We start from the raw sequence: 144,179 nt of genomic DNA, 5'->3' as shown, positions 1-144,179 counted from the left end.
TCTAAGATCTTGGGGGAGAAAGGTGGTAGCAAGTCTACGTTACAAACAAGGATCTAGGTAATTCTTACTTAGGTTCCATAAAATCTTCAAACCATTAAAGCAAGCAAATGAGCAAGAAGAGCATATGAGAACCCTGGTTTTCGTTTTACAATAGAAGTAGTGGAAAAGGCAAATTACTCCATTTTGGGGGGTACTTTTATTTTGCAAAATAAGATTTAAAATGACACAAAATCTGCCTTTGCCATGACCCGCTTATTTTGTGAAATAAGTAGGAAAGATGTAAACTCAGAATTTGAGAAAGGTATTAAATTTAGTTTCATGAAAGTCCATTCCACTGATTCCATTGAAAGTAGACAGTATGACCTCTTGCAGGTGGGAACTGACTTCTTTCTCTATGGACTTTTGAACCAAGAACATATTGTTTCTTGGTGTATAAAGAAGAAAATTTGGTGGATGCAGGAGAAAACTGGTTGAAAGAAAGATGATTAGCTCTCAGGTTTAGACATGTTAAATTTTGGGGGCCTGTGAAATAAGATAAACGTCCCTCATAAAGTAGAGAAAAATATGTGGCATTTTTCAGCAACTGAGTGAGAGAGACCTTGTCCTAAAAAAAAAAAAAAAAAAAGGGTTGAGATGTATCTCAGTGATAGTGTTTACCTAACATGCCTACAGCCCTCGGTTCAATCCCCAGTACTGAAAACAAAAAACCAGATATGAAAGAACTGGATTAATCTTTACCTTACATTATATTCATCAGAGCCCCTATAGCTGTTCTCCAAAAATAAGAGGTAAGAGTTCTCCAATAATAAACTTATCAGTTCCATAAATCAAACAGTTAAATAAAAACTCCAGTGGAATACTTGGACTCTGCATTTAAAAACCCCTAGTAAGTCATTTAGAGTACTTGTTTTTGCTGTTTTGTTAAAAGAACATTTTGAACTCCAGCTCTATCATTCCTCCTTCTATCAAGAGAACTTTAATAATTAGTTCTTTAGTTCCCCCATGCCTATACATAAAATGCCCAACAACTTAAACATTCTCTAATTCAACAATCTGAATCTCTTTTTTTTTTAAATTGGCATTACTGGGGATGAAACCCATGGGCATTCTACCTCTGAGCTTTTCCCCCAGCCCTATTTTGTATTCTTTATTTTGAAACAGGGTCTCACTGAGGTGCAAAGGACCCCACTAAGTAGCTTAGGCCGGCCATGAACCACTATCCTCCTGTCTCAACCTCCCAAATGCTAGGATTAAAAGTGTGCACCACCACACTTGCCTCTAAATCTCATAAAAGTTGTCTCCTATCTTGTGTAGCGAAAAACAGACAACATAAACAGATGTGACAGATGAGCTTTCCATATAATGCTTCAAAATAATATTGTTTATAAGTGTTGAGAAAAGCTGCATCAGCAAATCAGAGGGACCATTTTTTGCTCTACATATTCATATGTTTTAATGTTTCACAAAATGAACTTTTAAATTTTTATTTTAAATGTTTATATATAGAGAAACATGAACACCATATCAAAGAACAATAGAAACACCCAAATATAAAGGAAGTACAAAAATAGGTATAAACTTAAATTTGAAAGAGTATGTATCTATTTGTGTAGTGATGTGTAAAGGCAATTCTGTTTGCTTAAGTATAATTAACCATTTTCTAAAACATTTTCATTTCCTTCAATACCAAATTTGAATGACAGCTGTTGAACTTACTGCTCTGATGATTAAAGTAATGCCTTTATAAGAAGGGACACCAGGAGGTTTCTTGCTCTAGCTGACTGCCACATGAGGATGCAGAGAGAAAGTGGCCATGGTATGCCAGCAAACCAACCGATCAGGGAATCACATTAGTTGACACCTTGATCTTAGACTTCCCAGAACTGTGTGATGCCGAAGTCACTTAGTATTTAGTATCTTATTGTAGTACTTTCAGCTGACTAATGCAACACTTTTCTGTTTCTCACCCATCTGGACTGTAAAGAATAATGGGTCATAGAAGGAACTCTAGAGCAAAGAAGGGGATACTATAGATGAGCAAATAAAGTGACCAGAAGGGGTAAGAGGGGAGAAGAGGGAAATTCTCTAATGTTCATGATGTACATTATCAAACATCAAAGTCAATCACTAAGCCAAACATGAGAAGGAAGGAGGGGGAAGGAATGGGGAGGGAATTGGGTAAGGCCTAATTGGGTGATGTGTGCATGTATGCCTCTACTATCTTGTACTCCATTAAGATGTATGACTACAATGTACCAATAAAAAGTTAAAATCCATCAAGGCAAAATTTAAATTCCACCATTTCATAAATCCATCTGAGCTCTCCTCAATTCAAGGAGCCCTTTCCCTTTTTTAAAGCATTGATACAGTGGTAGTATACTCCTGTTATTTCAGTATTTGGGAGGCTGAAACAGGAGGATCACAGGTTCAGAGACAGCCTCAGCAATGTACAGAAAAACTCCACAACCTAGAGTGACCCTCTTTCAAAATAAAAAATAAAATATGGCTGGGGGGGGGTGTGTGTGCCTCCAAAGTAGAACTCCTTGGTTCAATCCCTAGTAACATGCACATGTAGCATTTATATGACGGTTATATAGTTTGACTTGATTATGGCATCATTTCAGAATGTAAGCATAGACTGAGATATCATATATATATATATATATATATATATATAAAACATGCAATTCAAATAGTCTTATACCCCAACAAATATGAATATACTTTGATGATGTAATGCCTATTCATGTAATTTGATAATTAGATCTGAATATCTTCCTTGTATCTTTAGTGTTTCTTGTACAAATGGATCTGCATATGGGATGTGAACTACTGGACTTAAAAGAACCAATTATTTTATGTGTGTGGATGTGATTGGTGTGTGTGTGTGTGTGTGTGTGTGTGAGAGAGAGAGAGAGAGAGAGAGAGAGAGAGAGAGAGAGAGAGAGAAAGATTCTAATTTCACATAGTTCTTGAATGAGTGCTAAAACATTTATTTTTCACTTTCTTCTATAGCCTTGAAGATTTTACCAGGTAAAACTGCTAGCCATTTGTTAAAAAAATTTAGTCTATCTAACAGGCTAAGCTAGTTAAAGCTTACTAAGAAAGGTTTGTAAGATGCTTATATTAATCAAACTGAAATAGGAAGGAGGTTGGCATTGCCTTGTTAAGAGCAGCTTTGTTAATGACTAGTCAATACGTAGTAATTTATCTTTTAAGTGTAATGAACAAGAAGTGTGGGTCTGGAATAAAGACACACCTGAAATTTGACAAGTACCATATCCTTCCCACCTCAATTGACTTATGGAAATGAAAAGGTATCTACCTTATGGGGTTCTTATGAGGATTTGTGTATAGCTTTAAAATAGAGTCAGTATGCACAATAACTCTTGGATATTATTATCATTGTTATTTTGTAGTTGATTTTATTTTACAAGGTAGACATTTATAGAATGAGTTCTTGTGAATAGCTGATGCTATTTAAACTTCTTATTTGAGTTATTTGACTAAGGAGGAACCCAAATATAATATGCTGCCCCTCGGGGGATATGATTCTTATTTCTTGATAGTTCTCATTAAGTGTTTGGGTTTTAAAATCCATATTTTGTAAGCCCTGTGTGCTGAATTGTTTGGTTAATCACATTCTGAGCTTTGTGTTTGCTAATATTCTCTCTAAAGCCCTAGCTGAACATGGTTTATTTTCTGGGAACAGATTTATTAGGACTATGAAGAACATGTATTGATGCTTGGTAGCATGAATATCTCTTTATTGGAATAATTACTAGAGAGTTAGGAATTGAAAATATTGATTGCATTTATTTAGTCCTTTGATATGGACAAAAATATTAAAAGCCATCAAACACTAGCATTGCCCTTTGACAGAATCATTTAATTCTAGCTACAGGGAAAATTGTGACATAAACAAAAACAGCATGACTTATCTATCTTAATTAGGATACTTTTTACACTAGGGGAAATACCCTCCTTTCTACAAACAACATAAAATCACTAGCCAGACTAATAAAGAAGGTAAGTGTATTATAGATTTGCAGAAAATGTTGTAACAGAGCAAAAGATATCTACAAGACACTTGCCCTCCCTCCAAAAAAGGCCCCAAATAGGCTTTTTCAGATGAGAAATATCTTTGCCATTTCTACAATAGTGTTGTTTCATTACTTTTTAAGCAATCAAAACCTGTATTGTTTTGCTAGCCACATGTAGCTCTTTAAAGTTAAGTTGAAATTAATTTAAATTAAATTAGACTTAAAACTCAGTTCCCCAGTAACACTAGCCAGAATTCCAGTGCTCAGTAGTAGCTGAAGTGTTGGATGGGGCAGATAAAGCATGTTACTGTTATCACAGGTTTTGAATACCACTGGGAAAATTCATATATCTTTTCACTTTCATTATTAGTTTTAACTTTTAAGAAACCATGTTGCAACTAACAATGGAAAGTAAATGTCAGAGATCTTTCTGTGTATTTCTATGTAGATGATTTCATGTCTCCCCTCAAAACAGTGATTTCAGCCACTTGTGTACTAAGAGCCATCTTATCTTTCAACATATGTAGACTATGTTACTGATTCTGCCTCATTCTGAGTTCTAAGGTCAGATACATACTGTTGAAAGTAGTGATAGGAATTTTGAAGCATTTTTAAATTAGAAATTTATGACATGAATGTAGAAGAGTATAATAACTGCTGTGTTGTGCATGGTGGCACATATATGTAATCCCAGTTCTTGAGAGGGTGAGACAGGAGGCTTCTAAATTCAAGGCCAACCTCAGCAATTTAGGGAGGCTTTCAGCAACTTAGCAAGACCCTGTTTCCAAATAAAAATTAAGTAGGACTGGGGTGTAGCTTGTAGGTATAATGTTCCTGTGTGCAATCCCCAGCACTACCAAAACAATAAATCTAAGAATATAAAATTGCAAAGTTTCAGATTATTGCTGGATTCCTATATTGTTTTAGTGGAGTTTTCTGTTGTTATTTTTGTTGTTGTTGTTGTTTGTTTGTTTGTTTCATTTTGTTTTGTTTCTGTACTGGGTATGGAACCTAGGTGCATTTTACCTCCGAGCTATACCCCCAGTCCTATTTTTTATTCCTTATTTAGAAACAGGGTCTCACTGATTTGCAAAAGGCCTCACTAAGTAGCTGAGGCTGTCCATGAAACATAGTCCTCCTGTTTCAGCCTCCCCAATGCTGGGATTATAAGCATGTATCACCTCGCCCTGCTCGTCTTAGTGTTTTTAGTAAATATTTCATTCAAGATTTCTAATTTATATCTTAGTCTCCAAATAGCAGTCTGTTCCAGCTTTATATATCATCTTTTAAACAATACATCTTTTTTCTGTTTCAAACAAAATTTTCAAAATTAAGCTTTTAATATACCATCCCTCTCTCCTGACCTGTTTTTCTCCCAGATGTCTCCATCTCAACAATTAGTACCACCATACCTCTGGTTGTTTAAGTCAGCTTTCCTGAGCTCCCCACACTTTTGGTTTTTAGTTTTTTGGTATTAGATTGGACCCAGATGCATTCTACCTCTGAGTTACACCCACAGTTCTTTTTATTTTTTATTTTGAGACAGGGTTTTACTAAGTTGCTGAGGGCCTCCCTAACTTAGTGTTAAGGCTGGCCTTTAACCTGAGATCTTCCCATCTCAAAATCCCAAGTACTGGGATTACAAGCAAGCATGCTCCACCATACCTGGCTCTATCTTTTCTTATTTATCATTTTCACCCCAGTGCATAATCCATCTCAAGTCATTAATTAATTTATTTAAAAATATCTTTGATTTTCCTCAGCATCTCTTCTGACATCAGTTTGATTTAGACTATTATTGCAGGTCACTTGGTTTATGTGGTAACTGTTTCACTGATTTCAATCTTTACCATCTCCCATCCATGATGCACAGGACAGTCTGTTACTTTCAGTAAACATAAATATGAACATGCTGCTCATTTGTAAAAATCCCTCCAAGGACCTACCATTATACTTTCAGTTCTGAAATTCCAAATTCTTTGCATGGCTTTATCTCAACCTGCAAATTCCTGAATAATATCTGATTCTTGCCTATTTCTTAAGATTTATCTATGTCTGTTGCCTCCTTGTCTACTACACATTAGGCAGGCTGGCTCCTTGAATAGAGGTTGAACAACAAGGTTACTGATGTCAATAATCACTATTATAGGAATAAGTAGGAATGTTGTTCTTTGTGGTAAGAAGAGATCTAATGATGCTTTTGTTTTGTGGAAGAATCCAGCAAGTACTTCCTGCTCATAATGACATAGCTGCTTATAACTTTATTAGTAAAGAAATAGAGGATATAAATGAGTAGGATAATAACTCTTGATAAATTTGTTGAGCCACTAAATAGAGTGAGTGAGATTCAGTAAGAGGTCAGGCTCATCTTTGGATATATTAGGAATTGTTATAATTTGCTAAGTCTGAGTTGGACTAATAATTGTTGAACAGAGATTAATTGATGTTAATTAGATGATTAGAGTAAAAATATAGTACTGGAAAATGATATAATTACAATAAAAATATTCCTACTGTTTTAGGAGTAATGAAATAAATTTTCATTCTTTTTTTAATTTATCTTTTTATGGGCATGGTAACATGTTCTTATAATCCTAGTACTTATGAGTGAGACAAGAGGATTGCAGGATCATGTAGAGCCTCAGGAACTTAGCAAAGCCCTCCGCAACTTAGGTCCTGCTTCAAAGTAAAAAATAAAATAGGACTGGGGGTGTAGCTCAGATGTAGAATGCCTCTGGGTTCCATCCCCAGTACCACAAAAAAGGGGAAGAGGTTGTGATTTAATATTTCAGTAATTTTTGGCGAAAGGCCTAGGCAGTAAATGTGTGAGTTTTTAATTGAAATATAACAAATAGTTCAGGAATTATTGACACAATAGTAATAAACCATGTTGTTGATAAATCTATTAACATTTCATTGTGGAAAGGCTAATACTTTAACTTACAAAGCTAATATTATTAGGCTTCAGAATGATATTGTACTATAGATGATGATCAGGTTTTAAAGTGTTTCAGCAGAATTAGGTCAGGATCCACAAATCTCTGAACCTTGTCCATAGTAGAGTCTTGGTTATGTGAATGTTAGGGCAGCTTGATTTTGACACTCTGGAAGTACATCTGTCTTTGAGCTAAAAGAGCTCATGAGTACATTACATTTTCTAATGATATTAATATATGAATTGGTATTTCTATGAGTATTCCTAGAGCTTGTGAAAGTATTTCCCACCTTGGAGATTTGAACATTCTTTCTCATTCAGTGGCACCATATTCTTCCTCTACTCTGTCTGGTTTACCATGTTTTTCAACCCTTTAGATCTCAACTTAAATATTCTATCATTGTCTTCCTTGATGACTTAACCATCTTATTATTTATCCCTTTACCTATTTATTTGAGAATGTAAAAATATACATTATAACTATTTTATTATCTTTTCCATTGATCTATAAATTCCAGTTAAACAGTGTTTTATTGGTTCTGCTAGTCTATTAAGTTACATGAAATAGAGACCATATCTGATTTGTCTGTTTACACAATCCAAGACAATGTAAGTGGTTAACAAATATTTGTTGATTAAATGATCAAATCCTAGGATGAACCTTGACTCTTTACAGCTATTAACTTACAAAAATCCTTGATTATTAAAATAAAGTTATTATTGAATTAATCTTTGCTGAGTTTAATTTTTAAACAAGGAGACTTTGGAAAATCACATCATAAATATTGGGTTAGTCTAATCATATTTGTGGAAGATATCCACAGTTAGAGAGAAATTAACCAAGAGGAAATAATAATCCACCTAATTAATAGAATCTAGATTAGAATGAAATGATAAGGCTTTGGAAAAATATTATCGAGCTGAACAAGTACTTATAAAAATGTTTGAGTTTAGGCCAGGCATAGTGTCACATGCCTGTAATATTTGAGAGGCTGACACAGGAGGATCTGTAGATTCGAGGACAGCCTCAGCAAACCAGCAAGACTCTCAGAAGACCTGGGAGATCCTGTTTCAAAACAAAAAATAAAATGGGGCTGGGTTTCTAGCTCAGAGAGAGTTCAAAACAATCAAAAACCTTGTCAATAAATTGTGTCCTATATCATACTTGTTTCACTGGATTTTCATCTTAATGGAACCTGAGACAATGGTTGAGGGAGAAGTTTGGCAGACAGGCAGATGATAAGGAAGCAGTTGGATACATGTTTAAAAGAAAAAATACTGAGAATTATGAAATAGACAAAAAGCATTAGGAGGACAAAGAGAAGTTTCCACACAGCCCTCTAAAGTTTCACTTAAACTGTCAAAGACAATTAATTCACTAGTCCTACACAATTTAGAAACTTATATACCTCCTTTTCTATTGGAGAGGGGCATAGTGGAAATATCAGGAGATCCCAATTAATTTTAAAGGTACTCAATGGGCTTAAAGAACATACAATGGCCTAAGAAAAAAAAGGAACTGTGGCATGTGACAAAAGTCTGTCTAGATGTGTTGACAGAAAGCCATCTTCCTTCCTATGATGAGATTTAGTCTTCCTTGGTTAGTGTTATTTCACTAAGAAGAGTGTAAGCAATTATGTTCCTCTTTTAGCAGATTGGGTTGGGTAAATAGTTAAAGGACATTGCAGGGCAGGGAGCAGGGAGAAACAAGAGAAAGTCAGAGGGACCTTGTTTCTGGGGTAAGTTCTAAAGTCATCAAGTGAAAGCATCAGTCTTAAAGTTATCATTTTATGAGCTCCAATGGACACTCTAAAGTAGTAAGTGAAGTTAAATGAGTGTTCCTGAGGACACTGGGAAGATGTAACCCAGTGCCCATTTTACCTTACCGTTAAGGGAAAATGGTATGAAAAAGTTCACTGATTCTTTACACATGAAAAGAAATGTAATTGCATGAGATTGTGTAGAAGCAATAGATAGGCTTCTCCTCAAAAGAGAATAAAAGAATGCAAAAAAAGATATCTAAATATGTATATAAAATGAAGCCAAATAGAAAATTAAAGACTGGAAGTATATATTAATGTACTAGTATTAGGAAATGGCTTAAAAATAGTCAAAAAAAGTTTTGATATTAATGTACCAAAAATTGGTTCATCAAAAGTGGGCTTCAAATATAAAAAGAAAACAGGGCCTGGTTACTGCCACCACTCAGGTAGCTGTTATAATGCAAAGTACCATCACTAAAAGTAATTAGCAAGTGGATAGAGGAGTTGTGACCTAGGACCTTCACATTTAAAAACAGGTTTGCATGGAGGATTCAAAGGTGACTGCGAGACACAGCACTTCTCAGTAGCCGAAATAAATAAAGTTCAACTACTGAGAAGGCAGCGTCTTCACCAACAAAATAAATATATCCCAGAAACCAAAACAGATCCAGAAACCTCGGCGGAAGGAATCCAGAAACACGGAATTGTGAGATCCACTGCAAAAAATAAAAAAATAAAAATAAAAACGTTCAAGCGTCAGATCTGCTGCAGACACAACCGGGCTGCCTGCCGGTGCCAGCGCAAGTTGCCAGCCCAAACCGTAATCCCTGGACCTGACTGACACCACTGTGGCAAAATAACCCGAGAGTTTGAAAACAGACAGAGCTCCAACATCATAAGCAGGGAACAGTGCCCAAGCTAGAAGCCTGTGTGCTCACCAAAGACAGGACCACAGTGGCACAGCAAGTCCTCCAGACACCTGGATCAAGAAAGCCAGGTATCTGAGTGCGTCCAGAGAAGCTGCGGGTCTTAGTGTGCATCCCAGGTCCAGCACTAGCCCTGGGCGCCTGTCTCTCACCCCAGGATGCAGCACTATCCTCATGTGCCCTGCCCATACCCCAGGACCCACGCTAGTTGTCTGTGTCACCTGCACCCCTAGACTCGATGCTTACCTTGTGCGCCTAGCCTGCACGCCCTGAACAAGCCCGGGCCCTAATCTCATGGGCTGTACCTGCTCCCCAGGACGGTGATATCTGTGTGTGCCCCACCTGCACCCTGAGACCGGGAGCTAGCCTTGGCCCTCAGCTTGTGACCCGGATCCAGCACTAGCTATTCATGCCTGCCCCATGCCCTGGGACCTAGTGCTACCCTTGTGGGCCCTGCCTGAGCCAGAGACAAGTACTAGACCCTGCACTCTGCCTATGCCCCCAGACCTATCTGTGCCCGCCCTGCACCCCAGACACACCGCTGGCTGTTTGCGCCTGCCCTGAGACTCGGCCTCTAGCCAAGAGTGCCCAGCCTGTGCCCTGAGTCCGGCTCTAGCCCTGGGCACCCTGCCTGAGACCTGGACCAGGCACTAGGCATCTGCGCCCACCCACACCTGGGTCCAGTGATAGCCATGCACCCAGCCCACCCCTGCGGTAGGGAAGCACAGGCCTGAGTCTAGGGTGGGGAGTGCAGAGGCACTTACTACAGGCTGGAAATACACAGATCCCAGGACTTGTACAGAATTTATTAACAGTGACACCAGATGCCCTGACACCTAAACCCAACGATGTCAAAGGCAAGAAAGGTGTCTAAACACCCAGAGAATAGCTTAAGATGCTGAAAAAAGAGTACAGAGCAAATTAAGAGACATTGGATTATACTCTGAAAGCTACCCACAGTAATCAGACATTCAAATATTATATGGACCCGACCCCATATTCATAAATTAGTAGGACTGGGTTTTGTTATTGTTGTTATTGTTGTCTTGTTCTTTTTTCCCCTTCTTTATTTACTTTTATTTGTTTTTTTTTATATTTGATAGTTTGCTTTGTTTTCTGGTCTCACACAGTCACTAGTGCTTTTTATTTTATTTTATTCTTGTCCTTTTTTCCTCTTCCTCTTTTTTTCTTTTTCCTCTTCCATTTGATTTTTTAGTTGATTATATAATAGCTTTTGTATCTTGTGTTGATACTTTGTGATTGTTTGCTCCTCCCCAACCCCTCTTACAATCTTCCCTACTCTAGTCTATCTACTATCTTCCCTCAAAACTTTTTCCCATACTATAGCTCCTTGTTTAATATTAAAGTATTTCATATTTCCATACCTAAATACTCTACTATGTACAAGAGTCCTACTATTTAACTCTCTCTCATTCTCAACAAGATATTACCTTATCATACTTAAATTCTTACATAACCTAAACATATTCTCTACCTAATTCAACTCCTATACATATCACCCTGGCTCCTCCCCCATCACCCAACCCTCAACATTGGAAAAAGCACTGCTGAACCGTTAATATCTCTAAATTCCTAATACTAATATTGGATTAGACATAATTTTCTCAAACGATGGGTAGACATCAGAAAAACAGGACTGAGAACACTGAAAATATGAGAACCAGGAATAATGAAGAGAGAACAGAAATTACGAATACTGACCTACAAGAAATGCAAGAATGTATATCAAGAATCTTGATATACAATATGATGAAAGGCTTTAAAGCAAGTCTACAGGAAATGAAGGAGGAAATAGAAACACTAAGAATCAGAAAGAGGTCTGGAATGAAATGAAAGAGTCAATAAATGAAAAGAAGACAGCAATAGAAAGAAATTCAGGAAGATTAGATGAATATGGAAAGTAGAATATCACAGTTAGAAGATAGTTCATTCAAAACCGAAAACACAGTCAACATCATACAGAAGCCAGTACAGCAACAAAACCTAAATATCCAACAACTATGGGACAATATGAAGCGTCCTAACTTACAGATAAAAGGCAATGAAGAAGGTAGAGAGATACAGACCAAGGGCATCCATAATCTAAAAGAAATAATTTCAGAGAATTTTCCAAACATAGAAAGAGATTTGGATCTTCACGTTCAGGAGACATACAGAATACCACTAAGAAAATATTAAAGAAGAATGTCCCCACACCATATAACAATCAAAATGACCAACATAGACATCAAAGAAAGAAAATTTTCCAAACAGAGCAAGAGGTCGATACACAGGTCCAGGAAACTTATAGAACTCCATTTAGACAGGATAAGAGAAGAGGATCCCCACGCCACATAATTGTCAAAATGACCAGTGTGGAAGCCAAGCAGAGAATATTAAAGGCGACAAAAACAAAAGGACAAGTGACATTTAGAGGCAAACAAATTAAAATCACTCCAGACTTCCCAAACCAAGTCATGAAAGTAAGAAGGGCTTGGAGTAACATATTCCAAACTCTGAAAGAAAACAACTTCCAGCCAAAAATTTCCTACCCAGCAAAACTATCTATCAAATTAGATGGGGAAATAAGAAGCTTCCATGACAAACAGAAACTGAAGGAATTTATGTCTTCAAAACCAGCACTAGAGAAAATACTCAAAAAGATTAACTACAAAGAAGAAATAGGTAATATACACCAGAACCAGAGAAACAAGATTTTCCATCCAGCAGACAACTAAGCAAAGAAGAATATATTCATGTGTTTATAGGTTAAAATCTTTGGAGATTCATTATTTATTTCAGTCTTTTACCTATTTCTAAATTGTATTGTTTGTTTTTATGGTTGCTAATTTTTAGGATTTCTATTTGGAATATTAATATATCTTCATATATAGCATTTGGAAATATTTTATCCCATTCTATCAGTAACTTTTAACTCTGTTTACATTGTAATATATTTTTTTTTTATTTTTTAGGAAGTTTCTTTATTCTTTTGTTGCCTGTGCCTTTGAAATCATATCAAGAAATCACTGCCAATTTCAATGTTATGAAGTGTTATGACCCAGGTTTTCTTCTAAAAGTTTATAGTCTTAAGATTTACATTTAGGTCTTTTATCTAGTTTGAGTTAATATTTGTATATGGTGTTAGGTAAGGGTCCAATCTCATTATTTTTCATGTAATTATTATCTTTTAACTATTTAGTGAAAAGATTACTATTTCCTTCACCAAATATTCTTGGAAACTTTGTCAAAAATAACTTGACCATATATGGAAGAATCTATTTCTAGGCTTTTTATTTTACTCTACTGGTTTATATATCTGCCTTTACAGTAGTACTACACTATTTCAATAATTGTAGCTCTATAAGGTTTGAAATCAGAAAATGTACATCTACTAGCTTTATTTTTTTTTTGAGAGTATTTTGGGAATTTGGCGTTCATATTTCTTGTTAAGATAGACTTTTTCTGAAAAAAAATAAATGTACAATAGTTTTACCTTAAAAAAAAAGAAAAAATATCCTCTGGTAAGAAAGAAAGCAAAAAGAAATACTGAAATGTTATCTCTAAGTGATCAAAAATTTGATACCAGACAGATGAATCTGTTATGTGAGATTATCATTGTTAATTTTGGATAAACTGCTATATTAGATGTCAACCACTAAACCAAGCATGGGAAGAAGGGATGGGGAGGGAATGGGGTGGGGATTGGGTAGGGGCTAACTGGGCAATGTGTGCATGTATGTCTACACAAGTTTTTATCTCATTATGATGTATGAATACAGTGCACCAATAAAATATAAATTAAAAAATATACAATCCAAATATATGCTATTTGCAAGAAACTCATCTTACAGCAAAAGGCATTCACAGACTGAAAGGATGGCAAAAGATATATCATGCCAGTAGAGACCAAAAATGGGCAGTAGTAGCAACACTGATATCCAACAAAACAGACTTTAAGCTAAAACACATCAGAAGAGAAAAAGAAGGGCACTTCCTTTTATTAAAAGAAACAATCCACCAATAAGATATAATGATAGTAAATGTTTATGACCTGAATTTGCTTGCAGCCATATTTGTAAAACCCTCTTGGACATCAGATCTCAAATATACCCAAATACAGTAATAGTGAGAGACTTCAATATACCTTTCATAGCACTGGATAGAACTTCAAGGCAAAAGATGAGTAAAGACTCTTCAGAACTAATGAAAACTATAAACCAAATGGACTTAATAGATATATACAGAATATTTCAACCAGGAACAACAGAATATACATTCTTCTCAGCAGCCCATGGCACATTCTCCAAAATAGATCACATTCTGGGATACAAAGCAAGCATCAGCAAATTCAAAAGATGTAATATAATCCCCTGTATCTTTTCAGACCATAAGGGAATGAAAATAGAAATCAACAACAGGAAACCCAAAATAAACTATTTAAATATATGGAGATTGAGTGATGCACTTTTTTGTTGTTGTTGTTTTTTGCTTTTTGTTTTATTTTTGTGGGTCTGGGGATGGAACCCAGGGGCATTTGACCTCCAAGCTATACCCCCTGCCCTATTTTTATTCTTTATTTTGAAACCAGGTCTCGCTGAGTTTTAAAGGGCCTCACTAAGTAGCTGAGGTGTCTGCGAACTGTGATCCCCCAGTCTCAGTCTCCTGAAAGCTGGGATTACAAGCGTGCACCATGATGCGCGGCTGAATGATACACTCTTAAACGATGAGTGGGTAAGATCAGAAATTAGGGGAGAAATAAAAAAAAATTCTCAAATTAAATGAAAATAGAGAAACAATTTACCAAAATCTATGGTACACTTTGAAGGCAGTATTGAGAGGAAAGTTCATAGCATTGAGTGCCCACATAAGAAGAACTGAAAGTCATCAAGCAAACAACCTAAGGACACAACTCAAGAACCTATAAAGACTGCAACAGTCTAATCCCAAAGCCAGCAGAAGGCAAGAAATTATTAAAATCAAAGCAGAAATAAATGAAATAGAGAACAAAAAAACAATTCAAAGAATCAACAACAACAATAAAACACCTAGTTCTTTGAGAAGATTAATAGGATTGACAAACCCCTGGCCGATCTAATCAAAAGAAATACAGAATCAACTCAAGTTATTACAATCAGAAATGAAAAAGGAGATATCACCACAGATAGAAGGGAAATTCAAAGGATTATCAGAAACTATTTTGAGAATTTATATCCCAAAAGATTGGAAAACAAGGAAGAAATTGATAGATTTCTAAGCACATATAACCTACCTAAATACAACCAAGAGGACATAGCAAGCCTAAACCAACCAATAATAAACAAAGAAATAGAAACAGCAATCAAAATTCTGCCATCAAAGAAAAGCCCTGGCCCTGGTGTGTTCCCAGCTGAATTATACAAAACTTTCAATGAAGAACTAATACCAATACTTCAGAACTTGTTCCGGGAAATTGAAAGAAATGGAATTCTCCCTAATTCCTTCTATGAGGGCAGTATCACATTAGTCCCCAAACCAAATAAAGTTATTTCAAGAAAGGAAAATTTCAGACCAATATTGTTCATGAACACAGATGCAAAAATTCTAAACAAAACACTAGCTATATGCTTTCAAAACCATATCAAAAGAATTGTACACCATGACCAAGTTGGTTTCATCCCAGAAAAGCAAGGCTGGTTCAACATTTGCAAATCAATAAATGTTATTCACCACATAAATAGAACTAAGAACAAAAACCACATGATCATATCAATAGATGCTGAAAGAGCATTCAACAAAATCCAACACCCAGTTATGTTAAAAGCACTGCAGAGCAGGGCGTGGTGGCGCACACTTGTAATCCCCGCGCTTGGGAGGCGGAGACAGGAGGATCGCGCAGGTTCGAAGCCAGCCGTGCTGGCATAAGAGACCCTGTTTCAAAAATATAAAAATAGGTCTGGGAGTGTAGCCCGGAGGAAGAAGGGCTTCCAGGGACCCCAGTACCACCAGAAATAAAAAATAAAAAAAAAATAAAAATAAAAATAAATAAAAGCACTGCAGAAAATTGGAATAGAAGGAACATATTTCAACATCATTAAAGCTATATACAATAAACCCAAACCTAACATTATATTGAATGGAGAAAAACTGCAAGAATTCCCTTTAAAGTCAGGAATAAGACAAGGATGCCCATTATCACCACTCCTTTTCAATATAGTCCTTGAGACTCTTGCCACAGCAATAAGACAAGAGAAGGAAATCAAAGGAATTCAAATAGGAAGAGAGGAATTAAAACTATCCTTATTTGCAGAGGATAAGATTCTTTATCTAGAAGATCCAATGAACTCAACCAAAAGAGTACTAGAGCTGAGTAACCAATTGAGCAAAATTGTAGGATACAAAATCAATGTAAATAATTCAGTTGCTTTTCTTTATGCCAACAATGAGTCCACAACAAAAGAAATAAGGAAAACTATTCCATTTACTATAACCTCTAAACCAATAAAATACCTAGGAATAAACCTAACCAAAGATGTAAAAGACCTCTACAGAGGAAACTACAAAACATTAAATAAAGACATTGAAGAAGACCTTGGAAGATGGAAAGATCTCCCTTGCTCATGGATAGGTAGAATAAATATCATCAAAATGGCCATTCAGTCAAAAGTGATCTATAGGTTCAATGCAATCCCCATTAAAATACCAACAACATTTCTCATAGAGCTGGGAAAATCAGTTTTGAATATTTTATGGAGAAAGAAAAGACCCAGAATAGCCAAAGCAATTCTCAACAACAAGAACCAGGCAGGGGGCATCACAATCCCAGACTTCAAATTATACTATAGAGTAATAGTAGTAAAAGCAGCATGGTATTGGCACAATAATAGGCAGACTCACCAGTGGAACAGAATAGAAGATACAAAAACAAAAACAAAAACAAAAAAAAACCCACACATCTATAGTCAATTGATCTTTGACAAAGGGGCCAAACTCTTACGCTGGAGTAAAGACAGCCTTTTCAACAAATGGTGCTGGGAGAACTGGCTATCCATTTGTAGAAAGTTGGATCTGAATCCTTCTCACCATGCATAGGTATCAACTCGAGATGAATCAAAGACTTAGAAATTAGACCAGAGACTGTGAATTTATTAGAAAAAGGCATAGGATCAACACTCCAACATATAGACACAGGCAGTAACGTTCTCAATACAACTTCCAAAGTGCAGGAAATTAAAGCAAGAATTCATAAGTGGGATTTCATCAAACTAAAAAGTTTCTTCTCATCAAAAAAAAAAAAAAAAAAAAAAAAAAAACCATCAAGAACCTAAAGAGGAAGCCTACAGAATGGGAGAGGACCTTTACCAGCCACCACTCTGATAGGGGGCTAATATCCAGAATACACAAAAGCTCAAAAGACTCTACACTAGCAACACAAACAACCCAATCAAGAAATGGGCAACTGAACTGAATAGACATTTCACAAAAGAAGAGATACAAATGGACAATAGGTACATGAAAAGATGTTCGACATCACTAGCCATCAGAGAGATACAAATCAAAACTACACTGAGATTCCATCAAACCCCAATCAGAGTGGCAAGCATAAAGAAATAAAACAACAACAAATGCTGGTGAGGATGTAGGGAAAGAGGAACTCTTTTACACTGTTGGTGGGAGTGCAAAGTAGTTCAGCCGCTATGGAGATCAGTGTGGAGATTTCTTAGAAAACTGGGAATAGAGCCACCATTTGATCCGGCTATACCACTGCTAGGTATCTTTCCAAAGGGGTTGAAATCAGAGAAATACATTAACATATGCATACCCATGTTCATAGCAGCACAGTTTATAATAGCCAAAATATGGAACCAACCTAGATCTCCATCAACAGATGAATGGATTGCAAAATTATGGGAAATGCACACAATGGAATTCTATTCAGCTATAAAGAATAATAAGATAATAGCATTTGCAAGAAGATGGAAGGAACTGAAGCACATAATGTTAAGTAAGATTAGTCAAGCACAGAAAGAGAAGGGACATATGTTTTCTCTAATATGCCCAAGCTAGGGATTAGTGGTAATACCAGAGGGACTCCAGATGATGGAGGGGAAATCTCAACAAAGCTAGAATGGAAGGATAGGAGAGGAAGAAAGTTGACATTGTTCAATGGAGGAGCTACATCCAAATATGTGTAATAGTATAAATAAAACATGGTTAACCTGGACACTCTTTATTGGGAGGGGGGAAGAGAAGTGGGGGGAGAGAGGGCACGAAGCACAATCTAAATGTACACTATTTTCAATATGTTCCACTTATAAATAAAATAAAATATGGAAAAAAATTTAAAAAATTAAAACAGGTTTGCATAAAAATGACATCTATATCAAAAAGCTAAGAATTCCCCTGGAGTGTGGGAGGAGGGTACTGATCTCTGTGAAAGGAGAACAGATACCACAGGGCCCCTGACCTTGTGAATTATTCTGTTCCTAACAAAGAAACCTAGGATTACACCTGCAGTAAGGCCATAAGGTTTTTTGGCTTAGCCAGAAATCCCCATAATCATAACAAAAGGGGCCTCCAGGGAGTTAAGAGGCAGACTTGCACTTACACCTAGTTCAAAGGATTGCCTAGTAGAGCAAGATGGGGGACTATGTATCTATAAAAACTGATTTGTATTTAGAACTCTGGTGAATTCAAGTCACCCCCTATACTATCTTGGGTTAGGGATAGTATAGGGATGTATTAAACTATATTCTATCTTTCCATCTTTGTATTAATAAACTCATTTAAGCTTTCAGCAAGAGTTTGAGCTAGTGTTTTCAGCAAGAGGTTGGACTAGAGTTTTTTATACCTAGTTTAGAACAGGAACCCGTGGCTATCTCTCTCTCTCCTTTCTCCTCTCTCCTCTCTCCTCTCTCCTCCTTCTCCTCTCTCTCCTCTCTCCCCTCTCTCCCCTCTCTCCTCCTCCTCCTCCTCCTCCTCCTCTCTCCCCTCTCTCCTTCTCCTCCTCCTCCTCCTCCTCCTCCTCCTCCTCTCTCCCCTCTCTCCTTCTCCTCCTCCTCCTCCTCCTCCTCCTCCTCCTCCTCCTCCTCCTCCTCCTCCTCTTCTTCTTCTTCTTCTTCTTCTTCTTCTTCTTCTTCTTCTTCTTCTTCTCTCTCTCTCTCTTTCTCTCTCTCTCTCTCTCTCTCTCTCTCTCTCACACACACACACACACACACACACACACACACACACACACACAGAGTTTTGGGAGCCTAACAGGTTCCCTGGAACAGTTCCCCAACTGTAACAATTAAGTTTATATGTTAAAAAAAAAAAGTTCATGCAATTGAAATTCAGTAAATCACTTTTTGTGAGTCTGTGAGTGTTTGGTACTGGGGATTGAACCAAGGGATGTTCTACAGCCAAGCTTTGCCCTCAGCCTTTTTTATTTTTTATTTTTGTTTTGAAACAGGGCCTTTCTAGGTTGCAGAAGCTGTCCTCCAAACAGCTGTTTCAGCCTTCAAAGTACTGGGACTACAGGAATACACTACCATACATTCTTCAATAAATTATTTTAAAACAGATGGATAGATGGCTGGATAGTAAAAGAAATGAGCAATGGGTGTGCTGAGACTGAGTAATATGTGGCTCAAAGTGTTTCCAGCTCATTTGCAAATATAACTAAACTTTTACTCTCTAGATCCATTCTAGATCCGTTACTGTTTTCCAGTGGATTAAATGTTATACACATATAATATACATAAATACATTGATATATGCATTTAAAAATAGTCATTCCCATATACTTTTATCAATGTATGACATGTGATAATAATGGAAATGCATTTGCCCAAAGTAATTCGAGTTAGTTGTGACAAGTACAGGATAAACTATCGGTCATTAATTTCTTTCATTTACTTGTTACTGAGAGACAGACCACTCTTCAGCAAGCTTTGTAGTGTAACATCAGAGATGCTCCAATGAGAGGGATGAAATGGAAGCATCTATTCCCAATCACTAGCTCTATTCCCAAAGCAAGTTCTGAAACCTTTTGTTTGCAAGGCCAGAAATAAATACTCTTTCCTTATTCCCAATATCAACCAAGAGCGAACAAAAGCCAAATCTTTTGTAAAATCCTCTTAAACATCTCAGATTAGGACTGTCAACTGAGCCTATTGTTGCTTAGAGATTTAAAGGTTTCAGGAGAGAATCCAAGAGAAAGAACACTGTCTGCTTTAACAGCTTGAACTTAAAAAAAAATTTTTTTTTTTCTCTCTGCCACCTCACAAGCAAGAGGCATCTGTCTGGGGATGAGACAAAGGGTGTCAGAACAGAGCTATCTATCAGAATATGACTTAAGGGAAAAGACTATTCATAGTGAGAAAAACAAAATAATTGAGGTCTGTAGAAGGAAGACTAGAGACAGACATTCTATATGCTAAAGGGAATAAAGGACTCAATGGGGAGTATTTGCAAGTGCAAATGGGTTTCCCATTCCTTTTCTGGGAATGTGCTGCTTAGGTTTGTTTACTTACTTTCAAATTTAATTTATTTTGTGACAGCTCAGTGTTACCATTTCAGTTTGTTCTTTTCTATTTTCCTGTACAAGGAGTGCTACTGCCCAAGATAGGAGAAAGCATATTCATAGCCTCTAACAGGACCTAGGGTCTTGTGGCAACTACTGATGATTCTAGGCCTGTCTGATCCTGGGCAGGTCTAGGAGGTACCTGTGGGTCACACTTCCTATGCCTTATGTGAAGGGGCTGGACAACAATAACATCTTACATGTTAGTAAGCACAACTCCAATTTCTCATTCCCAATATTGCTTTGTCTGTTTCCCTGAAATAGACTGTAGATTTGCTGCTGAAAAAGTTGTCGACTCCTAGCCTAGATCCCTCCTGCAGTTGAAGCTCTCTGGCCAGGAGGGGTTGACCATTTTCTTGAAATCCCATCTTGCAGAGGTTTAAGGGGATGGGTTAAATAAGATGATATGAGTTCTGGTAGATAAAGACATGATCAGGAAAATAACAGCCAAATTAAAATTCCCTATTCTGATTTCCAAATTATGCGCCCTGTGTCTCAAAGGAGCTGTCATCATTCCCTTTTTTTTAGCATAATAAAATGGTTTAATAAAAATCTGAAATCATAATCTGTATTATGGCTTCAGAATATTCTGTATTTATTGACCTAATGACAAATGATAAAAGCCAAATAAATTCTGATCAACTTCTGTGTTTAGAGCTCCCCTAAATATGAGTAGAAAATTTGTTCTTCTCTATCCATTAGCCTCTATCATTTTATCACTATCTTTCTTGTCATTTCTTATTCATTGTCCAGTTTAAATTCAAATCTATTATCAATCACACTGAGATTTCCAGTTTAAGATTTTCATTATTTCTAGATAAAAACACTACAAAAATATTTGTAAGCTTAAATATCTAGAAAGAAGACCATATTTTGAAATAACTGAAGAGACTCTAAAAATATAAACATTTTTAGCATGTACAAAAAAGTCTGAGTTTTATCATTATTTATTCAAAGAAAATTCTTACATGCATTGAAAACCTTGAGATTTGCTCCCAGCATAATCAGCATGACCTCTATTGGAATTTCTGCTGCTTTCAAATAAGACAATTCTGAAAATACCAGCAACCTCTGATAGCATTAATTTATGAAAATGTCACTCTCTGACCTTGGCAAGTTGCAGTTCAGTTTTTCAATGAACATTTAGTTAACATCTAGTTCTTAGAACTTCAAATTCCATGTTGTCACTAGAGACCCATCAACTTGCATTTTTGTCCTGTGTTTTGGATCTGACATATGGCTATGTGTGTCAGGTTCATGGAAAAGAAAGGACAAAGAAGTCAAGCCTTTTCAATTAAACAAACATTTTTTTTTCAAATTTATAAACACATATGGTAAATTCAAGAAGTTCTAATTCCTCTTTTTCTAAAGTCACTGTATATGGAAAAAAAATAGTACATCTTGTTGAAGTGTCCAGGTTTCCCCTATACCAATGAAAGTAAGATGATTTTTGTCTTGAACTTCTGGTCTTTGTCCTCAAGCTGTTTGTAGTAAACAGGGAAGACTAATATTTCAAATCAGACTGTAATGTAGGCAGGGAACCTAGCACTGAGTGTGATATGGAATGGGATAAATCTTCCCATCATCACACCTGTAGTGTGCTTCCTTTGTATTCTGATTCCAGGCCTCAATGCTAAAAGGTTTCCTCCTGGATATTTGGAGGCAGAACACAGCTATATGCACTGGACACTCAGAAATGGAATTTTTCAGAACTCACTGAATGTCCGTATTCCTTTTTTTTTTTTTTTTGGCTTTTTTATTTTTTATTTTTTTAAATTTATTTTTATTGGTGCATTGAAATCATACATCACATTGAAATACAAGACTTGAGAGGATATACAAGCACACATCATCCAATTAGCCCTCATCCAGTCCCCATCCCATTCCCTCCCCCTCCCTCGATACCATGCTTGTTTGGTGATTAACTTTGATACATATGTTTATGTACCTCCTGCTTTTTAAAGAGGCTCCATCCTCCCCTATTCCATACCCTCTGATTGGTTACCTTAATTGCTTCACTATAGGGCCCTTTCTATAGCTCGACCACTTCCTGTTGCTCCTTTCCTCCTAGTTATTACTGATTAGTGGAAGATTCTGGTTTTAATTTTCTGCGATATTTCTCTGTGCATGCCGCATTGCAAATACCGATCCCACTCTTGACGGCCCCAGTTGTGGCCTGTCTACCCGGTGGACTGATCCAGACCTCGCTGGCTCAAGCAGCGGCATTGCCTCATGGGAGGCCCTGATTCTGGTCTCACTGGCCCCGATACCGGCCTAACCCCTCAGCTGGCTCCGATCCCAGCCTTGGAGGCCCAGCACCAGCCTTCCTCACGGCAGGCGCTGATGCTAGCCGATGGCCCTGGCATCGGCCTAACCCCTCGGCAGGCTCCGATCCAGGCCTCAGAGGCCTCAGTAGTGGCCTTGCTTCATCGAAGGCTCAGATGCTGGCTGCTGGCCCTGGCACCGGCCTAACCCCTTGGCAGGCTCCAATCCTGGCCTCCGAGACCCCGGCACCAGCCTTGCCTCGCGGCAGGCTCCAATCCCGACCTCGCTGGCCCCAGCACCTGCCTAACCCCTCAGCAGGCTCCAATCCCGGCCTTGGAGGCCTCAATAGCGGCCTTGCCTCACAGAAGGCTCCGATGCTGGCCGCTGGTCCTGGCACTGGCATAACCGCTTGGCAGACTCCAATCCCAGCCTCGGAGGCCCCAGCACCGGCCTTGCCTCATGGCAGGCTCCAAAGCAGGCCGCTGAACCCGGTACCGGCCTAACCCCTCAGCAGGCTCCAATCCTGGCCTCAGAGGCCCCAGCACCGGCCTTGTCTCACGGCAGGCTCCGAATGCTGGCCTCGCTAGCTCCAGCACCGGCCTAACCTCTCAGCAGGCTCTGATCCCGGCCTCGAAGGCCCCAGCACTGGCCTTGCCTCATGGCAGGCTCCCATCCTGGCCACGCTGGCCCTGGCACCGGCCTGACTCCTTGGCAGGCTCTGATCCCGGCCTTGGAGACCCCAGCACTGGCCTTGCCTCATGGCAGGCTCCAATCCTGGCCTCGCTGGCCCCAGCACCAGCCTAACCCATCAGCAAGCTCCAATTCCGGCCTCGGAGGCCTCAATAGTGGCCTTGCTTCATGGAAGGCTCCGATGCCAGCCACTGACCCCGGCAACAGCCTAACCCCTCAGCAGGCTCTGATCCCGGCTTCACTGGCCGCAGAACTGCCCTAACCACTCGGCAGGCTCCGATCCCGGCCTCGGAGGCTCCAGCACCGGCCTTGCCTCACGACAAACTCCAATCCCAGCTTTACTGTGTCCGTTGCCGGCCTCACCCCTCGTCAGGCTCTAATCCGAGCACCCTCTTCGCCCAACTATTTGTCCCACATTCTCGAGAGTGCGTGGTGGTAGTAGAATTCTACCTCTGGGGTCATTACTTCAAAGGATCCAGGTGTAATGCATCAGATCTCTGTCTTCCCTGAGTACTGGCCACTGCCATTGCCACTGCCTCCACTGTTTCAAATCTTTCCCAAGCTCTTTTTCCACTCTGAATGTTGTCCAGTGTTCCTAAGCATGCACAACGGTAGCATTCGACCTTTGGTGTAATTTCCCCCCCAAAAATAAAATAAGGTTGGTAGGCTCCAATTTCTGCTTCTCCTGAATACAAGTCTCCACTGCCAACACGGAGACTGCTTTCAGCACTGCCTTTCTCCTTGGTCTCCGCTAAAGTCTCTCTCCTTACAGGTGATGTCCAAGATTCTTAACAATGTAGAGAAGAAGCAGTCCTCCTTAGCGGGGAATCTTTCCAATAATTTCAGTTCATTTGGATAAGTTTTGTCTAATTTCCAGTATCCTGGCATCTGCCACGGCCTCCTTGACCCCTCTCCGATACTTTCCTTATTTCTTTTTCTTTTCCTTTTTTACAGGGTCCTTCTGGGTTGAAAGGGGGTCACCTAGGGGTGCCCCACCAGCGCCTGTCACCCGCCCAGGGTCGGGGCCAGAGGCCCGGACCACAGGGTCCTTCTGGGTGGGGAGGGGTCGCCTAGGGGTGTTCCGCCAGCGCCTGTCCACCCGCACAGGGTCAGGGCCAGAGGCCCAGACCACAGGGTCCTTCTGGGTGGGGATAGGGTCGCCTAGGGGTGCCCCGCCAGCACCTGCTCACCCACCCAGGGTCGGGGCCAGAGGCCTGGACCACAAGGTCCTTCCGGGTGGAGAGGGGGTCGCTGAAGGGTGCCTGCCAGTGCCTGCCAACCCTTACTGGGTCGGGGCCAGAGGCCCGGACCACAGGGTTCTTCCCGGTGGAAGGAGGGTCACCGAAGGGTGTCCTGCCAGCGCCTGCCCACCCGCACAGGGTTGGGGCCAGAGGCCTGGACCACAGGGTCCTTCCGGGTGGAAAGGGGGTCGCCTAGGGGTGCCCCGCCAGCGCCTGCCCACCCGCCCAGGGTCGGGGCCAGAGGCCCGGACCTGAATGTCTGTATTTCATTGGTGTCTGAGCTAAATTCCTTATTCTCATGTTTTAATATAATATTCACAGTTCTTATTTGATAACCAAAATTAATCAAGTTAATTTATATTATAGCAGTAAATAATTCATATTCTATAGTACAGTCTGACCAATAGGAATAGTTATCTTAAAAATACATTTTGAGTTGGGTATGGTGGCGCACGCTTGTAATTCCAATAATTGAGAGGCTGAGACAAGAGAATTCAGGTTCAAGGCCAGCCACGGATACTTAGTGAGGCACTCTGCAACTTAGTGAGACCTTGTTTCAAAAATAAAGAATAAAAAATCAGGCTGGGAATGGTTTGGAAGTAGAATTCCCCTGGGTTCAATCCCCAGCACCACACACATACATAAAAAATACATTTTGTCTATAAAAATGCTCATTTTTACTCAGTTCTTTTTCCATTTGATTAATTTCTTTCATTAGAAATTACTGAAGAGGGTCAGAAAAGAATGAGATTAAAATCTTTTAAAAATATGGTTAATGGCCATTACTTGAAACTTGAAACTATCAGAAAGAAATAGTGCTAGCTTACAATTTCTAGGAATCTTTAGTAGGTCATTTTTATCTAGCTATTTGTTTGCTTGCTTTTTATATTGCCTGAAGTTACAAAGTTTTAACTACGGATTTAAAGTATATGGGAAAATTCCTACACAGACCATCCAAAGAAGTGTAAAAGAGAGGAATCTGTTATATGGTAAGGCCTCAAAAAATCATTTTGTAAGATCAAACCAAGATCCAAGGAAGATTAAGTAATTGGATCAAAAGCCTAAATCAGTTTAGCAAAAAGCAAAAGCTTAAATCAGTTTAGCAAAAAGGGGGGCTTGGAATCCCTGTATTCTGGCTCTTATGTTTTGTTTCCATTACATATCTGATCTTCAGAAATATTTAGAATTCTTGCTACAAATAAAATATTTCAAATACTACATCTGGAAATTGTGATTCAGCAAATCTGGAATGAACTCAAGACTGCCCATTTTTATTTTATTTTATTTTATTTATTTTTTTTTAAGAATTCATTTTTTTAATTGGTGCACTGTATTCATACAACATAGTGGGATACAAACATTTGTAGACATACATGCACACATCGCCCAGTCAGCCCCCACGCGAACCCCACCCCATTCTCTCCCCATCCCTCCCTCCCATGCTTGGCTTCGTGGTTGATATCTAGTATTATAGCAATTTATCCAAAATTAAAAATGATAATCTCACATAACAGTTTCATTTGTCTGATACCAAGCTTTTGATGACTTAAAGATAACATTTCAATATTACTTTTTACTTTCTTTCTTACCAGAGAATATTTTTTTCTATTTTTTTTTAGGTGAAACTATCATATATTTATATATTTATTTTTCAGAAAAAAAATCTATCCTAATATGGAAAATGGACTCTAGATACCCAAAACGATCTTGAAAAAGAACAAAGCTAGAAGATATATATTTTCTGATTTCAAACCATATAAAGCTACAATAATTGAAACAGTGTAGTACTATTCTAAAGGCAGATATATAAACCATTGGAGTTAAATAAAAGCCTAGAGCTAAATTCTTCCCTATATTGTCAAGTTATTTTTGACAAGGTTTCCACGAACATTTGGTGGTGGAAATAATAATCTTTTAACTAAATATTGTTGAAACATAATAATTACATGGAAAAGAATAAAATTGGACCCTTACCTAATCCCATATACAAATATTAACTCAAAATAGATAAAAGACCTAAATATAAATCTTAAGACTATAAACTTTTAGGAGAAAATCTGGGTCATAAAACCTCACAACATTGAAATTGGCAGTGATTTCTTGGATATGATTTCAATGGCACAGGCAACAGAAGAGTATACAAACTCCCTAAAAAAAAAAATTGTATATCCAAAGACAATGTAAACAGAGTTAAAAGTTACTAATAGAATGGGATAAAATATTTCCAAATGCTATATCTGAAGGTATATTAATATTCCAACTAGAAATCCTAAAAATTAACAACAATAAAGGCAAACAATACCATTTAGAGATAGGTAAAAGACTAACATAAATAATGAATCTCCACAGATAACCAGTCTTAGTTGTCTGTTGGATGGAAACTCTTGTTTCTCTGGTTCTGGTGTGTGTTACCTATTTCTTCTTTGTAGTTAATCTCTGAGTATTTTCTCTAGTGCTGGTTTTGAAGACATAAATTCCTTCAGTTTCTGTTTGTCATGGAAGCTTCTTATTTCTCCATCTAATTTGATAGAAAGTTTTGCTGGGTAGGAAATTTTTGGCTGGAAGTTGTTTTCTTTCAGAGTTTGGAATATGTTACTCCAAGCCCTTCTGGCTTTCATGACTTGGTTTGGGAAGTCTGGAGTGATTCTAATTGGTTTGCCTCTGAATGTCACTTGGCCCTTTGTTTTTGTTGCCTTTAAGATTCTCTGCTTGGCTTCCACATTGGTCATTTTGACAATTATGTGGTGTGGGGATCCTCTTCTCCGATCCTGTCTAAAGGGAGTTCTATAAGTTTCCTGGACCTGTGTATCAACCTCTTGCTCTATGTTTGGAAAATTTTCTGCTATTACTTCCTTGAAGAGATTGTTGATTCCTTTGGTTTCACTTTCTTTTCCCTCCTCTATTCCAATTATTCTTAGGTTAGCTCTCTTAAAATGGGCCCATATTTCTTCATTGTCACATTCCTGCTGTCGGATATTTTTTCCTAGATTAGAAACTGCGTTCATTTTTGGAATTATCATCTTCTAAGAGCGAGATTCTGTTCTCCATGTGGTCTAATCGGTTGTTTGTGCTTTGAATTGAGGACTTTACTTCATTAATTGCATCCTTTATCTCTTTTTGGCTCTCTCTGAGTTCTTTTCAAAGCACCTCTATTATTTCTACAGTTATTTTCTTAGAAATCTCTGAATTTCTGTTTTATCGGGTTCTGATGTTGTGGGGTTGTGGGCATTCATTACTCCAGTATTATTCCTCTTTCCCATGATTTAGGAAGTTTGTGCCTTCTCTGGGTTCTTCCCTTGGGTCACTATGACTTCACTTAAGGTGTTCTGGATCTCGAGTCTGTAGTATCTCAGACCCCACTACTCCTTTACTGGGTTGTATCACAGAGTCTCCGACCCAGAGAGTCAATAGAGGCTGCTTTAGACTGTGGGGGGTGCCAGGTTGCACGTTCTCCTATGGTGTGATATCTCTGCCACCGCCCTTCCCCCACTGGGTCAAGTCCCAGGGAGTACAGAATTGGGATTTCTCCTCTGTGGCCCGCAATTTGACTCACTGTTCTTGAGTACGCAGATGTAGCTGTACTGGATTCGGTGAATTCTCTGCTGCTGCCACCAGTGGCAATATGGCGCCACTGATACGCCCTCGGCTGTGAGGCTGGCGTATTTCTTCTTGGTTTTGATTTCCACTCTGAATCCCTGCAGCGTGTGCTGAGCTCAGCCACTGGGAGCTTTAGATTTTACCTGTGGCGAGAAATCCTGCCTGGCTGTTCTGCAGCGGCTCACCTCGGCTTGCTGTAGCCGTCCGGTGAACTCGCCGCTGCCGCCAGCAGTATGGCGCTGCTGCTGCGGCCTCGGGCGTGAGGCCGGTGTATCTCCTCTGTGGCTCTGAGCTCTGTTCTCAGTCTGCTTTCTCTCTGGAGCCTGGTGATTTTTTGTTTCTCTGGTGATGGTGTTTTCTGGCTATGAAAGGCGCTGATTTTGTGGTAATGGAGATTAGTTGTTAGCGGGGCTCTTAAGCCCCACTTTTCTCGGTCGCCATCTTCCCGGAAGTCCCCATTTTTAATGAGTTTCATACATGATTCTTATTACCAGAAAAATTTGGAAATCTCTGCTTCTAAGTATTTTAAGACTAGATTATTTATTTCTGCTATGCTACAGAATAAAAAAGTAAGCTAGGCATGGTGGCTCATGCTTGTAATCCCAGTATTTAGGAGGCTGAGACAGGAGAATTGCAGTTCATGGACAGCCTCAGCTACATAGTGAGGCCCTTTGCAACTCAGTGAGAGCATGTTTCAAAATAAGGAATACAAAACAATAGGGCTGGGGGTGAAGGTTGGTGGTAGAATGTCCTTGAGTTCCATCCCCAGCACTAAAAAAAAAAGGTAAAGTGCACCAAATTTCTCTTTATACCTTGTGTAATTAAAAAAAACTAAGAATTCATAATGTTTTAAATAAGCCTTTTTTGTCCATTTATAAATTAGTAAAACTCTAATAATAGAACAAGGTGTTATTTTCTATTCTTCAAAGAACATGAGGACAATCATTTAACTGTGTTCTTTGACATACTCATTCTGATAACTTTTGCAATGTCTCTTCATTGTACTCACATCACATCTAGGACTTTGCAATCATTTGGAACTACCATATCTGATAATTTTAATTCTTATCTTTCAGTCTCTGATCACTAAAGCATATCCCTCTAGATGCTATCATGTTTATAAATATCATTCATAAAGAATTCCAGTTTCCTTACTCCAATTTTAAAAAATTTCCTACCTGAAATTTCTTGGATTATAATCTAGACACATTAGCCTTTGTCCTTGAACATGATAAGCTCTTTTTTCTACCTTTATCAGTCTTCCACTGGCCTTCATATAGCTTCTCCTTAAAAATTTTATGTCATAGCTTCAGATTTATTTATGTATTTATGTATGTATGTATGTATGTATGTATGTATGTATGTATGTATTTATTTATTTATGGTTCTAGGGATTGAAGCCAGGGGCATTCTACCTCTGAGCTATACTCCCAAACTTATTTTTTATTCCTTATTTTTTGAAAAAGAGTCATTAAATTGTAGAGGGCCCCACTAAGTAGCTGAGGCTGGCCACCAACTTACAAGTATATACTATCATGTCTGGCTATAGCTTTATTTTTAACAGATATTTTTCATCACCCAAGCAGAAGTAGTTGACTTCTTTCTCCACTAATTATCTTGTTGGCACCTAACTGATATTCCCCATTAAATAATCCCTATTATGTACATTCATTGTATGTATATATTTGTATGTTTGAACCACATAAGACTATAAGTTCTATAGAAGCATGTACCATGCTTTATTTTACTCTTATATTTCTGGTATTAAACATAACTTCTGGCTTCTAATAGTATGTTTATATACTCCTCATACTTATTACTTTTTCTGTATTCTTTGACTTAGTGAAAGGAAACACTTTTTTCCCATTTTACCAAAGCAGAAACATGGAGTAGTCTCCCAATGTGTAAGTCTAAAAGAGCTATCAATGGATTATTTTAACACATTTTCTTTTTTGTTCTGAAGATTTAAAGGAATTTATTAAAAAGATAGAAATACAGAAGACAGTCACAGTTCCATTCCATTCAGGAGTGGAATTGGGGGGGTTCGAACAAATTCACACCACATTTTCAATTGTATCTTCTTCTACCCTCTTTACCTCCCTCCCTTTCATCCTTTTTTAAAAAATATTTTTAAAAGTGCACCCTATGTGCTAGGCACAATTCTAGGCACTTAGGACCAAAGCAGTGAGTAAAAGAGGCAGAAATCCCCATCTTTACAGAGCTTCCACTCTATACTTGCCATTGCAGAAAGTTTTATTTCTCACTAAAATTACTCTGACAGCCCTTCTCTTCATGGAACTTTACTGGTTTCCTGCCTTTAATTACATGTTTCTCAAGTCCACTGTTCACATTACTCTTCCAAATGAGATAGCATCTCTCCCCTGCCTTAGGTTTTGAGTGACTTTCCATTCCCAATGCAGATGTTTTTGGCTATTTTTTCAGGTGTTTTGTTGTCTGATACCTGCACATTTTACAGGTCTCTCTCTCACCAGGCTTTTACTCTATTTTCTACATTGCTGGCAACCCCTAGGGGACCATAGTCCCTTAGCTCTGTGACAAGGTTCATTAGTTGCTTCTGCCTGGTCCATCTTTTCACCTTTGTCTGGCTAACTCCTATTCTTAAATTATAGCTTAGCTCAGGTTTTACATTCTCCAGGGTAAATGTCCCATAGCCCCTGGTTGGGTCCCATTTTATATTCCTTTATAGCACAGAGTATTTATCTTTTCAAAGTATTGATCAAATAACACTATAATTGTCATTTATTCCTTTCATTAGATTATAAGCTCTTTGAGATCCTAAACTTAACATCATCTTATCCCTCAAGAGAGTAAAAGTAAATTCAGGTGTATATTCTAATTTGGAGTTTTAATATTTTGAGTTGGACTCTTGGCCTTTATAATATGAGGTCTCAACATAATAATGTCTTTGTATGGTGATAGTGATGATAATGAATCTATCAGGAAATACTACTTTTATTAAATACATATTTTCTTTTGAGGCAGATTTGGATATTGAGTAAATAATGTTCTTGGCCAATAAGGTAAATCCAATTTAGTTGGGCATGGCTTATGGAATCATAAAAACTCAATATTAATTTAAGCTCTACCTAGCCACCGCTCCTGGGATTAGAATTCTGGCCAAAGCTGTCCTTCTTGAGGCTTGGAATTGGCATAGGATTCGTCAAAGCTGGTTTTTGTAAGATGAAGCAAATATGATGCCCTATAAGAGGTAACCCTGGGAAGCACATCAAATTAAAAAACTGGAAGTATTCAGGAATTGGACTGGTAGTGAAAAATCACAATCTGAAGCAGGAGAGTCACCATAAGGTAAATTACAGATGATTTTTTGGACAAAATAGTTGGGCAGGACTAATATATTACATGGGAATTATTAATTATGTTAGGAAGCCTGTTTAGCTACTTTTTTCATATGGCTATAAAACCTGGGAAAAGAAAAAAGTTCTTATAATGTGATTTAATCACATTATAAGAGAAATTTTTAAAGATTGAATTTGTGAGTGTGTGTGTGTGTGTGTGTGTGTGTGTGTGTGTGTGTGTTACTGAATCATCCAGGGGCATTTTACCTCTGAGCTACACACTCAGTCCATTTTGGGTTTTTTGGTTTTGTTTTGTTTTCAAACAGTCTCACTAGATTGCTGAGAGTCTCATTACATTGCTGAGGCTGGTCTTAAATCTGAGATCCTGTCTCCTGTCTCAGCTTCACAAGTAGTGGTATTACAGAAATGTACCACCATGCTTAGCAAGATAGGATATTTAGCAAATAGGTATAGTCTATCTTATCAAAAACAAATGTAATGGATTTAGTGTAGTGACTATAGATAACACGGACAGGATGAACATATAATATCACAAAGAGGCATATGAACTAAAATGGAAAACTTTCTAATAGTTCAAAATATCAAACAATGAAATGGTGAAATGCATAGCCTTGTGAGTGAAAATGATAACCTACAAGTTGGTTATCTGTGCATTAAGGTTTTTATAGTGAGATTTCCACGCCCAGTTGGATGCTTTTGAATTGAACAAATGTTTATATTGTCCATGTAATTAAATTCCACAATATATGTCCTCCCTCCCAATTCAGAATCTCACGTTTGATGGCAAAACTCCTAATTTCCAAGTATCATATAGAGAACTACAAGTAATGGAAAGGATCCCAGCCACTTAATGTTTGACAACTGGAAAGATGGTTTGTCTCAGAAACTACTTGCTAGAACAAGCCAACATCTCAAATGGGAAATAGGGAGAACAAACAAACAAAAGACAATCATAAAAAAAAAACAAACAAATGCTGGCGAGGATGCGGGGAAAGAGGAACTCTTTTACACTGTTGGTGGGAATGCAAACTAGTTCAGCCACTATGGAGATCTGTGTGGAGATTCCTAAGAAAGGTGGGAATAGATCCACCATATGATCCAGCTATACCACTCCTGGGTATCTTTCCAAAGGGGTTGAATTCAGAGAAATACAGCAACATATGCATACCTATGTTCATAGCAGCACAATTTGTAATCGCCAAAATATGGAACCAACCCAGATCACCATCAACACATGAATGGATAGCAAAACTGTGGGAAAGGCACACAATGGAATTCTATTCAGCCATAAAGAAGAACAAAATCATATCATTTGCAAGAAGATGGAAAGCCCTGGAGAGCATCATGTTAAGTGAGATCAGCCAAGCACAGAAGGAGAAGATACACATGTTTCCTCTAATATGCCCAAACTAGAAAACACAAAGGATACCAGTAGGACCCCAGATATTAGAGAGGAAATACTAGCTAAGTTTTAATGGAAAGATAGGAGAGGAGAAAGGCAGATCTTGATTAATGAGGGTCTACACCTGAACATGTGTAAAATTATGAATAAGACATGGTTAACCTGGACAACCATTGGTGGGGGGGGGAGAAAACGGGGGCTGGGGGGGGAGAGGGCACCAAATATAGTGTAAATGTATACTACTTATGTTCAATAAAAAATTGTTAAAAAAAAGACAATCATAAATACCCTGTTTACCAACCAGGCAAGGATAGCCTTAAAATGTCTCAAGATGTTTTACCTTTATAGTTTATTTTAAAACACTATATTTACTTTTACTGCAATTTCATTCAATGTTCAAATTTCATTTTTATATATCCCAAACTTTGTGCAGTGACTCATCAGACATTTGTGGCAAGTAAATAAACAGGATGTATTTTTAGAGTAGCAAATATACTCATATGCATTTATAGGAAAAGCAAAATTAAACTTGATCTGAAAAGAGTAAATTCTTCAGTCCTGACCACATTGTGCCATTTTCATCTTTAGAACCTACATTTCCATGCTATAATTTTTAGATCACCTTGCATCCTTAAATGCCAGGCTTAATGGGAAATTGTCTTTTTTTTTTTTCCTGTATACTATTTTCTAGAGAAGTTCATCTGCGATGAATGCTATTAATTCCTATTTATAGCTTTAATAGCTTTGCATTAATGAAAAAATCAGATACCCTTTACATACCCACCTCAGGGGTTCACCTAGGAGATGTTCTATTGACGTAGAAGAGAGTCAAATTGATTTCTGCTCGAGATGAGAAAGTAGCAAAAAGGCTCAGACTGTATGTGGATAATAAGATGGCTTGTTTTATCACAAATAGTTGCTGCATAAGTTTTCACTTATTTATTCTAATGGCTCTGCTTTGATTTATATATAGTTCAAATTCTGAGGTCTAAAAAATTATGGGTATCAACAAAAAAAGAATAAATAGGATCCCATAATATTTTAGTGAGAACAGAGTTAAATGTAAAGATACCATTTGTACATTTTTATTGGTGTTGTTAAAGGTTATTTGCTTAACTGGAATTTTTTTTTTAGATAAATTAGACTCCCTGGGACAACTTCTCAGGCCTTAATCTTTGTATCAGTAAAAATGAGATAGAATGTGGGAAATTAAATATTTTATAGATAGAACTATATTTTTCCCTTTTCTCTTTAAAACATCAGGAATTTCTAACCTATCAGCATTTGCTAAATCTGGCCATGCATAGTCTTCAAACATATTCTATGTTTCATTTATTTTCAAAATGTTTTCCATTTCAGCAGGCTTCCATGAAGTGAAACATTTACTATAAATAGACAAATTTCATCAGGGAGCTGCTTTGACAGTGTCCTAAATGAATAGTCAGAGGAAAGCATTGCAAAGATGTAGTCAAAAAAGAATTATCCCTCTTTTTAAAAACATAGTAAAACTTAAAGCATGGCTTTATTCTGCAAATTGGACAGTATTTCAGTTACCTTGTTTAGTGTATATGAGTGCTGCAGAAAAGTCAGAGACAAAGAGTCTGGGGTAGAATCAGTTGCAGTAGCCCTGAGTAGAGGATGACTAATGTAAAATCAAGTCCACCTTCGCCATTGTGGTTTACCGTGAAAATGGCGCAGAGCCTGTGAGTCACGTGGCTGCCAAGGTAGGGCCAGCATTGAAGAAAAAAAGCTAGTTTAATGCTTAAAACTATTTTTAAAATAAGAAGCAAGAAATGACAGTTAAAAAATATAATAGTTTCAATAGGATGACAGAAAACTATTGATATTAAAGGAAGTATTAAGTCATACTTTCCCTCCCATTAATCACTTATCAACCTATTGGGGGATTGATTACATTATCCTTTAATTTGGCAAAGTTCTTGGTTTCTTCAATGTTTTCCTAAGTGCTATAATGACTTATCTGACAATGTTACCAACATGGAAACACAATTTCCATTGGGGTGATTCTCCCCTTTAGATTTTTTAGGCACAATATTCCACAGAATGTGTCTAGAGGACAAAATAATGCTGTGAACTCTCCAGTTCCCTACAACAAATATTGTAAAAAACAAAACAAAACAAACAAACAAACAAACAAACACTCAGGACGCTTGTAGCTTCAGTCTGGTGACAAGAAAACTGTGGTTTAAATGTCTTCTGAATTTATTGCTCTGGCATAAGAGCTATTATGACCAAATGACAGTAACTCTCTTTTGGAAGAAGACTGACAGATAATCTGATCAAATAAATAGAACCTGACTGTCATGAGGGTACCTCATGTTACACCTGTTTTTCTTGTACCACTGAGATCATAGCTTCCAAGGCTATGTAAGAAAGCTTAACCTACTACCTACACAAAGTTGCTGGCCATCTTCCACAATGTTCCAAACACAATAGCCATGAACCAAACAGACACCATCTTCCCAGATGTAGCAACTATCTTGACTATACTAATGACAGTAACCACAGGAAAAATGCGGAAATGTATTCCTCAAAAATTATTCTGTATAATGATGGTTTTAAGGAAGATTGAATGGTGTTCACTAAAGAGAGAGATAAAAAGAACTGCCATTTATAAATTTACCTATAAACAAAAGATAAAATAGCAAAGTATTCTTATAAAAATGAAAACAAAACAAAATTTAAATTCTGAGTTTTTATGTTTAATTCCTAATTCAAATGCCTAAATTCAGATAAAATATCTGGAGATTACATATGATTGCATTAAACAAACAAGTGGGTAAGTTTAATTAAACTTTTTCTAATTTAACTTTTTCCTTATCACATGAAGCCTCAAAGACTTAACTGTTTTCAAATTGTACCACATCTTTTCAAGATGAATGAATGAGCAGCATTTTGTATTCTGATTTGGTCATATCCATCACTCACACTTCCCCTTTTACTCAAAACATATAAGGACTATAATTTTCCAGAACTCATTCTTGAAAATGTATATTGAGCAACAATGAATCTATCACAGAGCAATCCTCCAGTATAATAAATAATGGAAAAAAATAAAGTCTTTGTGCTTATAATTGTGCTGAGAAAGTAAGTTTACACTGAGACATCAATAATAAATCAAATAATGACAATCTATTAAAATGCCAAAATGTATAGTTCAGATGATCACAGACAGGATCAATATTATTTAGAATTAGTAGTGGAAGTTAACGAAAGGAAATTTGAATCAAGCTTTATTGTGTGTGAGTTTGTTTTGCATAGGTAGAGAGCAGAATTACATACAGAGTGCTCCACACACAGTAGGTATTTATTAAATGCTTGTTAATTAACCAACTAGCCTGAACTGTATAGCCCTCAGAGGAAGCATGGCCTGGCTCAATCTGGAGAGGAGCCACTAGTAAACTTTCCATCTGGCAGTGATGCAGTGGAGGAGCCTTGGCAGGAAATCCATTAGAGACACTATGAAGAGACAGCACAATGACTTTCTCCAGCAACCTGCAGTGAGACAGTTCAGGATGTTGTGCTTATCCTGGAATTCTTTCTGCAGAAATAAAAGTTTGGCTGGAATTCTAGAGTGCTCCAGGATATGTCTATCATCTCCATCTGTCTCAAAGAGCATGTATTAATATCTCTCTCTGAAGAAAGAACTAGCCCTTGGTCTCCACTCAATCAAAAACACAGGCTGAGAAGGTCAGCTAAGCAAGGCACTAAGACAGGTATCAGAAGAGACAGAAGTACTTTTGCCAAATTATCTGGAATGAAAGGAGGCCATATACTCTTTGATAACGTTTTCTCCAGTGTGTGGTTGATATTTTTCCATCACTATATTCCACAGATGTACACAGACCATAGTGTGTTCTCAATAAGTGTGTTTCCCCTTCATTAACTAAAACATGGTTTTAGTACCATCTCTAGGAAAAGAAACAATATCAGATCATAAATTATTAATATGTTTGAAATAAACACTGGGAATTCTGGCTACATGACAGATCAAATAAATACTGATAGGAGTTTCCACTACTGCAAACTTAGTTTTTAAAAACACCTGAAAAGCACTACTTAATATCCATACATGTTAGCATTCCATCGCTATAACAAATACCTGAGATAATCAATTTCAAAAGATAAAAGGTTTATTTTTATTCATGATTTCAACCTATGATTAGCTGGCCGAGTTGCTTTGAGGGAGTGGTGAGGAAGAATAAAACCACTCACCTTATGGCCAGGAACAAAAGAGAAAGAAGAGGAAGAGAGAGGCTGGGGTCTCACTATCCCCTTTGAGGACACAACTCCAATGACCTGAACATTTCCCACTAAGTCCCACCTTTTAAAGGTTTCACCTCTTCCTAATATTGCCACAGGATGGGAGAATGAAGCCTTTTACACATGGGCCTCCTCTGGGGGAAACTGACAATTGAAACTATCACAATGTGGAAGATGGAAAGTAGTAAATTAAAATTGAAAGCTACTCTATTTTTATATTTCAGGAGGAACTAGAAGACATAAATTAATTGTAGATTCTGTTAATCAATATATACAATAGTCTCCCTCATCCACATTGTTACTTTCCATAGTATCAGCTACCTGCAACTAATTGTTTATTCATGGAAAATTCCAGAAGTAAACAATTTGTAAATTTATACAATTTAACAGAATATACCATTATAATTGTTCTCTTTTTTATTTATTGTTAATCTTTTACTGTGTCTAATTTAGACATTATACTTTATCATATCTTTTACTGTATCTGAAAAAGCAGTAAATGTAGGGTTCAGTATGCTCTGCAGTTTCAGGCCTTCACTGGGGATCTTGAAATGTATCCCCTTAGAGTAAGGATGTTCTACTGTGTATGATGAATATGGTAAAAGTATAAAGTCATAATTCATATGTCCTATTCTATAAATTTCAAATTTGTAAGAGAAGAAAATAAAGAATGAAGAACATATGCTCAATTTATCAAATAATAAAAAATGAAAGAAAAAATCAAGTAAGTGATTAAAATTATTTTAAAAGAAGGTTGTAGATATTAGCAGATCATTAATTATACCATCTGAAATTTGGGTACTTTGCCTTCTAAAGACAAAGATTCTCAAATGAGTTAAAAAATAAAATCTAGTTTATATGTTTATACCATAAGAGTTATAGCAAAATACATCTGTTAATATAGAAAAGTTGGAAAAAAGGAAATAAGCCGGGTGTAGTGGCGCCCTCTTGTAATCCTCACGCTTGGGAGGCGGAGACAAGAGGATCACACAGGTTCAAAGATAGCCTCGCTGGCTTAAGAGACCCTGTTTCCAAATAAAAACATATAAAAGTAGGTCTGGAAGTATAGCCCAGAGGTAGAAGGGTTCCAGAAACCCAAGTACCAGCAAAAAAAAAAAAGAAAGAAAAAATAAAATAAATCTATATAAACATTTCCTTATAAAAACCCTGAGGTACTATTACTATCATACAAAATATACATAAAATACATATATAAATGTATATGCATTCACAATATCATGTGTGACTATAAATATATAAGTAAATAACTATAGATACACAAACATATATATATAAACATATATATTTCAAGAGTGTGTTACATACTGTTGAAATAAAAAATCTCATTAAAAAACTATAACACTCATGAATCTGTGCTTGTCAGCATGACTTTTTATCATATATGTCTTAGTGTACTTGTGCTACTCTTACAAAATATAAGAATCTGAATAATTTGTAAATAATAAAATTTTATTTCTCACAGTTCTGAAGGCTAGAAAGACCAGGATCAAGTTTCCAGCAGTTTCAGTGTCTGGTGAGGGATCAGCCTCTGCTTCCAAGATGGAAGATGGTACCTATCTGTTACATCTTCCAGAGGGAAAAAATACTGTCTATTCATATGGTAGAAAGGAAATAAAAGGCCAAGCAGTTCTCTGAATCGTTTTTTTTTTTGTTTGTTTTTTTTTTTTTTTTTGAAGGGGGGTGGTAATGGGAAACTGAAGCTTTAATCCAGGGGCATTCTACATCTGAGCTAAATCCCAGCCCCTTTTATTTTTTATTTTGAAAGAAGGTCTGGCTAAATTGCCGAGGGTCTAATTTTTAAGGCTGACTTTTAACCTTAGATCCTCCTGTCACAGCTAAGTACTGGGATTATAGTTATATGCCACTTTGCCTAGCTTGAATACTCTTTTATATGAGTTTTTATTTCACTCATGAGGTCAAAATACCTTCTAACTTAATCTCTTCCCCAGAGATGCCACCATTTTAATACTATCACCTTGGGGTTGAAGTTCTAACACATTAATTTTAGAGGGACACACCCACTCAAACCAGAGCAATATACATAGAAAATATAGCTAACAGATGAGTTGATAAACTCTTAAAGTTATTAGAAAATTTACACAGTTCTAGCTTAGGATTAGCAGGTCAAACATTCAATTTTTTTTCAAAGAACTCATATTACTCAGACTATTATGGTAATAAATAAAATGTATGCTAGATATTGAGGGTTATGGATAAAGAGAATAGAGAAAGCCATTATGAACAGCAAACTTGTAAGAAATATGTTTCAAAACATCAAGGTCTTAGCCTTTGTTGAAAAATTATGTTATGTGTTGGTAGACTCTCATTTTTTACAAGAAATTAAACCATATTAAATTTTTATATTAACACTTGCTTCCACAATAGTTATGGAATGGTTTAAGTCCACAAATTAACTATAATTTTTAAAAAGATACTTTGATATATGCTTTAATGCCAAATTTTATGAAACTATTTATTTGCTTATGTAACCAAATAAAAATATAAGATTTCCAAATACTTGGTTATCTTTTTAAAAATGCAAATTTTAAAAAGGTCAAAGTTTTTTCTTTAATCTTGAATTCTTAACTCAGGTATATAAATGCAGATGTAGGCCCCTAATAATTATATCTGATTGCATTAAACAAGGGGAAAGTCATCTAAAGGCAATTTCCTTTGATCCTTTTTAAAAAATGAGGGTATTTGTTGAGCTATCTCCATAACTTTTGATGTATATAATATTATAAATTATAAAATATTATTAAATATTACTGAATAAATTATACCAGAATATTCTCTTTTGTCAAACTGATCTTAGTTGTCAAAAGCAATCTTGTTGAAAGAAGGACTCTTCATTTAAAAGTTAGGATTCAGAGCTATAAATGTGCTTATTTGTTCAGATCTCTTTATGAAAGAAGGAACCTAGTTCCTAGTAATAAATATTACTATTTGTTCAGATCTCTTTATGAAAGAAGAAACCTAGTTCCTAGTAATAAATATTACTTCCATGTATTTATGTTTTTATATCACTTGTACCTTAAGTGTTAGGATAAAATCTTAAATGAAATCAACTAGGTTCCTTCTTTTGTAAAGAGATATAAGCATAAAAAACGTTAATAAGCTAAGAAATAATAAATAAACAAATATAAATATATATGTGGCACCAGGAAAACCTTTCTACTCAGAAATGCATATTGTGTTTAAATGGAAAGGTACCTGAGATTTCCAGAGGCCCTTTTATTAGGTTCCTGATCATTACTGTCAAAATTTTTAGCATCACCTTAAAGTTTTTCTGTGCTTAGGATAGTTATCATTCCCAAAAGAACCAAAATACAATTCAGGATCATTTTTCCCCAGTATTGGATATTGAATTCAGAGGCACTTTACCACTAAGCTATATCCCCAGTAATTTTCATTTATTTTGAGACAGATCTTGCTGAGTTGGCTTGGCCTTGAACTCGGGATCCTACTACCCAGCCTTTGGAGTCTCTGGAGCCACTGAAGTTACAGGTACATGCCACCACACCCGACTAGGCAGGATCTTTTGAAGGCAGAAGGGAGAATTTGGTCACATCATTTAGGCCTGAACTCAGAGTTGCAGTTTTGTTTCAATTCTGTCAATCTCTAAATCACTAAGACCATATACAATAAATTATTTCTGGATACTAATAACCTAGAGATCAAAGGACTTTGTCTATGATGTTCATTCTTTGATTTCAGCTTTGAAATCCTCTTGGAAAATGTCCTTTGAATCTGTACAGAAACTCCAGCCTCCTTATGATAATCTAAACTTGTCTAGAGGATGTACCATCACACAAAATCTAGTTCATACCTCCATGTTTAATGCTTTCAACATAGCCTTCCCTAACACTCCACTGGCAATACCCTTAGCCACACAAAAGTTTCAGTTTGTTCTGACTTTAGAAAGAAGAAAAGAAGAGAGGGAGACAGACAGACAGTGATGAAGGAACAGAGGAAAAAAAGGAAGGAAGGAAGGAAGGAAAGCAGAAAGGAAGAAAGGAAGTTTTTAACATCAGCATTTATTTCTTCATATGAAGTGACACAATCTGCCAGGATTTTCTATTTAAATTAAAATAACACAAGAATACTAAAAACTGTTGTCCCCTTAATTGAAAGCACTGATCAATTATATGGATTTCCTTCAAGAAAGAAAGGAAATAGCCGGGCGTGGTGGTGCACGCTTGTAATCCCCGCGCTTGGTAGGCGGAGACAGGAGGATCACTCAGGTTCAAAGTCAGCCTCCCTGGCTTAAGAGACCTGTTTCCAAATAAACAAAAAAATATAAAATAGGTCTGGGAGTGTAGCTCAGCGGTAGAAGGGATTCCAGGAACCCCAGTACCACCAAAAAAGAAGAAGAAGAAGAAGAAAGAAGAAGAAGAAGAAGAAGAAGAAGAAGAAGAAGAAGAAGAAGAAGAAGAAGAAGAAGAAGAAGAAGAAGAAGAAGAAAAAAAGAAAGGAAATAACAGAGGAATAGATTCCTGGACATCCAGGAATAGATCCTAGAAAAGGAATAAAACATACAGAAAAAGAAGGATGGGTACTTCAAAAATTTGCTTATACATTTTTTTCCTGAGTTTATGTATGAGAAGAATATGAATGTACTTGAAGACTTTAAGAATTTCTAGCATATCTTTAAGCCCTAAATCTAATCTAAGCAAAGTTTGTAGATTAAAAGCACAGTATTTAACTTTATTTGGAGCAGAGAAAGATACATTTAATGGCTCTATATGTGATAATAAGCTGAAAAAGAGAAACTATATTTTACACTGTTTTTATCACGTCTTACTAAAGGCTATGAATCAAATAGTATAAAGCTTTTAAATGTATTCTTTTTGTCTCCTGAACATATAAAACTCTACTTCACTAAGGACAACTAATTTATCTTTGCCACATAAAATGTGACTTTTCATAACTGAAAAAATAGTGTAAACATTATTTAAAATTAAAATGAGAATTCTATATATGAGCAGTAAATATAATAAACATGTTCAAATATAAATGTAAAACACAAACCTCAGACAATGAGCCTACATGAACAGTAGGATATTTAGACATTTGTCAGACAGCCTTTTTCTGTTTTGACAGCCAAATGAATGTTATATATAGAAGGACTCATTGCAAGATAGACATTCTTGCCTGGTTTCCTATGCTCTGAATATAACTGTAAGACATTTCAATGAGTGGGAAGCATCCTATGGTACAGAGAGTTGGAAAACATTCAGGCATAAAGTACCAAAACAGTCAAATACTTGCAAATCCAATATGTTCATCCACAATGATTCATTCTCTATTCAAAACACATTTTCAAAGGCTAGGACAATTTAACCTGTATAGTTAACGAAAGCCTTTTGCTTTTGACCTTCTTATAGATGTGCTTAAAATGAAGAAATAAAGACACTAAATTTTAACAATTTATAGTTCTAGATGGTGTTTTTGTTCCAGTGCTTCTATTTGGGAATAAAAATTAAGTGCAATCATTATATATTTATACCTTCTGTATCTTTTGTTATGATTGTTTTTATACCTGTTTTGTATAAAGCTATAAGATAAAAAAAAGAGATAAAACTTCAGCATAAAAGAAAGCACTGATTCTCAGAATCCTGGCTTTAATTTGAATAATATCCTCACCATAGGTGCCATTTATCCAGCTTGAAATTATCTTTGAGATCTTTGGATATGACAAATGTGTGTGGATGTTAAATTTATAAAACCAAACAATAATATTTTTGATGATTTATCATTTATGGCAAAATCTTGACAACTTTTTCCCTTGATAGTTTTAGGAGACCAAGGTTATAAGCAAGTGTATCTTCTCCATACTGTGCTCATACTTTGCTTTTGAGAAGCACTTGTTTGAATTACAGTACTTTCAGAGAAGTATGGTTAATATATAGTCTTTCACTTTTGATTACACTAGTGGAGTAATTGATGCAAAGGATATTTTTGAGTGGTATAATAATTTAGAAGAAAGATGAAAGACAAGAGGGAAATTTGATGAGTATTAGTACTCTGGCAATATTAATTTTGTTAGCACTGTGTTATAAAACATTTTAATATGATGGACAACTACTAGAACTATTATAAAAGTTATGAAGGGAAAATCATAGGACACCTAGAGCATGTTTCAGTTTTGGGATTTTATTGAAACTGTAAACAATAGAAGTGTCAAATATAACATGAAAAAGATCTGGCCAAATAAATAAACTCATTAGCCAGGCAAGGTGGCACATGTTTGTAATCTCAGCATTTGGGAGGCTGAGACAGGAGGATCACAGTTTGTGGACAGCCTTAGCTACAAGTTAGTGAGGCCCTTTGCAACCCAGTGAGACCCTGTTTCAAAATAAAGAATAAAAAATTAGGCTGGGGGTACAACTCAGAGGGAGAATGCCCCTGGGTTCCATCTCCAGTACCATAAAATACATATAAGAAAATAAATAAATAAACCCATTAAAATCCAGGTAGAATGAGAAGATTGCAATTCCTTTAAAAATCAAAGTTTCCCATGTAGTTTCTTTAAAACAAAGTGTGTTTATAACAAATACTTTTCAAAACATTTGAGGTACTTAGAAAATGGAAACATATCACCCACTATATTTTAGACAGAGTAGGGTCCTTATGTGACATTATTGTAACTTTTTAACATATATAATTTTTAATGGCTATAAACACAAATGAAAAATATTAATTCTCAAAATATATAAGAATGCAAATGTTCTTCTAGGTAACTAAGTATTGTTACTTGTTTTCATCTAAGTCATAAACTTCTGCTGTTTTACAAATGTACATAACTTTATTTCATTCACATGTTTTTTTTAAATATTATCAACCTAAAATCTTCCATAAATGATAAAGCAATATAAGAAAAAACAGAAAATCAAGTAGAAAAATGTCCAAAAGACTTAAGTACTTCACAAAAACTCTTATCTAAAGTAGAAATCAACTATAAGAAGACCATACTTCCAAAAGCCATAGTAATAAAAACAGCATGGTACTGGCACAAAAACAGATAGACCAATGGAGCAGAAGAGAAGACTCAGAAACAAATCCATACACTTACAGCCAATTGATTTTTGACAAAGGGGCCAAAAACATACACTGGAAAAAAGCTAGCCTGTTCAACAAATGGTGTTGACAAAAGTGGTTAACCATATGAAGAAAAATGGAAATAAATCCCACTTTTTCACCCTGCACAGGAGTCAATTCAAGATGGATCAAAGACTTGGAAATTATACCAGAGACCTTGAGGCTCCTTGAAGAGGGCATAGGTCCAACACTGCAACACACAGGCACAGACAAAATCATTCTCAACAAGACCTCAAAGGCACAAGAAACTAAAAGGCAAATCAATACATGGGATTTCATGAAACTACAGAGCTTCTATACAGCAAAGGAAACTATCAAGAATCTCAACTGAGAACCAACAGAATGGAAGAAGATTTTTGCCAACTACTCCTCTGATAGAGGACTAACATTTAGAATATACAGAGAACTCAAGAAACTCAGCACTAAGAAAACAATTAACCCAATCAAAAATGGGCAAGTGAGAGCCGGGCATGGTGGAGCACACTTGTAATCCCCCTGCTTGGGAGGTGGATACAGGAGGATCGCGCAGGTTCGAAGCCAGCCATGCTGGCTTAAGAGACCCTGTTTCCAAATTTAAAAAAAAAAAGTATAAAATAGGTCTGTGAGTATAGCCTGGAGGTAGAAGGGTTTCCAGGAACCCGTACCACCAAAAAAAAAAAAAAAAAAAAAAAAAGTAATGGACAAGTGAACTAAATAGACACTTTACAAAAGAAGAAATTCAAATGGCCAATAAATGCATTAAAAATGCTCAGTATCATTAGCAATCATAGAGATGCAAATAAAAACTACCCCAAAATTTCACCTAACTCCAACTAGAATGGCAATCATTCAAAACACAAACAACAAAATACTAGCAAGGATGTAGAGAAGTGGGAGTTCTACTACACTGTTGGTGGGATTACAAATTAGTGCAAACACTTTGGAAAACAGCATGGAAAATCCTCAGAAAAATGGGAACAAACTTACCATTTGATCAAGCCATAACACTTCTGGATATTTAGCCAAAGAAATGAAGCCAAACTACCAAACTAATGCATGTGTATTTATGTTCATAGCTGCACAATTTACCATTGCCAAACTATGGAACCAGCCAAGATGTCCATCAACAGATGAATAGATTACAAAACTATGGGTTATGTACACAATGAAATTTTACTCAGCCATAAAGAAAAACACAATTACACAATTTACAGGAAAATGTATGGAACTGGAGGACATTATGCTAAGTGAAATTAGTCACAAAAATAAGAAATTGGATGCTCTCCCCAATATGTGGAAGCAAGGAAGAAAATGGGTCATAAGAGGAACTCTAGACAAAGGAGATACTATCAATGAGCAAACAAGGCGACCTAATTGAGGGAATGGAAGGGGGAAAGAGGGAAATTATCTAATGCCCTTGATGTACTTTAACAAACATATCAATGTCAATTACTGAGTCAAACATGAGGAGGGAGAAGGAGGACATGGGGAGGGAATTGGGTAAGGGCTAATTGGGTGATGTGTGCATGCATGTCTTCATCATCTTGTATCCTATTAAATTGCATAACTACAATGCACTAATAAGAACATTTTAAAAAGCTGATATTTAAGTAATCGATAGCTGTGTCAAAAGGGTAAACTTCATTGGTCATCATGTAAGTTGCAATTATAGCAATAACTTCATAGTGTTATAAATCAGCCCTTAGAGCTAGGAGTTTTGGCACATGCTTGGAATCCTAGTATTCGGGAGGCTGAGACAAGGGGATTGCAGTTCGTAGACAGCCTCAGCTACTAAGTGAGGCCTTTCAGAACTGAGTGAGACCCTGTTTCGAAAATAGAAAGAATAAAAAAATAGGGCCGGAGGTGTCGCTTAGGAGTGGAATGCCCCTGGGTTCCATCCCCAGTGACGCTAAATAAATAACCTCTTATAATGTCTAAAATAAAAAGATAGACACTGCCAAGCCTCAGCCAAGATGGGTATAAATTAACACAACACTTTGAAAAAATGTTTGGCGATGTGTCCTAAGCTGAAAATCATGACCAACTGTTATCACTACAAAGACAACTATCAGAACTTCTATCTACATCCAAAAGACATAGGGAGGGATGTTCACAACAGCATCCATAATAATAATCTCAATCAGAAATTGCCAAAATGTTCATCAAACACAGAATGGCGGCATGAATTGTGGCATATGGATATAGCCAAAGGTAGTAGAACACGCAGCAATACAAAGCAGACGATAGTAAGCTCGGGAAATCAGACACAAGCAGTACATCTTGTAGGTTCTGCTGTCCTTACTTTGTCTCACTAAAATATTTCCTTTTTTCTTTTTTTTTTTCTACTATAGCTTCTCAGGTTTGTATCTGTATCTGCCACCAGTTTCACGATTTGCATTCTACTAAAGGTTTAATGACCAATTATTGTAGGGGTGTGGTGAGATATATGATTAAAAAAGCCCTTTAAGTCATTGGCACCTATCAAAAGGGTATTGATACAAATGTGGGAAGGGCATCACCATATAGAGTGTCTGACAATTGGACTTACTCTAAGAAGGAAAGCCTCCTTCTCCAAAGGTACCTGCTCAGCTGGAAAGAGTCAGAGTCAGCATTTTAGTGTACACTAACCCTTGGTTAAAGACCAAGTCAGACATTATCTATATAGTTTTTAGTGTGGGTAACTCCTCAAGGCTGTTTTCTCATATCCAAACAGGGACAGCAAAAGAATTATAAAAAGAGATGATTTGGAGGAGGAGGAGGTTGACATGGGTTAGGGATTTTGGAGAGGAGAAAAATTGTTAGCATGCATTTTTTAATTTTTTCTTTATATGCACAGATTATGAAGTGCTGAGTTCAATGCTTAAAATATAAAAATACTTCCAAATTTAAAAATTACCTAAAATATAGCTAGAATAAAATGATTCCTAAATAGTTTTATAATTATTCATAATATCTTTATAAAACAATTATGTGCAAAAGTAACCCATTATTTGACACAATGGAAGTCCTTTTCTCAGCTTCAGTGTGAGCCCTGCAATATTTCAAGCTACAGAAAACATGATACAGGTTTTTTCTGTATCTCTTGCCTTTATTTGAACTCCCAATACAAATATTGCAGTGCTAAGATGTGTTTTCAATGTTTCCTAGTATTATCTGCATAATGATTAGGACAAATGAAGAAAAAATATTCTAAAATAGTTAAAAACTGCTAACTAAGCACAAGAAGAATACTATGAAAGGCACAGTATAGCTAGGACTAACTAAAATAAACCAGACAAGTGTATTTAAAGTCCCTGAGTGGTAATTTACAGGTCCCAGTTCTAGAGGGCATGGCTAGCAGTCTAGACCTCATGGCCTTGTAGATCCCAAGGCCAATGGAGGCACCTGCTGGTTTGTCATCTGTGCCTGTTTACAATCATTCCACCACTGAGTCATTTTATTTCCCTGATGCAGGAAAAGTGTAAAGAGCATCACATCACTCTCTGTTGTGTTCTGAATTCTGATAAGAAGACACTCCCCAGTTTGTCTCCCAGGAAGTATGGCAGAGCATAAGTGTTCTCACGTCCAGGTTTTTTTCAGGAGAAGGCAAGATGCTTCTTGTGAAAACAGTTTCTTTCTCAGTTTGAGGCTTTTTTTGCACCTTTTCCATTCAGAGCATAGATTTCCAAAGTCAAGGATCAGAATGCTGGACCCATCCAGATGAGGCAGTAGCCTTGAGTGCCAGTGGGGGGCCTTGAGTGAAAATAAGAGGGAAGTGGATGCATAACTGGATAACAATATTTTTTTCTGAAAAGGGGGCAATAAGCTAACAAGTTTCAGTATCAATGATCTAAATTCATTCCTGCCTTGCAAGTATATGAGCAAAATGCAAATATATTACAAGTAGTGTTTTATTCTTTTGACTTGATTTTTTTGTATTGTTTTGTTTAACTTTTTCAAGCTTCACTTTGTGTGTGTGTGTGGTACTTGTGATGGAACCCAGGGGAATTCTACCTCTGAGCTACACTCCCAGTTTCCCCCTTTTTTAAATTATTCTTTATTTTGAAACAGTGTCTAACTGAGTTGCAAAGGGCCTCACTAAGTAGCTGAGGCTGTCCTCAAACCATGATCCTCCTGTCTCAGCCTCCCAAATGCTGGGATTACAAGCATGTGCCACCACACCTGGCTCATACTTTTGTGTGTGTGGTACTGGGGGTGGAACCCAGGGGCTTCCTACCTCCAGGCTATACTCCCAGGCCTATTTTGTATTTTATTGGAAACAGGGTCTTACTAAGTTGCTGAGAGCCTAAGTAGCAGAGGCTAGCTTCGAACCTGTGCAATCCTCCTGTCTCAGCCTCCCAAACTCTGGGATTAAAAGTATGAGCCACTACGCCCTGCCTTTATGCTTTATTTTAAGAAAGCTGAATCTATCCACTTTCAGAAGTACTAACAGTGTACTCCCTTCTTCCTTTACTTTCATTTTATACAGGAAAAAAAAGTAAGAAGGGATACTTTGAGAGCATGCCTTTTATTTGTAATTTTATCCTAACAATTATTGAGGATATGTATCATTACAGGGCAGGATGGAAAGTACAGCGGTTTAAGCAACAAACTTTTATTTTATAAAGTTCTGAATTCAGAACTAAAAGCACACTGGTTTTCCTCTAATTGAGGGGCAGTAACACAGAAAAGACAAACTGGGTGGGTCTGAGAAAAAGTGAGGTTTCTGTTTCTTTCCACAGATTTGTTTACTCTAAGTTGGGAAGAAAGTGAGACCCCTGCCCAAGGGGCATGGAAGAAAATCCTATCACATAGTTGTAACTATTTCTTATTGTTACTTATATATTCTGGATTTTCCCCAAAGGGAATTAGAGCTGAATGTAGATTTTCCCTGTCCAAATAGCTTTTGCCTCTAGCAGAGCCCCCAAATTTTCTTTTATAAAATAGCCCAAATTAAAATACTCTCCATTTAAGTATAAAATGAATACTAATATTTTGTATAAAGTATGGTACCATCTGTGGTTGCCAGCCTTCAAAAATTCTCCAATAATTTCTCTTTTCTTGATGGATCTTACTTGCAAGATTAGGTAGTAAAATACTCTATACCTCTATTTTTCTCTCTGTCCTTCTCTCTTAGATCATCTTGGGGAAATTCAGCTGCCATGTTGCAAAAAGGTCATGGAAAACCCAGGTAGTGAGGAGTTGATGCTTTGTGCCAGCAACCCTATAAGGGACCTTTGAAGAGAATCTTCTATCCCACTCAAGCCTCCAGATGACTACAGCCTGAACTGAGATCCTGGTTGAATTTTATTCAGGCAAAGTAATATTTTCTTTTCTCTGTAAAAAAAGGATGTGCTAAAATTTCTGGAATTACTATACACTAAATGAAATAGAAACTTTTTTTTAGGTATTGGGGATGGAAGACAAGAGGATCACAGGTTTGAGGACAGCCTCAGCAAATAATGAGACTCTCATCAACCTAGTGAGATGCTTGATTCAAAAATAAAAATAAAATAGGGCTGGGGGTATAGCTTGGATGTAGAATGCTGGGTTCAATTACCAGTACCCCTACCCCCAACACACAAAATAAATCCTAGTGAGAATGTGGGGTAGTTGAAACTCTTACACATTGTTGGTAGGGATGTAAATTAGTATGACCACTATAGAGATCAGTATAAAAGTTCCTTAAAATACTAGGAATGACTAAGCACCCTATGACCCAGCTATCCCACTCCTTGGTATCTTTCCAAAATAATTAGAGTACTATAGTGATGCCTGCATGCTTATGTTACAGCAGCATGACTTACAATAGACAAATTATGGAACCAACCGAGGTGTCCATCAACAGATAAATGAAAAAAGGAAATGTATGTGAATATGATGGAATTTTACTTTCCATGAAGAACAAAATTATGTCATTTGAAGGAAAATGGGTGGGACTAGAGGATATTACACTGAGACTAGTCAGTCTCAGAAAGTCTAGAATCAAGTGTTTTCTCTTAGAATAGTGGAAGGTGATGAAGGGAAGAAGATGAAGGGAAAAGGAAGAAACTGGTTAAATAAACAATTCTAATTATGTTGTGCCCAGGTGTCAAGGTATTATCACCAACCTCACTATTATGTACCCCTAGGTATGGCTAGTGGGGTGGCACCAGAAGGGAAAGAAACCAAGACTTGTGGGCATGTTGGTTTGTGTGACTTTGTACTTCACTGAGATATAAAATTACAGTGTACCAATAAAAAAGTATAAAAAAGTTAGATGTCAGCATTTAGCCAGAAAATTATCTAAACTGTAACTTGCTTGTATGCATGCCTATTTCAGGTTCCTTGAGAAATAAACTTATATATATATGTATAGGTATATATTTAGGCAAGTTGACCAGTATGAAAAGTATAATTATTGGTGGCCAATATACTTGATAAAGTAGGAAAAGGTGAGTAAATACTTATTTTCAGAGTTTGGCCAAAGATCCATAGCTCTTTCCAAATGATAGAAACTTTAAATTAGACAGCACTATGTCACTTTCTTTTTTTCCCCAAGTGTTTTAAAACTTAACAAATGCCAAATATTTGAGTAATGTATTCTACACATGTATAATTTTTATCCAAGCTAATTATGACTTCATATTTTATGGATTTGTAAAAAAAATTCTATCTTAAAAGTCTTTGTTGCATTTGTTGTTCTTGATATTATGGGTATCTTTTATATAATTCCACCACTAGGGGCATTTTAAATGACATTTTGCTTATGGGAAAAAATGTAGTTGAATGTGTTTAATAGGACAGGGTGGGAGAGAAAGGAAAATTATAATAACAAAAACTGTGAGGACAAGTGAAGAAGCCTTTAACTCATCAGGATGATATTAAAGACTTGGATATATTGAAAATACTTTTTAAAAGTTGATTTTTATGTTTTTCCCAAATTGTTACCTGAATAGAGCTCACAGTAAGGTATAATTACTGTGGTAATAACAGAAACTGAAAACTATTCACCTACATTCCTGACCCCTTTCAGGTCAATGACTTTCCAATAGATTTGCCTATCAAAGTTTATTTTAAAGGAGTAAATAATTGGTCGACTTTAACTGTCATTTTCTATGGTTTTTACTATCTCTTAAATTAAATTAAAAATGTTCAGAAATGACTAGGGTAGAAGCAGGGCTGTACAAGCAGAGGGATGCTTACATATTGCCATGGTTACTATGTTTTCTGTGTTTTCATGCAAAATTTCCACCGTTGGTGGCTATGCTGTATAGTAGGAGATAAGTATGTATTTCTAGCAGCTTCTGCCATCCTCTCATGGACCTTCACTTCCAACTGATTTTTTTCTGCTCCATGGTATTTTCTTAAGAATAGCCCTATGTGGCTTTCTGTGTTGGTCTTTGGCTATTTTCCTTTGATTTGTGAACAAACAAAACACCCAGAACCATTTACATGAGGTAAGTGCACTTTGTAGTCTCAACTAAAGGAGTGATAATGCGGGGTAGGGGGTTTGTAACAGCAACACAAATGATTTAAATTAGAATATGAGGATGGCTTGCTTTGGCAGTAATTTTTCTGACTCAGAACCATCTCACCATTTCCATCTTTATCTTTTCTGCCGTATACTTAGTCCACCACAAACCCCATTCAGCACCTCCTGAATAACTGATTCTGTAACTCAGCTCTCTGTGACTCAGGTCTAAACTTGGTTACCAGACACTGATTAATTTGTTCTGTCAAACAATGTTACCTTCACTTTGGACTTCACACACTTTTCATCCCATGGGTGTAACCTGTGCCATCCATCCCCTTCACGCATGTTTTAGTAACAGAGGGAGCGAAATCAGTCTCCTGTTTGTCTATATGTTTCCTATGATGCACTCAGGAGTGGGGCTATTATATGCTGACATAAATATTTTCCACTCTGAATTGATATTTAATTATATAATATTGAGGCAACTATTAGATGTAAATGAAGTCTATATCACATAGGTGATTCTCATTTCTTCATTTTTCAGACAGTCCTGAGTTGTGCACAGTGCTCTCTGAGACAATGATATCATCTTACCTTCACAAGAAAACTATAACTTCGACAGAACAGCTTGTGTATCCATTAGCATCATGCCAGGTCAGAAGAGAGAATTTAATGTGGAGAAGTACAGAGGTATAAATTGTTAACTATTGAAAGGGGTAGAAAGAGAACTCTAAGGCTTCACAAAACTAGCTACTTCATACAATAGCTACTAATCTGTGGGACACAGGGGACACAGGGAATAGGCTATAGATATTAAAAATCAAGAAATTTCAAACAGAGGCCCGCTGTGTAGCTACTGCTTGTCTCTGAGTACAGAGGAGAGACCCTGTTGGTCTGGTTCAGAGGTGGGAGCTAAGATGGGTGCTGGAATGTGTAGCAGAAAAAGAAAAGGTGTCAGGAAGCTGGTTCCATGGGTGTTAAAAAATGACAGACAGAACTCAAAGATGGTTACCAGGGTAAAGAAGAACTACAGGTAGGACACACAGGAACTGCCACCAGACAGAAATCCCACAGAAAGAAGGTGAAAAAGCCAACACATTCTCCTCCTCCAGGCTGGAGAACTGCAAATATTTACTACTGGCAGATCCTCCCAAGTAGTCAGAGAGCAAAGCAAAGCTATAATGAGCAGATCCCAGCCCTAGGACCTCAAAGCCAATTATACAGAGTAGAATTCAGAGTAAAGATCAAGGACAAAACAACCGACTAGAAAAAAAATGATGCCTTAGCCTAATTTTGAAAGGAAAACTAAAATAAAATATTAGAAAATGTAATCAAAATATTTTGCTAAAGTAACATAGTTGAATTTACATTCAGATACCTTGATGATAAATGTCATGGTTTTTATTATGCCTAATTTCCTGAAGCCTGAACAGTTGAAATAACTCATCTATAATCAAATATTTATTTCAATGATAAAACAAGGCCAAAAAAAGAAAACTATCTCAAAATATCCAACTTAACACTTTTTCTCTGTCTCAAAACTGTCTCAGGTAGATGAGGAGAGATCATGTTAGGATAAGAAAAAAGTCTAGGTTGGGAATGAGAAGGACTTCAAGGCCACATGTTTCAGAAAGAGAGAACTAGCTGCAGGGGGAAAAAAACAGCTGAGCTGAATGGAACCCCTCATTTATGAACGCATTCTTTCATAAAACAATGATACCATAAACTACATGGCTAACTTGGTCCAGAAATGACTTTAGATGATGTTGGCTCAGAGAAGAACCAACCTTCCTGTTATAATGCTACTAAAAATCTAGTAGGGGAAAATAGATCACAAATGATATAAATAGAATATTTAGTATGGTAGAGAATGCAGAAAAATAAAAGGAAGACAAGAAATATCAAAATGGTTGAATTTCTTTATAGGGCACCCAGAAAAGAAAATTCTCATAGTAAAAGTGGTGTTGGAGTAAAGACCTGAAGGAAGCAAAATCATGAGCTATATTGATATTTATATATAAGTAGTTATGTAGATATTTGGGGGAGTAACATATACCAAGATCTCAGGGTGCAGAGTCTATCGTAGAAGGAACAGCATGAACAAAGGGGAGAGTAATATGAAATAGTTCAAGAGAAATAACAGGGGACCTGTTCATGTAGCACCTCATAATGGCCTCCATCCCAATACACTGTATAGTTGGATAGTGTCTGCAACCTCTCCCAAGAGGGCAATTTCTTCTTCACAGACATTTTGTGTGAAGCTGTGGCTGTGAAATGAATTATCCATCACACATTTTCTTCAAACAGAAGCATTAAGAACTAGTAAATAGCTTTGTACATTCTTGATTTCCTTTTCTAGGATGAAGAGCTCTGCTATCTTACTTCTCCAAAGAGAAGTGATAAGAGGATCAGAGCTCAGGAAAACCTAAAGTGGGCATGTATGCAAACAAGAAATCATCTTCTGGTATTCCATGCAACCAAAATTTTCAATTTGTTACTACAATGGAATGTGGACTATTTTGAATGTTAAACTTCTTTTCTAGTTTATATGTGGTCACTATTTAGTCTAATTATGTTATTTCCATATTTTTCTTAAGAAAATCACAGTAGGGTAAAATGAACATGGTCCCTTGGATTTGATGGTGCCTTAGTGCTACTTATCTAAAAGAATATTATTCAGATGATCAGTGATGCTTTTAAATAAAAAACATTAGGTCATTTCATTGATTATTTTTTATCACATAAGCTATCAGATAAAGGAAAAATTCAGACTTTTATTTGAAAGTAATTCTACCTGAAAGAGTTATGATTATTGCCTGCTTGATCTTCATGACAGTTAATGTCATATGGTTTCTTTTATCAATGAGGAGAAACAAAGAACAGAAGAGGGCAAAATGGAAGAGAAACAAGTACATCATCCTACCCCGTTTATGCTGAGTCTAGTCTCATCTTTCTTCCTCACAGGCAGCAAAGCTTGGCACTCTGCTCACTTGGTCTCTCAATATCTCTTGAATATACTTGCATATATAAGAGTACTCTATTTTCTATCATTACATCCTGACTACCAACACAGCAATTCTTCTATGAATTCATAGTAGACAGAAAAGTTAGGATTGAAAACATTCAGAGGCTGATTTTATAAAATGCCAAATTATCATGTTGAACTACTTAAAAATTAGCAAAATATACTGAAAATATTATCACGGTCTTATATGCCACCAACCACCTTAGGTATTAGGTTATATATTACTAAAGAGAAGTCTTCTGAACTAAACTAAAACAAACAAGAAAAATAAAAAAACAACTAGATCCCTAAGGAAATTAATTTTTTGAATATTTATTAAAATTGAGGTTGTTCTTTCTCACTGTTTTTCTCTTTCTCTCTTATAAATTACCAATACCTTGTCAGGGGTATCCAGGCATTTGTGTGTGTGTGTGTGTGTGTGTGTGTGTGTGTGTGTGTGTGTGTGTGTGTGTATATATATATATATATATATATATATGGATATATACATTATATAGCAACATAATACAGAAACATATGTAATTTTATGTATTTTAGATTTTGTCTTTTTTTCTGCATTGCAGGAAAAGTCAACTGTAAGAAAGACTCGATTGCTTCAGTAGACATCTCAATTTCCGTATTCTTTGATTTTCCTACTATTTAAGAGTGAAAGCCAAAATATTCCTACACCCATAAACCTTATTTACTGAATTTCTGTAAGATGTAGCTGGGGATCATGTAGAGAGAAAATAATGTGTCTACATTGTTATTATTAATATATACAGGGGCTGTCATGCAGGAATGACTAGAATGTTGTTAATATGACTTTAGCGGGATACACATAGCCTCTAAATGGTAACATAAATTACACCCAGTGTTCATATTGGTGTTGCCTGATGCTATTACCAAAGACAATATAAATTTTACACTCGAAGGAAGTTAGCTACAGCCTTCAATAAAGACTGAGCTCTCTCACACTGTTCCTCCTACAAGAAAACTAATTAGTACATTATACCAGTGACAGTTAGAATCCTCAGGATGTTATGTAATCTTCTAGGATTTAGCACTATTTTGCCCCATTATCTTTTTTCTTACTCAAATAGAAAATCCTGGATTTGTTTTTCTTTGACACTTTTATAGATGAAACATGAGCAGCATTACATATACAAATGCACATCTTTTCTGTAATTTCAGCTTCCTAGGTCCTTATTAAAAATGAATTTAAGAGATAGTGAAAACCATAGAAAAAGGTAAAGTCGATCAATTATTATTATTGTAAAATAAACTTTGATAGGTAAATCTTTTGGAAAGTCATTGATCCGAAAGGGGTCAGGAATGTAAGTGAATACTTTTCAGTCTCTGTATTACCACAGTAGCTTACTGTCAGCTCCATTCAGGTAACAATTTTGGAAAAAACATAAAAATCAACTTTTAAAAAGTATTTTCAATATGACCAAGTCTTTAATATCATCCTGATGAGTTAAAGGCTTCTTCACTTGTACTCACAGAGGTTTTTTTGTTGTTGTTGTTATAATTTCCCTTCCTCTCCCCACCTTGTCCTATTAAACACATTCAACTACATTTTTTTCCCTTAAGTAAATGTCACTTAAAATGTCCCTAGTGGTAGAATTATGTAAAGATACCCATAATTTCAAGAACAACAAAAGCAACAAAGACTTTTAAGATAGAAATTTCTTATAAATTCATAAAATATAAAGTCATAATTAGATTGGATAAAAAAGTATACTAGTGTGGAATAGATTACTCAAATATTTGGCATTTGTTAAGTCTTTAAATACTTGAATAAAAAGAGAAAGTGAGATAGTGCTGTCTAATTTAAAGTTTCTATCATTTAGAAAGAGCCAATCTCTGACCAAACTCTGAAAATAAGTATTTACTCACCTTTTCCTACTTAGCAAGTATATTGGCCACCAATAATTATACTTATGATACTGGGCAACTTGCGTAAATATACATACATTAGTTTCTTTCTCAAGGAACCTGAAATAGGCATGCATCCAAACAAGTCACAATTTAGATAATCTTCTTGTATTATACACAAACAAGATTTTCAGTATGTAAGTTTGAGTCTATTTCCAACAGTTTATTTCCTGTACTTTCAATATTCTGAAATGTCTCCAAGAGTTTCTTTAGTGTACATTTTTTCTGGCATCACCTCCCCTTGAACACCATCCTTTTCATCACACCCATGTTTGCTTTGAGCTCTCAGGCTGTATGACTACAGTCTCATGAATGGCAGTCGTATGATTATTCTAATGGCTCCTCTTTCTTTAAAAAAAAAAACCCTGTTTATGTTCAATTCAAATTCCGTGTTCAAGTGTTCACTGCTTTCTGCTACTTTGCTGTTATTTTTGGTCAATATTCATTCTCTTTTGATTATCCATTTATTTTTCTAACATATCACATGGATTTACCACAAGAAGACAAGGAGACTACATAGCTACATCCTTTACTGTCTATGCATGAACCAAATAACAGACACACCATGACTAATGCCTGACAGCCTTTTAAAGAGGCCATCTGATTTTTCACTGAGCAGGATGCACAATAGTTATTTTTAGAATGATCTGGGATAGGAGAGGTAGCAAAAAAGCACTTTATATAGTTACAGTTTAGATGAGTTGGTAACTGAAATTTGGGGGCCATATTCTTTGAAGACTTGTTTCATTTAACTCAACTATAGTAACTGAAATGAATATTATTAAATTCAGAAAAACGACTGCCTATATTTGTTCTGTTTTGTTTTTTGGTGGTACTGGGGTTCCTGGAAGCCCTTCTACATCCAGGCTACACTCCCAGACCTATTTTATATTTTTATTTGGAAACAGGGTCTCTTAAGCCAGTGTAGCTGGCTTCGAACCTGAGCGATCCTCCTGTCTCCGCCTCCCAAGCGCGGGGATTACAAGCATGTGCCACCACCCCCGGCGCTTGACTGCCTATATTTGAGTATATAAATATACATGACTTTTTAAAACTATGTAACTTTTAGCTCTTCTTAATTATCACAGCTAGTATCTTTATTCATACAATCAATAGATATTTGAAGATTTAGATATTGACAAAATGCCAATATATAAAAATTCAGTTAATAAAATGTTTATAGCATCTACAACATATAAATGTGATGCTAAATCTTTATTCAAGAGCTATGTTATTCTGGTGAACCTAAGACCTACTCAGTAATCTTTGGAGCTTTGTAATCACTTTAAGGGGAATAATTTATCAGCAAAAGATTCTCCTGGGCTTAATACTTTCAGAATTCTCTCTAAGCTCATAGATTTGAAATCCTCTTCTGAGTTGGTTATGATTAAGAAACATTTGTTGAGCTTTATTATGTAATATATCTGTGTTAGACACCATACATTCATTATCTTGAATCTAAACAATGATGCAGCATAGTAGGGATTAAACATTGTCTATAATTCACAGGGAAATAAAGAGCATTAGGTAAGTTGTAAAAATTAACACACTGTATCTCTGGTATGCAAATCGTACCTCTCTTCCCTAAGGAAAATATCACTCTTTCCAAGGTGGAAAAGTATTCTGAGAAATGCATGGTAAAACACCAAGAGATGATCCTACAAAGAAAGGATTAAAGCAATTCTCTTTAGTGAGTCAAGAAGAGTGGTTAATGTCTATTCTATAGCTCATGGAAGTCTAAGGAGAAACTTGAATTTTCCAACTTTATCAGTAAGCAAAATTTATTCTAAGTATTATACTCCTCTTCCTATTCCATCTCAATTCTATTGAATATACTGAAGGATTGCAAGCCTTTATATCACAGATATTGTAGAAATTAGCCCATTAGGTATTTCTATGAATACAAAGGCTTTCCACTTACAGTAGTGTATTTGGTTTTTTAAAATGTGTTTTTAAGACCATTGCTCATCTTTCTATAGTTGATTAAACTATTTAGAATGATATCCTATTTAATATATCTTGAAATATAATATGTCCTATAAAAGAAAGATCAAAGAATATAAATAATTACAATTTTGCCCTATGACATTGGCTTCCAATTTTCTGTGAAGTATAAAACTTAATTTTAATTTTGAAATATAACAGATTGCATCTCTTTAATTACCATAATAAATATGGAGGTAAGGAGCTGCATTTGAATTTTTCACTAAGTGCCCATAAAAGCAATTAAAAGGAGTAAGGCTTTTATGTGGATAAGTCTTAAAAGAGTGTGGCTAGCTGACAATTGTCTCACTAAATTTGAAAATATTGGAGCTAGGTTGTTGAGAAACTGCCATTTGATAAAGGCCATCTTAAGGCAGTATACAACAAATATAATTTCTCATGTAGTTATAGTTTTATTTTCTAATAATATATACTTCTTTAACATCTTATACCCCCACATATAAGCTGTCTGTAACCATCCCATTCCCATCTTTACCTCTTCTTTCCTTGTTTGGCAGGTGACGTTCTGCTTGTCTACAGTGAACCCTTTAACCTTCGCCCTAGATCTTATTCTCTCATCTCTTCTTGACTTATGTTCCATAACATTTACTTCTACTTTTCTACATTTTCCTTATTTTTTGATCATCATGGTACTCTCTCACTTTTGTGATTAGAGTAAGGCTTCCACCCTGCTGGAACATTCACATCTGCTGGACTGAGTTTGGGGGAGCCCAACACACAGCCCCTTTCCAAAGCATCCTTCATATCCAATGAGGACATAAATGCACCTTCTTCCTGTTCATTTTCCTATTTCAATAGCACTTATACATCCTGTTTCTAGCATTTATCCAACCTTTACTATAATCCCTGGTTTACTGTCCCCCATGCTAAACTGTGACTCCCTAAACAGTGTGAGTTTCACCTCTATATCTCCTGCATTAGGCACACTCTCTGGAATTGAATAAAGCCTACGTTCTGGATTGAGCTAGTTATTAATATCACTGATAGAGAAAACCATTGGTCTTATTTTGGAAATGAGAAATTGGGCCTATGTAGTCACCCAAGTTCATTCTGTGACACTATGATCACAGCTTCTATGTATTTATATAGAGTGCCATAGATAGTTGTAGAATGTGCAACTATTCTAGGCCTTAAAATGTGCTTCACTAAACTTAGACTTTACTTTTTTCAGACAAAAAGGTATGGGATAATTTTACTGTGATATATGTACATGTATATGCATAACTAATTTTAGGCATTTTGTGCATGTTCATAGGTAGGAAGGGTGAAAAAGAGGCAATATATACAAATGAAAGAGAACTTCAATTTATTGGGGCATGCAATGGACACTCAAAAAACTGGTGGTTTTAGTCAATTAAGTGAAACTACAGGCCACTTCTGTTGGGGTGGGTACAGAACACTTTAGCTAGTAATTTCACTAAATCAAATCATTCTTCACTAAATCATCTATTTGATCAATTAAATCAGTATCATATATGTCTATGGAGCTCCTGGGATCACATATAGTTTCATATAGTCATTGAAAACTTTGAATGACACAATAACTAATTAATTTTGAAGGAAGAATATACAGAGATAAATTAAACAGATTTTCATCTAGGTTGTCACATTCAAGTACCTGGGATCAGAAGACAGAGATTTAGAAAATAAATTCCAGCTAGAATTAAAAACTCAAGATATTTATTTGACTCAAGTTTCCTAGTTTCTACAATGTGTAATATATGCAGATATAATTTCTAAAATTCAAGTTTAATAGGCACTCTATTTAATGGGTAAGTAGATTCTTGATTCTGAGTAATAAGTTGTTGATTCAAATGAAAAAGTGAGGCCCACTATTTTTAGGAATGGATATGCAACAATAGCTCATTACCTCAAAAGCATGCAAATTCAAAAGCACTGAATCCATACTATATAATGGGAGCAATACTATTTACTTATTGATTTGTGTAGGCATTTTATGATACCTAAACAGAATTTAAGAAGCTTAATTACCTGCATAAAGACCACACACTATATTGCATTTACAATGAGGAAGGAAAATAGTATTGTGTAAATAATAGTAAAAAAGAAACAAGCAGGAAGGTGTTGAAGCTACAAATTCTAGTCAATGAGGTTCTGTATTCTTGGTCAAGGAAGACAAAAGAATTTGTTCTGAGTCTTCTTTAGAATGGCAGAAAAAATAAATCAATAACACAAGTCAAGTCATGGCATCTATAGTATAGAAACAAGTTCATACTTGTTTAAGGAAAGACAATTATTCTGGTAAAAAATAAAGTGTATTTATCCTACCAATTTTCTAGAGAAAATTCTACATTACAAGAGCAACAATATAATCAGCAACATGCTTAACAGTAAATACAATGTTGTATGTTATGAAACTGCTTTTAATATGTTTATTCAATATAGTTTGATAGTCTTATGCCATAATTAAAATTGGTATAAACACATCAGTAGAGGCATCAATTTTATATGCTCTCTATATATGATGCAATTTTGTCTCATTTCACAAAAGGATAGGTTCTAAAGTAGAGACACAAAATAAAATTCACTCACAGCTCAGGCAAATAAAGGAAATTGGGGCAAGACAAGTAGAAAATAAATATCTGTGTGAGCACATCCAAACCAAATGGATTTAAATGCAATTTCAATATTAGTAAACTGTAGACCCTAAAAACTATTAAAATCTACATTTGGCCAGCAATTTTCAAATTCAATTTAGAGAACATAATGGGGGGTGGGGGGGAGAGAAGGAGAGATAAAGAAATAGATCAAGAATAAATATAGTGCCATAAAAACAACCTAAATCATCTTGTGACTGTAGGACTGAGGTCATCCACCTGCCCACCCCTCACAAAATTCATCTATAAAAAAGAGCCCTGCACACCCAAAGGGTGTCTCTTTTAGGTTTTCCCACATTCTCCCTTAAATATGTATTTCTTACTTTCCTGAATAAGTTTCTATGTCTCTGACTGTCCTGTGCTTAAATTGTTTTCTTTTCCATCATGTAAGCCATGGATCCTGAAAATTCCGTGTTGAGGGATGAACCCTTCCCATATGACATTGACAAAGTTTCTTTTCTTGAAAGGCCCCTTTTTAAAAAATTACATCAGCACTGGAATTTATTTTATTTATTTATTTATTTTTAAACAAATTTTTTAATTGAACATAAATGGTATACATTTAAACTATATTTGGTGCCCTCTCCCCCTCCGCCCCTGTTTTCCCTTCCCCCCTCCCACCAATGGTTGTCCAGGTTAACCATGTCCTATTCATAATTTTACACATATTCAGATGTAGACCCTCATTAATCAAGATCAGCCTTCCTCCTCTCCTATCTTTCCATTCAAACTTTGCTGACATTTCCCCTCCATTATATGGAGTTCCACTGGTATCCTCTGTGTTTCCTATTTTGGGCATATTAGAGGAAACATATGTACCTTCTCCTTCTGTGCTTGGCTAATCTCACTTAACATAATGTTCTCCAGGGCTTTCCATCTTCTTGCAAATGATATAATTTTGTTTTTCTTTATGGCTGAATAGAATTCCATTGTGTGCCTTTCCCAAAGTTTTGCTATCCATTCATCTGTTGATGGAGATCTGGGTTGGTTCCATATTTGGGCTATTATGAATTGTGCTGCTATGAACACAGGTATGCATATGTTGCTGTATTTCTCTGAATTCAACCTCTTTGGAAAGATACCCAGGAGTGGTATAGCTGGATCATATGGTGGATCTATTCCCACCTTTCTTAGGAATCTCCACACAGATCTCCATAGTGACTGAACTAGTTTGTATTCCCACCAACAGTGTAAAAGAGTTCCTCTTTCCCCACATCCTCATTGAAAGGCCCTTTCTGAAGCAAGCTTCCTCTGTTGTACCCTTGAACTTGGGATGAGTGGGGTCTTGCTGATTCCTGACATGCCCTCAAGTTAACTTTCCTATTATTTCTCTGCTTAATTTTTCTTTTGTGGTATCAGTCTCTTCAGCAACCGCATCTTCCTTGGCCTTATTTTTACATGCAATTTTCTGGGAAAACTTCAAGTTTTAAATTTTTTTCCTTTTGTTTCTTTTCCTGAATATCATTGTAAGTAAGCCTAGCTAAAAGCTGTCATTCTCCTGTGCATTGTAATGATTAAAGGTCTGTTTTAAAAATTCTTCACCAGAGTAAGTCATTTTCTGTTTGAAATATCATATAATTTTCTATAAAATTTATTAAGCATCCCTGAAAATAGCAGGTAATGACCATTACCCACTTTTGGTTCAATAATGTACAAGTTATATTTATTCCTTGTAACCTGTGTTTCATGAGGGTAAGGAATCTTGGCATTTATTTTTGCCTACTTGAAGGCATTTTGTTTTCTATTACTCTCAAAGGACATATAGAGCCAGATGTAGGGTTAAGAAATGAATTTTATTGACTCTCCTTTGGAAGTAGGAGGCAACTTCATTTTCTTATGTTCCCTTTACACTATTTTCCCACCTGTTTATAGGTTGTTTTTCTAGTTATTTTTAAATTTAAATAAATAACAATAGTGACCATCTATACTGTTAAAACAATTTATATTCTCTTCTGTCTCTCATTTTAATTCTTATACTGTACCATTTAGCAAATGGATAACAAAACAAAAAGACCTACTTGGTTATTACTTTATTCTAACAACTCTAGAATAGACATGATAGATATATTTCTATTGAAATATAGTTAGAAATATAAACTAATGTCAAGTATTTATAAGAAAATTCTAGCCTCACTGATCATTTTTAAAGAGCCCTAGTTTCTCTAAAGCCAATTCTTCAGGGGTTCCAAGTTTTGTTATTTAGCATAAGTTATAAATCCTATTTGAGAATATCCAGAACCTACTTCTTCCCCCAAAAAAGAATTATAGGTAGAATTAAAAGTAGGTCACAAGATTAATTAGAACTCTTGCTTAGGTGTTATTCACATACCATGGTTGCATTTATATAGAAGCAAGGTACTCAAAAAATTAAGTCTTCTGTCTTACAGAGAGGGAGCTATCTTCCTTGATGATTTCATTTAAAAGACATGTTTTCCAGATCCTTGGGGGAAAAAATCCCTTGGTTATGAAACCACTAAGAGGCTTCTTAATAAATAAATAATATATATATATATATATATATGTGTGTGTGTGTGTGTGTGTAGATTTACATATATGTAAAATAGATTTACATATATATGTATATGTGTATGTATATATATATATATATATATATATATATATATATATATATATATTAGTTTTTTTAAGAAAATACCCTCAGCAAAAGAAAAGAAGAGCATTTGGTCTGGTAAACATTTTCTCTTACTTGAAGTAGAGGCCATGTGTATAACACTTTGGCAAAGAACTTAGCATTTTTCCTGAGTCCTGAAACTTTGTGTGAGGTAAAATTTAAAGATGATGGGCTGATTAAAATGGTGGAGAAAAATCTCAAAACAGCAAATATACAAACTACATTATGAATTGATATTCACATTCAGCAAATTTTACACTGAATTTCAGGAGTAGAAAATAAAGCAGATAGATTGTAGATTTGCCATTTGGCCAAAAAGGCATGTGTAAAACTGGGGCCCAGAAAAATGGTGTGGTGTTGTGGAAGAAAGTAAGGTGACTGAAAGAAGTGGTGGCCATGATGAAGGTGGTAGATGGAGCTGGGGTCAGTGGGGGCACAGATAGACTTGGGCCTCCCTATAGCCTAATTGGAGTGGGTCCTGCAGCTGTTTTAAAAAAGGACCCAGTGATAACGATTAAAGACAGTATGACTACTTTTCTGCTAGTAGTTGATCTTGGAATTCATGTAATAATGACTTTGCTGGAAAAAGGGGTCATAGATGTTTCCCTCCAGGATTTAAAGGAAGGTTTGGAAAGCCAGACAATGTGTGGTAGGTCAGAATCTCTGCAAGCATGCCCAAGTGGGAAATCTGTGAAACTTTGGGGAGAATGAAACCAAGATTGTAAGAAGACCCCCTGCAATTTAAAAATGTCAGAAATATGGAACCATTGTGAGAAAAAGCTGCAAGCTACAAGCCATAAGGCCAGGCTGGAAAAATCATGCCACCCATTGTAATCAAATGGGCCATAGGGGTAGGGGCTGCCAAGGCCCCTTGGAGATCCTATCTTACCACCATGTGCTTGGAATGCCAGAATATAGCCACAGAGTTAAATGCTTGCCCTGATGTGTTTTGATACTATTTTGGCCCTATATATTCTTTCTATAATCCTATCTCTGACTTCTTTGGAATGAAAATGTTTATGCTTTGCCATTGTATATTGAATGCATATAACTTCCTTTTAATTTTAACTTTCATTTTCCCTTACAAAGGTTCACAAGATTTCACCTTGAGTCTCATAGGAGACGGAACTTTAGGACTACTGAGTGATGCTGATAGTGTTAAGACTTTAGGAAATTTGGGAGAGAATTAAATGCATTTTGCATTCTAAAATATCCATGAATTTAAGAATAAGAAGCAAAATGTTATCATTAGATATAGAATGGCCCCTGATAAACTCATAAATTAGTGTTTGAAGTTAATGTAATTGAGTCATGAGGGCTGTAATCCCAGTAGTGTATAAATCCATTGCAGTGAATTTATCTGGGTGGTGGTCTGGTCTGGTAGGGTGTGGCTGAGGAAGTGAGTCCCTGGGGTGCAGCCTTGGGGATTATATATGGTTCTTTCCTTGCTTGTTCTCTTGCTGTCGGCCTCCATTATGTGCAAGCAAAGCCTTATACTCTCCTCTTTACACTTCCTGCTGCCACCATCTTTTGAGATTCATGATCCCAGGCCTCATGTGGAATGAACTAAAAAATCTTCAAGGAAAACAATGAGCAATTTTCCTTCCTCTAAGCTATGTGATTAGGCGCTTAGATGATATCAGTGAGAATGCTAACTAAGAAATCATAAGTGACTTACAAATTAATAATTCTTTTCTTTGTATATAAAATTTCCAGAATATTACCTGAAGCCAGTTGTTCAAAACATATACATTTATAACCTTATACCATGAAAACAAAGTTCTGAGAGATGATCCTCAGGTACTAGAGATCTGTAGTTACCAAAAAAAAAAAAAATCATTTTTTAGATTCCTTGCTTTCTATTTCAAAAAATGTGATTATACAAATCACATTTAGAAGCATAGCTTCTTAAATATTGAGGGATTAAATTTAAATTTAAATGTTTATTAGCCATATATGTCTCTTAATTATTGTTTCACCATATTATTTTAAAAGGAAACAATAAATCTGATATAAATCTTTCAAATGTAGAAGTTGAATTACTCTCTGGTCTTATTTTGTATCACTTATGACTCTTTGAAAACATTTGCTGAGATAATTACACAAATTAAGAATGTGGGAAGTCTTGGCTGCACTAGAACAGAGAAGGAAGGAACTATATTCTTCCACATGAGTAGAGTACTTCACAGTCTTTTGCTGTTGTAATTATTATTTTGGAAGGACTGGATTCTCTACTTTTGAATTAATATTCAGGCATTTTTATTTCTTTGTTGATAAAATTTCAACTGTTCTTATCTGAAATTAAGCTATTTGGCCTAAAAAAAAAATGTGATCTTAAAATATAATGCTTTTAAGTTTTATAGTAATTGTGACATCATCCTATCTGTTACCATAAATTTACACAGGAGTGTTCTTACCTTAAGCAATATATTTTTAAGGATTTTTTAGAAATCCTAGTTTTAGTATTAAGAAGATTTGAGATAAAAACATAAGAGTTTCCATATATTTATTATAGGTACTCAAGCAAAGTCACTTAATCTCCTTAGGATTTAATGTCCTTAAATGACCAGGCATGATGGTGCACACTTGTAATCCCAGCATTCGGGAGGCTGAGACCGAAGGATCAAGGTTTGCAGACACCCTAAGCTACTTAGTGAGGTCCTCCGCAACTTAGTGAGACCCTGTTTCAAAATAAAGAATAAAAAAAAAAAATAGTGCTGGGGGTATAGCTCGGACGTTTAATGCCCCTGGGTTCCTTCCCCAGGGGCATTCAGGTAAATACTATTACCACAAGATAAATAAACAAGTAAAAATTAAAAATAATAATTTCCTTACATGTAATAGTGTAATAATAAGTACCATATTAACAGAGTTGTTGAGGCTATTTAGTAGATAATGGGTATGGATGTTCCTTGTAAGTTGTAAGACACGATTCAAGTATATAAAAATTGTGATTAACTTACTTATTAGAAAGTTATTTTCTCTAAGGTCACACATATTCCACCAGTGAATCCTGAAATAGAATGAAAATTTTCTATCTAAACTTAATTCCTTCTGAAGCTTGAAGGGTACTTTTTTAAAAATTTTTTTTTTGTTTGTTTTCTTCCTTTCTGTATTTTTTCTCCCATTTTATTTTACTTTTTTAATTGGTGCATGGTAGTCATATATCCATCACATTGGAGTACAAGACTTGAGAGGATATACAAGCACACATCATCCAATTAGCCCTCATCCAGCCCCCATCCCATTGCCTCCCCCTCCCTCGATCCCATGCTTGTCTGGTGATTAACTTTGACACATTTGTTTATGTACCTCCTGCGTTTTAAAGAGGCTCCATCCTCCCCTATTTCATACCCTCTGATTGGTCACCTTAGTTGCTTCACAATAGGGCCCCTTCTATAGCTTGACCTCTTCCTGTTGCCCCTTTCCTCCTAGTTATTGCTGATTAGGGGAAGCATCTGATTTTTATTTTCTGCGATATTTCTCTGTGCATGCCGCGTTGCAAGTACCGATCCCACTCTTGACGGCTCCAGTAGTGGTGTGGCTACCCGGTGGACTGATCCAGACCTCGCTGGCTCAAGCAGCGGCCTTGCCTCATAGAAGGTCCCGATTCTGGTCTCGCTGGCCCCAACACCAGCCTAACCTCTCAGCTGGCTTCGATCCTGGCCTTGGAGGCCCCAGTAGCGGTCTTGCCTCACAGCAGGCTCGGATGCCGGCTGCTGGTCCCGGCACTGGCCTAACCTCTTGGCAGGCTCCATGCCGGCCATTGGCCCCGGCACCAGCCTAACCCCTCGGCAGGCTCTTATCCCGGCCTTGGAGGCCCCAGCACTGGCCTTGCCTCACGGCAGGCTCCAATGCTGGCCGCTGGTCCCGGCATCGGCCTAACCCCTTGGCAGGCTCCAATCCCAGCCTTGGAGGCCCCAGTAGCGGCCTTGCCTCATGGCAGGCTCCGATGACGGCCTCGCTGGTCCCGGCACCGGCCTAACTCCTCGGCAGGCTCCAATTCCGGCCTCAGAGGCCTCAGTAGCGTCCTTGCCTCATGGAAGGCTCTGATGCCTGCCGCTGGCCCCGGCACCAGCCTAACCCCTCGGCAGGCTCTTATCCTGGCCTCGGAGGCCCCAGCACCGGCCTTGCCTCATGGCAGGCTCCGATGCTGGCCTTGCTGGCCCCAGCACCAGCCTAACCCCTCGGCAGGCTCTGATCCTGGCCTCGGAGGCCTCAGTAGCAGCCCTGCCTCATGGAAGGCTCTGATGCCGGCCGCTCAACCCGGTATTGGCCTAACCTCTCGGCAGGCTCCAATCCAGGCCTCGGACACCCCGGCACCAGCCTTTCCTCACGGTGAGCTCTGATCCTGGCCTTGCTGGCCCTGGCACCGGCCTAACCCCTTGGCAGGCTCTGATCACTGTCTTGAAGCTCCAGTACCGGCCTTGCCTCACTAAGGCTCCAATACTGGCCTTGCTGGCCCCCGTACCGGCCTAACTTCTCGGCAGGCTCCGATCCTGGCCTCGAAGGCCCCAGCACTGGCCTAACCTCTTGGCAGGCTCCAATCCCAACTCGGAGGCTCCAGCACTGGCCTTGCCTCATGGCAGGCTCCAATCCCAGCTCGGATTGGAGCCTGCCGAGGGGTGAGGCCGGCGATGGAAGGGTACTTATTAAAATGCTATTCTAATGTCAACCCCTTTATTGAGAAATGGAACTACCTAGAACTGAGAAATAAATATTCTAGGCTTCTCAATTACTTCCTTTCTACTCAGTTGATTTATGCCAAATGTTTAAAAAAGGTTTTCTACAATTTCCTGAATCTTTTCCTTCCTCTTTGAAATTGGTATCTCAGAAATTATAAGAATTTTTTTATTTTTTAAATTTAATTAATTAATTTATTTATTTGGTGGTACTGGGGTTCCTGGAAGCCCTTCTTCCTCCGGGCTACACTCCCAGACCTATTTTATTTTTGGAAACAGGGTCTCTTAAGCCAGTGAGGCTGGCTTCAAACCTGCGTGATCCTCCTGTCTCTGCCTCCCAAGTGTGGGGATTACAAGCGTGTGCCACCACGCCCAGCTAATTTTTTATTTTTTAACCGGCATTTTTTCATTCCTAGATCACAGAGGAGGGGTGTGTGTGTGTGTGTGTGTGTGTGTGTGTGTATAAGAAAGAAAAAGAATGAGAGACAGAGACACAGAGATTTTGGTGGAGGAAAGAGGGAAGCTAATATGAGGACATTGTTTTAGAAATATAATACCTGAGAAGAAAATAGAAAATTAACGAGCAACCTTACTGTCACCAAGTTGTCTATTATGAAATCCACACACTTTTGATAAGTTGGAAATATCTTATGACAAAATGACTACTCAATAAATAATGCATTTTTAAGAGCCAACAAATCTTGTCCTCTTTCTCTAATGATAAACAAATGGGTGGCATACAGATGTAAAAGAAAATCTTTTTGTCTTTTTTGCCTGACCTCTCCTTACTCAAGTCACTGCCTTTACTATCCCTTTATGACTTTTAGGTTCCATCCCCTGTGGCAATAATAGTAAAGAGCCGTTGACTTGCAATCATAGCCCTTTAAAGCTAGATATCAGAGATCATTTAATGCCAAATTTCATTTTATAGCTAGATAAGTAATGTGTCTTAGTATGTTCCTACTGTTCTAATAAAATACCTTAGACAGGATAATTTATGGAAAACAAATTTATTTCTTAGCTTTCTGAGGGCTTAGAAGTCCATGATCAACATAAAAACCCTCAGGGTCTGGTGAAAGCATGTGTGTCCTCATGTGAACAAAGGGCAAAAGGGCAAATGGACTGAACTCTGTCTTCACATGCAGAAGAAATAGAAGGGCAAAAATCAGAAACAGTTCTCTGAAGCTGCTTCTGTAAGCGTACTGATCCCACACCCAAATCACCTCTTCAAGGGCCCAGCTTCTAATTGTATCACTTTAGTGTTCAGCTTTCATCTAGAAATATTATAGGGACACATACATTCAAACGTAGCACAAAATGACCAAAAACCTTGATTTTACCAGTTTAGTTTAGAATTGTTATCCTGGTACAATTAATCTTAGAACCTTTGTTCATTTTCAAACATGTCCTGGTTTGGTATGAAAATGACAAAAATCATTCCATATTGAAGTCCTATGTGGAAAATAAGTAACAGAAAGTCAAGAGACTTACCCAAATCTGAATAGCTAGTTGCCTCTGCATTTAGGGAAAGCAAACCAGTTGTCTTCTTTTCACTGCACCTTGGGTTTTGGCTACTTTATCTCTTAGTTGTTGTAATGAATAAATTTAAACACAGATGGAAAGGCCAAATTCTAAACCCTGCCAAGAAAAGTAGACATATTTTCCTGTAACTGACCATCTTCTACCTGATAGAAACCAAAATATTCTATTTATCTCCTATGCTACTGTGTGTGTGTGTGTGTGTGTGTGTGTGTGTGTGTGTGTGTATTTTAATAAAAAAGAATAAAATGTAGGTGCTGGAGACCAGGATCTACATAATTTCTTCTACCATAAGAAAATCATTCAGTAATCAAACAAACCAACTCTACTAGAATCTTTTCATTGCCCAGAAATATGCCAGCTGCAAAAGATTTGCTACTTATTATTTAGCTCTGGGTACTATATGAAGACCATGCTATTAATAGGTAATTATATGCTACTAAAAAGGATTGGTGCTGCATGTATGTCCTGAGTTTCTAATTTGAAGGGTTTGAACCTGAGGGGGCCCTCTGGACATGGGGCCCAAGTGTGAGGAAAGCCCCATTGTCTATTTATTGCTATGCATCTGGTGTTGGGCAATCTGTCATACATCTGCTTTGTTCGGGCTTTGCCTAATGATCTGGGAGGATCACAAAGTCTAATCTGACACAATGGCTATGTAAATGTCATCTGGGTCTCTTGTACATTTGCCTGGGGGCTCCTTGATGGGGTACATTTCAAAAAACGATAAAGGTTATAGCACCCTGTGAAGGATTTATGCCATGCAGTCTACTGGTCATGATTTAGTTTTGTAGCAGACATTCCATTTTAAATTTAGGAATTAATCATTTAGCAGAGCTAGTTTTATTGGGTACTATGGGATATACAGGAAACAATAAGGGATGGGATTTCTGTACATCATTGATTTTGTTAAATGAAAAGAATAAATTCTTTTATATTTTCTCCATTTGATGTAATTCTAGTAAAAAGAAGAGATATTAAATATACATTAATCAAAACCTTCTTCATTTTATAATAGCACAAGAGATTTATAATCAAATAACTTTGTCAATTAATCATTAATATAATCTAACATTATGAAATTTATAATTCTAGAAATCAAGGATAAAATTTTGTATTATATAAATATTTGTATTATACAAATATATATATAAATGACAGATAATTGCAGTGAAGATCCACATATTTACATATATATATACATACATACATATATACATACATATACATACATACATGCATATATACATACATATATACATACATATACATACATACATGCAATAATAACTGTTATCCCAAAACCAATATGTAAATATAATTTTGGAATGAAAAAGTTGTTTTCATCTAATAAACATGAGTAAATCACCCAGGGAAACTTTCAAGATGGTATAATCCATTAAAAATATCCTTTTATCTTCTGAGCCAAGTGTTCTTATCCCTTCACATTAGAATGAGCAAAATTACTTCTAAACCATACAAATACCTGAAAGTCATCTCTTTTTGGGGGCAAGGGTAGAAAGTTACTTTTTGTAGTTAGGAGAAAGCATCACTAAAGCCCATATTTGAATGATGCATGAAGCAGGCTATTTTAAAACTAAAATACTCATAAAAATGTAAGGCTAAGTTGTTTCCTTTTCCAGAGCATAAAAGAGTGTTAAGAAGCATGTTAAATACACCCTTACAAATGCAATTGTTGGATCGGGGGCAAGGAGTCTATACTAAGCACACAAAATATCTGAAGTTACTTAATAAACAACTAAAGTCATTAAAATTAGAAATTACTGAAATATATCCAGAGAGAGAGAGAATGAAGTTATTATAGAAATAAAAGAATTTATTTCTGTATAAAAAATAACATGGTGTCCAAGTAATCCTAACAAAGCAACAAACCATCCCAGTTTGGGATTAAGAGATTTCTTGGGAAGTGAGACCTTTAGTGCAAAATTTGGAGTGCTCCTGACTGCTCAGAATTCTAGAAAAGAGGAAGAGGAAATTGTCAAATGTCACCTTAAAGTTCAAGTATATTCTTATCCTCCAAATAAAGCACTATGTCAAGGTAAATGACCAGTTCAACTGATAGCTTTGATTTACAGCCCAGTGAGTTCATGCTATTTTGGATATTTTTCCCCACATTCACCACCTCTTCCACCTTGGTAAAGTGCTCTTAGTTCCTGTCACCAGTTACTGTTTATCATCCACATTTCTGGACTCTGAAATAAGTTCCAATATATTTTATTGTCTGCCCTCATTTATCTTTGTCTAGTTTTATTCAAATTGTTCTTCTTTCATTTTTTATTCTATTTTTCCATGTTGATTCATTTTCTATTTTATTTGTTTTGTATTTAACTTTTCAGCGTGGATGTTTTTCTTCAAAATAAAATATTTTGGACATACAGAAAAGATGTAAAATATGATGTAAAAAGCATCTATGTAGCTACCACCAAGGGTAAAAAAAAAACTGTTAAAATTAAGTGAAGCCCCCATCCCTTTCTAGAGCAAAACACTATCCCAATTTTGATGTTCATTTCTCTCAAGCAGTCTTTAAATTCATTTACTATATGCTTGTGAATATATATACATATATTTGTAAAATCAATCATATTATTGGGTATACTTTCAAAATTTAATAAATAAAAACTTACTGCAAGCATCATTCTGCAACTTAAAGTGTGAGATTGTGTAGGCAAGATTGAGATTGTGTAGGCAAGATTTACAAGATTAAACTATTCTGTGTGTGTGTGTGTGTGTGTGTGTGTGTGTGTGTGTATGGTACTGGGGTTCCTGGAAACCCTTCTACCTCCGGGTTACACTGCCAGATATATATATATATATATATATATATATATATATATATATATATTTTTTTTTTTTTTTTTTTAATTTGGAAACAGGGTCTCTTATTAATTCATTTGGAACCTGCACGATCCACCTGACTCTGCCTACCAAGCGCAGGGATTACAAGCGTGTGCCACCACACCTGGCTTAAACTATTCTGACCATATAGAGAACTTAATTCAAATATTTTAATAATCTAATAGTATTTCATTTTGAGTGCATTAAGGTTTATTAATTTTTTCTGTTGATAAACATTTAGATTGTTTTAGATATTTTGTTATATAAAATAGTATATATAAGAACATTTTATATATCAATATATCATCATATAAATATATATATATGTTTGTATTTGTATATGTATACACATATGCATTCATAGGGCACATATAAAAGAGGTTCTTAGAACATATTTGATTGATAATGAGGGATAGGTACTACTTTATGACATACTGTGAAGATAAGTGGATAAAAAAATGTATATACCTACTAGCAAAATATGAGAGTTCCTACTTCTGTCTATATTTACCAACACTTTATATTTCCAGTCTTCTAGTTTTTCTTAACTTATGTTTGAGAAATCTAATTTTTTTACAGAAATAAGACTGCTATTCTTTTGGTGGGATATCTTTGCATATCAATGAATATTGCACAAATAGAGATTGTCTTCTTTACTGTGGCTTCATCACATGTGATACTGTGACATCCTTCTTCATACTAGTCTTACTTCAGGAGATTTTTTTTTCATGATTTAGTTCATATAAACATTAGAATAAACTTCACCAAATAGTGAAATTTAAAGACAGTATTTTGGATTGAAATTGCATCTTGAATTGCAATCTGAAAGAACTGAAATCTTTACAATGTTGTGTATTCCTATCTATTATGCTTTTATATCTGTTTATTTTTCTATTCTTTAGTATTTTAATAAGAATTTATCATTTTCTCCATATAATTGTAGGGTTATCCTTTGATTGATTGATTTTTTAATATATTACTGTCATTTCTGTTGCAACTATAAGAACAATTTCTTTAAAGATACTTTCTCAGTCAGGCACAGAGGCACATGCCTGTTACCCAATACTTAGTAGGCTGAGAAAGAAGGATTATAGGTTTAAGGCTAGCCTCAGCAGTTTAGTGAGGCACTCAGCATTGGTGAAAGCCTGTTTCAAAATAAAATAGAGCTGGAGGTGTAGCTTAGAGGTACTCACTGAGTTCAATCTCCACTACTACAAAACATATGTCAATAGGTAAAAGTATTTTCTCAGCCAGGTATGTGGTGAACACTTGTAATCCCAGTACTTGGAAGGCTGAGGCAGGAGGATTGCAGGATGACAAACAGCCTCAGCTACTTAGTGAGGCAAGCCACAACTTGGTGAAACCTTGTTTCAAAATAAAGAATAAAAAATAGGGATGGGGGTGTAACTTGGAGGTAGAATGCCCCTTGGTTCCATCCCAGTACAGCAAAAATAAATAAATAAATAAATAAATAAATAAATAAATAAATAAATAAATTCTCACTGGTAGAATTGTTCTATACATCAAATTTAAATATAACAGTATTATTAAATTATCTTGTTAAGTCCCATAGTGTTTTTAAATTCCCTTAGTTTCATATGAAGATAAATCACAGGTAAATAATACCTTATATACTAATTTATTCTTCTTTTCTTTTTGTATTTACTAGGACTTCTGGGTATTCTTGGGTTATTCCCAATTTTAAAATGATTGTCTTTAGGATTCTTCTGTATCTGTAAAGGTGTGAAAGTTGACATACTTTTTTAATAGGTATACTTCAATCAAGTCAAGGAAATATTCTCAAGAACCAGGGTCTCCTGAGTGAAGAATCTCAGAAGATATTCAAAAGTAGCATATAAAATACACATTTGAGCCGGGCGTGGTGGCGCACGCTTGTAATCCCCGCGCTTGGGAGGCTGAGACAGGAAGATCGCCAGGTTCGAAGCCAGTCGCACGTGCTGGCTTAGAAGACCCTGTTTCCAAATAAAAATGTAAAAATAGGTCTGGGAGTGTATCCCGGAGGTAGAAGGGCTTCCAGGAGCCCCAGTACCACCAATAAAATAAAATAAAATACACATTTGAACTTCTATTTTTACCTAAACATATTTGTCTTAATGGTCACAATGATAAAATCTAAAAGGCTGATGATGTAATTTATAGGGAGGAAGGAAGATTTATTTACTCACAGTTTTCCTTGGAATTTTGTGTTTCAACCCATGTGAGAGGAAGAATGCAAGGCTTGGCTTTCACATCATTAAATCCTAAAGCAACAGAGAGCAAGCAAGCAAAGGGATTCCAAGAAACAAGCACAATCCCTGTGGCCCCCACCCCAGGGACTCATCTTCTCCAGCCAAATGCTACCACCTTAGGCTTCAATTAAGACAAATCTACTACAATGGGCTCATCAGCTGATGAGATTACAACTCTGATGACTTAACTGTATCAACCCTGAGCTCAGTATGTGAGCCCTATAGGGAACATTCTATGTTTAGCCATGACAATATTAAGTACTATATGCAAAAGATGCAAATTTTAAAAATATGCTTATTTTATAATGACTGCTCATTTTTTATTTATTATGCTAAAGGGACCACAATCAGAAACAATTAAAGGCCATTGACCTAGAATAATTATTCTTAAATTTGCTATCCAAAGACTATTTTGTGAGTACTAACAAAGCCCCCTTTTAATGTATACAATGAAATTTTACTCAGCCATAAAGAAGAACAAAATTACATCGTTTACAGGGAAATGGATGGAACTGGAGAATATTATACTAAGTGAGATTAGTCAGTCACAAAAAGTTAAAAGGTCAGATGCTTTCTCTAATATGTGGAAGCTAGGGAGAAAAAGATTCATAGGAGAAGCTCTAGACAACGAAGTCACAGATGAGCAAATGAGGCAACCTAAGAAAGGAGGATGGGGGAGGGGGTCAGAGGATAATTCCCTAATACATATGATGTACATTCACAAACATATCAAAGTCAATCACAAAGTCAAACATGAGAAAGAGGGAGGGGGAAGGAAATGGGGTGGGAATTGGGGAACGGCTAAATGAGTGATGTGTGCATGTATGTCTCTACCATCTTGTACCCCATTAAGATGTATGACTGCAATGCACCAATTAAAAAATTTTTAAAAATAAACATACAAATTACTAAATAATAAACTAAGAACTATGGGCACATGAACTGCAAGTTTACATTTTTATTCAATCTATAAATCATTTATAATGTAGAGTAGAAGACATAATAATAGTGAATGTTTATCTTCCAAGTGTGGGTACACTCACTTTTATAAATACAAACTCTTTGGGACATTAATACTCTGATAAACCCCAATAGAAATAACTGGAAGATTTGAACATACCTCTTATACCACTAGATTGATCTTCCAGACAAAAGATCAGTAAAATATTTTCAGGTCTAAAAGAACACTATAATTCAAATGTATCTTATGGGCATATACAAAATATTCTAATCACTGTTAGCTTAATACATATTCTTCTCAGCTGCTCATGAAACCTTCTCCAATATAGACCACATTCTGAGCCACAAAGCAAGAACCAGAAAGTTAAAAAATTATAATAATATAATTCCTTGCTTGCATCTTTTCAACATCAAAGCCCAAATAAATTACATAACTATATGGAGAGTAAATAATTCACTTTTGAATGAGGATTGGATCATAGAATAAATAAAAGGAGAAATAAATATTTGCTAGAATTAAACAAAAATAGAAACACATCATACAAAAAATCTATGGAACACTTTGAAGGTGATTTTAAGAGAAAAATTGAAAGCATTGAATGCCCATGTAAGAGAGGTAGAAAGTCACCAAATTAAAAAAAAAAAAAAAATGAGCCAGGCGTGGTGGTGCACACTTGTAATCCCAGCATTTGGGAGGCTGAGACCAGATGATCATGGTTCACGGAAAGCCTCAGGTACTTAGTGAGTCCCTCCACAACTTAGTGAGACCCTGTTTCAAAATAAAGAATAAAAAATAGGGCCGGGCATGTAGCTTGGAAGTCAAATGCCCCTGGGTTCCATCAGACCCGCAAAAAAAAAAAAAAAAAAACAAAAACAAACGTCTCAAGGCCCTAATCTCAAAGCCAGTAGAAGTCAGGAAATAATTAAAATCAGAGAAAAAAAATCAATGAAATAGAGAAAAACAAGAGCAATATAAAAGATAAAACAAAAATCTGGTTTTTTGAAAGACAAACAAGACTGATAAACCCTTAGCCAACCTAGGCAACAAAAAAGGAAAGAGAGAGAGAGAGAGAGAGAGAGAGAGAGAGAGAGAGAAAGTCAACCTAAATTATTAAAATAAAAACTGAAAAAGGAGACAATACCATAGACAGTGAGGAAATCCAGAGGATCATCAAAAATTATTTTGAAAATTCATGCTGTAATAAACTAAAAAATATAGAAAAAATTGAAATATTTCTAGACACATACAATCTACCTAAATTAAACCAAGAGGATATAAAAAATTCAAACTAACCATTAGCAAGCAAAGAAATAGAAACAGGGAAAAAAATGTTCCATCAAAGAAAAGCCCAATTCCAGGTGGATTCTCAGCTTAATTCTACAAAACCTTTATAAAATAACTAAACCCAATACTTCACAAATTATTCCATGATCTTCTATGAGGCCAGTATCACCTTAATATCAAAGCAAAATAAAGATACCTCAAAAGAAGCACAGACCAATATCATTACTGGTGATACACATTGAGAGCCATATCGAGGAAATTGTACATTATGACCAAGTTGGCTCTATTCCAGGGATTTATGGCTAGTTCAACATATGTAAATCAATACATGTCATTCACCACATAACATTTTAACATTTTATTCAAAAATTAGTCTTGTGAAAAAATATTACATTTTAACCACTTCAACTAATCTGACATTATATAATTCAGGCCTTTGTTTTTCACTATTTAGGCATATGTGTGTGTTTACATATACATATATATATATTTTTTTTTTTTTCCTTACTAAGCCACATTTTCCCCAAACGATTCCCAAGGAGTTCATCAAATAAAACCCCATGTTCTATTCAAAAGTACACCAGTTTCTGCTTCCACTTCTCGGGCTATGGAAAACATGAGTCCATCCTCCAGTTTATAATTCAAGGCCTTCTTTTCATCTCCCACTTAGAATTAACTGTCTTTTATCTCTTTTTATCTCCATTGAAATATAGCATATGTGAGAAATAAGTTATGATCTCCATATGCAATTGAGGATGATTACTCAAAAGTAGAGAAACTGATAAAAGCATTACATTGGATTAAATATGCAGTCATGCAGTCTCTCTACTACATGACCAGCTTTTCTTCGTATAAAATTATAGCAATCACCCAGAATGTGCTTGTAACCTCCATATCCTGTGCTTACAGCCAATATATAATATTAAAATATTTCCTAAATACATTGTTTAAATTGGCATTAATTTAAATTTGTTCTACACAAACAAAGGTTTGTCAAACAAAGGTTTGGAGAAATTATTCACCTGCTGGAAGTTCTCAGCTAGACTTCAACTATTTATTTTCTATTCATTTCTAAAAGGATTTGTATAGAAAAACTTATTTAAATTTTTTTCATTAGAAGCATGCTGGATGAAGGAAGGAATAGATTATATGGAATTCTGAGCAGTGTTGGTACTTTTAAGTAAATGATAAATATTAATTATCATTTAAAACACAAACAATATAAGTTAAAAATCTTAGTTCTTAACTACTGTGCACAGTAATTTACCCAGTTAATAGAAACCTAATTTATAATGATTACTTGTATAACATATAAATTATATGGTACAGTTTAAGAAATGATAATAATATTACAAAGGGGCTTGACATCTTAACAAAAATCGTCTAACACATGGCTATTATACTGTAGGCAAACAGTATTGAGTAGCTACACTTTCAATTCAGTTAGAAAATGAATCATAATACATTAACTCCTTTGAATAATTTGGGACTAAATGTACTCCCAAGATTATATAAATGACCAGCCATAGACCTTTATGTTGTTTTGGGAAGGGATTGACAAAGTGAAAGTGAGAGAAATCAGAATACAACCTATGTTAATAAGTGCATACACGTGCAGTAAGCCGTCCAACCATTTAACCAGCAGAGAGGTCTGAAATGCAATTACTTCCTATTTATTATTTTGCTGATTTGTTTTCGAGTAAAATGTTATTGCCCCATGCTAATGTTGAATTAACAACATAATGATGCTCTTGAAGATTAGCTAGATTAAATCACAAAATCCAATGACTGAGGAATTACCTCTGAGAAGATCACTGAATCACTCCCAAGTCTCCTAGTAGCAAAATCCCTTTAAAATTATTTCATATAATGGCTGTTCATGCTATCTGTGGCAAACCCTTCCTCCAATATTTAAATTCTCCTCTCTCACTAACAGAGTTGTAAGCCTTATCAAGGTGGCAAAGAAGCCTCATATCAATTTTTACCATCCCAGCCAATCTTGTAAAGATTGGCCAGTATTAATATTAATTGGTTTAAAGGGCATCAATTGTTTATTTATGGATAGCAGTTTAGGATTTGGGGTAGTTAGGTAGGATAACTTTGTGACCACTGATTCTAAGTCTAGCTTAAGTTATGAGAGGGAATAGACAAGATTGATCATGGAGAGCCAGGCATGGTGGCGCACGCTTGTAATCCCCATATTTGGGAGGCTGAGACTGGAGGATCGCGGTTCTCCGACAGCCTCAGCTACTTAGTGAGGGCCTCCGCAACTCAGTGAGACCCTGTTTCAAAATAAAGAATAAAAAATTTGGCAGGGGGTGTAGCTCGGAAGTTGAATTCTTCTGGGTTTCATTCCCAGACCCGTAAAACAAACAAACAAACAAACAAACAAACAAAAAGGATTATCATGGAAATTTAAATATCTGAGCAATTCACCACAGCATGTTTTTAAATATGCTATAGTGGCAGCTTCATAATATTCTCTGGGAGCCAAACATAAATTGATCCATGTGGGTTCAATTCTAATCACAATATTTCAGAGAGAGAGAAAAAAAAAGTCTGGGCTGCTTGAGTTTTAGAATTTAGAAAACATATTGCACCATAAAACTGTCTTTGAAATCTCAGAAAGAAAAATATTCATTGAGAGCCAAATTAGATAAGCAGTCTGTTTTTATGTTTAGTTGAGTGATATCAGTAGCTTAGCCAATTTGCTAAATTTTAATATATTTGCTAACTTAAGTCCACATTTTTTATCTTCCACTTCTTTTTTCCTCTGCCATTTTGTCCTTCTCTCTCTTGAGTCTGATTATCATAAAATGAACATACTATGGAGCTTTGCTATTCCTTAAAAATGTAAATGTAAAAAATAAAATCTTTGTTGAATGTCAGACTTCAGCCACCTTCTGGCATTTACAAAACACTAGGCTCATTCTCACATGAAGTCATGGAAATTGAGGGCATTAGATCGCAAATCGAAATGTCCTCACAGGCTGTTCCTGCATGGAGGGCCGCTGACAAATTTTATGGCCTTGGATCCCGAAATAAACACCATTCAGCGAGTGTTTGTACAGTCAGGCCATTAAGTGCAATGATTTGTATTTCCTCAAGAGATCCCTTAAACTACAGTGCCTTGTGTTTGCAGCAGCTTGGCAGGAGTTGTATTTCCTTTTAATCCTGCAGTTCACTGGCCAATAAAGTGTGTGCCGGGCACAATACTTCTCTAGTAAGTATGAAAGAAAAGTGGTGTGACTAGGGCTTCACAGTTGCTGGGACACTAGCCGTGTATATTAAACACATTGAATATTCATCTATTTTGAAAGCAACTTTTTCATGGATGAGGATGCTGTCTTAATCCACTTCCTGTAGCTAATAATGCTGTACCATACACTGAGAAAACTACAAAGAGAAAAGGTTCATATCTACTCATGGTTCTGGTCCAAGATGTGAAGCAACATGGGAAATCATGACAAGAGACAGGATGACAAACTGACTTTTATAGACAATCCACAATCAAGCTATCCCTTAACTCATTAATCCATTAATCTATTAATTATACAAATATATTAATGTAGTCATGAGGGCAGAGCCTAATCAATTCTTATAGGTCCCATTTGGTTTCACCTTTAATATCTCATAATAAGCATTAAATTTCAATAAGAGTTTTAAATGTGACAAATAACATTCAAACTCCCTCATACTCTTATCTTATTTTTTTTCTATTTGTATTACTGGATATTAAAACCAGGGTCATTCTACCACTGAGCTATATCCCCCAGAATTTTTTTGTTTTGTATTTTGAAATAGGGTCTTACTAAATTGCTAAGGCTGGCCTCAAACCTGTGATCCTTCTCTCAGCTTTCTAAGTACCATGATTATAGGAGTGCACCACCACAACCAGCTATTTATCTCATTTTGATCATGACATGCTCTGGGCATCTGGCCACAACAGTTTAAACAGTTACCTTTATTAGTTTTTAAGGGAGTTATTTAAACTAAAACCTTATAAAGTATATCAAAAATGTTCTGGTGATCATGAGTCAATAAACTTTCTGAAATAACGATTACCACCAATTACCAAGAAGATTCAAGACGTCAAACATATTTGTAAGTAAAGACGCTCAAAAAAATACATTCAGTGGGATAGCTTCTACTTAAAAATTGGTTAAGTCCATTCTTATTTATATGTAGGCATTATTTTCTAGCTTTTTCTGATCTGTGCTTATTCTAGTTGAGTGTCATGTGCTATTCATATAATTCATTACTTTGTGGGTGTTCACTTGAAGGTATAAGCCTTATTTTTTTATATTGCTTTTAGGATTGCTCAAAGTTCACTTGAAAACTTTCTAAACAAATTTATACATATTTTTTTCTTTGCAATTTTCTGTGAAAAATAATAGATGCTTGTTTTGCATGTTACCCAAAAAATGACATGTATGTATATACATGTATATATTCTCACAGAAAAAGTATTTTCTTTGTGGTCCAGGATGAAGATGAGTTTTCTACATTGAACAGAATGTATGTGTGCCATAAAGCACCAAAACCCCTTTTCTCCGTTCACTCTCACCCTCCAACAACAGAAGCTCAGAAGAATATTTCTAATTAAAACTTATAATATGTACCTGATGACCATGTTATAAGAAGTATAGTTTCTTACATATAGTAAGAACTGAATTAAAGCACAGATTTTAAATGTGAAGATATTTATACAGCTACAATTTCAAAATATGTTCAGTTCTTTTGTCAGATAAACTATTATATATCAAGCATTGTGCTGGGCTCTAGAGATACAAAGAAAGTTGTCTTCAAAAACCTACTTTATAGTGAAAAAAGAAATAGATAAAAACTATTATGCAGAATATCAAATGCTAAAAACATATATAAATTGAGTGGCTTTATAATTTGAAACCTTATCCTTTGATTGAATGTTCAAGAAAATATATTTAGAGTAAAAACAGATTTATTAAAAGGGCTATATTACCACAAAACAAGGTGAAAAAAAGTACTATGAAGAGGGGGCAGCATTTTATTTAAATAAAGAGACACTGAATAGCTTAAATTTCTACCCACCATTTTTTGTTATGCAAAAATGCTAATTCATGACATATGAAGAAAATCATAAAATATCAGGACTCTATTACTAACAATAACTTTAATATATCTTTTTTCTGTGGTACTGGGAATAAACCCAGGGGCATTCTATCTCTGATGTACTATTTTATAGTTTTTATTTTCCATTTTTCTTTTTCTGACTTTTTTTCTTTTCTTTTTATGTGGATCATATTGAAAATGGCATATATTCACATAGTGCTTAGTGCCTTCACCCCACACCTCTCCTTACTCCCTTCCAAAAAATGAGTGTCCATGTTTAACATGCTACATTCATACTTTTACACATATTCAGATGTAGCTCCTCCATTAATCAACCTCAGCCTTCTACATTTTGATTCTAGATTTGCTAAGGTTTCCTCTCCATTATCTGGAGTCCCTCTGGTATTCCTAATACTCCCTAGTTTGGGCATATTAGAGAAAACATATGTCCCTTCTCTTTATGTGACTGGCTGATCTCACTTAACACAATGTTCTCCAGGTCTTTCCATCTTCTTGTGAATGACATAATATTGTTCTTTATAGCTGAGTAGAATTCCATTGTATGTATTTTCCATAATTTTCAATCCCTTCATCTGTTGATGGAGACCTAGGTTGATTCCATATTTTGGATATTATAAATTGTGCTGCTATGAACATAGGTATTCATATGTTATTGTAGTTCTCTGATTTCGACCCCTTTGGAAAGATACCCAGGAGTGGCAGAGCTGAATCATATGCTGGATCCATTCCCAGTTTTCTAAGGAATCCCCACACTGATCTCCATAGAGGCTGAAATCATTTGCATTCCCACCAACAGTGTAAGAGTTCCTCTTTCCACACATCCTCACCAGTATTTGTTATTTGATTTCTTTATGCTTGTCACTCTGATGGGGGTTAGATGGAATCTCAGCATAGTTTTTATTTGCATCTCCCTGATGGCTAATGATGTTGAACATCTTTTCATAGCTCTATTAGCCATTTGTATCTCTTCTTTTGTGAAGTGTCTATTCAGATCAGTTCCTATTTCTTGATTGGGTTATTTGTTTTGCTAGTGTAGAGTTTTTTGAGTTCATTATATATTCTGGATATTAACCCTCTATAATAATGGTAGCTAATAAAGATCTTCTCTCATTCTGTAGGCTTTCTCTTTAGGTTCGTAATGGTTTCCTTTTATGAGCAGAAACTTCAGTTTGATGCCATCCCCCTTGCTAGTTCTTGCTTTAATTTCCTGTGCTTTGGAGTCTTGTTGAGAAAGTTACTGCCTGTGCCTACATGTTGGAGTGCTGAGCCTATGCCCTCCTTTAATAATAATAGGATCATGTGGTTTTAATAGGATCATGTGGCTTTTGTTCTTAGTTCTATTTATGTGGGTATAACATGCATTGATTTGCATATGTTGAAACAGCCTTGCTTTTCTGGGATGAAAGAAACTTGGTCATGATGTACAATTCTCTTGATATGGTTTTGAACGTGCATAGTAGTATTTTGTTTAGAAATTTTGAATCTATGTTCATCAGGGATATTAGTCTGTAATTCTCTTTTCTTTAGGTATCTTTATTTGGTTTTGAGGTTAATGTGATATTGGCCTTGTAGAAGGAATTTGGGAGAATTCCATCTCTTTCAGTTTCCCATAACAAGTTGTGAAGTACTGGGATTATTTCTTCACTAAACGTTTTGTAGAATTCAGCTGAAAACTCATCAGGGCCTGGGATTTTCTTTGATGGCAAAATTTTCATTGCTGTTTCTATTTCTTTGATTCTCTTTGCTGGTTTAGGCTTGTTATGTCTTCTTGGTTCAATTTAGGTAGGTTATATGTGCTTAGAAATATATTGATTTCATCCATATTTTCCAGGTTATTGGAGTATAAATTTTTACAATAGTTTCTAATCCTTTTAATTTCCCCACTGTCTGTGGTGATGTTTCTTTTTATTGTTTTGCCCCTATATGTCACCTTTTTGTTTTCACTACTTTTAAGATTCTTTCCTTAGACTCTATGTTGGTCATTTTGATTATACTTGGCATAGGGAGGTCCTTCTTTGAACTTTTCTTAATAGTGTGCTGTATGTCTTCTGAACCTGTAAATCCAAGTCTCTTTCCATGTTTGGAAAATTTTCTGAAATTATTTCTCTGAAGAGAATATAAATACTTTTGTTGTGTACCTCTGTCTCTTCTTCAGTGCCTTTTATCCATGAGTTAGGACATTTCCTCTTGTCCCATAGTTGTTGGATGTTTAGGTTTTGTTGCTGTAATGACTTCTGTGTACTTTTGGCTGTGCTTTTGGTTTTGAATGAACTGTGTTCTAACAGTGATATTCTATTTTCCATTTCATCTAATCTTCCAGAATTTCTTTCTAATGCTGTCTTCATTTCATTTATTGACTCTCATTTAATTCCAGACTTCTTTCTGGTTCTTTCTTAGTGTCTCCATTTCCTCCTTCATTTCTTGTACACTTGCTTTGAGAGGAATTTCATCATCTTGAAGATCAGGATTCAGAATTCTTTTTCTTGTATTTCTTGTAGGCCAATACTTATGATTTCTGTTATTTCTTTACTGTTTCTAGTTCTCATACTTTTAAGGTTCTCAGGCTTGTTCTTTGATGCTTTGGCATTTTGTCTTTTTGAGTATTATGTCTGATCCAAACTTAGTAGTAGGAATTTAGAGGTGTCAGCAGGTAAGCGGTGCTTTTATCAATGGTGAGGTTTGGGTAATTGGGGAAAAGCTGGGTGATGGTTATAGGAGTTGGGTAAATTAGAGTATATGATTAGGTTGAATATGAATATAAGTATAATGAGGTAGTATCTGGTTGAGAATGAGAGAAGGTTAGATACTAGGACTCTTATAATAGTATTTAAGTATGGATATGAAATACCTTGAATATAAAAAAGAAGATACAGTAAGGGAAGAAATAAAATGTTTTGAAAAAAGAGCATGGATAGGCTAGAGTGAGCAAGTTTGTTAAAGAATGGGGGGGGGGAGCAAACAAACCTGAATAAAGTAACAAAACAAGTTACAAAAACTCACAATTATAAATCAAAGACAAAAAAACAACTAAGAGAAAAAAAGGAATAAGAAATTGTAAAAAGAAATAAACAAATAAAGGACAAAAATAAAATAAAAAAACAACTAGCATCAGTGTGAGAGAAATACAAAGCAAAACAAATAAACTAACAAAAACCCCAAATACTTTAAAAAAAAACAGCATTCCTACTAATTTATGAATATAGTGTAGGGCCCATATAATATCTGTATGTATGTTCACTGTGGTAGATTCTGGAGTATATTCCCATGTCTCTTATTTTCTCTTTAACCTATTATCAACTCTTGAACCCAATCTCTGAGTGTTACTCCCCTGTCTTGCCTCTGACAACTTTGTCTTTAGGTGTCCAGTGTAGACTTGGAGTGGTGTCCAGTATAGTCTGGGATCAGCCCCCATGACCCTGTGCAGGTACCATGCCATAAGCACCTTTCCTGTGTCTCTGGAGGTTTTAACTGTACTAGCCCACCAAGTCCCATGGCTTCTCTGGATGGTGTTCTGCTGAATACCAAGTTATGCAAAACATTACCTGTTCCTGTTGTAGGGCCTCTGGATAGTTCACTGTGCTGCTGCAGGTACAGCCTCTGGAGAGAACACAAACTTACGGATCATTTTTTGCATCCCTGAAGCATGATGCTGGTTGCTCCTTAAGATTTTGGAGCTTTTTGGCCACCTTCAAGTTCTTGGATTATTTTTCTGGATTTCTTTGGGCTGCTGTGTAGGCCAGAGCTGGGACTCGAGGTTTGGGCTGACAGCCTACAGCCTGCACTGGCACCAGTTCTACAGCAGGTCAGTCACACACCCAGGCTTTTTGCAGTGGATCTCACAGTTCAGAGTACTGGATTCCTTCTGCCGTGGTTCCTGGTTCTGTTTTAGTTCATGAGTTTTATTTATTTTGTTTGTCAAGACACTTCCCTCTTGGTAGTTGAACTTTATTTTTTTCAGCTACTGAGATGTGCTGTGTCCCACAGTCACTATTTTCTTTTCTCCTTCGTCTTTTTATTTTTGAAACAAGGTCTCACTGTGTTGTGAAGTGTGCCTCGCTAAGTAGCTGAGGCTGTCTGAGAACCACAATACTCTGGTTTCCACCTCCTAAATGCTGGGATTACAAGCGTGAGCCACCACGCCAGGCAACTTTAATATATCTTAAGATTTTAAGAGAAATATAAAATTCATGTGGCAGTTTTATTATCAAAATACAATCTTTTAGTGTAGTCCCACACATTTTACTATAATACACAAAGTGAAAAAAGCCCAACTTTAACAATATCCAGTTTTCCGGTTTTTACAAAAAATTTACATTAGATTACAAGCAATACCAAATGTAATCAGTTGATATTTCCATTTTACTTGAGTATTTAACTTTTGAAGACTCCTAACAGAATATATATACACATATATATGTATATGTACATGCATTCATGTAGATATTTAAAAACACTCTGAGTAACTACCACATATATAACACAGATTCATGTGCCTTTAGTCCGAGTGTTATGCTTATTTTTCTTCAAAGATCAATATGTGGCCATTTATGAGTTTTTTTTTCTAGTGCCTAATTATAATTGTGTTTTAGTTTTCATATGTTAAAAGTGTAAGCTACATCCTAGTGACCTTGGAATCTATATCTCATTTGATATCATGACATCTACATTCTCTGCTACAAGATGCTTACCCTCACCTTGTCACGTCTTCTCCATACATCTTTTAACCCAGTGTAAACACACCCTTCTCACCCTGCCCACCTTCACCCACTAGTTCAATCAGAGGCTTCTCCTCCTCTAGCAATGTCTCAGTAGACTACACTCAGGGGATGATTCTTAGGTTGGCTTTGAAAATCTCAACTCACTGGATCTTCCCTTAAATGTACTTGCCTGTCATGTACAGCATTTAAACAGCATCTCATGTAAGGAAATCATGTATAGTTTATTTAAAATCCTCTTAGCTCCCTTGCGGCAATAACCGAGCATAGGCAGCTAAATCGTTGAATACCTCTGTTGTTTGCTTCAAATCATAACATCAAATATAGCAACAGGCACATGAAGGAGCACCCCAAAAGCAATTTATGCTGTTGAACCCCAGGTATTAACATAAGTAGCACTGTCTCTGTGCCTTGCTGAAAGCTAGACTGAGCTAGTTGTGGGGGAATAGGAACAGAGGAGGTCTCAGATCTCTAATTCCTTCACAGGGGTATAATTACAGCAGGTATGCATATATAAGTCATATGTAACATTTTCAAAGTACAATTGCATTGTACATTTCAATAGTCTAGAAAAAATGAGTCAAATAAAGATACTAGGGATTGAAATAGCCCCAGGAATTACAATTCTTCATAAATGATAAACAAAGCCAGTGACATTGATGAAAGCAAAATTTCTGGACTCCAGGGGGATATAATATTGAACTGAAAGTGAAAGGATTTTTACCAAAATAACAGCATAAGAAATACACTTCAAAGTGTATAGTGGTACAAGTGTTAACTACTTAGCAAGTACAAAAAATAGCAGGGTTTTTGGTCTTTTTCTGCTCCTACTTTTGAATTAAAAGACAAAGGTTAAAACTCTCTACTGACAGTTTGAGATATAATAGAAAAGACTGGCCCAGGTATAGTAATACAGTTAATTAGAGAGCTCTATCAGCACCAATTGCTCCATGTCCATTTAAAAATTAAATTTCTCTGCAGCAGCAGTGGGTCTAAGAGATGAGGCATGAAAATATATTCAGTAAGGGAAAGTGACATTGGGGTTGTGAGTCATAGTGCTTGGAATCAATACCAATCAATTTTGAAACAAATGAGAAGCTAGTGGTATCTGACACAATAGGTAAGATGTCATATTTTATATAAGTGAGTTCTTGATGTCACAGGAGCAGGTTTCACCTGTGTCCCTTTATAAGACATATCATATTCTAAGTTGTGGACTAGAACTTAGTATTGGCAGTAAGGAGGAGGTGTGCCAGCAGGGCCACAAAAAAAAGTTGCATGAAAAAGTGAAGAGTCACAGGGGATATTATGCAAACATAATTTTCAGGAAGCTGAATGGAGTTCTGTAGCTGGAGCTCACTTAAAGAGAAAAATCCTTCATCCAGATACACTGTAAAATCTATAACCCAGGAGTATTTAATTTCTTACACTTAAAAAATAGGATTTAGAAATGCTTCAACATATTGAAAATGTGAGCTTTCTAAACTGACTCTTAAGAAAGAAAACAACATATTTCCAAAGCATGTTCTTGCACTAGCGGTACTGAAGAAAAATGGCTAAAATTTAAACCACAAGTCTTTCTTTACTCTTTAAATATTAACAAATTTTCACCCAGGAATTTAAGACAGATCTTAATGTTGACATGAAAGACTATAAAACTTGGCTGAAGCTATCTGCAGCACGAACCAAGGTTATGGTTTGGTTCACACAAATCTTCTCTTAAATCATATCAAAGGCTGCAGATGCTCTTTCTCTCTCCCTCCCTCCCTCCCTCTTTCACTTCCCCTTTCTAGCTCTCCTCCCTCCCTCCTTCCCTTTCTTCCCTTCTTCCTTCCTTCCTTCCCTTTTATTCCTTCCTTTTCTTTTTTCTTCCTTCTTTCCATCCTTCCTTCTTCCTCTATATCTCTTTTTCTTTTGCTCTCCAGTTCTTTCCTTTTTCTCTCCCTCTTTCCCTCCTTTCCTTCCTGTTTTATATACAATGTCTTGCAAAAACCATAAAGAGCCAGGCATGGTGGTGCAGGCTTATAATGCCAGCTTTTGGAGGCTGAGACAGGAAGATTGCGGTTCACAGCCAGCTCCAGCTACTTATTGAGGCCCTTTGCAACTCAGTGAGACCCTGTATCAAAATAAAGAATAAAAAGTAGGGCTAGGGGTTGTGTAACTCAGGGGTAGAATTCCCCTGGGTTCTATCCCAAATACCACACATACACGAAAAAAAATATTAAGATATGTGAAGTTGATTGGGGACTGTGGTGCATGCCTGTAACTTTGAAGGCTGAGACAGGTGAATCACAGGTTTAAAGCCAGGCTTAGCAATTTATGATTAAATTCAAAATTAAAAAAAAAAATAAGGCTAGGGGTGTAGCTTAAAAGTAGAACACCCCTGGATTCAATCTTCAGTAACCCCCCACATAAGATATGTGAAGTTGGAGTAGTGACATTCACAAAGGTATATCACATGCACCTATTCTCTTAATTCTGATGTATATCAAACTTTAGAAGGAGATTAAAAACATTCATCTGTTTGATTCTTGTTCATCATTAAATATATTGATGATTTTTATTTTTGTATGATAGATTGCTTGACTATGACCAAGCACATCTTCAAGTTTCTCTCTGGCCTTCCTTTGGTAGAATGTTAGATGTTCCAAGATATATGCACAGCATCCATTTAATATGTATTCATTTGTGTTCAATCACAGGGAAAACAGGAAGATGGGCTGTTATCCGGTGGACCCAGAGAACAGAGCATGAAGTCAAAGAAGATTATACTCTAACTTTTTAATATAGAGGAATTTGCCTCGCTAGGCTTTGGATTTTCTTGGAACCTTTGATACATTTCTACTTTCTAACTTCTCATTTTGGAATGAGAATGTCTATTCTATGCCTGTAACTCCATTGTATTTTGGGATGATATACTTATTTGATTTCACAGATTCACAGATGGAGAGGAATTTTGCTTCAGGATGAATCATTCCAGAAGTCTTGCCCATATCTGGTTTAGATGAAATTTAGATGAAACTTTGTATTTAGACTTGATGCCAAATGGGTTGGAAACTTGGGAACTGTTGGAATAGGGATTAATGCATTTCTTTCTTTTTTGGTCGTCTTAGGGGTGGAACCTAGAGACTTTCTATCTCCCGGCTATACTCCCAGACATATTTTTATATTTTATTTGGAAACAGGGTCTAAGTTGCTGAGAGCCTCACTAAGTAGCTGAGGCTGGCTTCATACCTGTGCGATCCTCCAGTCTCGGCCTCCCAAGCGTGAGAATTACAAGCATGCACCACCACGCCCGGCTGGATTAATTCATTTTGAATGTGAAAAATATATGAATTTATGAGGTCCAGAGAGTAGAGATTATAGACTGAACTGTGTTCCCTCAAATTCGTGAAGCTCTATCCTCCAATGTGACTGTGTTTAGAAATACGGCCTTTACAGATATAGTTAAATTCAAATGAGTTTGCAATAATGGAACCCTACACCAATATGACTAATATCCTATTATAAAGGGGAAAAGACATCAAGACCATGTACCCATAAAGAAACAAAACATGGGAAGACTCAGTCTGAAGAAGGCAGCCTTCTGCAAACCTAGGAGAGACGTCTCAGTAGAAACTACCCCTGCTGCACCTTGATCTTGGCCTTCTAGAGTTCAGAACTATGAGAAATAAATTTATATTGTCTAAACCAGCTGGTCTTTGGAGTTTCTATGGGATTATTAATAAACAAATACATTTTGAAAGGCAGATAAAAGAAGGAAAATAGCTAGGGATCTAGGAGTCCAAGGAACTTTACAATAATACTGGCAACCTGGGAAGACCAACAGACACAGATAAACAAATTCCAGTAAAAACCTACTCTCTCTATCTGAAGGATTAGGAAATAGATAGTCTGGCCCCTTTCATATTATAATAAAAAATTTAGGTAACTTTCTTACTCTAGCCAAATACTTTAAAAGAAAGATAATGGTTTCATTCTTCCCCAACCAGAAGGAGCAGAATGGAAACACAGATTTCACCTTTACCCTAAAAAACCTGAGTGAGCTGGGCGTGGTGGTGAACGCTTGTAATCCCAGCATTCAGGAGGCTGAGACCTGGAGGATCACGGTTCGCGGACAGCCTCAGCTACTTAGGCCCTCTGCAACTCAGTGAGACCCAGTTTCAAAATAAAGAATAAAAAATAGGGCAGGGGTGTAGCTCAGAGGTAGAATGCCCCCGAGTTCCATTCCCAGACCCGCAAAAAATAAATAAAAATAAATAAATAAATAAATAAATAAATAAATAAATAAAAAGCCTGAGTGGAGGCAGAACATCTACTTAAAGTCATGTCAGACACTTTTAACCCTCCCTGCTAAGGCAATGCCAGAGGAAATTAAGCGGAGACTTAGGCTACTAAGCACCACTCTGCAGCAGCAAGACCATGTCACAGTAAATGTCATATGGGGAGCAGTAATAAGAAATTGCAATCCTTCCCAGACAAAGCAGCCTAAACACAGGCCTTTTCCTGCCCTTTTCTCATAGTAATGAGGAGCCCCTTCTCTCTTCAAGTACCAGCAATGGCCAAGTATGGAATATTAACTTCTTCCACACTCAACACTATGGGAGTAGTGTTCTCTTTTTGGCTGAAACGCTGCCATAGAAATAAATAAAACTGAAGGTTTAAGTAATATCCAAAATCTTTAACAGAATAGCAAAAAATGCCCACATTTAAATAGAAAGTACTGCCCGGGTGTGGTGGTGCACGCTTGTAATCCCCTCACTTGGGAGGCAGAGACAGGAAGATCGTGCAGGTTCGAAGCCAGCTGCACTGGCTTAAGAGACCCTGTTTCCAAATAAAAATATAAAAAAAAAATAGGTCTGGGGGTGTAGCCTGGAAGTAGAAGGGTTTCCAGGAACCCCAGTACCACCAATAAATAAATAAATAAAATAGAAAGTATCTATCATCATGCAAAGAACAACAGAACTGGCAAAATAATTGAAAAAGGACAACAAATGGATTCCAATCCTGAATATACAGAAGTGATTAGAACTATTAGATTTTTTTTCTTTTTTCTTTTTTCTTTTTGGTGTTGGTACTGGGGTTCCTGGAAACCCTTCTACCTCCGGGTTACATTCCCAGACCTATTTTTTTTTATATTTTTATTTGAAAACAGGGTCTCTTAAACCAACGAGGCTGACTTCGAACCTGCATGATCCTCCTGTCTCTGCCTCCCAAGCGCAGGGATTACAAGTGTACGCCACCACGCCCGGCATTAGACAGATATTTTAAATCAGGCATTATAAATGTTTTAAAAATAATTTACATGAAAAGGTAATAGAAATAAAAAGACTGAACAAATAAACAGAATATATATATGTATACATATACACACATATATACATATATATGAGAAAAACAATTGAAGATTTTAGAAGCAGAAGAGATAAAATATGGGCAAATACAATAAATTTTCCTCCTTCCATGAGTTTTTTAACTTATTTATGAAAGTTAAAACAAAAATTATAGTTATAAAATGGTTTTTAAAGTATGGAGAAATGTGAGACTATAATGTACCAATAATATATAAAAAATAAAAAATAAATATGAAGAGGATATATCTAAAAAAATTACACTTATATAGGAGAAAATAAAGTCATTTAAAGGGAACACAATTTCTATAGTTCATATGGACTGGCAAAATGTCAGTATCGATGGACACTACATTATATATATTATACTCAGAATGACCAAAAAAAAAAAAATGATACAGTCAAAATACAATAGATAAATCACAACAGAATTCTAAAAATGTTTATGTTACTCCCACTAGGATATGGGAAAAACATAAAAAATAGAAAACAAAGAAAAAAGAAAAGAACAAAAAGGAAATAAATATGAAATTAAAGATATATGCCTAATATTTAATAATTATTAGGAGAGTAGAGTCAAAAGATAAACCAAATATAAGAATCTTGCTGCCGGGCATGGGGGTGCATGCTTGTAATCCCAGCATTCGGGAGGCTGAGACCAGAGGATCACAGTTCACGGACAGCCTCAGCTACTTAGTGAGGCCCTCTGCAACTCAGTGAGACCTGGTTTTAAAATAAAGAATAAAAAATAGGGCAGGGGGTATAGCTTGAAGGTTGAATGCCCCTGGGTTCCATCCCCAGACCCACACAAAAAAATCTTGCTTCAAATATAATGATATAAATATGCTAAAATGAATGAGAAAATATGTCATAAAACCAGTAACAAATCAGGAAAAGAAAACCTACATGATCTGCTTTATCTCATAATAATATAGCCTGAGTCACATTTTAGTTCAGATGACAAACTTCCAAAAATTTAAGAGACTTGAACTAACACAGAACATATTTTCTGGCAAGAATAGAACAATTAAAAATCAATAAAAGATATCAGGAAATTCTCCAAATGCTCGGTAAAGACAACAACAATGTTTTGCATTGTAATTATTCATCATATTGAGGTAAAGAGGGATAGAAACACACTTGCACACAAATCTTGGATCATTTACTAATAACCCATAGGCAAAGAAGTGTCTTAACTAAATGCATATTAAACTGAATGGAAACCATTATACAATATAGAACACAATATAGAACACAAAATAGGGACCACTAAGAAGAAAATGTATAGCACTAGAAGAAAAGAGGAAGTCTCATATCAATAATCATATCTCTCCCCTTAGAACCTAGAAGAGCAAAACAAATACAGGTCCTCAGAAGAAAGAAGAGAATTAAATCAGAAAATAATTAAATAAAATTTAAAAGCCCCCCCAAATCAATAAAACAAAAAGCTGGTTCTTGAAAGAAATCAGTAAAATTAACAAATATATAACAAGTCTGAAAAGGAAGAGGACATAATTATCAATATCAGGATTAAAAGAAGGATTATCTCTCTAAACCTCACAGACATCAAAATGGTAAGGAAATGAGAAACTTTACAAACAAATATTTCAAATTAGGGAAAAATGGAACAATTTCTTAAACACAAACTACCACAATTCACTCAATATAAAGTGAATAATTTGAATAGTCCTATAAATATGAAGAAAATCAGTTATAATTTAAAACCTGCCAAAAATAGAAATCTCCAGGCCCAAGTGGTTTATTTGGAATTCTATATTAAACACTTAAAAAATTATTATCAAGTTAATGCAATCTGAGGGTTAGTGCCATCAGCAAGAACACAGACTAGGTGGAACAATTACTCAGAAACTTTCTAAAAAGAATAAATAGCAGGTGCATACTGACAAAGATAGCTTTGAGAAAGCTCTGGACTACAACAAAGAAGCAGAACTGAGGATAGCCGCACAGGAAAGGGCAGAAGCATTTACTGTATCACCCCTTCTCACTCCCCTGAGCAACTTGAGATCAAGAGGATCTACCCCTCAAAGGGATATTCCTCTCCAGAGAAAAGAAGAGCAGGGTGACTTCAAAGTCCTCATGACCATGTTGGCATGAAGCTTCAGCCAGAAAGAACCCCTCTGATATTTATCACACTGAAACCAGCTGATGGAGATACCTAGAATCCATGCCACAATATTCCCCTTAGAAAGAGTCACCATGATATCCCCACTGCAGCCTACCATTTCCCTTCAAGTAACTAGGAAAAAATAGTTAACAGGAGAAAGAAAATGGGAGAAAGAAAATGGTAGGAGGTAATATTTTGCCATTAATTTTATTATTTTTATTATTATGCTATTTTTGTTATTTAAAAAATATTTTATTATTTTTAAATAGAAAAGAATAGGAGCAGAAATAGTAAAATAGTGACGAGAAAAACAGCAGAAATATAAACAAATTTTACTTTTTTTAAAGAATAATTTGAGAAACTTTTAGCTAGAAAAAATAGAGATGTCCTCAATAAACTTGAGTCTAAATGAAAGCAACTACAGACCATCATCCAAAGCACCAGCCCAGATGTCCATCAACAGATGAACGGACTTCAAAACTATGGGATATGTACACAATGGAATTTTACTCAGCCATAAAGAAGAACAGAATCACGTGTTTTTTGGTGGGGAAATGGATGGAACTGGAGAACATTATGTTGAATGAGATTAGTCAGTCACAAAAATTAAAAATTTAGATGGTCTCCCTAATATGCAGAAGCTAGGGAGAAAAAGGATCATAGAAGAAACTAGATGAAGAAGGAGAAACCGCAGATGAGTAAATAAAGCAACCTAAGAGAGATGGGAAGGGGAAGAGAGAAATTCCCTAATGTACATGATATACATACACAAACAAATCAAAGTCAATAACTAACCAAACATGAGAAGGAGGGAGTGGGAAGGAAATAGGGTGGAAATTGGGGAAGGGCTAGATGAGTTATGTGTGCATATATGCTTCTACCATCTTGTACTCCATTAAGATGTACAACTACAATGCACCAATAAAAAATTAAAAAAAAAAAACAGGTGACTTTTCTCTCCATGCTCAACAAAGACTTGGCTACCCAGATGGCCCATCTAGATCCTGAGGCTGTAGCCGAACTCATCTCCACTTGCAGGCACTTGTCAAGACCAAGATTTAACTAGCCTTGCCAGAGTGAGACCACCCAGATGAGGATATGGGAAAATGGAAACTCTTCTACACTGTTGGTAGAATTGCAAATTAGTTTATCTGCTATGAACATCAATGTGGAGATTTCTCAGAAAAATGGATCTACAATATGATCTGGCTATACCACTCCTGGGTATCTTTTCAAAGGGGCTGAAATCAGAGAATTACAGAAATACATGCATAGCATGTTCATAGCAGCCCAATCATAATAGCCAAGTTATGAAACCAATCTAGGTGTCCATCAACAGATAAATGGAGTACAAAATTATGGGATACACACAAAATAGAATTCTACTCAGCAGTAAAGAACAAAATTATGTCAGTTTCAGAAAAATGAAAGGACCTTGAGAATGTTAGGTGAGATTAGCTAGCCACAGAAAGTGAAGGGTCATATTTTTTTTTCTAATATTCAGAAGCTAGGGAGTAATTGGGATACCAGAGGGACTCCAGATAATGGAGGAGAAACCTCAGTGGAACTAAGGAGGTGGTCTAAGGGAAGGAGGGGATAGGGTAAGGAAAAGTGGAGGAATTACTACGTATGTGAAAATACCAATGTCAATCTCAGTACTCTGTATGAGGAATGAAAGGATGGGAGTGAGCCATGGGAGGGGAGCCACCAAGTGCCATGCACATGTATGTCACTGTCAACATAATTTACAAATGGTATGAGACTATAATGTACCAATAAAATAATATAAAAGGCAAAATCATAATGAAAGAGGAGACATAACTGACACACAAAAAGCAAAAATATCATAACACAGTAGCATAGGCAGTTATGTGCCAATAAATTAGATAATCTGGAAGGTAATACCTTAAAATTAATGTAATAAATCTATTCTCTCTTTATCTTTGTGGGTATATATATCAAAATACCATATATATATTACATACTATATATTACAAAATTATTTTGTAAATCATATTACAAAATAATATATACATGAAAATGGTAAGAGAATACTATGATTAACATTGCACAAATATATTTTAAATTTGGGTGAGATAAAATAATTTCTTAAATACGTACAAATACAAATTACTATAATTAACTCAGTATAAATAAATAATTTGAATAGTCCTTTTACATATATATAACTGGTTCTGTTTCTCTGGAGAACTCTAAGTCAATTATATAAATGTTCTACTTTTTAAGTGACTATGGATCTGAAAAATGCATATTATATCCTCATGCTTACTTTTGCTTGTGTAGAAAATTAAAGTGTGGTTTTTTCTGGTGACTTTGGAGGAACTTCATCATGGTCCCCTAGCTTTAGTAGTCCATAAGATCACACTCCATCTTGATCCTCAGTGCTATAAATTGCCTACAGTGGTGGTGGCGGTTGAGGATAGTTTATTTTGACTAACATTCGACAGGGTTATCTCTTAATTTATGGTGTTCCGAAATGCCATAATAATGTGTCCTTATATGTATGAGTCTATTTATCTACCATCCAGGCCATTAGACAAACATTTTCAATATCATATTTTGCATTTTAAATTTCCAAAATTTCCTCTGTCCTCTTCCCCTTCTATTTCCTCAATCCCTTATATAAGGCATTCTAGGACCAAATAGAAGTGGAAAAACCAGTAAGAACTTAAATCTGTTCAGAAGAAATAAACTTCCTTCTGTTTATATTTCATTTGCCAAACCAAATCATTCATTCAGTTTATGTCAATGGGATGAAATCATGCTCCCACCAGAAATGGGTCTGTTAACTAAGGCCCAGTAAATATTTTGTTAATAAATCAATCTACTACATTCAGCATCTACTTCATATTTAAAAGTTGATGTTAGTTTTGCAGGCAAAATTAGAGTAGCTGATTGGTCTGCTTCTTGATCTAGTGACTAGTTAGGACCACATATTTAACACAGGGACACTCATAGGTTACTGGGTGGTTCTCCAGTTTTTCTTAGAAAAGTACTCTTAGATTTCTGCTTTGGGGAGTTTCATGTGATTACAGTAATATTAGGGGCAAAAGAGTTAACTATGTGGGTCTTTAGTGAAATCCCCATTTGCCATTATTGTCCCTAATTTACAGCATACATGGGTTTATGATTTTCATCTCATTCTATTAAGTTTCTCCAGAGTATAATATTTTGTTTTGCCTGGGACATTTATGTGGATATGTGGGGTTCTGGGTCTAGCGCTTCTATATGTAGGTTCATAAATAATTACCCCATTTTTCAGCCCTATACTCACTCCTCTAACAAAAAATATATCTGGAAAGTGTGAAAATTTTCTTTTTTTTTTTTTTTTGTATAGGAGATTGAGCCCAGAAGCAGTCTACTTTCAAACTATACCCACAGCAGCCCTTTTTGTTTGTTTTTGTTTTTGAAGCAGAGTCTCACTAGGTGGCTGAGAATCATGCTAAATTGCTAAGGCTGGTCTTGAGCCTCTAATCTTGGCTAGCATCCCAAGTACTGAGACTACAGGTGTGACTATCATACTTGACTATTTTTAATTTTTGGAAAAGAGTCTAAATGATCACACACTAACCTCAAAGCCGTGATACTTCGATCTCAGCCTTTCAAGTACTGGGATTACAGGCATGTGCTACTATGTCTGGCTCCTAATTCTAAAGAATGTAACTTTTTAGAGTCATTGTAGTGGTCATTTCGAGAAGAAACAAGCAGAAATAAGTACGTACATTTGACTGGAAGTCAAATCAGAAAGATTTAGAAAGTATAAAAGGGGATAGGTAATGGTGAATATTTTTGAGACACTGCAGAAGGTAATAAAGCACTAGAACAGTGCTCAAACCAAGCTTGAGATTTGCATGAAACAATGACAACAAACAACAAATGAAGAAAAAAAAAAAAAAAAGAAAAGAATAAGATGGGGAAAAGGGAGCAAAATTACTTAAGATAATGAATGCAATGAACATAATTGATGAAAACACCAATAAACCATAACAAATAGAGAAGATGAGAAATATGATTAAAAGAACATAATATCTTAACAATCATAATGAACTCTTATACATTTAATTTTTACATAAAACTACTTTTAAAAAATCTGTAATGTGATCTAGATCCAAGGGTAAAACACATGTTTTGTTCAGTTTTTAATTTCTACTACATAACAGAGTGCCTGGAACCTAATTCAATTGTTGTTGCTTGGAGGCCTCACTGCCTTCATATTTTAATATAATTGAGGGTCACACTACCAATTTAGTCATTTTAATTCAGAAAATTTGTGAAGTAGGAATCTGGCATTGCAGTAATTTAAGCAGATTATTAAAACATAATACAGACTACATTTATTAAAGGACCCCATGCTCAGGGAAATAAGATGATGTTTACATGGGACTTTCCTTCAAATACATTTTATAATGCTTCTAAAATTGCTTGAAACTATGCTTTGCTTGAAAATTATAGTCAGTCATTCAGATAGGGTCATTAATGCTCCCAAAAGATAATACGAAGTTCTATAAAATCTCAAAGATAAAAAATCCTCAGATTTATTTACATTATTTTTGATATTACATGTTCACTTAAAAATATGTTGGAGACATTTATGTCTCAATACTCATGACATATTGAATTGGCATTTAATTTATGGTAGAAAATAAAATATTATGTTGAGATCAGCCAAGCACAGAAAGAGAAGAGACATATGTTTTCTCTAATATGCCCAAACTAGGGAGTATTAGGAATACCAGAGGGACTCCAGATGATGGAGGGGAAACCTCAGCAAAGCGAAAATGGAAGGATAGGAGAGGAAGAAGGCCAAGGTTGATTAATGGAGGAGCTACATCCAAATATGTATAAATTTATGAATATAGCATGGTTAACCTGGACACTCATTGTTGGGAGGTGGAAAGGGGAAGTAGGGGAGAGGGCACCAAGCACAGTCTGAATGTCTGCCATTTCCAATATGTTCCACATAAAAATAAAAAAATAAATTAAAAACAAAACAAACAAACAACAACAACAAAGAAAACAGAAGAGTTAGAGGTGGGAAATGTTCCTAAAAGTCAGCATTTGAGTAAAAACTGAACTTGATGATGGAAGCAGCGGGTTCCAAGGGAATCAATAGCCAGTGCAAAAGCCATGCATGTTTTATATTTCTGAGGAATTAAAAAAAGACAAACTTGGCAAAAGTTGTAGTTGGGGAAAGAACAGTAGAAGTAGAGGATAAGATACCTAATGGGACAGATAGTGTAAAACCATGAAGACAAGTCATTGGCTTTTATTATGAATTAGATTAAAAAATAAGAATTTTGAGCAGGAGAATAAATGCTCAAGAATTCCTTTTATCTGAGTTTACTGAGTAAGAATTAGGCAGCCTTATGAATCCCTGGTGAGCCGGGCGTGGTGGCGCACGTTTGTAATCCCCGTGCTTGGGAGGCAGAGGCAGGAGGATCTAGCAGGTTCTTGGTCAGCCTCGCTGGTTTAAGAGACCCTGTTTCCAAATAAATAAAAAATATAAAATAGGTCTGGGAGTGTAGCCCGGAGGTAGAAGGGCTTCCAGAAACCCCAGTACCACCAAAAAATAAATTAATTAATAAAAAAAAAAAAAACAGCTAGGCGTGGTGGTGGAGCTCGCTAGTAATCCCGGTGTTTGGGAGCGCGGAGACAGGAGGATTGTGCAGGTTCGAAGCCAGCCATGACTGCTTAAGAGACCCTGTTTCCAAAGAAAAATGTATAAAAATAGGTCTGGGAATGTAGCCCGGAGATAGAAGGGTTTTCCAGGAACCCCAGTGCCATCAAATATAAATAAATAAATAAATAAATAAATAAATAAATAAATAAATCCCAGGTGAGTAATAAAAGACTATATCCAGTTTGGCTGCTTCTATGCACATTTGAGGTTGAGCTTCTATACATTATTTTATAAGTGGCTAAATAAAGGCAGTGTGATAAAGAAGAAATTGTGATGGAATTTGTTTAAAGATAAGAAAATATGCAAGTGTTCAGTCATGCAAATTTAACCTAGAGTAACAAAGGTATAATAGTACTTCCAGTGACATTTAAGTCAATACCAATAATTCTTATCCTAATGAAGGTAATATACATTTATGTAATTAAATAAACCAAGATTTTACCAAAATGATCATCACCCTTTCACAATGACTTCACATATAATTACTATTAGTGTTCTCACTATTTTAACCATTTATTCAACTCGCAGAGTAGACCAAGAAGCTATAAATTTTAGTAACACATTTAGAAAACATTTATGTCCATGATATTTCATTAAGGAAAAAGCCTTTTGTAAGGACCAAGAAATTAGTAGCATCACTTTTAGTGTCTATGGAAGGGAACAGGAAGAGATAGAGATGATATATGGAAAAACTTCTTACAGGATATGGAAAAAAGACCAGAAATAATAATATAAAATATATTTCCTCATAATAATAGAGAACAAAAAAGGTAGTATTAGGAGTAAATTTTCATGGTGTTGTAAGACAAGACATATGTTTAAAAAATGGCTTGGCAAAGCTATTTTACTTTTTGCAAAAAGGATCATGTCACCAGGGAAGCCAGCTGTGCAAGCACAAATGGTGGAGAGTTTGCCCAGTTTTTATCCCTAACTCAAACTTCTGCACTGAACTCTCATTGGTGGCAGTGTGGTTTCACAGTCTTAACTTTGTTGGCTAATTCATCTAGAATGGAATGCCGGGGAAGAGGTTGGCATCTGCAATTCTCAGGAGTTGAAAACTCACAAACAGGACTTTATACAAGGTTAGAAAATGGTGGTTTTGCAAAATGGAGCAACCTTAAATTAACCTAATATTTTGATAGAACATATTATATTCTCACAATAGGAATGATGGGGAGAAGAGACAAAGAAAGAAAACACAAAAATAACAGCTAAGAAGGTAAATAAAGGAGATAAAGAGATTAGTAATGGGTAGAAGAAATAGAAATGTCAAAATTGGAGTGAAGGAAAAGTATCAATTGTATGAATAAAAAAATTTGTCAATTTGTCATAGAGTGAAGAAAAATATTAGAATAAAAAAGATGAATCCGAAGACTAGGAAAGATATAACTGCAATAAAATAGTGATAATAAGAAGGTATTGTAATTGAGTGGAATAGAAAGGATGGCTGGAAGAAAATGATATAAGAAGTAATTTTAGAAAGAAAAGAAAATGGGTTAAGAAGCAAAATGAAGGCAGATGAATATAAAAGATAGTAGGGGAATATCTGAATACATATGGGGTAGACAAATTTACAATAGTTATTATGGAAGAAAACAACTGTTTCTTTGATTCTTATTCTATAGGAGATAGTTACATAAACAAATAAAGCATGGGTTTGTTTTTTTTTGTTGTTTGTTTGTTTTGTTTTGTTTTGTTTTGTTTTTGGTGGTACTGTGGTTCCTGGAAATGTGTTTACCTCCGGGCTACACTCCCAGACCTATTTTATCTTTTTTTTTGAAACAGGGTCTCTTAAGCCAGCAAGGCTGGTTTCGAACCTGCAGGATCCTCCTGTCTCTGCCTCCCAAGCATAGGAACAAGCATGCACCACCATGCCCGGCTTTGTTTATTTATTTATTTATTTTTGGGCTGGTGGTAGTAGCTATTAAAGCCAAAGCCATTCTACCTCTGAGCCATCCCCAACCCTTTTTATTTATTTATTTATTTATTTATTTATTTATTTATTTATTTTTGAAAGAGGGCCTTGCTAGGTTGCTACAAGTCCTGGTAAATTGCTGAGGCTGGTCTTGAACCTGTCATCCTCTTGTCTTAGCCTCCCAAGTACTGGGGTTACAGGTCTTCACCACCATACCTGGCTTTTATCATTATTTTTAATTACTTTTCAAAATGATTAAATATTAGTGCTCTTACTGCATAAACACATAGAACAGACAGATATATTAATTTACAATTACAAAAACAATTGTGTGTGTGTGTGTGTGTGTGTGTGTGTGTGTGTGTGTGTAGCACTGTCTCTCCTTCCCTCAATTCCCAGCTTTGTTGGGGGGGGAACCCATTGTAGAGCCCCCTCACAGTGTGAGAAACTGATGACTAATGAGGGAAAGTGCTTTAAAATCGAAGGCTCTTCATGATTGCTGAACAGTAAAACCACAGGGAACAATAGCACACCTGTGCCAGACCTACCAAAACATGAAAAATAAAAAAGGATGTTGCCTTTTCCTCATTTGTCTCTACATTAAAGAGGAAAATATTTAAGAAATTGGTGAGGATTTGGGCATCTTGTGCCAAGCCCAAACCCTAGAACTATTCTATAACCATGCTTTGGGGTTTAACATTCTCTCCAGTTGCATGTCCAGGATGGTTGTTTTTATCAGTGACAGGTAAACACTGATGTTGTAAGGACATTTGTATATGTTTTAACATGATTTTATATCCCCTTCTCAGGTTTCTACAAGGTCACACTCCTTGGGTGCTGCGTGGCAGCCTGGACCTCTAAATAAAACCGAAAATCTGAGTATTGTTTTGACAAAAGTCCATGTTCCTTCTGCTAATGCCTATGTCTTATGCAATCCTTCTACTTTCCAATCCATTTTCTCTGACTTTTTAATTTGGTCTTCAGTAATATACAGCGATCTCATCAGAAAATACATTTAGTACAATGGCTAAATGACTGGGTTGGAATTTCATTTTCTTTGGCATTTGAAGATACTCTAAGTAAACTAATAGTAAATGCTTTTGGGGCGATAGCCCTCCTTTATCAGTGTACAGCTCACCACTCACTGTTAAATTATTTCTTGAAATAGTTATTTGGTGAGAATAATATTGAGAAGAGAAACATTAAATGTGTTTGACTAAGCTAAGAAGCCTAACATATATTTTAAATTAGTATGTTCAGTATTATCACCCTTAATTTGGTCCTATCACAAATATATTGTGTTGTAGGATGGCACATTTTTCAAATAAATAGGGACCAGAGCAGTGGAATTAGCTGACACTAACAGAATAGCAATTTTATGGATTTTTTTTTTCCTGTTTAAATGAGCTCCTAAGGATAAATGTAAAAGGCTCTTTGGAAATGGAATGGCCTGGTTCAAAAATCCTTTTTGATACATTTTGGTGACCAATTCTTGGTTTGTGAAAAACAGAATTCTTGGGTCTGTGCAAAACCAAAGTGAGCTATCAGAGGGAGAAGGGCAGCAGGGCATGAGGATAATACACACTAAGGACAGGCCTTTGAAGCCCCAGGTTCCACTTCAGCACAGCCTTACCTTTCTACTTCTCTTCTGCTCCCACATGAAAGAGGGACCAGTCCCAGGAGCCAATTTCAATCTCTCAGTTTAGTGCTTGGCACTTTATGCTTCTTTAAGATGTGTGATCTCCTAGCTGTCTGACCTTTTCACTGTTGTGATCTCACCATATTCTTCTAAAGAAAATCATTCTTGATCCATGAACCTCATCCCTCCACCCACTGTCAGTCACATACCAATGATAAAATATTAATATATACAGAGATGCATATCAGAATATCATATAAAATATGAAGAGCAAAGCAAATATAAATAGGTATTACCATACTAAAAGGGCAAAAGTCCCCCTCTGTTCTTTGAGATTTATGTATTTTTAATCGGCATGTAAAAATTGTATATATTTATGGAGTGTGATGTGATAATTTGATACATGCATACAATATGTAACGATCAAACCTAGGTGATTAGCATTTCAATTCATTAAACATTTAGTATTTCTTTGCTTTAAGAAATTTCAAACTCTTCTAGCTCCATATATATATATATATATATATATATATATATATATATATGCTTTAAGAAATTTCAAACTCTTCTAGCTCCATATATATATATATATATATATAAAATTGTGGACTACAGTTGTCATATTCTGCTGCAGGACACTAAAACGTATGCCTTGTTAACTGTCTTTAGGTACTCCTTACCTATATTATATATTTGTAAGGATTAAAAGCATGTAAAAGGCTATCCTGTTCCTATCTGTTTTACCTAACTTGGTATGATTTATTTTGTCATCACATTTTGGACCAATATTCAGTCAGCTAAAAGTTATTATATACTTACATACTCATGTGTATACATACACACATAAATGAATCCCTGGGTTGTATATATTGCTATATAGATACAGTGTACTAGTTTTTGAAGGATCAGTAGTTGTTCCCTCAAGAAAGAGAGGAAAGAACAGCCTATTTTGCATGCCACTGCATGTATTTTTCAGTAGAATTAGTGGAATCTCTTCACACAAGAAAGACCTGCTAAGAAGGGAGATGAATGGCTTTAGGTCACCATTTCAGTAGTTGTTTTGGCCTCAAGTGAAAGCAGTAAGAAGAACAGGAAACAATCCTATTTGTCACATTCAGGTGCTGAGGCACATTTATGGTGACATTTGATGATAGTGATGTGCCTTGGTACCATATTATTTGGTGTGTCATTCTTAGATCTTATGTTGCCATAACAACAGAATATGTGTGTGTTTAGTAGAAAGACAATCTTATTTTTCCCCAGTCAATTTTTTCTTTGATCTAAAGAACTTGCTTCTTTTCTCTGAAGTTGTTCATAAGGCAGCATGATAGAAGGAGTACAGGTAGTAATTACAGAAACTTTAATAGAAAAAAACACATGTTTTAAATGAAAGCTTTAATCCTTTTGCCTTATGTCCAAGGACAGTTAAAGATGATTGAAGTGATTTCTGTCTGTATCTATCATAATACTCTTTCCCCCTTATCAAAAACCAGCTTAATATACAAAGGTTATGCCTTTGTTGATTAATCTATGTGACAGGGGCAAATTGCCTTTTTCTTTTGTTTCTGTTTTTTTTTTTTTTTTTTTTCTTTTTCTATAGAGTGCTATAGGCAGGAAACTAGTATGCTTCACTAGTGACTCATGAGAAAACTTAATAGAAGGTCTCTAGTGCCCACTGGCCCTACAGTACCTGATTGATGTAGTCCCAAACTTAAATAAATTCCATTGAACTGAGCACTTCAGAGGCACAGGAGAAAGTGCAATGGAGAAAGTATGTCTGCCATATTTGATTGTTGGTCTTGTTATCTATATTGATGAAGACAATATTTTGTTATCATTGTTACCTGTGGAGTGACAGTATCTCTGTGTGATTTTCATCATCATGGTAATTTAAAAGAATAGGTTTATAGATTTAGACATGTCTGTGGTATCTTCCGTATCTTAGATTGTAAAGTAGATTTAATGACACATACTTTGGGGAGATTTTTTAAGGTTTATGAAAATGTTTAAAAGTATCTCGAAAAACCTTTGTAGTCAATGGTGGTTACTGTAATTATAAGAAGGTACTTCATAGACTGTCGGGGCTCTTTGGGCCAGGGCTGAACCAATGACACATGCCTTCTACCCCTGGATGTCACTGTGCCTCCTTCACTGCAATGTGAATGGTGTATCAAGTTCACACGTGAAAATTGTCTTGCTGACTATCATCCAAACCAACTCAACTAGCTATTTAAAGGTATTATGCTTAGTCATTAAGTGATTTGTAACATTTAACACGGTGATATCAGATTGTAAATTACTTATTATAAATCATTATATCTTATATTTTATAATTTCAAAATAATATACTGTATGCACATGCTATGAACACAGTAGCAAATATGGACACAAATTTAATATCTGATAAGAATATCTCACCACAGTGACTTGTGAATCAAAATCTCCATGGGTAGTATTATGACTAAATTTACAGCCACCTGACACTGATGTTGCTATTTAGTAGAACAAGGTGAGTCTACCAAACTTGCATCTTGACAACTTCTAAGACTATTTTTATTCACAATCAACATTGGGAATTAGAGTTCTGTAGCTGGTCTATATTAAAATCTATATTAACTTTGTAGTGAAAATGAAATAAATACATGTTCCATTTTTGTACTTTAGCTTCTCTTTTTCCCATGCATTCAAAGCAATGCTAAGGAAAAGCCAACACCCTACATGACAAAATATGGGATGCATTGCATTTTATTTTACAACTTGAAGATGTACCAGAAAAAAAAAATGTTGACCTAACAAAAAAGACTCTGTGATGCTTTGCAAGATTATCATTACTTTATCCATATAAAAACAATGAATTTAATTGTTGAAAATTTTTCTTTTCCTTGGATCTTAAGTATTAAAGCATCTTAAATATTGTACTATCCTCAAATTTATCTCAGCATAAAGCACAGTTTATAGTCCATCATCTGAGCCTATATTTAAATTTTCATTTATGAGGTTGGCCATCATTTTAATATTAAGTAATTAATGGGACATAAAGAGTGAAATACTTATAAAGTCTTAAATCATTTAGAGTCTTTTCAGTATTATTATCTCTTTGACAGAGAAACATAAAATTCATGATAAAAATGAGAATTACAGTCTCATCTAAACTAAACTATGGTTTTTAAATATCACTTGAATCAATACATTAGCCCTCCCTGATAAGCATTTATCTCAATACATAGGTGATTGACTCAACTTTATAGAATTCTGTAAAACTCCTCAGATATAGTTGACAGAACTGAAAAATGTGTGAGATTACTTCCCATGTTTCTAATGTGGTCCTGCATATTAAGTTTGGCTTGTAGACTATATGTTCTATAAAAGCATCCCTCCTATAAATTTGAGTTCCCAGGGTCTTTATATTTTTTCCCTTCAGTTTCAAATAACTAATCACATCTTTCTAACCTGTTAGAGGCAACCAACTAGTAACAGGACTATTAAAGGACTCAAACAAGCATATTGTCAAGCCATGTTAGTATACACTTTTTGGTTTGTTTTATAGAAAAATGGTTCATGAAACTGCTTGAAAATGGTTGCTTCCTCACCTAGAAGAGTGAAACTTCATATGAAAATATTTTGGGGATCCCCTTCAGACACTAATACCTTTTCATGCATTCTATTATTTTCTAGTATGCGTGACAGCATGTTCTCCATTCTTCACTGAATTGATCCAATTCAAGCCTTTTTATTTTATTATACCTTTTAAAAAGCAAGGTCATAAACTTCATATTAAACAAACTGTAGTGACTCTCTACTATATCATAATAGAGTACACACAAATAATACAGAATAAGAAGTTAAAATAACTTAGAATTTACTCCATCAATAGAAAAAAATTATAAAGCCTATGGAATTAAAGATATTGCTGGAAATTAAGTTTTCAATACATAGATATATAAAAATAAGTATAGATATAAATGTGTCTATATTTGTGTGCATGACTATTATGAACCACATGGCTGTGTCCCTACCAAATTCATATATTGAAATCCTAACTCTAATAAGATGGTATTAAGAGGTGGGACCATTGGAAAGTAATAGGTTTAGGTGAGGTTATAAAAATATAGCTCGCATGATGATATTAGTATCCTTATAAGAGAAATAAATTAGAGCTCACTGTCTTCTTCACCAATGGTTGAAGAAATGCCCATTCAATGACCAAGAAATAGGAATAAAGAGAGCTACTTTATTTAGAGAAATTATCTTTTCTTTAATAAGTTGAATATTACAGTGAAGTACCATTAACAAATCCTTCTCTATCTTAACAATTACATCACTACTTAAGATATTTGTCCTATATTTATACTTTGTAGAAATATTGTTAGTGCTATTTAAGTCCCACCACCATCTAAATAATTAATATGTCTCTTCATATGGTAATCATGTGATTTACTATGAGGGTTGACACACAGAGTAGAACTGTAGGTGAGATGAATGAATTGAAATGAACTTCACAGCTACCCAGTAAATTCCCACCTGCACAATATCTAGACTGAATGAAAGAGGAGAGCTTTCCACTCTACTAGTCTTTACCTTTTTTGCCGTCCAGAATTGAAAAAAATATAGTAAGTGATCTCACTCAAGTGCACATAGTATGTGGAACTCCCATGGAGGAGTTTACTCAAAAGTCTTTCATCCTCATTGAATCTCCATATATACATATAAGGCATTGTATACCCTCCACCTTTCCCATTTTCTTGGTCCTTTTTTCTATTCCTCTCAAAAGTACATAGATGAAGATATCAGTGCCAGAAGGAAGTAATGATCAGGATTGAACACCGAGGTAAATACTCTGCTCATAATCTTTAAAAATGATACTTTCCCCCAGGCAAACATTAACAGTACAAGACATGGTGAGAGTTACTTATCTACAAAAGGACGATCTTTCTGAAGACAATAGAGAGAATTTGTTAGTGATTGAATTTGTTAGTTTCCTAAGTAGTCTTCCAGATGACAAGCCTGAATGTTAGTTGTTTCTAATCAAAACACAGAACTTCCTCCAGAGAAAGACAGCCTCTCTAGAGAGAATAAGATGAATTTTCAATGGAGTCTGTCTGGATTTGGAAAATAAAACATACACAAAGAATTTATATGTATAAGTTATGTAGTTATTTCTGTTTCATTCAATATTCTCATTGCTATAATCCATGACAACTGGCCACATCACTTAGAGGAAGGAAGATTTATTTGCTTACAATTTTTTGGAGATCTCAGAGTTTCAGTCCATGTCAGGCAGGGTGACATTCATGGAGATCAGGGCATGAACAGAAAGCAGAGAGACAGAGAGAGCAAGGGCTCTGCTCTCACATCATGGAGACCAGAAACAAGAAAGCAAGCAAGGGAGTTCAAAGACAAAAATACCATCCCTAAGGCCTATCCCCAGGAACCCATGTTCTCCAGCCATAACCCAGCCTGGTTACCACCCAGATACATTCATTATAATAAGATTACAACCTTCATGACTTAACTATATCAACCCTAAACATTAGTACATTAGCTCTTCAGAGAAAATTCTATATTTTATTATAGCATTATTTAAATATGTATATGATATATATATATATATATACATACACATACATTCACACACACACACACACACACACACACACACACACACCTATATCATAGTACAAATGCTCAATGATTTGCAGCTGGGACAGAAAACAAATCTTATACCAAATATAATACACATAATGCATCTGAGAACTCCTCTAATCAGAGACAAAAACACAGAACTCAAAGAAAGGTCAACACAGAACAGTCTATGAAGTCAACTAGTCAAGATTAAAGAGGACACAGAAATCCCTACTGATGAAGTACTCATAGTGGAATTGGCACTCATTTCTAAGTAAGGAAAGTTGTTAATCAGGGTTCATACTTCAATACTGTATATTTAAGTTTATGAATGACTGTATATGTTTACCCCTTTGAAATTTGGTTGGATGTATCCATTTATGTGATTGTAAAGTTAAGGTGAAAACAAACAAAAAATTCAAATGCACATCAACAATAGAACATCCCCACAATTCTCTAAATTGAGTACTAATCAACAATAAAAAAGAACAAACTAGAGTCAAATACAATAAAGAAAAGTTTGAGTAAATTAGCAAAATACAGATGTATTTACTATATTATTTTATTTGTATTAAGTTGTAAAAAAAAGAAAACTAGTTTTTGGTGACGCAATGGTAAGAGATAAGGATAGCAATTTTCACAGGGATAGGTGACTGAAAAAGTCTAGGGAGATGGACGCAGAGGCCTCTGCATGACAGTAATATTATTTTTTCATCTAGATGCTGACGATAAGGATGTAATTACTTTCAGAAATTTCATCTAGTTGTAGAGTATGACTTGTTCATTTTTGTTATATATGCCATCCTTTATTTGAACAAGTTCAAAATAAATAAACACACTAGTCATGAATATTACACATAGAAGAAATAAGTGGTAGGACGATTTTCATGTCAACAAGTCTCACATTTAATAAATATCCCAACTGGCATGTTCCATACTTCTATGAACAATTTGCTATCTCCAAATATCCTATTATTTTCCACTTGTGGCGGGATTCATTTTGTTCTTCCAGCTTAAATCATTTAAGATCATCTACCTTCAACCTCCACTAGGGAAATCCTATTCACTCTACAAAGCTCACTGTGGTTTCTATCTGAACTTAAAAGCTCCTGATTAGACTACCACTAAGCATCTGTAAAGGAACCATTTTTTTTTCTGCCTAGTAAATTTGTGTGCTTGTCCTAACTTTTCTTTTAAACTCTAGATTCCCTTGAATTCGGGGTTGTGCTGTACCCTGTGAGACACATTTCCATCCAGAAGTCCTTGGCAAAGTTCCTGGCCTGTACTAGGAGTCAGATTCTATAAACAGTTCTGGAATTGAATTAATATTTATACTAATTAAGCTGTAATATCTTTATATTCCATATCATTTTCTAGGTCATTTTTTCCAGCTCCTCAGAAGGTAGGAAAATTTTTATGTATGGTGAAGAATAAGATTACTTTTATCATAGCATAATTAATAAAAGAAAACCTTGCTTAATATTTAAGTCTGTAAGCTCTATCTAAAAGAAGAAAAAGGAGTTCTTTTCTTATGGGAATGGATGTCCCTAGCAGGCCAAATTAACCATTGATGCCTCTCTCTCTCTTTTTCTTTCTTCCATGATTGTAATTTCTCTTTTTTGGACCTGAAATGGATTAAGAAAAAGGTATAAGCCGAGAAGGTGAAATCAAGGATATATTCTTTGCATGATTACACAAAATTGAGAAAATTGTGGTGCATTTTAAAATTAGAAGCAGTTTGATCTGCACTGGCCAGCATTATTCACATCATGTTTAAATGCATAGAAACCAGTTTTGTCTTCTGGTTAAGAATCTTACCATAATGTTTTTATTAAATTTCAGGTGCGTGTGTTTTCTCTTTATTTGCTATTTTTATTTCTGCAGTCATGTCGACAGTTTTACATAACCTTCCTGCTTGCCACTTGTCATATTATGCTGCTTTAAAGAACAGTGAACCAACTCTAAGTAGGTTCTAAGGAGAAGCTTCCAGATTGCAGCAGTTCAAGTTCCAATTGGTCTCTTCTAAGTATGAGAGTGTTTTCACCTAACATTGAAATGTCATTGTTTTCTTTTTCATTTTTTATAGTACTGGGGATTGAAAACAGAGGCATTTTACATCTGAGCTATTCCCCAAGCCCTATTTCTTTCATATTTTATTTGGACACAGGGTCTTTCTAAGTTGTTGAGAGTCTCACTAAGTTGCTGAGGCTGACTTTGATCTTGTGATCCTCCAGTCTCAGCCTCCCAAGTACTAGAATTACAGGCATGCACCACCATACCTGGATCATTATTTACTACTTGATACAAGTTTTTTTTTTTTTTTTTCCAGGTATGGGTATGGAACCCAGGGGCATTCTACCTCTGAGCTATAATCCCTGCCCTATATTTAATTCCTTATTTTGAAACAGGGTCTCTATAAATTGTGGCGGGCCTAAGTAGCTGAGACTGTCCGCAAACCACGATCCTCAGGTCTTAGCCTCATATAAGGTTGGTTTACAAGCGTGCACCACCATGCCCAGCTGATACAAGTTTTTATTAGTGCTTATGACCCTATTTCCTATGGTTTTAAAAAGATTAGTGTACTTGAAGCAACCCAAGGGGAAAAAAAGAACATACACAACAAGTACAGTTGCCACTCAATCCCTAACAATCCCTAACAAAGCTTGAGGCTGCACTAATTAGACATACTTTTCTGTGGTTACAGATCTTCCTCTGCCACATTGGCTAGAGACAAAAAAAAAATCCTTTTCTTCATTTTACTCTCACTGATGTCTATAGAGTTACTCTTGCTCTTCAAATATGCCTTCTGGAGAATTCCATGAAAATAACATTTATTTAAGACTGAGCCTTAGTAATAGAAAAAAATGCATGGATGATCTTGCAAAAGAGCTTTTAAATGAAACATAACAAACCTCACTAGAGGGGGAAAAAGGGTCAGGAAAACAGGATTGCATTATAGCAGCAGATAAATATTTTTCATTAAACATTAAAAACAACATCTGTTACTCTCGTTAACAGTGTGAAGATTTCACTTTATTAAGTTTGGGATGGTTAATGACTTTAAAAGTAATTTGCAATTTAAACATGCCTCTATCTTGTGGCTAATTCATGGAAAAGTCTCTAGCGTTAATTCTCAATTTTATTAATTGCTCTCTTTCTCTCAAAAGTGACAAAATTGCATGTCTTTCCTTTGAAGCACAATAAAATAAAGAAATGGGCATTCTAGAAATGACCTTCCTCAGTGTTTTCTTCTTCTATACTTTTCCAAGAAAAGTATATTTGGAGACTAAAGAACAATTGGCTGATAACAGCAAGAAGCTCTTATTTTTTCTCCTATATTATTATTCTCAATATTGTCTCCTAATGGTGATCATTACATACTAGTCATGATGGCTTTATTCATAGATCCAGGATCAACCTTTCTAAGATATTTAGCAGATACATGTCAATGTAGATGAATATAGAAAATTTTATTCCCAAAGTAAGAAGATTTGACAATTTATTTTGTTGTAATGTACCATGTCTAGTGTGAGTGAGATTTTGAGAATTTAGAAGCTGCTGAAACCATAATGATTGTCATGGTTGCAGCCTTCATGGTTGGTTTTACGTTAACCTTCTAATTGCCCAATGGATCTGTGCTCTCAACTCCAACTGAATGATTAACTGGTGCTGTTGGCAAAGGCTACATATTGTTTCTATTTTCATCCAGTACTTGAAGTCAATACATAGGGACATCAGTCAAATCCAATCCTATTTTCATCATGTTCCTCAGGATCATAGGACACTACTAACCTTGCTTTCGTGGGCAATCTTTTCTCTCCTGGGCTTTTATTGTGCCTTGCTTAACCTCGGGAGGCAACCAAAGAGAAGATTCAGGGAGTCCCAAGAAAGAGTGTTCTGACTGTAGATCCCAATGAACCCCACCTTCCATGTTCCAATTCCCAAAGATATGTTCCAAACACAAGCCTAAGCCAGCTGCATAAATATCAAAATAACTGAGTTTGACATGTTGTTCAAGGCCCCTTCAGGACCCAACAATGACCCAAACATCCTGAATCATCTTGTGACTATCAAATGGATGCCATCCTTACATACTCCTCCTGCCCTCTTCTCATGAAAGTACCCTATAAAATAGTAGCTGTGGATGCCCAAATGTGTCTCTCATCCTGGATATTGCCTACTTTGAAGGAATATTTCTTGATTTCCTAAATAAGTCTCTGTCTGTAGCTCTACCTTTTGTTTTGGAATTTCTCTTCGGACCAAGGTCTCTGCCTGGTCCTGTCTTTCCTTTATGGGTTGACCTATGCCAGTTAGGACCCCCAAAATTTAAACTTTGCTTAGTACATTGACATGTATGCATAAATTATGTCTGATCTTTGTTTCTCACCCATTAGTCTCAGAATTAAAAAAAAATTCTTGGATTTAAGAGAATTGGGTCTATATTTTAAAAGGAAAGAGTAAGAAGAGAAAAATGAGGTGGAAACATTTTATTTTGAATGCAATATAATTTCCCCTCTTGGTATTAATTAAAAGAGATTGTACTAAATGTGTATTAAAATAAGCCTCAATGTCTACATATTTTACAATAAGACAGTTTAGCCTTCCACTGAGTGTATATATCAGTTGTTAAAATAAACAGACTACTAAAACCTTCTATTATTTCTTGATGAGAGAGAATAGGTTAAATCTAGTGGATGAAAAAAATAGTTTAAGCAAATCCTGGTGTTGATTTTAAATTTCATATTTTGTTTAACAAATTCATTGGAATTTTATATCTAACTCTCTAATATAGGTGGATCCATCTTTTCTATATGTTTGCTTTTAATTTTTTGTTTTTATTTTTCACAGGTTTTAAGCCATCGACTATGATTGACTATGATATACATTAGTATAATTTCTTTCATGCCACTAGTATTTAGGGTATGCTTAACTTTTTTTGGTATATAGTTGTCCTGAAGTTTGAAAATATTTTGGAAATATTATTTCTTTGTATTTTTCATTTCACTTGACAAATTAACACAAACTTAAGAGTTAACCAACATCTATGTATTAAGTTCCTAGTTCTAAATGTCAGAAGTCCAAAAAGGCATGGAAGGTTTGTCTGCTTATATTGTTGTCTCTCAAAAGGCTCTGGGAGCAATATTTTCCTCTTACAAACTCATTCTTTTCATTGGCAGAATTCAGTTCCTTTAGGTTTTATGAGTGAGTTCCCCGTTTCTTTGCTGACTATAAGCCCAGAGGTACTTTCAGCTTTAGGTGTTTCATGGATTCCATGCCACATAGCCTTCACCTCACACCAGCAATAGTATGCTAAATCCTTCCTGTGCATCAAAGCACCAATTTTCTCTTCTGCAATTAAAGGAGTAGAGCTCTCTTCTTCCAAAGGCCTCGGATGATTAGGTTAGACACACCCAAATAATCTTTCCACTTTAAGGTTAGTTGTTGTATATAACCTAACCTAATTAAGACAGTAAAACTACCATCTTCACTGTTTGGGGGACTATTTATGTGAGTAGAACAGGGACTGGGAAATCTTAGGGGTCTGTTAGAATTCTGTGAACCATATCATTCAAATAAGAGTTTTTGTTCCCTTTTGCTTATGGAGAAATATCATCACATATGTATGTCTGTAAAGTTGTCTTACAGCTCACTGATCTGTTATTTTTATTTTAGTTTTGCTCTTCATTTCATTTTCAATTATCATTAGCTAGGTCTTAGAGTTAACTATTCTTTTATTTGACCACATATAATCTTATATCATTTCCAAACAGTGCATTTCTAACACATTGTAGCCTTATTTCTAAAAGTTTGAGTAAATTTTTAAAACAACTTTTTTATTTTTGGACTTAACTTTTTGGACATATAAAATAAAATTGTAATTACTTTTTAAACATTTTGTCTACTAATTCCAATGCCTGTATTCATTCTGAGTTGTTTTTAATTGACTGATTACTTTAATGATAACATTTTGTATTTGCCTGCTACTTGTAAACCTAGTATGTTTTGCTGGTATGCAAAACATTGTAAATTGTGATTTTTGTGCCTGGATATTGTTATAAATATTACTGACTTTCTTGTTTTGTTTCTATATTTCTGGAATACAAGTTGCTGGCTGTATGTCTGATTCTTTTGGACTTGAACTGGAGGAGGGTAGAAATTAAGAGTTAAATTTTAGATATGTTAACTTTAAAGTATTTATTATACATATTAAACAAAAATACAAAAATAGGTAGCTTGATATGTAAGTCTGGTTTCAGGGAAGAAATTAGTGATAAGAATATAAATTATTTTAAAAATGCAACTAAGCAATTTAACACATTTGTTAACTATGTGTCCTTCAATTGAAGGAGTCTAATCAACAGACCTAGAAGAAAGAGGATGTTATTTGTCTTTTTTATATATTTTGTCATGATTCAGTAATTTTCAAAGTGCAGTCTCTGGATCAGCAGCATTTAGCGTCACCTGAGAAAGTGTTCATTATGCAAATCTGTGTCAGGACTACTGAAGCACATGAGCCAGGGGTACAGCCAGCCACCTGTTTAACAATTTGATAGGTACAAGTTTAATAACACCCATCTAGTCAAAAAATGCTGAAGAGTACTTCAGAGATCACTGTAGTCACCTTAGCTGCCAGGTTCTAAAGAATGAAAAGAAATTTCTGGATGGAAAATAGATAAAGGATATTCTATATGAGGGACAAGCTATGTGAAAAGGCAGTAATTCTAAGTGAGTTTCTAATGACTTCTCTCACTACCTAATGTGTTTAGGGTTATTCATATGTTCTTTATTACTTTAAAGAGCCAAGCTTGGTGTAGTGGTACCAAGTTCTGATTTGAAAACTCAGTGAAAATTCATTTCCTCCTACAGATTTTATCTGAAGAAGATAGATTTTTAAAAAGCCAAAGCAATGTTTCAAAAATGTAAATTTATATTATAATGTTTAAATATTTAATTTGTGATAGTTATTCAATTATTCATCTATATTCATCATCTTGAGACTAGGGACCAATCAGAATGGTGCTGTGACATTTCCTACAAGAGTTTAGGACAGTTGCCTGATATATCGTATGTATTCAGTATAGGTAAGCAAATATAATTTATATTATTTTAGAAGAACTTTCCATTTCTCTGGTGTATTTTGAAATGTGTCACAAGAACACTGTGATTCATAGCTACTGTTTTAAGTAATCTCTTCCTTTAAAGTGTATGCATTTGCATACCATAAAAAGTAGTACATGATTAATTGCATTGTTTATAGCCCTAATAAAGTGCTGTTTGGAATAAATATGGCATGCCTGTTAAGGTATTATTAGATACCATACTTTCTTCCTTTTAAAAAGTAAAAGATAGATATTACCTGTCCAAGTTCCCTATAGTCAGGCTGGATCAGATTCTTTTAAGTGGAGAGTAATGCTGAGGCAAGGTCTGGGAGGCCAGCAATGTGAAATTGGCTGTCAGGGACAGGATATAAGTTCAGGATAGGAGGTGGAATATGAAGCCAAAGGTCTACAGGCAAATAAAGATAGGAAACAACTGGAGGTGAAGAGGAAAGCAGGCCCACACTGAGCTGGCCCAGGGTGAGGTGAACTGACTCGGCCCTCTCCCTTCCCAGAACTCCATCTTGATGATTGCTTTCCACTAAATGCCTTACTTAGAACCTCGTACGGACTCAATTCCACTTCTTAAACAGACTCTTGATTCAGATTTCAAACAATTCCCAAACGAAAATTCCATACTGTATCATAGGTAATTCTGAAATTGACAAACTTTCCTTTCCTTTTCTATTTCTGTAAAAATAATGCTTTTTACAGAAGTTTCAAAAGTATACTTAACAACTCTCTTTCTATTGGCCACCTCTCCCTTTCCTGGTCCATTAGGAACTGATAAAAAGTATTACACTTATGAGTATAATACAGTAAACTGAAGAATTTATCAAACTTATAGATGTGGTTACATTATTCAGGAACTAAACTTAGTTCCTGAATAAAATTAGTTGATGATGACCACTTGTCATTAAAGTTGTTCATGCCAAATTTTTTTAATCTTTTTTTCGGTACTGGGGATAGAACCCAGGGGCATTCTACCTCTGATATAGACTCTCAGCCCTATTTTTTATTCTTTATTTGAAATAGGATCTCACTGAGTTGCAAAGAGCCTCACTAAGTAGCTCATGGGCTGTCTGTGAACCATGATCTTCCTGTCTCAGCCTTCCAAATGCTGGGTTTACAAGCGTGCACCACCACACTCGGCTCCAAATATTTATTTTTTTTCTGCAAAGTACTCTATAGATATCTAGTTTCAATTTGTTTATTTTCCAAATTCCTTAGCAGATTCAAAGTTCTGTGATTAAAAATCTAGGCCTGATCACAGATATTAATATGGGCTGCCTTGTGGGGGAAGGGGTTACCCTCCTAAACTTCTACAACAGAATACCCAGTGTACAACATTTGTTCATCTTTTGTTGCTAAAGTAAAGACCCATTGTAAGAACAATCAGGTACACATTTCACAAAAGAACCATAGTTAGCTCTGACTCAGAATTTTCCAAAGACTGTACAGAGCATCTAATACAAAGAATTGCCTCATGGGTATGTTAATATTTTATTTCTTTAGGTTAAATTGTATTCTAACATCTAGATAATCAGTAATAGTACATCAGTATTATATTGTTTCAACTGTCCTCAGGAATCCCTCTGTTTGGAAGAACATCAATTATCCACTGAATGACCCAAGATGTAGGAGATACCATGCCAGGAGCTTTAAAATATCAGAGAAGATAAAATCAGAAACCATATGAGGTTTAATGTTCTGATTTTAACTCTTAGAGAGGGTTAAGAGCAAAATTTTCCATCTGCAGAATATTAATATATCTTTTAGAATCACTGTTGAAGAAATTATACTCCTTATTTTTCCCAAATACTTATTCAATATGTATTTTTGGCCTCAGTATATTAGGGAAATGGAAGGAAGGCATAGTACCTACTTCAAGGAAAAATTCATTAAAGAAATCTTGGAACGTTTACAAGTGAAAAATACCCATATTAAAACTTTAAGACCATTTAAAAAACTGTAAAAGACCAGGTTCAGGTAATGAACCCTGAGGGAAAGAATGGGAAATTAATTACACTTGAAAAGTTAGCCTATAGGAAGCTATTCTCTTCAAGGGCATAACTTACTCTTATATTCCTGATATCAATATTTCTTATATAAAATCTAAAAATTTAATATTCATATCCTTTTTTATCTTGGTGATAAGTTTCTTTCTCAAATTAAAACTATTTAGTTATTTCTAAAAAGTCAGATGGTAAGAAATTCTTTCCTAACCTTATTTTTTAGCTAAGTTGTCAGGAAGTACAGGACTGGGAAGTGGGTAAGGGCTAATTGGGTGATGTGTGCATGTATGTCTCTACCATCTTACATCCCATTAAGATGTATGAATACAATGTACCAATAAAAATAAAAAATAATTTCTGGTTATATCTACTTCTATTTATTTATTTGACTTATTTATTTACATATTTTTATACTTGGGATTGAACCCCAGAGCATTCTACCTCAGAGCTATACCCTTGTCCTTCACTTTATTTTATTTTTAAATAGTTTCGAAGTTGCTGAGGGTATCCTAAATTGCTCTGGCTAGCCTCAAACATGCAATCCTCCTGTCTCAGCCTTCCAAGTACTGTGATTACAGGCATACGCCACTGTGCCTTGGTCTTTTATGCTATTTATAGTGATGTTATTGACCATTTTTAATTTTCTTAGTATACATGGTTAGAGACAATTTGGGTAGGAAAAAAGGAATGGCTAACAATTTAAAATATGCACGCAAATGGAAAAAATACCCACATTATAGGCATAAATTTTCAGTTCCATATTAAGTACACTTACTTCTTATGGTCACCTGCAACATTCCCGTATCTATCACATGAGAGCAAGCACCATCTAATATCCAATAGATGTCTAATGTGTTGTGACCTGTGAAAAGTTCTGTTGTTAAGTGGAATCTTTGTTTTTCACTTATTCTTTATGAACAGGATCAGGATTTGGTAATGTGGACTTTGTGAGTGGTCATGTGTTGAACCCGGGCTACTGTAACATGTATATCCTGTTTTCAGTCCCACTTTCAGTCTCCATTACAGCTGGGGTTGGATTGATCCAGCCACTAGCAGTGAGGAAATATGGAAGGTTTCTAAAGCAGCCTTTTCTTTCTTATAAAGAAAGAGTGCACAGAATTATCTGATACTGCTCTTGCCCCTATTTTCCTGAATCAAGGAGCTATACTGAATATATGGCAAATATTTTGGGATCACGAGGTATGACATAAGAGTGTAGAAAGCCTACAGCTTCAGGATTTTGGAGAGAAGTTGAAAATCTCAGGTGATGGTGGTTGGAGGAAGTAAATAGATATTAGTCACAGGGTATGAATTTAATTCCCACCAGACATACAAAAAGAAGGTAACTTTGTAGGGGATGAATATATTAGTTTTATCTTGGAAATCATTTCACACTACATCAACATATCAAAACATCACATTGTATATCTTAAGTATATGCAGTTTTTATTTGTCAATTATTCCTCAATAAAGATAAAAAAAGTTCTGGGAGCAATGTCACTATGAGAATCTGAGCCCATATTAGCAATATCTATGTATGGTCTTCTTACTATGTAAGAAAAATGAAATGTTATAGATTCGGGCTACTATTTGTGGAGATTTCTCTGTATGGCTATTGTGTATATTTTTAACTCATGTAGGGCCATAAATTTTTATTAGTCATACTCAAATAATTTGTAAAGTGTTCTTTTATTCATCCATAAAGAAGAACAAAATTACATCATTTTTGGGAAAATGGATGGAACTGGAGAACATTATGCTAAGTGAGATTAGTCAGTCACAAAAAGTGAAATATCAGATATTCTTCCTAATATGAGGAAACTAGAGAGAAAAAGGGTCATAGGAAGAACTCTATACAAAGGAGAAAGCATAGGTGAGCAAATAAGGCAACCTAACTGCAGGGGATGGGCGAGGAAAGAGAGAAATTCCCTAATGTACATGATGTACATTCATAAACATAACAAAGTCAATCAGTAAGCCAAACATGAGAAGGAGGGAAGGGGGAGGGAATGGGGTTGGAATTGGGCAAGGGCTAAATGAGTGATGTGTGCATTTATGCCTCTACCATCTTATACTCCTTTAAGATGTATGACTAAAATGCACCTATAAAAAAAAAATAAAGATGTCACGGATGCCACTTATTGCTTTCCCACTAAAATTATCTAATGTAGGTGTTCACAAGTTTTGCCTGAGCCAGTCAGTAGACCTTTAATAACTGTTTGTTAAATGAATTAGATTTTCATGATATCCATTAATGATTTTTTTGCTACATCAATTCTTTTCTCCTTTCAATAATCTTGAGGTCAATGGATTTATTTTTCTGGAGCATAATTTTGATCATAACTTTTTCCTGTTCATAAATGTCAAGTGGCTCTCTAGTGTCTTTAAAAATCCAAATTGCTTACTCCATTATTTGAAGCCATTAAGAATTAAGGCTTAATAGAGTCAGCCTTCTATGTCCATGGTTGCCCCATCTATAGATTCAACTAAGCACAAACTGAAAATATTATTTTAAAAATACATTTATACTAAACACAGAGACTTTTCCTTTTTGTCATTATTTTCTAAACAATAGAACATACTATTTATATGATGCTATGTCCCAAAGAGCTCCTGTATTAATGTTCAGAGTTGGTATAATTAAGACCTGAAGATTGTAATCTCATCATTGGTTATATCATTATAATTAATTTACTGGGTGGTAACCTAGGCAGATAGGGTGTGGCTGGAGAAGGTGGGTCCCTGAAGGTGTGTCCTTAGGGGTTGTGCTTTTGTCTTTGAATTCCCTTGCTTTCTGACTCTGGCCTCAATCTCAGTGGTATGAGAATAGAGCTCCTGCTCTCTCCTTCTCTCTTCTTCCCACCTCCATGGCCTGAGCTTTGCAGCCCAGTCCTAACATGGACTGAAACCCCAAATCTCCAAAATCTGTAAACAAATAAATATTCCTTCCTCTAAGTCATATGGTCAAGCTTATTGGGCTCAGCAGTGAGACTGATGAGACACACAGATTCACATTGTATTAAGTATCAGAAGTAACCTAGAGATCATTAAAAGTATGTAGGAGGATGAGCATGGGTTCTATGTGAATATCGCCCCATTTGATTTGAACATCCACAGATTTTTGGCACCACTGATGGTTCTTATAATCAATCTCCTATGGAAACCAAAGGACAAGTGTGGTTATTTCCAACCTAACTTCTCATTCTTGGTTATAGTCCAAACAAATGTGACTGCTATTCATTTTTCCTACATATTTAACCACTTTTGGAGTGGTTGCTTGATGGACCAACCACTTTCCATTTATGCCTGTCCATCACATTTCTTTGCAGTTCCATCTCATATTTTATATTTTCTGAAAAACCTTGTTTTATTCCCCAATTCCATGTATCTCCACTAAAATGAAATTAACCATATTCTATTCTGAACCAAAGAACCAGTTATTTATTTGTAATTTGATAGTAGATTTATATGCTGCTAAAAATTGCAAGTTTCATTATAAGTTCTTTCTATTCTACAATAATACTTTTTGGGTAATATCTGAACTTTTACAAATTTTGTTGTAGTACCATATACACAGAGAAGTTATTTTTTCTATTTTAACAATTTATTCTTTATTTAATTTTCAGAGAAGGTTTGTGAAATAGACATTGCATAATTATTAGGAAAATATTTCAATATTTTGATGTTTTCTTTTTAAATTTTTTTATACTTTTACTCATGCATTATAGTCTCACATCTACAATGTGGTTCATAGTGACCATGACATTATAGTCATGAATTATAGTCTCACATCTATAATGTGGTTCATAGTGATCATGACATACATGTATACAACACTTGGTGAGGTTTCTCCTGGCTCCCTCCCCACTTCACCCCTTCCCCCTAAAATATATTGAGATTATCATTGATATTCTCACATATGGGCATAATGGAAGTAATTTCATCATTAATTTATTCTAACAATTTAGTTTTTTGCTGACATCCTTTTAAAAATATTTTATTGGTGTATTATAGTCAAACATCTTAATAGGGTACAAAATGGTAGAGGCATACATACACACATCACTCATTTATCCCTTCCCCAATTTCCATCCCATTTCCTCTCCTCTCCTCATGGTTGGCTTAGTGATTGACTTTGATATGTTTATGAATATACATCATGTATATTAGGGAACTTCTCTCTTCCTCCTTCTATCCCCCTCAGTTATGTCACCTCATTTGCTCATCCATGGTTTCTCATTTCTTGTCTAGAGTTCCTCCCATGACCCTTTATATCCCTAGTTTCTGCATATTAAGGAAAGCATCTGATTTTTTTACTTTTTGTTACTAACTAATCACTTAGCATAATATTCTCCAGAGAAGTTTGAATATACATACAGGAAATCATAAAAATTCACAACTACAGACCTTTATGAATATTTAGGATCATGACTGTTTGACAAGTACTTCTTAAATGAAAATATGTAACATAACTAGCATGCAAAATTCTCATGCCAGTGGTGACCTCTGTTCCTCTGTTCCAATTTTTTTTTTTTTTTTCACTAAGGATGGAAACCAGGGACATTCAGGCATTCTACCTCTGAGCTACAACCTGTGCCTCTTTATTTTGAAACAGAGTTTCAAAACTCTCACTGAGTTGCAAAGGGCCTCAGTAAGTAGCTGAGGTTGTCAGTGAACCACAATCTTCCTATCTCAGTCTCCCAAATGCTCGGATTACAAGAGTGTGCCACCATGCCCGGCTTCCAATTTTCATCACTATGTATTAGTACTACCTGTGCTTAAACTTAGTAATCAGTCATATTGTAGAGTCAAAGCTTCAAGATATAGATTTGATGAGAGGACAAATAGCAATTTTGGTATCTCTTTCCACTCCCTTCTTTCATGTGTTTTAATGTGCCTGGAAGTTTTTACCTGAGTATTTGAAAATATATGTAAAAAGTCATATTCTCTTCATCCATCAATGATTAATTTTTCTTTGGAAGGCAGCCTGAGTAGGGCAATGATCACCTTAACACATTCTAGACCAATAAATAGGATTTATGGTTGGATAGTAGTGTTCATAAGGCTCAGGTACTTTTAGTTTGCCCTTATTTCTAAGATGAGGCTCTGAGAAATGTCCAACTGAGATCCTCGTATGTTCACTAGGACCCTCATTTCTGCTAGGTCCTGAACTCCAATTACTATTTCCTTAGCTATCTGAGTATCCTGAAGCCTCTGTTCTTCCTGGAAGTAGCTCTCTGTTTTGCTTCTCTGCCAGAGAAAAGTGAGCTATGCCCCACTCCCCTTCAGGTCTCTGTTCTCCCATTAGCCTTTAAAACAATTTGACCTTTTCAATCAGATTTTTAATTCTTTTATCCAGTTTTTTTTTTTTTTAATGTATTGAGTGACCTAGTGGTATTGCAGGAGTTGCTTCTTCATAGCCAGAAGTAAAACGATGCATCTTTGACACATTATTTAATGATTAACATATAACATTAGATAAATGTTTAGTGGATAAATATAAGACTCAAGAATTAGCAAATTAATAATTATGTCAGTGAATCATTGTTTTTTATTTGGTTAGTAAAAAGATCATGATGAAAATGCTGAATTTAAAACTAAACTTTCCTAGAAATCAGGATGTTGTTCAAATTATCCTTTTGGCGAAAGAGGAGGGTCTCAACAAAAACAAATGGGAGAGGGATTGGGGACAAGGAATATAAGAAAGTTACTTATATATTTTATATTTTTCCCACCCATTTGATCATTGAGGACTTATAATAGAGGTTAAATTAATGCAAAAACATGATGGGATAAGCTTAAGTCTTTTTTCTAAATGTATTAATTTATAAAAAGACATGAAATATTTTAGAAATTACTCTTCTTACTGTTAGAGTCATAGTAATAAATATAAGTTCTTTAATTTTAAAGCATCTGATGGTTGGCTGTTTTAGATATAAAATTATATTCAATGTAAAATAAAAGGCTTATGTATTAACATGTATAGTTCATTTTTAGCACTGTATTCCTCCTATTAAATTTTAATTCATGTTAATAAAATAGTTTAAGAACTTGGCATTTCTTACACTATGAATAAAAAATAGTTTATTAGAAATATAAGCTGATATTCTAATTTTCCTCAAAGTTAAATTTAGCAAATTTAACAGTTTAATATTTAAAGATAAATGATGTAACACAGAGAATTACCAGATAATGTGGAGTCATCATGATTTTCAGATGCCTATATAGGACAGAAGAAATGTTCAACTTCTAAACCTTAATGTTAAGACTATTCTGTGACTTGGACTTAAAATTAGAAGTAAAGAATCAAGGGTAACTATGAAACCATCTCATACCTTTGATATAACAAAACTATAAGCATATAAATTACAGCAGAATTAAATAAGTAAAGAAGACTTTATTCAAGAGTATTGCAATAAGGGTCCAATTAATAAAAAAAGGGGGAGGAGAATTAACTCAACTTCCATGAAATGTAAGTGGGAGAGTTCTTAAGTGTTCAAGGCAAAACAACAACAACAACAACAACAATAACAACAACAACAACAACAATAACAACAACAACAACAAAACAATTGGACTATGCCAGGATTTAGTCAATGTGATAAGGCCATCTGTATTTGCTAAGTGGAAGCTTATGTAAGTTTGGCCTGCCCTCTCACAAATACTGGGTCTTTCTTGATTACACTTCAAAAGGACAGCTCCATTGTTCTTCAGAAAGATACTTTTGTCTCTAAAACTAGCAAGATATTAGAGAAGATTTGTATTTCAAAAGAAAAAAAAAATGCAATTGAAAGTTTTCCAAGGCACATGCTTTAAGAAAATGGAAGAGACAGACCCACATGAATACATTCATCTGCTCCTTGATAAAGACACCAAAAACATACAATGGGGAAAATAGCCCTTTAAACAAATTGTGATGGGAAAACTAGATACTCATATGTAGCACTAGACCCTTGTCATTCACCATGCACAAAAATCAACTCAAAATGGATCAACACCTACAAATTTTACCAGAAACTTTGTCTACTACTACAAATATCATAAGGTCAACACTTTAACATTGGCACAGGCAATGGCTTTCTCAACAGGACTCCTAAATTTCAGGAAATAGCAAAAAAAATTAATAAATGGGAAGACTTAAAATTAGAATGCTTCTGAACATCAAAAGAAGAAAGGAAGAGGATAAAGAGAGCCTGCAGAATGGGAGAAAATCTCTGTTGACTGTTTGTTTGTTTGGTGTTAGGGATTGAACCCAGATTCAATTCAGAGTTATAATTAGTAGATTCTACCTATGTGCCACACCCCCATTCTATTTTATTTATTTGAAAATAGGGTCTCACTAAGTTACAGAAGGCCTCAGTTGCTGAGGCTGGTCATGAATCTGTGATCCTTCTGTCTCAGCCTCCCAAGTATGGCGATTACAAGCATAAGCCACCATGCCCAGCTCTGTCAACTATTCTTCTGACAAAGGGTTGAAATCCAGAATATGTAAGGAACTTAAAAAAACCTATCACCAAAAAAACCACAATTCAATCAATAAATGGGCAAATTTATAAACAATCACTTATCAAAAGAAGGAATACAAATGGTCAATAAATTTATGAAAAAATGTTCAACATCTTTTGCAATCAAGGAAATGCAAGTCAAAATTAACATGAGATTTTATTTCATTTCAGTTAGATTGGTAGTCAAGAATACAAATTATGCTGATGAGGATGTAGGGAAAAAAGAACATGTATATGTTGTTGATAGGATTGTAAATTACTACACCCATTGTAGAATTCTGTATAGAGGTTCCTCAAAAGACTGGGAATGGAACCACATATGACCCATGTACCAGTATTAGGAATGGCCTAGAAAGATTCGAGAAAGAAGCACTGATTATTAATATATTTTAAAAATGGGTGAAGGGCAGACCTGTGGAAGGAAAGGGCAAGTTTGGACTTGGTTTTGGCCAGGAAGCAAGCAGCTATTGTAATGTAAAGTATCCTTGCTGGAAGTAATTAGCAAGTTGATAAGAGAGGTGAAACTTTGGACTTCAGATTCTAAAGACAGGTTTACATGATATTTGATATCTAGCTAAGAGGATGGGAGGAGGGGATGATCTTCATGAAAGGAGAAACCTGGGTGTAGACCAAAGTTAGGCTGGAAAAATGAAGGGGACAGACTTTACCTATGTCAAAGTTATGTAGGAGAGAAGAAGATGGAGCATGTCATGTGTATAAAAAGGCTGTTCTGTGTTTTGTATTTTGGTGAATTCATTTGAACCGCCCTCTCATGCTATAGCACGGAGCTGTAACTGTCTTCTGTATTTTTATCTTTTTAATAAACTCCTTTAAATCTTCAGCCAGAATCCAGGCTATTGTATATTTATCCTTAGCTCAGGACAAGAATCACAGTTTTTATTTCCGGGAGCCTAACAAAGGTTCCCGAGAGACAGTTCCCCCAAATAGTAACACTTATCCTCAAACTGTAACAACACAGTTATACCATTCCTCAGTATTTATTCAAAAGAATAAAGCCAGCACATTATACCAATATATGAATGCCAATGTTTATAGCAGCATAATTCACATTAACTTGAATATATATATATATACCACAGAATTTTGCTCTGCCATAAAATATGGAACTATGTCATTTGCAGAAAAATAGATGAAACTTCAGGGCATTATGTTAAGCGAAATAAGACAGATTCAGGAAGTCAAAGGTCACACATCTTCTCTCTCCCATGTGGAAGCTAGAGAGGAAAATGTAAGAAAGAAAGAGGGGTATCTCATGAAAATAGAGGGAAGGCCAGTACAGCAGAGGAAGGAAAGCAAGTAAAGGGAGGGAGGAAAGAAAAGCAGAAGCATTAGACAATGGAATTGACCAAATTATATTATGTGCATGTGCAATATATAACGACAAATCCTACCATTATATAAACTCTAGTGCACCAATTAAAAATAATAAAAGGGAAAGAAAGGTCAAGAACCTATAGTCAGGAAGAAGCTTACCTAAAGCTTGGTGAAGATGAGAAGGGAACTTAAGGCCACACTGGTCACAGACTAGCTCAAAACTTGTATGATCTCACAGTAAGTTTATAAACTCTCTTTTTTCCTCAGACAATACTGGGAAGAACAACAATGTAACATCCTTTGGGGAGATAAGTTAACTTATCTCTTTTATGGAAGAAGAAACTCTTAGAAAAGGTAAGTACCTTCACCCTAGTTACCTTTATAGGAGTGATAGATCTCTATCAATGAGACTGAAGAGGCTATTTTCCTAACCATTGTGTTAAAGAGATAAGTAAGTTTATTATGACATTCATTTCTCCTTTTATACCCTGTTTGTCTATCAGTGTTATATTTATTCAAACCACTGTATTGGGCAGCCCAACAAACAGGGCTCACATTTAGTTAATTATGTTCATATAATAGCAGCCCTTAGCTCCACATTGCCAACACTCCAACCACAGAGGTAACTGCAGAGGATATAAATCATTTGTATGTTACAGATAGCTCCAAACACAATGGAGGGGATTGGCACTTTGGTTTTCATTAGTGTCATCAGAGTCATGTGGTCGGCAGCCCCTCCTGTGTGCCAGGGGAAGGCAGAGAAAGCCCTTTTGATGAATAAAAGCATTTTAGACTTCATGCTAAGAAATTTCTAATCTTTATTCTTTTAGCTTAGAAACTGTCTTCCAAGGTTGCTATTTTCTCCATTCCCTACTTGATAAGCTGAGTTATAGCAAAGCTGAGGAACTTACACAGAAGCAGCACTGGTAATAATATTCATACTCATTACAATTGGGATTTGGGATTTAATATCATATTAACTGATTTATTTCAGTGTTTCTGATTAAAGGCTGTCTTCTATTGATGTCTTTCTGAACAATAATGTTAGTACTTTTCTTCTTTACTTTCTTGATTTGTTTCCTACCTTCCAACTTTCTTTGACTTCTTTTCTTTCTTTCAGTTATAGCACACACTTGAATAAATCAACATTTGGGGGAATGCCACATAATTAAACACTTTTATATTTGAGCAGTTTGAATAATGTAATCTTGGTGACTCCCTAATGAAAAGTCTTCCCCTGAGTATTCATAGTAATTTAAAAAGAAATGAGAGTAAGATTATTTTTAATTGGGAAAACATTTTTAAAATATTTCTACTGCCACAGGAATAAATTTATATTTAGTTAGATAAAACATACCACTTTTATAATGCATTTTATTGACTTATGATTTCATGATAAATGCTACCATGATAGTTGTATCATGGTAGAGGCTATCAATGATCAAGTAAATTTTATCAATTGTGTGCTTACACCTCCAAAAAACAGTTAATAAGCCCTGTTTCGATGCTTTTTTTTTTAGTTTTCAGTACTGGGGGTAGAACCCAGGGACATTCTACCTCTGAGCTACACTCCCAACCCTATTTTTTTTAATTCTTTATTTTGAAACAGGGTCTCATTGAGTTGCAAAGGACCTCACTAAGTAGCTGAGGCTGGCTGCAAACCGCAATCCTCCTGTCTCAGCCTTCCAAATACTGGGATTACAAGCATGCACCACCATGTTAACTTGTTTCAGTGCTTATTAGAATTTTGATAGATACGTTTTTAAAGAAAAAGAATTTAAAGCCAAGTGTGGTTATGTATACTTATAATCCAGCTACTTGAGAAGCTGAAACAGGAGGATCACAAGTTCAAGGCAAGCCTGCGTAACTTAATGAGAACTTATAACAAAATTCAAGATAAGAGGACTGGGAATGGAGCTCAGTGGTAGAACACTTCTGGTACCATATGAAAAAAATAAATAGAGAAAGAAGAGGGAGGAAGGGAAGGAAGGGAAGAATAAAGCTTACAAATATCCAAGAACTATCCCAGAATCATAGGTAATTATATCTAAAATAAACTGTTATTTCTAATGGGGTTTAGAATCTCTGCTCAATTTTTTCTTAGCATTTAAACACATTGATCAGCTCAACATAAAAACCACTGAAATTATTTAGTTTGACTCTGTGTTATAAAAATAAGCATGCATGTTTCCAGATATTCACTAAATTTTTTCATTCTCTCTTCTGGCTACCTGATTGGATTTATACTTCCCAGCTCTTCTATGGTTGGGAAGAGCAGCATGTCTAGAGTTTTTGTACTTTGGGGCCAGAACATTGAATTTAAAGTTTAGTTTGGCCTGATTATTGAACATATGTCAAACAACTCAGCAACAGTACCATCATCTGTGCTCTTCTTTCTTTATTTTTGGTACTGAAGGTTAAACCCAGAGGCATTCTACCTCCAAAGCTCAACCCCTGGACCTATTTCATTTTTATTTTGAAACAAGGTCTTCCTAATACAATGAGGTGACCTTGAGCCTGTGATCCTCCTGTCTCAGCCTCACAAATACTGGAGTTAGAGGTGTATGCCACCACACCTGTTTAAATTTGTACTCCTCTTAGAAAGCAAGTTTTCAGACCCTTCCTGAACATTCTAAGTCAGAAGCAGCATTTCACAAGACTTTTAGGTAAACTCATACAAGTTAAAATTACAAAAGCCCCACTCTAGATTTCTAGCTTTCTCTAATACTGTGGTCAGCAAGATTTTAGATGCTGCCTAGAAAAGCAATATTTGTCACCCTGGAGCCTGGAATGACTTCAGTGAGCAGAATTTCCTCATACCAGTCATGAACTTGCAACAAAAGCTAAACTTTTGTGCTTTAAGATGTTAGTGTGGCTGGATACTGCAGTATAATATATCCTAGATTAACTGGATACTTATTTGTACTTCCTTTCCTTTCTTTTCATTTAAGTTGTAAAATTTATAGTACCAAATAAAAATCAAAACATCTGAAAATATTTTCAATTAAAACACAGGTGTATGCACAAAAGCCAAGATTTGTAGTCATAAGAAAGTAAATTCTATACCAGCAAGTGTTGGCATGGAAAGGTATAGAATCATTCCTCACCCATCAGAAGGGCTATGGCCAACAATCCTATAATATAAAACAGATTAACAAGAGAAAAACCTAACATGTTTGTTTAATAGGAGTTTTACATGACATGGGAGATCTCAGAAATCAAGATCCAAAGATCAGGGAAAATTGTCTATTTGTATGCTTAGATTTAATGAAGAATGGACAGTTTTATGGAATTATGATTGTACAGAGGATATAATCTCACAGTAATAAAATGAAGAGAGAAAACTCAGCAAGGCCAAGCTGTTTGGATTATTCATGGCCTCTGTGTGTATCACTCTTTCCTTCTGGGGAAGGTGAGGGACTAGGCTGGAAAAAGGGTTTTGTGATCTATGATAAAAAAAATGTAGGCCAGAGATTTTCTTTATAGCCAGCTCCCACTCAGAAAGGCAGGGGAAGATAAGAGTATTATTTTTACTTTTTATGACCTAGCCTGGGAAAATGGAATTCTAATTTCTAGCAATTGCTTGTTGGGAGAGTGATGGGTAGTGTTATGGTTTAGATTTGGAATGTTTCCCCTAAAAGCTCATGTGTTTCATATCATTCTTCATGATCTAGAGATATCAGGCTTAAAATTCATTTGGAAAAACAAAAGACTCATGATAAGCAAAGTTATTTTCAGCAATAAGATCCATGGTAGAGGCATCACAATACCTGACTTCAATTTGTACCACAGAGCTATAAAAATAAAAATAGGTTATTGGTAATAAGCAGACACATAGTCAAATGGAACAGAAGATTCAGAAACAAATCATCTTATTCATAGCCAGTTGCTTTTTCACAAAGGTGCCAGAAGAAAAGGTAAGAAAAAAGTAGCCTTTTTAACAAAAGGTGGTGAGAAAACGAGATATCCATTTGCAGAAGAATGGAATTAAAATTCAACTTCTCACTCTGTACAGTGTCAAGTCAATATGAATCAAAGACCTAGACATTAAACCAGAAACTTTGCAATTACCAGAATAGGGTATAGGACCAATACTCCAACATACAGGTACTTGTGGAAACTTTCTCAGTAAGATCCTCAAAGCTCAGGAAATTAAAATGAGAACTGATAAATGGGATAGCATGAAATTAAGACACTTCTGTGCAGAAAGAAAGCCATCAAGTTTCTAAAGAAAGAAACTGCAGAATGGAAGATGATCTTTCCCAGATACAACTCTGATAGAAGGCTAATATCTAGAATATATAAACAGCCTTAAAAAGTTAATGTTAAAAACCAAATAATCAAATTGAAAAATGGGAAACTAAACCAAATTAGATACTTCTCAAAAAACAAAACATGAATGGCCAACAGATATATGAAAAAATGTTCAACATCATTATCAATCATGGAAATGCAAATCAGAAATAACACTGAGAGCCAGGCATGGTTGCACACACTTGTAATCCCAGCATTCTAGAGGCTGAGACCAAGAGGATCATGGTCGTGGACAGACTCAGCTACTTAATGAGGCCCTCTGCAACTGAGACCATATTTCCAAATAAAGAATACAAAATAGGGCAGGGAGTGTTGCTCAAAGGTTGAATGCCCCTGGGTTCCATCCCCAGCCAGCAACAACAAAAAAAAAGAAAAAGAAAAAGAAAAAAAGAAATAACACTGAGATTCCATCAAACTCCAGTAGCTAAATGAGGGATATGTGCATGTATGTCTCCATCATCTTGTACTACATTAAGACGTATGACTATAATACACCAATAAAAAAATTAAAAATACATACTGGTGAAGAAACTGAGAAATAGGAAGACAATTACTTTTGGTAGGAATATAAACTAGTGCAGCCACTATGAAGATCAGTGTGGAAGTTTCTCAAAAGATTTGGAAGGAAACCACCATATGACCCACATGTACCACTCCTGAGTATCTTTCCAAAGGAACTGAATTTAGATTATTATTGTGATAGATGTATATCCATGTTTATAACAGCACAATTCACAATAGCCAAATTATGGAGCCAGCGTATGTATCCATCAACAAAAAAATGGATCACAAAACTATCCTAGAAAAAATGGAAGTTTACTCAACCATAAAGAACAAAATTATGTCATTTGTAAGAAAATGGATAGAACTTTAGAAAATTATGCTAAGCAAGATTTGGCAGCCTTAGAAAGTGAATAGTTGTGTTTTCTCTCAAATGTAGACACTAGGGAGAAGTTGGGAAACAAAACCAACCTCAGATAAAGGAGTAGAAACTTCAATGTAGCGATGATGAAGGGGTTTAGAAGAGGGAGGAAGGGAGTAGAGACAGTTTAAGTAATGCTATGTATGTATATGAAATTATCAGTACCAATCTCAATGACATGATGGAGAAAGGGGAGGGATGGGGTAGTATCTGGAGGGGAACACACCAAGCTCTGTGTGCATGCGTAAGGTCACGTTGAGAATGAATACATCTTTTCCATGAAGCGGAGACATGGGGTAGAATCTGGAGGTGAACAAACCTAGCTCCATGTGCATGTACAATCCTGTTTTGAGTATTTTTAAAAATTCATGTGTTGAAACCTGGTCCTCACTGCAACAAGATCTTTAGAGGTGGAGCATTACTGGAGGAGAGGGTCAATGGAGACATGGCCTTGAGGACTACATCTATTTCTCCTGGAGAGTGTCTTTCTGTCTGCCTGTCTCTCTTCTTTCTAGCTGCCATGAGCAGAGCAGCTTTATTGCTATGCCCTATAGTAATGATGTTTCTGTCTTGGAGCTGGCCAACCATAGACTGGACCTCTGAAATTATGAATCAAATAAAGCTTTCCTCCTTTAAGTTGTTCTTGGCAGGTATTTTGGTCACAGCAACACAAAACTAATACAAGCAGGAACAAAAGATAAGAAAGTCAGAAAACACTTCTCAGTCCATATTTTGGGATATCATTTTTTTGAATACCTAACAATGGAGACAGTGCAAGAAAAGGACAATCTATATGCAGCATTGGAGTAGCAATAAATGGAGTTTTAGTGTATTTAGATCTTTGGGAAAACAGCCCCGAGATGAGACTATAGTAAGCAGAGAGGAATGGCTGCCTCTGTTATGATATATGAAACTCCCTGGTATTAAAACTGTAGCCAAATGCATGGGTAGAAGGTTGTAGGAATATTATCACAACTTGCCATATGGTTTTCTCTGTTTACAAAACAAGGCAAAAACAGGTGGGTAAAAAGAGAGCAGGAAATGGGAAGAGAAGTGAGGAATAGAAATAGTAACAAAGGTTTCAAGCTTACCACAGCTTGCTCTTTTATTTCAAACCCAGAAAATAGCTCTGGGCACGTTTTCCTTGATGAACTGGAAAAGTTCCACACATTAAGGCCAGCAACCCTGACATAAGGCCATATTGAGAATGAATACATCTTTTCCATGAAGGGCTAATCTTGTACAAACACATTGCTGGGTGTTTTCAGGTCCTCTAATGACCCCCAGCCTCTCTCTTGCACCATATTGTTAATGGAGAGGATATTTGTGTTAAACATTGTGCAGATTAAACTGGCGGATTATTTTCCTTGCATTTTAAAAAATATCATTCTGCCCTGTGGCCAGACCATTCTTAAAAGAAACACAAAATGTAACTGAATTTTCCTTTGCTTCATTAGTGCAGGCTGGAGAAAATTTAAAGAGACAGTTCAACTTTCTTAAAACATGTTTACATTTTTCTTTCTAGGACACCATAGTATACCAATGGCTTCAAAATACTAAGGAGATTCTTATCAGCTAGATGCCAAATTGAGTCACTCATTTGCATATTAATTTATTCAAAACGTATGTGAATGTTCCTACATGCTCGTCATTATCATTGGATCTGGTGATATGTGGGAACCGACACAAGTTGTGTCTTTGTTGAACTTTCATTCTAGTATAATTCTGTGTCTGCTGTACAGAGGTAAAGGTAAGAATGATGACCCATACTTTGGTTCTTATAACTGTCATGAGCACATGTTGCTTGGTAACATGGCATCATTTTATCATGCACTAATTTCTACCTTTCTTGATATTTTAAAGTCTCTGAATATATTCAATCTTTTAATTAATCTTTTATTTAGCAAATAAAAGACTAAGACAAAGCTATGTCTTCTGAAATCTGTGCTATTTTTTGGTACTTGGGATGAATCTGGGGGCATTCTATGTCTGAGCTAATATTCCTAGCCTCTTTTATCTTTCATTTTGAGACAGGGTCTAGCTAGGTTGCTGAGACTGACTTCAAACCTGCAATCTTCCTGTCTCAGCCTCTCAAGTACTGGGATTTATAAGTGTGTATCACCATGCCAAGATTCTACTTCTATTTATCAAGATTTTTTCCTACAGAAGTGGGTGAAACAACAACATAGTGAATCAAAAAATATATATCAGTTCTCAGTTACACTGGAAATCCATACCAAATCCATAAAGCATATCAACTATTGCCAATACCCAAGAGACAGTACTGACACAAAAGAAAAGTTCTATTATCCAGAATGTTTTCGAAATCAAGCTCCAGGCTAACGGAAAGAATTAAGTGGGTCATATCATGCATCAGAAAAAGTGTTCAATGCCAGGCGTGGTGGCGCACGCTTGTAATCCCCGCGCTTGGGAGGCAGAGACAGGAGGATCGTGCAGGTTCGAAGCCAGCTGCGCACACTGGCTTAAGAGACCCTGTTTCCAAATAAAAATGTAAAAATAGGTCTGGGAGTGTAGCCCAGAGGTAGCAGGGCTTCCAGGAACCCCAGTACCACAAAAAAAAAAAAAAAGAAAGAAAAAGAAAAAGTGTTCAAGCATGCTTGTAATCCCAGGATTTGGGTGCTGAGACAGGAAGACTGCAGTTTGTGGACAGCCTCAGCTACTTAGGTCACTTTGCAATTGGTGAAACCCTTTTTGAAAATTAAAAAAAATAATAGGGTTGGGGTTATAGCTCGGAGGTAGAATGCCTCTGGGTTTCATCCCCAGTACTACAAAAAAAAAAAATGTGTATGAGCATCAAAATGTTTCTTGTAAAACAGTTTTGTTCATTCCATTAAGCCTGAGTGTATCCTTAAAGCCATAAAACTGTGTCATACAAATTAATAATTGTAAAAGTACAGATAGGTCAGGCTGTGATAGCAAAGAATTCAACATCATGTCCACAGGAAGTATGGCTTCCCTTACAATGTTACTGAAAGAGTCAAGGAGCAAGGTATTAGTGAAAGTGCTTCACAAACCAGGAATGCTTTGCCTATTCCCTGGTTATGGTAATGTTGACATTATTAATATTTTAATGCCACCCAGACACTGACATAACATGGTGTTTACTTCACAAGGTCATTATGCTCCAGAAAAGCACCTGATCTTGTTGGCACCAAAATAAAGACATGTTTGGGGTAGGTAACTCTGACCCTTTATCATGTCCAAAGCTCCTGCCTTTCTCAGCTAAAATAGGACAATATCCTTTCTGCCATGCTTCTGGGTGAAACTGTACACATGAGTTATAAATTGAGACCAATTTATGATGAAGAAAATAGGAGAATAAAAATAGAGAGCTTATCATCTTGTCACAATATGAGGATATTGGAAGGTAAAGTATCATTCTTGTGCTATCCTCAGAGGAAGAAAACTGATTTTCCTTTCAACAAACGTCAAAAGAAAAACTTTAAGACTGTCATGTCTGTCCCATATTTCTAGAACCTGCCCTGACTTGGCAACTTAAGGTTTGGTGAACAGTCATCCAGAGGATGCTGCTCTGAGGGGAGAAGCTAGGGCGTGACTTGGGACAGAACAGTGAGACACAGATGCACAACTAAAGGACATGAGGGCAAACAAATTAGGAGAAATTTTGTGGCTGGAAAAAATATGTCAAGTTAACCTGTGAGAATATATGGTATCCAGAAATACATAGGGCTATTCCTCTGCCTCTGTGCTTGTACACTCCCACATGTAGAACCACTCTTCATGCCTACACTCTCAGAGTTTTAATTTCTCTAGTGCCAGGCTCTGCAAATAGGGTTGAAGAAAAGAAGTTTATCTGTAAAGTGACCCTAGAAATTATCAGTAAGTGAGTAGGAAGAGAAGCAAGTCCAATCAGGTTATGTTAGTGAGCAGGTTACTGCTATAGGCAACTGGGACTCCAGGCAGTCATAAATTGGTCTCAGGGTAGACCCACATGAGAGTTAAAGTAGCTGGGACCTCTACCCATTCATGTCTATTCATCTTTGCTTGAAGGCTACTCTCAAGAACAATAAAAACCAGGCTTTTCCATCCTTAAAACTCCTAGGATGAGGATGTTGTTGCAATTAGGACATTCTTGAGAAAGTGTTCAAGTTTTTATTAGGTAGAAGCAGATAATGTTTATAGGAGGACTACTGCTGAGGGCACTTAGGTAAAGTATTCACAGTATCTGCTGTGCAAACCATTGTCCTCAGATGTCATGGTATTTACTTGCGGGCTTATTTATTTGGCACTGGGGATCGAGCTTGAGAAATCTTAACTCTGAGATATACCCCCAGCCCTTTTTATTTATTTTTATTTTGAAACAGGGTCTCACTAAGTTGCTGAGTCTGTTTCTGAGGCTCATCTCGAAACTGGAATCTCCTTCTATTTCAGCATCCCAAGTACTGGGATTAGGAGTGCTCACCACCAAGCCTGGCTACTTGTGGCTTTTCTTACTTGAAGCCAATCCTTATTACTCACTTTCACCAAATATCCCCTATTAACAGACACCTCCAGATCTTATCTAGGATGGAAAGACTTTCCTTCCAATACAGTACTGCTATCTTCCAATCAAGTGTCTAGAGTAGTACTGTCTGTTAGAAATATAAGATGGGCCGAAAATGCAAGTCACATAAGCGACCTTACATTTTCCAATAGCTAGTTTTACAGTTAATATAAAGCTGGGTGTGATGGTGCATGCCTGAAATTCCAGTACTTGCAAGGCTCAGACAGGAAGATCAAAGGTTCAAGACCAGCCTCAGTAACTTCTTAAGACCCTGTTTCAACATACAAAAGAAAAAGAACTGGGGGTATAGCTCAGAGGTAGAACATTCCTGGGTTCAACTGCCATTACCACAAAAAAGAAAAAAATGAAGTTAATATAAGACACATCTAGAATACTATTTCAACATGTAATTGACATAGAAATTTTAAAAAGATATTTCACATTTATAAAAGCAATCTTTGAAATAGATGTATATTTTACACTTGCAGCACATTGACTATTGCTTTTCTAGTATTCATTACCCATATCTGTCTACTAGCTAGCATACTGGAGTGAAGATCGAAGGTTTCCCATCCTCTGTCTGTAATGAAGGGTTAGATAAGCATTCAATACTTGGGGGTTCACAAAAAGTTGGCACTTCTGCCATTTTTTTTAGTGAAAGATGTACAAGTATTGTCTACTATAGTTTATTATCGGCTTTCAAGGTAGATATACAACAATGATCAAAACCAGAGATACAGGCTCCCTTAATCCCACTCCTCTTACCCTTACCCCTTCCAAATAAAAACCAAACAATTGCAGATGTATTACTCTGGAAAGGTTCATACATAGCGCTGAGGAAAACTTCCTATTCACTGTAATTAAGTTTCTATACTCTGGCAAGATAAAGATGGAAACTGTGAGTCCCCTTCATGAAAATCTCTTGAGAATCATACTATTGTATAGTTCTCTTCCACAACTAGCCTGGTTTGGTCTCAGTGACTGATGGAATAAAGCAAAAGTAATGGTAAGTCAGTACCGAGTTCAAGTTAGGAAAGAAACCATCTTGCTGTATCCTTCATTGTTTATTCTAGAGGAAGCCAGCTGTCATAAGAGCAGCCCTACATTTCACTATAGAGGCAGCATAGTGCAGAACTGATGCCTGCCAAGGTCCCTGCAAGTGAGCCCAGGAGTGGATCTTCCAGTCCTGGTCAGGTCTCCAGCTGATGGCCTGACGGCAACCTCCCCAGATACCAGGACAGAACTGCCCAGCCAAAACACAACTCTCTGACTCTCAGAAACTGCATCAAGTAATAAACGCCAGTTGTTTTAAGCTTCTAGGATGGAGGTGATGTGTTAGCTAGCAATAAATAACACCCAAGAAATTATTTTCAATTGTAGATAAAGGAAGAATGTGTTTCTATGTGTACAAACTGAAATTTGTTGATGCACAGTCAGGCTTAAAGGGATAAATTTGAGCCAGGGGATTTAAAATAAAACCAGATGATGGCAGGAACCAAGTAGAAAGTGATGAATATTAGGCAAAGAAAAATGATACTCCAGAATATCCTAAAACAAAAAAACACCAAAATACTTGTTTTCATTGTTGCTTATTGGCTGTAAGAACACAGGCTGGAGATTGGCTTATTACGGGGAGGTACTGAGTCTAGAAATCCTCCAGGTGGTATCTAGATCATTAGCCAGTAGACGAAACATAAGGGAAAAAAGAAAAGGAAAATATTTCTTTTGGTTATCAGGAAAAATTTTGAGATTTTGTATCAGAGGCAACTGAAAGTACAGTTATGCCCCCAGCCTGGAATTTCACCTAAGATTAACAAGGTTTTGATCCTCCCTGGGGTCTACATTTCAAAAATGTTAACTACATTTTAAGGAATGTTAACTACATTCTTAAGGAAGTCATGCCACTGGGCCTAGCATACAAAATGCTTTATGGGAGCTTCATTAATCTTATTAAATAACACATCTTTGCCATTCATTGATTAGACATACAAATCATTCATTTCCATAAGGAATTGCAAAGAAATCTAAAGTCACTCAAAACCCAGCCTCATGCTGCCTGTGGTTGTCAAGGTAACAAACGGCTTACAATTCCAAGTCACCAGATCTCTGCAGACTATTTGGAAACCACCACAGGTATTAGCCAGGCTCCCACTTCCTACTTCCTAGCATGGAGTCCAGAGGCAGTCTCAGGAAAGCTAAGCAAGATGATAAGTTTATCCATAGACAACCAGAATGCCAGCACCCTAGAGTTAGGAAAAATTAATAGGATATTCTTTCTGTTGCATCAACTTTTCAGATAGATGCCAAGTGTTTCCACACCAAATCGGAGCCCTCTCTGCAACTGGTACTTCTTATATTGTATTAAGGGCAATGACTCAAAGGGGGAGACCAAACTATGGGGATGCAAACTCTAATCTCTCTATTATGTTGAGGACATTGATGATTATAACCACTTAATTGCTTATAATGAAGTTAGGTGTTTTAAGCATTATCTCATGCATCAAAGATTATCCTATGCAATATGGGTATCATCATGCTCTTTTTAAAAATGAGGAAATTGAGGATCAGTGTGTGGTTGAATTCCTACCAAGATCACACATCTATAAATAGAGGGAGCCTTGATATGAACTGAGGACTGTTTTATTTCAACCAGAAGCAATAGAAATACTATCATGATATGCAAAAGAGAGCTGTCCAGATTGAAACAGAGAAGGCCACTGGAACTCAGTAATTTTATATGTATAGTCTTCAATTGATATAATCAAAATAAAAATGCATTTTCTTGGTCAAGTCCATTAGTAGGTTACAAAGTAAGTATATATTTTCTTTTTAAATAGTAAACTCACTAGCTCACTACACTAATGCTATAAGCCATAGCATTCATTCACATGCATGTTTGTGAAGACTATGTATATTTGCTTTGGGTCTAAATATTCCAAATAGTCCTTCTTTCACATCATATTTTCAATTATCCAAAATTAGCATTTTATATTATAGGCAAATGTAGACATGGCCTTTTCTTCCCTGAGTATGGCTAGAAATAATACAATCTGGCCTGTCCCCCAAATGCTTTGTATCTTAGTGTAGGATTATAAAGAAGAAAAACAGGAGAGTTAGTTTCTTCACTGTAGAAATAAAAGGTTAATGTAGTGTAGATTCAAACAAGGAGACAGTTTTTTTTTTAATACAGTCCTACAATATGTCTCAAAATCATCAAAACAGTGTTGATTTTCCTTTGGTCTTTTTGTTCACTAAGCAAAAAACCAGTATTTGTTAAATAAATCTATGTGTAGCTCCATCATTAGAAACATACTTGTTTTAAGGAGGGGCACCTAATAAATTTTCATTTATAAAAGTCATATAATTTTTAAAATTTTATAGATGCTATAGGAAAAATGAGGGACTATGACTGCAATCAGTTGGAAATTAAAGTTAATAAAAACTGTAGAGTGTATAGAAAAGATAAGATATTTTCCTTTTCTATTTCCCACTTCTTGGAAAAACTGTCTTAGTGAATGTTAGAATGCTACCATTTTGTTTTTCTGCTATACAGGGAACAAAGAAAGCAAACAAAACCTTGTTGGCTCACATTAATGACTGATCACTCTTCAAAAATATCAATGCCTTTTTCTTTTTTGAGACTTTTCATTCATCTCTTACTGTCTTTGCTTTTACTAATCACTCTTTCATTCATTTTTTCATCTAACATACATCTCTCAAACACTTGCTTTTTGCTTGGTACTGACTAGTTTACAAAACTAGTCCTTGCCCTTTGGGAATTTATACTATGATAGAGGAGATAGATATGTGGAGAAAAATAATTTCAAATAGAAGTTAGTACACTAAAAACAAAGGAACTAAGGAATCTGAAAGAAGATAAGAAATTAAGCCATAAAATCAAGACACTGATGACTGAGGATGTGGCTAAGTGGTAAAGCATATAAAAGGATGCATGAGTCTCTTGGTTTGAATCTCAGCATCAAAACAATAAGAAAAAAGTTTAGATTAAATGGCCATCTAGGAAGAATTGGTATTTAAGCTGAGATCTGAAGAATAAGAAAGAATTGGCCAGGTGGAGAAGTTTTTAGGAAGTGGGAAAGAAGCCTACAAAGACCCCCAAGCAAGAAATAGATTGGTATTATCTCAGACTCTAAGAGAGCTCCTCCATTCCCTTTGTTTGACTTTCAGTTAATGGCACTTGATGATTTTATTTTTTTAAATGTGTATGTTCTGTTTTCATTGCTGAGGGCCAGGGACTGGTTTAGAGCCATTTTTATCACCCATCATTAAACTAGCCTGCATTCCAGCATCACAAACTTAAATGCCTCCATAATTGAGACTGGAGATAGTTGACAAATAATAGCACATTACTCTTAACCCAGAAGAAGGGTATTTTTATATTTTCATTGAATTGGCTAAGCTTCAACAACAAAAAAATTTATTCCATATATTTACCAAAACCACATGATCATCTCAATGCATGCAGAAAGATCATTTTACAAATTCAACACCCACTCATCCCAAAATACTGAAGAAATTAGGGATAAAAACAACTTGCCTAAATATCATGAAGACAATATATTACAAGCCAGTAAATGTGGGAAAACTTAAAGAATTTCCTTTAAAATTTAGGAACAATACAGAGATACTAACACCACATAATCACTTTTACAATAACCCCTCCCCCAATCTCTTTCTTCTAAAATAAGCCAAACAGGATTATTAAATAGAGATGTAATGGGAATTATTATTTCTGAATTTTTAAATATTTGATGATTATACTAATATATGAAATTTAACCAGAAATTAGAAAGAGCTTTTGGATTGTGATTTTGCTAAGAAAAGGCAGTTCCAAGGATTTTCACCTGACACTGTATAACATGATAGACATTAGGTAGCCTGTGTGGACATTCTGCTAATTGCTGAGTTAATATTTTCTAAATAGTCTTTTAACATATGGAAAAATAATCAGATGAATGCATAACTCCACTGTAAAATGCATCAAGGAGAACCAACATTTTTAACTTCATGTCCCTAAGCCCTCACTTTGTAAGGTAGTCTTTAATGGTCTTTAATGGTATTTGAGATTTGATTAAATGAGAGCCAGACTCTAGTGATCTAAAAAAAACTACTGGCATTTTCCTTTATGCAAGTTCTCAGTCCTTTTTAATTAGCCACAGGATTCTTTAGGAGGTGCTAGATTGAATAGGTACAAAGTATTATAATGTTCTACCTAAAGGGGCTACATCTTTCTCTTCATTCAGTGGCCTTGGGTTGTAGAAATTGTCTCAAGTTTAAGAAAAAGAATATAATTATTTATTATGTCAGAAGTTTTAGAGGTTTTTTATACTGATAAAGCGAGACTATAAGAGAATTTCAATCTATTTTAGTCCTAAGAACATCATGTTCAAGCTGCCAAAACAGAAGCTCTCTGCATCAAAGTGTTCTATTTCTTTGCTATTGCTGCCCATTAAATTCTCTAAGTTTTTTATGAGAGTGGGCAAGCCTATGAGTTGAACTTGTATTATAGTCACTTGTAGTATCCAACTTAGGATTTAGATTTCAAAAGCCTCAACCCTCCAAATTAAATGAAATAAAATATTATAGAACAGTCAAATTAGTTCTCTTATGACTGTGCTATGACCTGAGTCCTTTATGTAAGCTACATAGAGAAGTCACAAAAAGTAATTCCACTTATCATTCCACCCTTTTGCAAAAATGACAAAAATGGTCTTCTATACCTTTTCATTTATAAACACTTCTAGAAGCTACAGATGATAATTTGACCATCATCTGTTCTACTGCATGTGACTGACTACTATAATCTCATTTTTCCACTAGCAATGCAATGCCAATAGTTACTTTCAAAACATTGAACTAATCCCAAATTCCCATCCTTGATGGCTTATTTCCCTTTAACTTCTCCATGTAAAAATATATGGTAATCAAAATTCTCAGAATATATTGTATTGGTTCTAAGTATTTTTATAATATAGGGAAATTTTGGTGGTACTGGTGTTCCTGGAAACCCTTCTACCTCCGGGTTACACTCCCAGACCTATTTTTATATTTTTATTTGGAAACAGGGTCTCTTAAGTTAGCGATCCTCCTGTTTCTGCCTCCCAAGCACAGGGATTACAAGCTTGCGCCACCACGCCCGGCTAGGGAATTCTTTTAATAAAGAAAATTTGAGTCATACACAACTATTGGAAGACATGAAGCAGCAGAAACCATGGTCACCATGGACAATAAAAGAAGAGAAGACCACAGAAAGTTATGCTACTACTAAAAGGCAGATTCAATCCTCTTTTTTCTCTGTTATCACTTCCAGGGTCTACTTTAGAAGAATAGTGAGTGTCTGAAGATGATATGCAGTCTGAAAATGAATAATGTATTCCACTTCTTTTCCAGTTAATTCCTTTCTTGTCTATTTTGTGCATGGTTGATCAGGCAGTTTCCTCTTTCCAAGAACATTTCGCGTTATAAATTTAGGTAGTCTCTTCAAAGCTGAGATAGATTTAAAACTTGTTATTAAAATTTAAAAGCAAATGGTATAACTTAGCATTTATTAGAAAATTATATCCGTAGTCAAGAAGCTTTTATAATTAACGTATTAGTATTTACCAAGTTTTTTTTTTAAAAAAAAGAGAACAGAGACATTATGCGAAAAATAATAGGTATAGGTGGTGATATAATAAAGGGAGTGTAGCTTGAGTTTGAAGATGAGCATCAAAGGACATGAGTCTTTCTTTGGAGCCCTTACATATTAGTAGGAAACATAATTATCCCCCTTGTCTCTTCCTCTAGCCTCTACCACCACCACACATTCAAGCTGAAGAAACCTGATTTTATTATTCTTAGTGAAATATACTCTGGGAATTCTAGAAAATGAAATTTTAAAAAAAATTTAAATTAAGCCGGTGCACCGGCACATGCCTGTAATCCCAGTA

This window comes from Muscardinus avellanarius (genome assembly GCF_963383645.1).
Source record: "Muscardinus avellanarius genome assembly, chromosome: 13".
NCBI classification, from domain to species: Eukaryota; Metazoa; Chordata; class Mammalia; order Rodentia; family Gliridae; genus Muscardinus; species Muscardinus avellanarius.
The sequence above is the reverse complement of the archived record's forward strand: the minus strand, read 5'-3'. Positions refer to the sequence as shown.